Raw genomic sequence first — 140,353 nt, 5'->3', positions numbered from 1 at the left:
TTTGAATGTAAATGTGTGGTTGTATTGCAGTTTGTTTGACTATACAGTCAGGGGCGGACTGGGGAAAAAAAGTGGCCCGGGAGCAGTGGCGTAACGTAGTTACGACGGGCCCAGGTGCAGGCTATTATGACGGTGGCGTAAGTCAGTGGCGTAAGGCAGTGGTTCCCAAACATTTTACAGTCCCGTACCGCCTTTTTTTTGTGCTTGTAACCGCCGCCACGCCCCCTCCCCCCGCGCACATATTCTGCCTATAACACTTGAAACTGTGAAGTTGTCAGGGTGGATCACTAACCGCCGCCGCCACGCCCCCTCCCCCCGCGCACATATTCCGCCTTCAGACTATTTAGATTGACGTAAATATGTCTATGGCCCACGGCTACAGGCCACCAAGACCCACGGGCCCAGGTGCAATCACACCTGCTGCATCCCATATAGTTACACCCTTGAGGTGGGCCGGTATTGGACCGGCCCAAACGCCGTCGGCCCATCAGGGATTTCCCCCGGTATCCCCGATGGCCAGTCCGCCCCTGTATACAGTATATATATATCAGTGGTGTGCTGACCTCTGTTTTGCAAAGTCAATTGTTTTGTTTCAAGTTTAGTTTGAGAAGTTTTTGTGTTGTGTTTGCACGTCAGGTCTCTCTTCCTCATTACCTGGTGCTACGAGTGACCCCACCACCTGCCCTCCTCTCCCAAGGCCCCGCTCCGTCTGCGATCATGACTATGACAACCGCATCTCTGTCATTCCCAAAGCAGGTGATGTTCCAGCTCCTCAGCTTCTCAATGTCACTCTCACCCAAAGGGAGCAGTTAATGAACATGCAAAATGGGAAAAGCTTTTCAGTTCTCCTTTCTCACACTCTTAGATCATTTTAAATGTTAAATTATTTCAAATGGGTTTTATATGGTATATTCTTTAAAGAAAAAAAAAGTTAAGCCTTTTCAACTGTTAGTCCCTGATCATTTATATTGCTGAATGTGGAAGCACTGAAAAATAAACTACAGTAAGACTTTAGACAGCAAGTTGACCTCAGTGACTGTAAAAACATTGACATCTTAAGCAACTGGAAGGAACTACAGCCTGGTCCTGTTATATAAAGTCTCTCCTATCTCTAATCAAGAATGTGGTCAGTTTGAGGGCACTATTTATTAATTTCATCTTCAGATTGTATAATGTTTTCCCTCAAATCCTGCTCCAGTGTTAATTTTGGCAGCTATTTTAGATTTAGTCTTAGTCTTTAGACGAAAATGCATATTAGTTTTAGTCACTTTTAGTCATTTTTATCCTCCTTAGTTTTAGTCTAGTTTTCATCGACGAAAACTCCGAACATTTTAGTCTAGTTTTAGTCGACGAAGTCTCAATACATTTTAGTCTAGTTTTAGTCACATTTAAAAGTCCATCTTATAGCCACATTAAACTCCTTTACTTTCCTTCTCAGGCCCGGGGACCCCTTGTGTTGTGTCTACAACTGCATAATAGTCAAGCTTGCAGTACTTAAACTGTGGATGCAATTAGTCTCTAAAAAACAGATCTCCTAGTATATGCCTACAGCTGAATTCCAATGAATTCAACGTAAATAATAATTTTAAGGCAATACTTAATTAACAGTATTATCATTAAAATATAAGAGAATATCAAGTCTAGATTTTGAAGATTCAAATGATGTGATAACACAATACAACTACTATGCCTACCTGGCCTTAGTTAAATCAACCACATATCCTCCATATGAATTGCTGTGCAATCTGATAACCAACATATTTAGCTAGACGGATAGTTTGAGAGTTGAAAGAAGTGCCAATGATAATAACAATTGCATAAATAGACAAGGATATGTAAACCAATCACATATTCATTCATTTTTTCTTGATTAATGTCATGCGTGGCCTGTCCTATAGTCCATTCTGCAATGCGTTTACTAGCTAGTTATCGATAGCTAGTATAACTTAGCTATGCTACCTCATAGTTAGCTAACGTTAGCTAGCTAAACGTTTTGGAACTCATTTGCCAAGCCAAACGGGAGGTTTCAATCGAAAATGACTAGCTAGTTATACAAGCTGACACAACCTATACACTCGACTGCCCCTTTGAAGTTAACTTAACGTTGGCTAATATATTCTAATAACTAGTTAACATTAGCTAATTATCATTGACAGTTTCTAGCTCATTTACCTTGGCATAAATGGCAGGGTTGTCTTGTGCGCTTTCAGGTGTTGTTGTTGTGTTCTTCCCACCTATTTTGAAGCCACAAGGTTTCTCTCCGGTTTATTGCGGTGCATTGTGTTTTATTTTCTGTCAAGTTATAATTAAAGACTGTCCAGATATCTATTCTTATTTTTCTTCCAGTACCGAGTGCTTGAACTTCAGCCATCATAACGTCACAGCGTCACTTGCATGTCGGGGCATCTCAGGGAGTGGAGGAGGGATAGATACAGGACCGGGCAACATTCAACCAATGATGTGCATACAAGTTTAGAAAAAAAAAACCAATTGTGACTTAGTCAACCACCAACATTTTCGTCTCGTCTCGTCAACGAAAGTTAAAATAGATTTAGTCATAGTTTTTATTTATAAAGATCCGTTTTCGTCACGTCTTAGTCTCGTCTTAGTCCCGGGAAAAAGGTCGTTAACGAATATTTTTCGTCATAGTTTTCGTCAACGAAATTAACACTGCTCTGCTCCTACTCAGACCTGTTTGTCTGCACTAAACTATATACTGTTTCTTGCTCAAATATCCTGTGCCTCTGTTTCAGCCCTTCTCCCACTCAGGCTGCTTCTATGCGTTTGTGAAACTTCTGCTCAGACTCTCTCTCTCTCTCTCTCTCGATCAGTCTATCTATCTAGCTCTCTCAGATTGTTGTGAAATTAAATCAAAATTCACCAAACGAAATAGACTTAGACTGGGGATCCAATTTGTCACATGACAGTTCTCATTTTAACTCATTCTGACTTTACTTTGGAAGGGCGTGATGCCATGCTGACCGTGCTTTTTACAGTCATTGGTTTACCGCAGACAGCGTGTGTCCAATGATTGTGAAAAGGGTGCTTTCCAGAAAATGTGTATGTCTATATGACTTCAATCATTGGACATAATGCTCAATGCAATATTCTCTCTTTCTTTCTCTTTCTCTCTGAAAATGAAATGAAAACAATAAACAAGAGTACAACAAAAAGCTCTGTTAGCTTGTGGCATCTTGCGCTCTAACACACTCAATCACTCCCAGTCAGCTACCACTTTAATTCTGTATCTCTCCTAAGAGTGGCCATTATGAGACTGGCCCAGGTGACTTCATCTTGACCTTTGACCTTTAACCACACCTGTGATGTGAATATGACCCTGTTTGACCTGTTTCTGCCACAGCACGGGCATTGGTTCCCCCACCTGTGCCCCCACGCCACTTTGACTCTCCAGCACCAAAACAGCCACATGCCACCTCAGATCCACCCCCCGTACCCCCTCGAGGTAAGCCAGCTGTTTTTTTTTTTTACCTTTAGCTAAAAGCTAATTTCACTAATTTCTTTCAAATGTCTTTAAGTTCACGTGATTGTTTGAAGACACTTCAGGAGGTCGATGAAGGTCAATGAAGGGGTTTATGTGTTTTGTGTTCTCAGGGATGGAGGGGAGTGGGGAGAGTCCCATCAAAGCCAATGTCAACGTTCTTTTAATTAATGTGGGGCAGCTAGTAGACATCAGTAAAGGTATGGCCTCCCACACATTCACAGTTTCACCTACACACATTCAAGATGGTGGCCCACATACAGTACATTCCCTATACCAACACTCTTCGTGGTCATATCTTCTGCAGCCAGTGGTATCCAGAGCAACCAGAAGCCAGTGTACTGTGAGAGATGTAGAGCGGTCATGTCAGCAGTTAGCAATTCACAAAACCGACAGAATACAAATGTGAGTCCTCCCAAAGCGCATTTTCATGAAGCATTCAAGTGTTTTTTTTATTTATTTAACACATAATAGTGTATGTACACTGTCTGTTTTATTTAACACATAATAGTACGTACATTGTCTGTTTTATTTAACACATAATAGTATGTACACTGTCTGGGAAACTATTTTATTCTTTGATATCTCACTATTTTACTTTCCTCGCTCTCTCTCTCTCTCTCTCTCTCTCTCTCTTTCGCTCTCTATTTCTTTCTCTTTTCATAGGGGGTGTGGTGCTGTGAATTCTGTGGGACAGAAAACCACTTGTCAGGTCCTGGGATGCTCAGTCGACACCCCCATCTGCTTCTCCAGCGCCCCTGTCCTGGTCGGGATGTTCTGTATGTGAACGAAGAGCTTGATGCAGATTATGAGAACCTGGAGGACATGCTGGTGGTGTTCTGCGTGGATGTTTCTGGAAGCATGAGTGTCACCTCGGAGGTCACTATCTGCCTGGCTTTTTAAATTAGGCAAAATGATGTCTTAATTAATTAATGAATGAATGAATTGAAGTGTCATAATATCAACCCCTCTCTGCATCCTGTCTTCTTCTCTTTCCCATAGATCGCACCTGGAAATGCCATGAGGTCTCCCACATATGTGTCACGACTGCAGGTGAGTTTTACAACTTTACAGTGCCTTGCATCAATGAGGACAGATCAGCAAAACTTACTCAACATCCTAAGTTGACATAACCCCGGAGTGAAGGTCTGGTGCTGACGTGCTGAAGTGTGTAAACTTGACCGACTATGTGAAAACGTCTTCTGCCGAACTGCTTGAGGCCGTCAGTTACTATGTTAAGAAAAGGAGCACTTGCTTAAGTTCCTCATTTTGGAACCACTGGTCCCCTGAAACAATGTCATTTTGTCCGATCACACTACACAGACCTAATCAAGTGCCAATGAAGGCTGCAAAGGCTAAGGAGTAAACCACTAAACCATTACCATCATTGCCTGACTATTAACTGTGGTCTATACATAGATTTATGTACAATTTTTGCAGCCCTATGGTTAATACTCGGGTAACGCACACAGTAACTCTGCCAAGTAAAGCATGAATGGCTCTCTCTCTCTCTGCTCCATTCACATGGTACATTCATGCAAATTCCATTCATGTATCAGGTGAAAACAACATGGGATATTCTGTATAATACATTTTCATTCACACATAGTCTTCCGTAACGATAAAGTAATGGGTCTCGTCTCATGCATTCCAACCCGACTGTATTTAACGCGATGCTACGGAGCGTGAACCTCCGGCGAGAGAGTGTAAAGCGTCCGGTCTCATGCCAGTTAACCTTGTCATGAACTGTCCTAGCTATCCCTAGCTTAGGGATTCATCTTAACAGTCGGTAGTTGCTAGTGTGTGTTAATATGAACTTATGTCAATACGTGTGAATATGAACTTGAAGCTGTGTTAATATGAAGGCACCCTGAGGGTTTCTACCTTTTCCTTTTATGATTTTTATGAAGTTAAACTGAGGAGACTGTAATACCCCCTAGATAACTAGCTATCATCTCATGCGAATGACACTCTGCCATTCAGACCATTTAAGGTTATTTAAAAGTGTCCTTCGCTAGTTAGCTTGCATAGCAAATAGACAACCATAGCCAGCAGGAAACACCATTCGCTCCATAGCCTGAAGTTTAATATTTTAAAATCAGTCTTGGGTTCAAAGTGATCACAACCACTTGATGTAGGTGATGTTAAAGTGGCTGCACATAGATGTTAAACAATCCAGAGAGAAGTAATGGAACATCGATGGAGGAAGGGATGTCAATGTAGTGAGTGAAGGGGGAGTCTCCCCGCCCTTCTTCAACACCTTAATTCAATGGTTGCAATTTCCACTGCTGGTGTGTGTCAGAAAATGATAATTTAGGGTACTACGTCACTAGGGGATTGTTTAATGATTCGACTTAAACATTTATAGTGTCCATTCCCACACGACACCGTAACACTAAAGAAGCTGTCAATAAATGGTTTTCACAGTGAGTGGGATGTGGTATGTGGTGTGTGTGTGTGTGTCTGTTCGCGTGGGGAGGGGGTGTAATCATTTAGCTTGAAATACCCGTCCCTACCCTGTATGGATATACCTACATCCCAACGTTGCATAAACCACGGTTAATACACAGGTTTGTTTGATGAAATGCTGTAATGCACTGTAATGCAGTTTATATATGGTGTGGTTAATAGTCATGAAAATATGGTAAAAACCTATCCATTGACTCCATAACCAAAGATAAAGGTGCGCCATCTCTACTTGTGTCTCCAGGGTGTTCAGGACGCCCTTCATAAGGCACTGTCCTCCCTGCTGCAGAAGTCTCCCCATCGGAGAGTTGCCCTGGTTACATTCAACGATGAGGTAAAGGGCAGGGCTGGCTTTTCTTTTTAAATGCTATGAACTTGTGCGTTTGATGAAAATACCACGAACTTTGGGGCGGGTTTTATATGACTCATAGTTTCCCGCTCCGGCCTCCTCACTTGTTTAACCACGTTGGAAATATCGTTGAGAAGCAGAATGTGCCAACAAGCGTTACCTGCATTCCTTCCCGTCAAAGCCCTCTGTTCATCTCTCTGACCTACTTAGCTTTGGATCGGGCTTAGACATTGTCATTGTTGACTTCTACAATGGAAGGCAAGACCAGTAGGTCAAGTGAATAACAGGAATAGGGACACCCCACAACACCAAAAAAAAATCCTTTATTGGCTCCACATGATTATAGTAAAGAAAATGTGAATGGCTTCTTCGCGTCGTGAAGTGAACCCTTTTTCCATATGTTCCAGGTGACTGTGTACGGCGATGGCACCGCTGTTCCAGTCACGGTAAAAGACTGGGCTCTTCTGGACTACGATCACCTGAGGGAGCGAGGAGAGACACACTCCACCCCACACTGCATCGCTGAGAGCCTGCCGTCCCTCACCAAACGGGTGAAAGAGTGAGTTTGAACTGCTACTTTATCTTCTTAGTCGTGGATTTTGTGGATAAAAAAAGTATTCAAATCAATGGGAATTACACCGTAGATAATATTGATGGGGTTTCCAGAAGTACAGTAGTAATTGAGTGAATGTAGGTCAATGCACTTACCTCTCTCTCTCTTTTGTCCCTAGACTGAGAGAGCATGGTGCCACGGCACTTGGTCCTGCAGCCCTTGTCTCCGTGGCAATGGCCTCACAGTACCCCGGGTCAAAGGTCAGTGTGACTGTGACTAATATCAACATGTAATCAAGCCGTGGTGAGAAAAGCATGACTATATTTTCCCTAATGCAGGTGATTATATGTACAGACGGATGTGCTAATATTGGTTTAGGCCAGTTGGAGCAGGAGCAGAGCCATAGCCCAGCGCCATCGCCCTACTTCTACAGCCAGCTAGCCAATTATGCAACGGAGAAAGGGTAAGCGAGCGCAACGCTCTCGTTTTAGGAAGTCTTCGCCAACGGCTTCCGTACACATTCAATACAGAATAACTGAGCAAAGCATTCATTTTGAAACATAGTGCTGCTTCTACCAACCCGCTCATCTACAAATCTATCTACAGAGTACAGAGTACACAAATGAGACAGAGTCTGAAAAGTGTGTCCATAAATAATGGGGCTTGCTCGTTTTTTTGTTATACACAGGAAATATGTTAAATTCGTTGTGCCATTGGTTGGGGACTTCCCACAGCGGCCAATCCTCTCACTGTCACACACACACTCATACCTAACAACTTAATCTAACCAATTTAGCAACTGCCCCACCATAGATGATGAGCAGAGCAGCAGGATACAACAGCAACGCACAACTGGCTGATTACAGCCGCAACATGCGGCACACGTTGTACCCGGGTCCGTAAAGGCCCTCCTTCACAGTACAACATGTACTGTCTGTAGCCCACAATTGCTAAACACAACAACATGACTGCCCAACCATAGAACCTGAGCAGCAGGATACAACAACAACAACAACAACAACAAACCTAACAAAACAAATATGTCTGCAGGGTGATTGTATCAGTGATGACATTTGAAGGCGAGGATTGCCGTCTCGCGGAAGTGGGAAGGCTAGCAGATCTCACTGGGGGAAGGGTGAGTCACACTTTCCTCTGAACACACCTCTGTTGGAGGAATCTCATCATGCTGGGGAGTCCTATTCTTCTGAAACCATCAGGTCTTCTGTGGAGACTGTAGACTGTGTAGACTGTAGGCTGTGTAGACTCTAGACTGTGTAGGCTGTGTAGACTGTAGGCTGTGTAGGCTGTGTAGACTGTAGGCTGTGTAGGCTGTAGGCTGTGTAGACTCTAGAAAGTGTAGGCTGTGTAGGCTGTGTAGGCTGTGTAGACTGTGTAGGCTGTGTAGACTGTGTAGACTGTGTAGGCTGTGTAGACTGTGTAGACTGTAGACTGTAGACTGTGTAGACTGTAGACTGTAGGCTGTGTAGACTGTAGACTGTAGGCTGTGTAGGCTGTAGGCTGTGTAGACTGTAGACTGTAGGCTGTAGACTGTGTAGACTGTAGACTGTAGGCTGTGTAGACTGTGTAGGCTGTAGGCTGTGTAGGCTGTAGGCTGTGTAGGCTGTGTAGACTGTAGACTGTGTAGACTGTGTAGGCTGTGTAGACTGTAGGTTGTGTAGACTGTAGGCTGTGTAGGCTGTAAGCTGTGTAGACTGTAGACTGTAGACTGTGTAGGCTGTGTAGGCTGTGTAGACTCTAAGCTGTGTAGACCGTGTTTGCGTGAAAGAAGCTGATCTCATCATCAGTGGTCCTGATAGCTGTTTTTGACTGGCCTGATTGCTACAGCAGTGGTCCTGATAGCATCACTTCACAGACACAAATAGCCACAGAGTAAACAACAATGAAACAAGGGTTGCAAAAGACAGATATGGTATCTGAATTGGCACCAGGTGGGCCAATTGTTTCTTTATCTTCATCAGGTGATATGTTTATATGTGTCGGTGTGCACATGTGTTTAAGTTTGTAATGTGGGTTGTTTCAACCCAACAACCCAATGTCAACATGTCAAATGTATCTGAGATTTCTTGGGGATGGCCTGTTTTTTTTTTTTTTTGAAATGCACTAGCAAATGTTTCAGTTCAAATGAAGGTAATGCTGAAAGAAAGGAACCTGGAAGTACTTGCTAAAACTTCTACCTTCTTCTGTCTGTCCAGGTCAACATTGTCAACATTGGCACTGTGGCTACAGAAATTCAGTCTGCTTTGGCAGACAACATCATGGCAACTGGGGTCATGGCAACACTATTGGCACCTGATGGCGTGTATGTATTCTGTTTGTTTTTTGTAATGAATTTCATAAATTTGTTAGTCCTGGTAGTAGGATTATCTTATCTCTAGGTTTCTAGTGTCTTTTGTCTACCAGCTGGTCTATTAATTCTATGACTTTAAAACGTATTGTTTCTTTGTTTCTCTTTTCCTCTTTCTCTCTGTCGTGTAGGTATTTCCCCTTTGAAGACGATGAGGCCCACAAGCTGTTGAGGGAGATTGGAAATGTGACTGAAGGCTTCGAGATCACATTCCAGTTCGCTGTCAAACCAGACCAAGTGGAGAGTGAGTAACCAGACAACCATAATAATTGTTCGGTGTTCACTCTTTTCTTTTGAAAGATGGCAGCAGAAAGCTCACCAGAATCTACCACAGGTACTTCCTATTGTTTCACCCTCGCACAGGAAACCTCAATGAAATGAACTGCAGAGGTGTGAAAAACATGAGCGTTGATGAAACTAGATGACTCGTGACTTTACTGTATGCTACTATGTCATACATAATAAGGCTTATAGTATTGTATGACATCAACAAGAATTTCAAACATATAAAAACATATACATTACATTTAGTCATTTAGCAGACGCTTTTGTCCAAAGCGACAGCATACCTTTCCGACAGTGGAACTAACTATGATATTTGATTCATGCCTCTGTCAGAGACTACTTGTAGCATGAATGTGCAGCTGTGGTGGTAAGAAGGCGGTGTTCTGTTGTGTGTGTCCGCTCCGCAGGCTTTCAGAGGAGGGATAGGATCCCCTTCCAGCTGCAGCTGGACTTCAGGACACGTGATCTGCAGAAGGTCACCCGGGTCATCACGCAGCAGAGGAGAGTGACGACCAGCAGGTAACCAGGGCAACACACAACTCAGAGACACAACTCACTTCTACACAACTCAGAGACACAACTCACCTCTACACAACTCTACACAACTCACCTCTACACAACTCACAACTCACCTCTACACAACTCACCTCTACACAACTCACCTCTACACAACTCTACACACTCACTCTACACAACTCACCTCTACACAACTCACAACTCACCTTACACAACTCACCTCTACACAACTCACCTCTACACAACTCACTCTACACAACTCACCTCTACACAACTCACCTCTACACAATTCAACTCTACACAACTCACCTCTACACAACTCACCTCTACACAACTCACAACTCACCTCTACACAACTCACATCTACACAACTCACCTCTACACAACTCACAACTCACCTCTACACAACTCACCTCTACACAATTCACCTCTACACAACTCAACTCTACACAACTCACCTCTACACAACTCACCTCTACACAACTCTACACAACTCACCTCTACACAACTCACCTCTACACAACTCAACTCTACACAACTCTACACAACTCACCTCTACACAACTCACCTCTACACAACTCACAACTCACCTCTACACAACTCACCTCTACACAACTCACCTCTACACAACTCTACACAACTCACCTCTACACAACTCACCTCTACACAACTCAACTCTACACAACTCTACACAACTCACCTCTACACAACTCTACACAACTCAACTCTACACAACTCACCTCTACACAACTCACCTCTACACAACTCACAACTCACCTCTACACAACTCACCTCTATACAACTCAACTCTACACAACTCACCTCTACACAACTCACCTCTACACAACTCAACTCTACACAACTCTACACAACTCACCTCTACACAACTCACCTCTACACAACTCTACACAACTCACCTCTACACTCTACACAACTCAACACAACTCACCTCTACACAACTGGGTTTTACTGGAACACAACACTCCTCAGCACACAGTTGAATCTATGAGCATAGACTACTGCCTCATTTAGCACCACAACCCAGAACACAGGCTAGTGGCATACCACAAAAACCCCACATAAGACTCAGAATCAAACCAGGGGCACACAATCAATTCTTCCAAAAAAGTGTCAGTTGTTACCTTGGCAGTGTGTCTTATTTCATCACCAAGTGAGTCCCAGCTCCTCATGCCCTGTGCTGGTGTTTGTGTCTCGGTAGCTGGGTGTGGGCAGGCAGTCTCAACATGGGCGTGCTGGGAGTTCACTGTGCACAGCTGTGTGCCAGACTCACTATGGAGGGGAGAGTGCTGGAGGCTCAGAATCAGCTGCGTGCCCAGCAGGACTTGCTGAAAGACATCAGGTGTGTGTGTGTGTGTGTGTGTGTGTGTGTGTGTGTGTGTGTGTGCGCCTGTCTGTGCTCCAGCGTGTGGATGTGTGGTGCGCGTGCTTGTCTGTCTGTGCGTGTGCGTCCGAGTGTGCGTGTGAGTGTGTGTGCTTGCATGCGTGTGTGTCTTTGCGTGTGTTTTTATATAGACATAGGAGTGACCTTATCCATTCTATATCCCCATGCGTTATTGTGAATATTTGTGTCCTCTTGTCCCAGCAAGCAGAGGCCGAGCCCTAGAGAGGAGAGTGTGTATGGAAACTGGATCAACACCATGAGTATGATCTGTGAGGACCTGACCACAGACAACAAGGTCAGGACACAAACATATCCCACATGACACCTGCAAGGATACCTGCAGATAATGTACAGCAGAACATTAGAACAGAGACAGAAGATGGTTTCACTCTAGCCAATCAATGACTCTAGCCAATCAATGATTATGATCATCTAAAATGATACTGATGATAATGCTGTGGACCATCTTCATGTACGATAGGATTTAATGCCCCAGAAAAAAAAAACTGCCCAAGAAAAGCCATAGAGCAAAAATCTAACACTCTAAGAAGTGTCTTTTCTGAAACTGAGCTGAAACTAAGGTCCTGGAGCACTGTGCCTCCCTGAGTGACACAGGTTGAATATTACTGAAGTGATAATTATCTGTTGCAGGAGAGCAGAGAGACCAAAGATCTCCATGACCCGCCATCTTCCCCAGTTACGGTCAGTCCAGCAAAGATTAAAAACACATATCACATATCTAGGCTTTTTCTATGTACCAGGAACCCCCAGTGTAACCACGAGCACACAGATACTCGCATTGACATCCGAGCATGCAACAAGTCCTACATCCTCAAGTTCTCCTCATAAGAGCTGATGCTTGAGGAAGCACACCTGACCTACAACGCTTCTTCTTCTCCTCCTCCAGGATCTCTCCGATGAAGCTGCTAAAGTGGTGTATCAAATGAAGAGGGCAAAGAGCGTCGCCAGTACTAAGAGGACGGCAGAAGCGTCGAAGAGTTAATCAGAGAGCCGCTACAGCAGATTGGCAGCCAAGGTGCTGCGGACTCAAGGAGTTCAGCCCTTAAAGACATGTCAGCTGTCACCAGGACATCATGTGAGAAATGGGCAGATGTTAGTGATGTGATTTGTATAATTTGATGTATCGGCCCACAATTATGGAATATCATTGTCAAATTGTGGATATGATGCTTGAAAGTGGACCATGCTGAGTGACAAAACGTTTGCTTACATAGGTTTAACGACACAACATATGTTTTGCTGTGCAAACATCAAAATCACTTTCAGACTTACAATAATGATGTAATGTAATGTAATGATGAATGACTTCTGGAGTAACAGGGAGATGATTGCCTGTATTCTCTTCTGTTCGTTTGAACATAACATTGAACATGAACATGAACGTGAACATAACATTCTTTGTTTTAAGTGTTCTCCTGCATTTATTTGCATTGCCTGAAAATGTTCACAGCGCAATAAAACACCTGGAATAGAAACACAGAATACACAGTTTTAGCAGCAGTGGTCTGAGCAAACCAGACATTTTCCCTTTATTTAAAAACAGCTGGAGCTATGTTATCACGGGATGATTAACACAGCTCTCACTCACCCATACTGACACAGCTCTGAAGAGGTCACAGCTCATCTTCCAGTAGAGGTTGCCACACTGCACACATACTGTCACGTCATCACAGTGAATGCTGATTAATCCTACACATCTACTTGTGTTTTATTCCTTAATGTGTTTTTATATTCAATTGATAAAGGAGTCCAATGTATCCATTAAAGAAAGAATGTATAAAGGTCATATAGGGGTCAGAGGAAAAGCTGTGAATTATGGTTTTGTGTGTTTCTCCAACCTGGATAAGATAAGAATAAATAACTTTATTTTACAACCCCAGATCAGAAGTTGGGACAGTATGTTAAATTAAAATAAAAACTGAAATCAGTGATTTGTAAACTCTATTTGACCTGTATAACATTGAAAACAATACAACAGCACATTATTTGATGTTTTACCTCATGAATTGTATTGTTTTTTCAAAATAAACACTGAATTCAATTTCGATTCTTGCAACACATTTAAAAAAAGTTGGGACAGTAAAACATATATCACTTTGTAATGTTGCCTTTCCTTAAATGACACTTAAATGACGTTTAGGGACTGAAGACACCAAGTGGGGAAGCGTTTCAGGTGTAACTTTGTCCCATTCTTCCTGCAAACAAGTCTTAAGGTGTGCAACGGCACGGAGGTTTACGTTGTCACATTTTGCTCTCTATTCTCTATTGGGGACAAGTCAGGACTGCAGGCAGGCCAGTCCAGCACCTGTACACCCTTCTTCCTCATCTATGCCTTTGAAATGTGTGCAGAATGTGGGTTTGCATTGTCGTGTTGAAATATGCCTATGTCTTCCCTGGAAAGGATGTGGTCTTGAAGGCAGCACATGTTGCTTCAAAATCTCTATGCACTTTTTGGCATTAATGGTGCAATTACAGAAGTGTAAGTGACCTTTGACACACTGCCACTGGCACTGACACAACCCCATACCATGACAGACCCTGGCTTTTGGACTTGTTGCTGGTAACAGTTTGGATGGTCCATTTCTTCTTTGTCCGGAGCACATAGCGTCCATTTCTGCCAAAAAAAAGACCTGAAATACTGATTTGTCTGACCACATTACACGTTTCCACTGTGAGATGGTCCATCCCAGATGCCTCTGAGCCCAGAGAAGTCAACGGTGCTTCTGGACACGGATAACATACGGCTTCCTTTTGGCACAGTAAAGTTTTAACTGGCATTTTTGGATGTAACTACGTATTGTAGTGCTTGACAACGGTTGGCTGACATCACTTGTTTCAAATCACATCTTTTTTTGGAATGTGTTGCAGGCCTGAATGGCAGGAATAGATGTATGTTTACAAATCAAATGAAGTTGACCAGACAAAACATGAAATATCTTGTGTTCATACTGCCTGTAATGAAATACAAGTCAAGGTACTAAATCACTGCTTTATTTTTTTATTTGCATTTTCCATACCCGTCCCAACTTTTTCTGATTTGGGGTTGTAGATATAGACTCCTGCCTTCCTTGTACAACTGCTGGTTTTGGTGAAGCAGTGAAGCTTTAGAACCCAAGTAATACAAAATGATGCCTCAAAGTTGTCCCATTGAAGCACACGCAAACACTCGCGTGCGCACACTCCAAACTGCTTGGGCTAGTCTTACTGCTTTAAGGTCAGCGCTAACACCAGTTGATCTCGTACGTGTTGGCATGCACCCTCATCTCCCCTTTATTTCTTCTGCCCTCTTATCTGACTATTTGTGTGTCACTTTGCTGAATGTGTTCACCAGATGCATTTGCATTTAGATAATACCACCCTCTAAATGAGCCGGTGCTATCGGCGGCGAGATAAGAGGCTTTCTCAGACGGAATGTACCCGCAGAACACCCGGATGGAACCCGTTCCAGCTCAACTTTTTTTTTCCACTCACCTGTTATTGTTGACCAACAAAAATGATAATCTGCCAGATAAAATTCCCTTTTGTTCTGAACACTTTGGCCCTGTTATTATTTGTGTAAATTCCCAAACCAACCGATTTAAACTTATGCTGAACCTTCTGCTGGATCTGGATCTTACTAATAATGAAATCAGCTGTGCTCCATGTCGAATAGTCACACACACACACAGTACATCCCTATGAAGAAAAGCATCCATGGTGTCCACAAGTAGACTCCTGTCAGACGGGTTTGTGTGCATTGTGTCCATTTGTTAACAGAGGAGGAGGAGGAGGAGGAGCTGTGGAAGCCCACCGCCCAGTTGACTAAAGCCCGTCTGTGTGTAGGGACTGACATCAGTCTTGCCTCGCTGTCTTAGGAGATCTCTAACACCAGCAACCTTAGCGAGTGCACACTCCCCCACACGTGTGTGAATAGAGAGTTAGACAGAGTACACCAGACAACTTCCATAGAACTTTATTGACTAAAGCAGTGGTCTGGAGAGCTGAGAAGCTACTTGCACAGGTAAGATGCAGGTGAAAGTAATATTGTGTCTGGCTAGTTGCCGTGGGTCTAAATGCTATACCGTGCAGTAGGTTTGCCATTGATCTAAATGCTATACCGTGCAGTAAGTTTGCCATTGATCTAAATGCTATACCGTGCAAAGCATGATCAAACACTTTTTTTCAAATCACATTTTCTGTGTCGATTGCCTACCAATAGAAATGAGTGAGTTTTGGCCTCGTACTCTAGACCCTGATTTTAGGTTAGAGCATGGCAAGAAGCTGTTTGTGAAGACTACAGCACTGCAGCGATTATATGTGAAAATGTAATCCGTTTGTTAAGGTACAAGTGGATATGCAAGTCTATATGATTATATGTAAATTGACTTCTACAGACTTTTATTTTGAATGCTATCATCTGGGATGCTATCATCTGTTTTTCAAGTCTCTGTCAATGTGCCTCTACCTGTGTACTTTAAGTGAGATGAAGTTGTGTGTATCAAGAGTGCAGAGTACCGTATATCTGTATTATTGCCATGTTGTCCTTAGCTGTGTAAACACATGGACACATAACCTCACCTGTTAGGATTGGGAGACTGTACTTAAACAGTGGTGACAAGAAGGGAACAGCATGAGAAGCACAAACACATGATGGGCCATGTGTGTCCCAGTGACTACGCAGTCTGAGAAGCACAAACACATGAGGTGCTACATGTGTCCCAGTGACTACGCAGTCTGAGAAGCACAAACACATGAGGTGCTACATGTGTCCCAGTGACTACGCAGTCTGAGAAGCACAAACACATGAGGTGCTACATGTGTCCCAGTGATAACGCAGTCTGAGAAGCACATTGCTGTTCAGTTACGCAACTGTGTTTTGCTCCAGTGATTCCAGTCGGGTTTCATTCCAGTTGATGATGGGCTGATAAAATGACTAGTTTGAAAAGTGCAGTCTTATCTTTTTATTCTGGCCACAGTCAAACTCGCACGATGCATCTCATATCTCCTGGGAGTTGTCAAAAGAGGTTTGAAAAATGGCATTGATTGCCCTCATCATATCCCATGCCCTTAACTCACTTTGACTGCTTTGATGTCATCGAAGTTTAGGGGGAGCTGGCTACTTCACTTTCCCCTTCCTGTTCAGTGAGAGGGACCATTTTGTTCAGCTCGTTTGTTCATTCTCTGTTTAACATGATTCAAACCTGTTGGTTACATATATATATATATAGTTTCTATTCTAATGAATCCTGTTTCATGTTTGATTTTCATTTCATTCACCTTCTTTCATCTGCTCAACCCTCTCCGTTTTAATCTGTCCACTCTTCTCCCCTCCTGTTTTTTCTTTCCTTCCCTCTCTCTCCTGTCCTTCTCTCCTTCCCTCTCTCTCCTGTCGTTCTTTCTCTCCTTCCCTCTCTCTCCTGTCCTTCTTTCCTTCCCTCTCTCTCCTGTCGTTCTTTCTCTCTCCTTCCCTCTCTCTCCTGTCCTTCTCTCCTTCCCTCTCTCTCCTGTCCTTCTCTCCTTCCCTCTCTCTCCTGTCGTTCTTTCTCTCTCCTTCCCTCTCTCTCCTGTCCTTCTCTCCTTCCCTCTCTCTCCTGTCCTTCTCTCCTTCCCTCTCTCTCCTGTCCTTCTCTCTCCTGTCCTCCTCCCTAGACATGCCTTTCTCCCGTAGCTTCCTGTCAGAGGAGCAGTTCCAGTGTTCCATCTGTCTGGATGTGTTTGACAACCCCGTCTCCACCCCATGCGGTCACAGCTTCTGCAAGGCCTGCATCGGCCGCTACTGGGACGCCGCTAAGCTGTGCCAGTGCCCCCTCTGCAAAGAGACCTTCCAGAAGAAGCCCCAGCTCCACATCAACCGCACCCTGCGTGAGATCACGGAGCAGTTCAAGCGGATGACGGGAGATGAGGGGGCCTGCGGGGGGCGAGATGAAGCTGCTTGCGTTAGAGGAGAGGAGCGGCTCACCAAACCCGGGGAGATACCGGGGGATCTCTTCACACAGGGGAAGAGGAAGGTGCCCAAGAACTCACTGCGAGAGGACACCCAGTCACGGCTATGGTGACGCTGCCTCCGGACGCGGATCCGTCCTCCGCCTCGGACTTCGCGCGCCGGGTGTCCTACCGGAGGTACACGCTGAGCGGGGCTGCGGACGCCAAACACGTGGCTCTCTGCCCCAAGCACCACCAGCAGCTGGAGATGTTCTGCAGGACGGACCAGCAGTGCATCTGTGTGGAGTGTGCTGAGCACGACCATCAGTCTCACAGCACCGTCCCGGCAGAGAGCCAGTGGGAAGAGAGTAAGGTGGGTCAGAGACATCTGGGACTACTTGGATCCAAAAAGTAGAATAAGCTTTATTTATTACATTTCATTATTTGGCAGAATTTTCTATTCAAAGCAACTTACAGTACAAGGGGGGGGGGGGGGGGGGTACACATTAATTATCAGTCTGTGTTTCCTTGGAACACCTGATCTTGTCCAAAGATGTTGTTAGCAGTGTGGTCTACTGTTCAACCGACAGGAATTTCCGAGGGGTTTACTTGAAAGACTTTTTTTGAAAGACAAATTTCTTGTTTTCAAAATGAACCATTTCTCGTGCATCTGTAAATGCTACAGATAGTCTCTATTTCCTGTTTACTGTCTCTGTATACCACCCAGTCACACATAGGCATCACAAAGCTTGACATAAAGGAAAAGATTAGCGAGCGACAGAGAAAGGTGGAGGAAATCAAATCATCCATGGTGGACATCCAGGTAAGCTAACATGTGACATGAGCATTCTGTGTTTAGCAGCAGTGTCACTTACACACTAATGCACAATTTACACTACAAGAACAGTAAGAACAGCACTCAGCTGATTGCATCCATTTCAACTAAGTGAAACCTGTATCACTAATCATAATTCACACTCCCCAACCTGCATATTCCATCATTCAATTCAAGATGTCTGCCGAGCGGGAGACTCAGGGAAGCGTGCGCGTGTTCTCAGCGCTGGTGGAGTCCATCGAGCGGAGCCAGGCAGAGCTGCTTGAGGTGATCGAGATCAACAGACGCTCGGCGGAGCACCAGGCCGAGGGGATGATCCGAGAGCTGGAGCAGGAGGTGCTGGAGCTGAGGAAGAGGAGCGGTGCTCTGGGGAACCTGCTCCGTACAGACAACTATGTGAAGTGCCTTACGGTCAGTGCTACTAGGACTTCATTTCCCAGGATGCTCTGGTACACTCATGCCTTATTTATTCATACTATTAGATTATATCCAGTTAGTAGATCTACTTACATGACAGACAGTCATATCCATGCAAGGCCACAGAAAGAACAAGATAGCAGCACATCAACATCTTGTATCTTGACTGTTTAGTTCCTTGGTACTCTGAACTTGGCTGTAAGATGCTGATAATGAATTGACTGTACAACAAAAGAAAGGTAAACCTGAAGTTATAGAATTATGCACATATAAGCTATACTGAGGTAGTATATTTTCTTCAGAATAGAGATCCATGTTTAAGAGTTCACAGTCTAAGACGCCTCCCTCCTTTCCTCTGCTCAGAGCTACTACTCGACCCTTTCCAGTCCTCCGCCAATCAAAGACTGGTCTGGGGTCTCTGTGACCTCTGACCTCTGCACCAGGAAGGTGTACCAGAGTCTATGTCAGCTACTGGAGCGCTTCCAGGAAGAGTTACAGAGACTTCCAGAAGTAGGTGAGTTTGAGTGACATTTCTGTTAGGAGATGCCAAGATCAATGCAAGAGGTACATGTGAAAAACAAACTTCACTGAATAGTGAATCTTCAGATACCCTCATCAGCATGCACCAGTTATATCTGGCTCCAAGATACTAAAAGTGATGTGATGCAGTATTGCCTGTACGGACCACTATGTACAAAGACCTTTTCCTTGGTTCTGTTCATCTTGTCTATAACAAAATACATAGTGTCAACCGTACCCCATTAATGAGCTGCATGAGCTTTAGATTCTGTAAAAGGTTATATATCGTATGGATATTCATGGTATATTTGCTCCCATGCAAATACAACCAATCGATCAATATTCAACAGAGACATGAATTCTAATGACTACACACTAAACAGACATAGGAATTCCTTAGTGCAATGAATTATCCATGGTTTGATTTTTAAGTCCATCCAAGAGATTTTTCCATAATTATTACTCTATACACTAGATTCATTGATTGAATATAAATATGAAAGATTAGACATTGGGTGTAGGCCTACATTTTGGTTTGTATGTAATACAAACGTTCATGAAGTCATTCACCAAAAATGTTTAGGTCATAATCCTGTTACCATAATCCTGTAGTGTGTTGTGGTGCCACCTAGTGTTGATTCATGTAAGTGTTCTGTGGTGGTGGAAAACGTGTTCACCTTTTTAGATGCTAGAAATTCCTTTTTTTTGTATGGAAATAATGCAATGAATTTTCAAAATAAGAAATTGAGAAGAAAATGTCAGTGTCTAAAAGTGACAAACTGAAAATTGGTGGATTCCCACAACTGATTCGGAACACTTCTGAACTTTCCTTTAAGTTGTAGTAACAAGGATTCTTAAAAAGAAATAAATCAGGGTTTTATGTCTTTTATATTGCACATTTGGAGTTTCTAAGAATATAAGCTTCACTCTATCTTATTATCATTGCATCATTGCCAGACTCAATACACATACAACCAAAGTAATGTCTATTTAGAAACATATGCTTAAGCCATATCAGTTGTTCTTATTCTTTACGCGTTCAATTTAAACAGGTATCAAAAATCATATGGAACCCCCTGTGATGACGCTCCAGCCAAGTAAGTACCATTTTTCTCATGGACGTTCACCTTTAAATTCCCACTATATTTTCAGCTCCTCAGTAAAATCACTGTGGCTGTTTCCTTTTCAGAACAGAAGAGGATGCAAGACTACACAGGTTTGTTCCAAGGGTTTGTAGATAGATAGATAGATAGATAGATAGATAGATGGATACTTTATTAATCCCGAGGGAAATTTAGGTGAAAGCTAAAAAGACTCGAGACAACGGAGCTACGTGGAAAGGCTGCCACTCACGTTGGCGCCGGAAGTAATCTCCAGCCATGGAGTAATGCACAGCCATGACACAAATGATTGGCAACCTCTGAGTCATGGTGTTGTTTAAAAACATTTCATTCCTAAACTGAACTTGATAAATGAATTGCCTATAAATTAATATTGGTGATTTTATAAACCAGGCTAGATTTAAATAAGTTAAGATGGCTATAAGCCTGAGCATAACCCCAAACTCACTCCTTCATTGTGCTCCCACGGACAGCGGACATCACTCTGGATTCAAACACCGCCCACCCTCGACTCATTCTGTCAGATGACAGGAAGAAGGTGAGGTGCGGTGACCGGCACCAGCCGCTTCCAGACGGCCCAGAACGCTTTGACCGCGTGGTGTGTGTACTGGGCCGAGAAGGCTTCGACTCGGGGCGACACTACTGGGAGGTGGAGGTGGGGGGTAAAACTGACTGGGACGTGGGTGTAGCCAGCAGCTCCATCAACAGGAAGGGCAAAATCACAGTGAACCCCGGCAATGGATACTGGTTTCTCAGCCTGCGAGACAAGACCAACTACGCCTTCCGCACAGAGCCTTCCACTACCCTGCCCGTCAACCTACGGCCACAGAAAATTGGGGTGTTTGTGGATTATGAAAAGGGCCAGGTGTCCTTTTATAACGTGGAAGCGAAGATACACATTTACACCTTTCAAGATGCGTTCTGTAAGCCCATTCATCCTTTCTTCAGCCCCTGCACCAATAAGTCAGGCAAGAATGAAGCACCACTTATCATCACACCTGTGCTGTTGGACTAAGCATTTGAAATGGGGTGTGTAGGTGCATACAGAAAAGATTTGCTAATGTGTGGTCCCTGTTGAATTTGCTGTAATATGTTGTAATGATGAAAGTTTTGTAAGGCTTTGTGGGAATGGATATTAGTTGACTGGATTTCTGACACCTCAACTGGCAAATTATAACTCCAGTCTTGATCATTTCAGCTCTTGAGTGATCCATTCCCATGATGAAATGCCTTGTGCAATCATAACATTAGTTAAATTGCTGGTTGTAATTTGTAAACGCTGAAATACAGAGGAATATTGGTAGGGTCTTATAAAGACAGAATAGCCTAAATGTTTCCATAAATATTCTGTTTTAGGTTTGTAAGATTTATACAAATGTTCTTCATTACACCGTATGAACCAAAGCTATCACATTTGTACATATTGACAACCAAAGTATTGTAAAGGAGGTAACATTACAAATAAATGCTTTACACCTTTCAAACTTTTTTTGTACCACTGTTGCTATGTGCCAATGCATTGAACACCAGGGAGCAGACTTTTTGTGTCCGTGTGTGTGTGTGCGTGTTCAAATCTAAATACCTACTCCAACTCAGATCCACGTCTACACTTGTAATCGCTGCAATGTACAAATGTTACGAAAGGTGTGTCTTGGTAGTGTACCCACAGAAATCAGAAGGTAGGCTAGGTCTAACACGTAGTGCTATACCGATGTTTCATTTTCACCATCGACAGTATTGAAATCTTGTCACACTGCGAATTGAACTCCAATATTATTAGCCTAATATTTGGAATAGAAATAGTCTACAGTCTCTGTCCCACTGCAGACCTCCCAAACCACATTAAAATCCTAACGGTACTTTAGCTCGACAAGTGATACTTGTCTCGGCATGTCGAGAATAACTGTCGACGGTATTTTTCCCTCCGACATCGCTTTAAATCTCCCCTAGGTGGTAGCTGGCTCATAGCATCTAGGATTGAATGAAACATTAGAATATTTGTATCTAATGTTTGATATGTTATACATATCATGAGGAAATTATTATTTGCATTCTTTTTTCAAAAATGTTGACGAAAAGTTATTGTTTGTCCGTGTCGAAGTCTATTGAGTTTGTGGGGAAACAAGAAAACTTAACCATCTCAGCATTATCCAATAAAGAGCTTCAACGAGGTCTTGCCACGGGTGTAACAAGATTAACAAGTATGCATAACAACTCTAACTTACGCGGAAATGTTTCTCTATGTCTGTGGGGCCATTGTGTGTGCATGGGTGATCTATTGCGTGCTGAGGAGAAAATATAATGTGGGCTAATCTACTTTCACATTCACCAACATTATGTTCCATAGGCCTATTTCATTGTGCCTAGTGATACACACAGGAATGTGGAAAAGCAGGACCAGGTGAACTTTTGTTTGTGACTAAAACATTTTTATCTCAACTGATTCAGAGATGTCATGCATCATATTTTTAGTTCCATATCATGTGAGCACAAAGACAGGTGACAGCTCCTGCCCGTGTAGCTCCTAAAGTTGTCTGTTCTCAGGAGATTAGTGTACAATGTAGAGTGAGAACAAAAACGAAAGAAACAGTGGACTAACCTGATGGCTGAAGGAAAAAATAACTGTAGGCTGTTTCAGGTTGTCCTTAAGCTATTCACTTTCCCGCCACACCATTTAGATATTTCTCTCTAAGTCCATGAAACCCAATAGATAGGTGAAATATTTTTTTTATTAAGCTCAAAACGATAAAGGTTCATCAAACAAACACTATAATGTCAAGGAACAGAGTAAAACAGAAATCAAACAATCAAAATATGTTTGTCTAGCTTTGTCTATATGTGTGGAAACATTTGTGAAAATTAGGCATTTATATGTATTATTCAAAGCAAAGTGTTAGAGTTTGCTGAACAGCTACTGGGGTTTAGAGGGCAATTTATAGGGCAGAAAGAGGAGAGCAGTGAGGTGAGGCAGTGTCAGAGAGGAAGGGAGGGGGGAAAACACAAGGGGAAACTGTAGATATTCTGCCCCAACCACTCCAACTGCCCAAACAACATACTGTTCATTCTGAACACACATACTCCCTCTTTCTCTTTCTTCCTTGTGTACTTCACACTGAATCCTCCACCCTTTGCTTTCAACTAATTTGGCCTTTGCCTGTATCTACCATTTGCTTAATGACCCTAGTTCTTACCTGTGGAGAACCACGATGGAGCACAGTCATAATCGTAAAACAGTCTGAAATGATGGAACTGCTCCAACTTGACACAGCAAAATCGAACAACAATTCACAGTAGAATATACAGTATCAAGCTAACTTAATTGTATTTGTGTTGTTGATTAAACAGCACTGAACCAGATGGTTTTAATAAACCGTTGCATATAATGCAACTGTCATTTTAGACTATGGTGACAAAGCCTTTGTGGTGTCTACAGTGATTTGTGATGAAATATTTTTCTTCTGAGGAAGTAACTACTCTCAGGGTTACCACTTTAGAACAGTATGAACTTGGTTTGAAATTCTGAGACAATTTTCAAAATATTCCTCTTATGTTGTTGCTGAAGTATAATCATGCAGGCAACTCATTTAAGACAGTAGTTATTGAAATGTATCTGGCCAGTATGTTGATCCATTCCAGCATCAGCCGCCATGTTTAGAACTTCTTAGGGCACCTGGGCAGACAGGGGCAGTATTTTTGGTAGGGAGGGGGATGACTGAAAAGACAAGTCATTGAAGCCTGTCCTGGGGGAACTGGGTGTGGTGTGCTATTGTAATTAAAAAGACAAACAAATGATTCATGAATAAGCTTTTCGAATAATGTTGTTGCTTAAAAGCTACTTTTGTCTGCAGATATTTAATATGCAACTGCAGATTTAGTTTCACAGTGTAGTTTCATTTCTAACACTTTGCTTGCTACTTGGCTGCAATCATGCCATTGACACTGGCTCAACCAGTAGGCCAAGGCTACACACCCAAAAAGGGAATCTACTCATTCAAAATCAGGTTTATGGAGTCCGCTGGCAGTCTATGAACTAAACCTACTGTTTGAATTTGATCATTTGAAGTTTAAATGCAATGACCTGACATTAAGCCTGATTCCTTAATTGTGACCATTGTGAGTCTGATGTGAGTCATGCATGGTCCTCAAAAGAGCTCAAATAAAGCTTATAGGCTTTAATAACCCACTTTGATGATATAGGCTACTGCCCAAACGTTTCTCTAGCCTTCTGCAAACATAGGCCTGGGTTCCTCTGTTCGCATGAAGTTACACTCTGGGAGCTAATGTCAGACAAAATTATTATTATTCAAAATAATTAATCTCAACCCCCTTCCTTGCAGTAGCAGTGCTCTGTCTATTCTGTTGAACTCGACGCAGGGTGGTGATGAAGGGAACGGAAAGAAAAGAAAACCGGTCGAACAGGTAAGACGTAGAGCAGCCTGGATCAGGTTTGTTGTCACCGTTATTTCCCAGACGCATGCGCGCTGTTACCTGTTTCCTGCTGAAATGAGTACCTGCGCTTAGGTCAACCTTTGAATTCGTCGTGTCTTTGGGTGTATATGACACGGAATATTTATCCAGCATCCGCTTTTTTCTCCGTTAATATTTTCAGCACGTAGACCTACCTGAGTTTACCTGAGACGCACCTTTGCAACACTCCACTAAGCTTAGGAGGAAGCACACGAAGTCGAAGGAGCACAGTCTGGAAAACGGCGAAATAGTGGGAGAGGACTGAGCAGGCTACCTGCGTAGGTATAACTTTGAAGAGAGCGGAAAAGGAGCTCGTCGTGTGGGGAAACAGTTATGAACGAAGTCTTCTTTTCACTTTTCATCGTCTAACTTAATATCTAACCATATCTACCCGTTTACTTACTTCGTAATTGTGACCCACGATAGTGAGCTCGTGGAAGATAGCGGGTGACCAAGCGTAGACCATGCCTCGAGCATTCCTTGTGAAAAAGGCAAGGTTCTCTCCGGGTAAACGGAACTGGGGCGAGCTGCCCGACCATGAGCGTGGAGATATCTATATTCCAGGTGAGACCCCTTAAGTTGACGGACCATTCTCTTTCTCTGGTGTGATAGCTTTTACGCATAACGGTCGGGGGGGGATCAAACAAACAAACGTGGTCAAAGTTATTATATTTTCTCTGATGGTAAGTTGCTGCAGCAACTTAAAATGGCATTTTAACTTGTTGCTTTTAAGAAGTTTGGCATGGCTAGGCTGCTATAAGACCAAATGTTAACTTTCTTAGTTTCGGAAGCCTATGTTGGTTATAAAGGATAGCTCACTTGACATTGTTTCCGAGTGACACGGACCCAGGTATCTTATCCCCCATTTGTAACTTCATGGTTGTAACTATTTTATGTGTCATTTCATATGGTCTATTGTAAGCTAGGTGAGATGTGTTATGAAAAAGAAGGAGCCGTTACGACTCTTTCAGTTGACCTTCAGACCCAAATGGCTTCCTTATAACTTGAGACCCGTTGGTTGCAACATTGTCGCCTCAATTAGGCTCGCCTAAAGAACATAACGTTTGCTCAATAGTATATTTCTTACGGGCCTACTTTATGTTGATAAGCCTGTCAAAAGTGTAGGACAATTTGCCCAACCCAAGGGGATAGGCTATGAAATGTATTCTAACAAATACAATTGAACCTCATTTCGCCTAAATGTGTGGCGAATGTTATTTTGTGTTTTATCGGAAAAGGCTGAGCATATGCAAAGTAGTGTAGCAAACTTTGGTATCAGATAACGCACATGGTCATCTAACGGAATAGTCTTCTGTTTATTGCCAAACCATCCCAGCGTTGGCATAGCTAAACCTATCACCCTTAAAAAACTTTTTTTGGTTCGATTGACATGAAGATCATGTTTTGAAAAATATTGTAGCCTTTTGATAGTGCCATAGGCTATTATTAATAGTTCCAATAAAAAGTATCTTAATCGTATTTTTATTAACTAATTTATATTTTATTATGTAGTTTAGTATAGTTTATAGTAAACTATAACTTTAGCTTATATATTGGGCAGTTGATATTGTTTAGGCCAATGTGACATTTAGGCCTAATCGAATGCGTACAAGGTCTATCGAATTGTTCAGTTGTTTATTAATTGTATTCAACTGCAGTGTGCAAATAACGCGGTAATGTATTAATGATGGTTTTCATTTATGTTTTAAACCAAAGTTGGAACTACATGATAGCCGATAGCCTAAGATGTGTCTTTGTTGTGTTGTGTATATTGCTGGATGGATGTTTTAAATTGCTGTACGTTGGTGCTATTCTGAAATTGCATTGATTGATTAGCTTATAGACTTCATAGAGTAGCGTAGGCTATTGGGGTACTTTAAGATGTAAATGCAATGATGACATCACTATTGATTTAGGGAATAAACTAGAGGGGGACAAAAACCGGGTAAGCTCTAGATTGGCGCTGGACTCTTGGTTAATGTTTAGTGTAGGGAAGGAAATAACGGACTCTCCTGCTTTGGCTTCCCTTCCCGCTACACCTTTAGTAAACAGGGCACGGCCCGGCCCGCTGGTGGGTAAACTCCACAGTGCTCCTTGTCTTTGACATGCCTGTTTACCGAATAATACATTCATTGTCTAAATCCTATTTTCTTGTCTCTTCGTTCGTTCATGTCAGTTGTTTAGCGCAGAGCGAAAGTAGCCCACTGTTGAGCCTCAAAGTCTACATTTTATGATGATCCTATCAGGCAGTAATGTTATGAAGACATTGATCATTTAGGCTACATTACCACAATATAAACTTTCCAAACATTTTAAGGCCTCGGCTACTGATATATTACGCGCCACAAATATTTCTTTGGCTTCTGATCTGAACAATAGAATATCCACAATATGAAAACTGAAACCATGTCAACATATTCCTAGTTTCTAAATATCCAAGGACGTCTGTAAGGTTTAAACAAGCCTATAGTGTCAGCAAAGTTACAAACAATTGTCTTAGTTATAGAAAGTCAGAATATAGACATTAATTCGTGAAATTATAATGCACCCCAAAAAAACAAATCCCTGAACATTTAAACCCTCCCCAGTTTATAGCCTCTATTGTCCGACTGTGTCTGAGAGCACAGTCCAGGTGTAGATAAAGGGAGGGGTAAGCAAACAGTTAACGTTACAGATTAGACCGCACTAAAGGGGCAGACCTATAGCCTATCTAGCCACGCTGTTGTTAGCATGGTAACTTTAAGGGTACAAATAATGAGCTCGAGAGAAAGCTTTTACCAACTGTTGTATTTTTATTATGTAGGTTAAAATGGTTTTGTGTCGTTTTCTCAGCTACACCGATCGACTACTGTCGCCACGCCCCGCTGGGATTAGTCCCCAAATTTACGTAAAGGTGGGCGCGCAGGCACAAACTTGAATTAAGGGCGTAGTCTCCCGTTTACTCGAATGTAATACCTCAGACGTAAGCCTAACGGTAATGCATATCGGCCCATCCCATGATTCTGGATCTGTTGGGTAAACCGATACTCTATTTATTAGGTTCCTTCTCACACCGTTAACTAGTGAGCTAATACATTTTCAGTGCGACTTTTATCCAATGGTTAGGTCCAACCTAACAGATCTTTCGTGGATGTTTTATGTCAATAATACATAAATATTTCCAAAGGCATGTATGAAAAGGTGTTGTGTAACGATGACACAGCTAAAATATGTATGTATGTTTATTGCCTCCACCCTGTAGTATTGAGCTCAAGCACCTTAAAAAAGCAAACCAGTGCCTCAAGCCTGGCTGGTCTAACTGGTAGAGCTGTAACTGGAGTGTCTGTCTCCAAGACAATGCATTTACTGACAGCACATCCACTCACACACCTGCCTTTCAGGGTTTTTAAAGCATTCACCCACACACACCCACATGCATTGCATACATTTGCCCTATGGGCATGGCTGGCCTAGGTTTGTGAGCAGCTTCCTACAGTGTTCCCAGATATACATATTGTCCTGCAATTTTGCTAGTATTTCTTTGAATATGTATTATTGTTTTATTACCAACATTCACACACTGTAGGACTCATCTGTAAAAAAAATGCATAATGGCCTGTAGCTCAGCTGGGAGAGGAAGGTGCTGATATCACCATGGTGATTTTTTTATTTTATTCAAAGGAACCAGACTTAGTGATCAAAAATGCGTTACTTAGCCTACTTTTTTCACAGTCACACTGTAGAAAAGGATCTTTTAAATTTAGCTTATATTAATATCAATATTGCAGCGATTTATCACCTGAGTTAAATGTTTTCCCATGTCTGTTATAACATCCTTGTCTTTTTTTTCTGCCCCTTCCCCCCTCTCTAGCATCTATGGTACCTCCCATGTTTATTGAGGAGACAGAGGCCAGTCCTGCCGAGTCTGCCTTGTGCCTCTCCACACAAAAAGATCACAACTTGCAGACACAAACTCAGATCCATACCCATGAGTCCTGTCCACTGGTTCCTACTGCTGAATTGCCCTCTTCAACTTCATTGGGGCGGCCTTTTAGCCCAGCGCCCGAGAGCAGTAAAAAACCAGCCAACAGCAATTATATACGATCCAAGATAAAGGTGAGCTTCTGCCGACTTTACTGTGTTATGCAGTACATACATGGAAGAAGCCATGCTTCATTGGCAGAAAAAAAATATCTGCCAGAAATAGTTGAACAATTAATCTCTGTCTCACTGTCTTTCTTTCTTTCTTTCTTTCTTTCTTTCTTTCTACCTACCACAGGTGACTACAGGTGAGCTTCCTGGTGACTCTCAAACCCAGGACCGTATAGACCCAGTTGTGGCCATTGTTCCTCCCACGGCTCCAACAACAACAACACCCTCAGCTGGCACTGGCACTGGCAAATCCACAACACCCAACTATGTGTGTCAGATATGCCAGAAGACCTTTCAGTATCAACGCATGCTGAACAGACACCTAAAGTGCCACAACGACACCAAGAGGCACCTTTGCAACTTCTGTGGGAAGGGATTCAACGATACCTTTGATCTCAAAAGGCATGTTCGGACTCACACAGGTATAATTCCCCCCCCCAAATCATTTTTCATTTCTGATTTTTTGGTTACTCATTTTTAGTGTTTGAGACATGTAAGAACAACCGTGACCTAATTTCTATCTCGTGTACACACACTCCTTCAGGTGTTCGCCCGTACAAGTGTAATGTGTGCGAAAAGGCGTTTACACAGCGCTGCTCCCTGGAGTCGCACATGAAGAAGATCCACAATGTGACACAGCAGTACGCCTACAAAGAACGACGCAGCAAACTTTATGTCTGCGAGGAGTGCGGCCTCACTGCACCATCACAGGACGCCCTTCTAAACCATCTCCAGGACCAGCACCCTAACAGCACGTTTCTCCGCAACAAGGCAGCGCGAAAAATGTCAGGTCCTGGGGGAAGGGCAACCGGCTCACTATCAGATGCTTCTATGGCGGAAAATACGTCCCCACCAGGGTCCCCACTGTCCCTACACAGTGATGACACCACAGGATCAGGTGGCAGTTAGAGGCAGCTGTTCCTGGGGGAAAGCAAAGATATAGGGCTTTAGTGTAGGCAGAATTATGGAGAATGCTAATTGAGATGGTGATATTTGATCATCTTCTGGCTGAAATTATCAATGAAGGAGTGGAGGGCGGAAGAGAACAGTCAACAGACAAATTGATCTTTTTTGGTTTTTGGTTACAGATAAAGTATCACTTAAGTTCCAGGTACTTTTTGCACATATCCCACATTGGCCATGTAATACAAAAAGGTGGGTTGCCAGTTGTTGAGAGATGTGTATGTTTTAAAAGTGCAAACCTCATATTCTGAAACTAGGAATTGGCACAAGTATATGCTGCCACAAGCACTCAGGATGGAAACTCCCTAAATGCAATCACTATATTTATGCTTCCAGTATATTATTTCCCTTGTCCTTGATTTAATAAGTGAAACAAGTTAGGTCCAGTGTCAATGTATGGTTGAGGTATATTTTAATTGAGCTGTTAAAGGTGTGCTTGTTTCTGGTATGGCCGTGGGTAACGATATTCAAGAAGACAAGTACAAATCTGTGCTTGCTCTAGAAATTGGATTTTCTCAACATCTAATATATTCATTTCAGAGGTACACTGAATTGTATAAAGAGAGCTTTATATTTATCTTTATATATTTGTACTGTTGTTTTTTTTATTTCTGCCATTTCTATTTTTACAGATTTCTATTCTGATTGTGTAACTATTGACATGTAAATATGTGTTGTTATTTTTCCTGAGAGGGAAGGTAATGGTTGTAAAAAGTCGAAGCAAAATTGTAGTGGGTGTTTTTGCCATTGTTCTTTTCATTCTTCCCAATGAAACACATTTACCTTCAGTGTATTGCTGAACCAAAAGTCACTGGAGTGATTCACACATCACGGAAAGTCTGCAAGACCTGCTACAGCTTCATGTTGCAGCAGAGAACATGAAGAGTTAGGACACTTCAACATTTTAGATCACTGACAGCAAATAATATTGCAGCCTATTTTCTATTTGCCAAAGATGTGAGGACTTTGTGAGCATCACTGTACTTCTGATGATCATCATTAAACATGTTATCCTGATGTCCTGTTTTACAGGTCTCCCTTGCTTTAAATGCATGCCCGCGCGCGCGTGCGAGTGTGAGCGAATGTGTGTGTGCGCGCGCTGAAGCCTAGCGGCCTATGGGTTGGATTCCAGACCCTTGTTTGGTCTTGCCGGATTCCGAAATAAACGCTCGTCTCCTAAAGGGTTCCAGGGCTGTAATGGTATTTGGGCAATGCAACTATTATCTTGGATAGCCTGTCATAAAGAAATTAGGCTACCTTGCCGGAATAGCCTATTTTTCGAACGTAGGTTTAGCCTCAACGCTCATTAAGGGGAATTGCAGTTGGGTAGGCGTTCTACATGTTTGAAATGATGGACTCGTAACGGTATTGTGCAAGTTATTAAAAAACATAAATGTATGTAGGACAATTTATTTCATCTTAATTTCTTCCCTCATCTTAAAACACAGTGGCCTTTCTGACCCTTAATCAAGTTGGCTAGTTTCCCAACCAGCCTCCCCGTGGACGGATCCTGGCCGAGTTAATATTCGATAGACGTGTGAAGGAAATTGATGAGTTTTGTTTTATATGGTGTGATACTGTTCCATCAGTAGTATCAAGACATAACCTAATCAATGGTATTTGACAGGGTCTGCTGAATGTGGGAAAAATGGCCTAAAGTGTGAACGGATTATTCTTCAACATTTTTGCCTGTAAACCATTAGTCTGATATTTTTTTCCGTAATGCCACGGGCTAGCAATTCACACGTCAACCGTAAAACGCCTACTCTGTCAGGGCTGTAGATGGCGCTGTTTAATTATTTCCTTGGGTCCAGCAACTCACATTGCACATGCGCTATGTTTCAAAAACAGTGGCGGCGTGCAAGTAGGCTACCAAAGAATTCACCATGTTTTCTGGTCAAAGAAGCTTGAAACGCGCTTGGTAAAAGTATTTCACGATATCAAGCATATAAGATTATGTAGCAAGTTTATGTTACAAAACATTATTTACTGAAAGGAGTTTTATAGATTGTATAACTGTTGTTTGGTTGTTTGCTAATTTGGTGACGTTACTAGCTAGCCATCTTCAGGTTGCTGAATTCCCCGTTGCGGCTTTTTACGATTGCGCTAACTGCAAAACACGTAGCAACTTAACATAAAGGCATGAATAAGTCTAAGCGTTATGGGTATAGTAGATACTATTTCGCAGATTAACAGAGACATGTCATTTTAGTAGCCATTAGAAAAGCCCTGCCTAGTAGCCTTGCACATTCCTTAATGATACTAGCTAGCTAGCTGTTTGTCTACATTAAACTAGTGTTGTCTTTTCGAATGTCTTGCACCTTTCATAGCATGTAGAGGGATGTCGTCCGAACTAGTACGTCTAGGTCGGAAACGTGCCCTACCCTCTTGTCCAAACCCCCTGTTCCTTGAGTGGCTAACAGAGCTGCGTGATCAGGCAGCAGAGAAAGGCCTTAAGACTCAATACGTGTATCAGAAGGTGAGGCCTATGTTATCAAACAAAACATGATAGGAAAGACTGTACAATTCCCGTCATTGTCCATGTATTGTCAGTCGTTTTCATTACAAGCCTTGGATCTGGTACTGTCACAACATACCAGTATATCCAGTTTGGATGTATATTTCACGACTTCCGCCTCCTCTCCTTTCCTTTCCTCAGGCACTAAGCTCCTTAAAGAAGTATCCTCTCCCACTTAACAACGGAAAAGAAGCAAAGATATTACAGAACTTTGGAGATGGGATCTGCAAGATCTTGGATGATCGACTTGAGAAGTATTATAGAGTAAACGGTGAGCTCATCTTCACGGCTTATCCCGCATGCACACTCCCATCACTGTCTCTAACACCCAAATATTTTATAATATTTCAATTTTCCCTATGTGACTATCAATTGCGTGTCACTTTTGTGTTATTGTCAGTGTCACATCTGTTTTTGTTATTTACCCTTCTTTCTTGCCACTCGCCCTGAGTCAGGTCCAGACGCACCCATACATTCCCTCCCCAGTGGTGTACAGGCTTCAGGTCATTGCAGTACCAACCTTGACCCCTCAAAAGCCTCCTCAAACACCCAAGAACTTCCTGGAACTAGTGGTGGAGACCACAAGGTGGAGATGCACTGTTTTACTTCAACATAGTGATTCATGTCATCAAACATGTTTGCTTTTTATATAAATGCAACTTTATTTCCATTTATCTTCAGCATCTTTCATTTTTTTTTTTTTTTTTTTTCCCTGTTGGCAGAAGACCCAAAAAGGAGAAGTAAGGAGGGAGAAGGGGGCTCGAAAGAAGAGGGGATATGTTCCTCAGAAGAGATCTGGAGGTCATGCAGTGCTGCTCACACTGTACAGACACTCTCAGGTACATGCATGCAGCATGCACACATCCTCTCCTACCAAAACACTGAAAAGCATAATGGTGAATAATAGATAATGGTTTTAAGTCTGCTCAATGTCTCCTTTCTGTCTCTTGTTTGGTTCCACAGGTCCCAGACAGTAAAGGCTTTATGTTTAAAAATGAGCTGCAGACAGAATCTCAGCCTCTGTGCGACAAATCCTTCACTGTGGTTAGTGCACTGACAGACTGTAGCATCTCCAAATGAAATAATAGGTTACAGTGTTTAAGTAAACCCTGGCTTTTTCAAGTCACACAGCAGATGGAGGTGTTCTTATTGTGCTCTGTTATCTGGTGTGTGTACAGCCGGACCTTGGAAGTAAGTACACAGCCTGGGCCTCGGTCGGTACCCTCATCCAGAGGGACTTGGTGCTGAAGACTCACAATCCAGCCAGGTAAATCCTATACTCACAAAACAGGTCATGATGTTAGAAAAGCTCTTCATTCTAAGACTTCAAATCCTGTGTTATGGTCATGAGATTTCTCGATCAAATTATGCAGAGCCCAGCCCATGAACTATATTTGGAATTCATCTTTGTCTCTCTCCCATTCTGACTCCGTTTTTTTGCCATCGCTTCTGTCATCTTGTCTCAGATACTCTTTGACAGAGCTGGGCCTGGTTGTGGCAGAGCAACTAGAATCAGGGGAGAGAGAGGAGAAAAATGATCAAAAAGTAGAAGAAGAAAAGAGGGAAGGAGGAGAAGCAGTGGAGTGTCCAGACACAGTGGACCTGACCCTGGATGATGATGATCATGACGATGAAGGAGTGAGCGGGTGAGAGATGACTCCACTGAAAGACCCTTCAGAAGGGTGTCAGTTTAAATGAAGGAAAAAAAAAACAGTTTGCACTGCTTTGACAGTACTATTTCTGCCTTCTGCACTAATTATTCTTTATGCGTGTGATTTTGGTTCTTTAAGCCGCTTGGCGAAGAGGCCCTCACCGGTGGGCCCCACGGAGGAGTCCCCCACGGAGGAGTCCCAGGCTGTGGAACACGGAGAAGCAGCGGCGAGGGGCATTCTTCTGCCTGGCTGCTATGAGATCATTCTCTGTGTGGACTTCATAGAAACAACTGGGTGAGGTTATGTGTTTTGGGGGCATGAGGGAGTAACATGGTAAGAGAGCTTAGTACATCACTTTAGAGACTTATTTGCTGTTGTGCATGTTCTGATCCGTCACAAATGTTTAAGAACCCCTCTGAAAACTGAAGTAATGTCTTCTTAGGAAAGGAGTTGATTAATGCTTGTTTATGTATCACAGGGGCAACACTGCAGGGAAGCCGGACCTGGTCACGGAACTACAGAAGAATGGAGTGACCTTTGACATTAGGAAGCTAAATGTGGGGGACTTCCTGTGGGTTGCCCGAGAACAAGTTGCCCCTGATCCAGGTAACAGAGAAACATATGCACATTCACAATCATGTACACACATTCATTTCCATGTATTTCTTCACAACATATACATACAACATATGAAAAAATTGCTGTAAACTAAGAATGCTTTCAAAAATGGAAGTGTTAACAGTTTATTTTCATCAATTAATAAAATGCAGTGAATGAACAGAAGATAAATCTAAATCAAATCAATATTTGGTGTGACCACCCTTTGCCTTCAAAACAGCATCAATTCTTCTAGGTACACTTGCACACAGTTTTTGAAGGAACTCGGCTGGTAGGTTGTTCTAAACATCTTGGAGAACTAACCACAGATCTTATGTGGATTTAGGGTTCCTCAAATCCTTCTGTCTCTTCATGTAATCCCAGACAGACTCGATGACTTGCAGCATTTTTTCACTTTTACCTTTGCATCAAAATAATGCAAATGTAAGTGCCAGTTGCAAAATGCACTGTCATATTGCATGACCAATTTGTACACTGTGGTGTCACAGCTATTTACCTCAGATAATTGTATGCACCAATCTTCATGTAATCCCAGACAGACTCGATGATTTACAGCATTTTTTCACACCTGCCTAAAACTTTTGCACAGTACTGTATGCCGTTCCAGTTATGCTCTACAAGATTTGGCTTGCTGACCTCAACATTGTGATGGTCTTTGTCCCTCCGGTGAAAATGATATCTTAAACATCTGCATTTCCTGTAAATAAGGGCAGAGATGACTGAACAGAGTATCCGATTTCACAGGACAGCTACGGCCACCCACAGTCAGAGAGCTGGTACTGGATTACATCATTGAGAGGAAACGAATGGATGACCTGTGTGGTAGCATTATAGATGGGCGCTTCCGTGAGCAGAAGGTAAAATCCTTTTGGTTCAAGAACGGCTCAACCAAGTGACATGTGCCTAAAATGTGCTCTTGAGCTGAGCAGTAGCCTGCACGTCATTGCCAACATGTGAAGCTGTATTACTTCCTGTAGTCATCCCTTCGCTTCAGTCACTGGCTGGGTGTTTGCTCAAGGGCAAAACTTAACTGGCATCTTTGTGACATATTTTCCATTTTGTAGTAATGATCACAGAAAACAAATATAGATTTGCACCCTTTGGTATTAGTGTCTTCAGTTTATTCACTTATTGACTTACTTGGTGAGGAGGTTTAATATGTAACACATTTGAACAGCCATGCATGTTGTCTTTTACTCCCAGTTTCGTCTGAAAAGGTGTGGTCTGCACAAGCCCATTTACCTGGTGGAAGAGCATGGATCAGCTGCTGCTCACTTGAGTTTACCTGAGAGCACCTTACAGCAAGCTATAGCTAATACACAGGTTTGACCCCCACACACACACACGCACTTACATACACACACATACACTTATGCTTAAACGTACACACTTCAGACACTTGTCTGCTCTAACCTGAAAGCATATTATAAACATGGTATAACTAGCACGTTTGCAAACAAACTCTCAGAGTGTTTTCTGAGAGATTCAAATTGGTCTCTCTCAATCTGTAAATAAAATGGTTCATCTCACACATGCAAATGAAAAGTGTGTTATGAGCATATTGCCGGTGTGTGTGTGTGTCCTAGGTGGTGGATGGCTTTTTTGTCAAAAGGGTGCAGGATGTGAAGGAGTCAGCAGCATACCTCACCATTATGACCAGATACCTGCAGAAGCTGTACACTGTGAGTTTGCCAAAGCTATCTTGAGAGTGAGATGCAAATGATTGTGTCTGCTCTTTTGAGTTGAGCTGGAGACGTCACTGGGGGCCAAGCAGAGAAGCTGTGTAGGCATCCGTTGGGCTTCTACCTTTTGTTTTTACGGATCATCTTTTTCTTCTACCATTAGACTCTATGGAAGCCTACAACTGTATGGTAAAAAACATTGAAATTCGGCACACTGATCTGGGACAGTCCCATGATTCTTTTCACCAGGTTTTACCTTGAGCACTCTAGCGCCATTGACCATTGGGTCAAAGCGAGAGGTGCGTTAGATCAAGACGAGTTCAACACACCCTATCGCCATATTTGATTTTCGGCCATATTGTATTTATTTAAAACTAAAATAAACTACAAACAGACCAAGCCATACGAAAGCATTCGTCCGTCACAGCCAATCAAAATCAGTGGCGAAGCCGCCAAACAGGAAGTCGGGTCATATCTCCCAGCGCTTTGATGTATCAAAGCCAAACTTGGTACATGAGACATTTGACCGCTAGGGGGCACTGCAAAATTGTGTTTTGGCTCATAACTGTTTGCCATAAAATGTTTGCCTTAGAAAAAAAAAAAACATGGGTAATACCACATGTTTGCCTTAGAAAAAAAAAAAACACTGGTAATACCACAGAAGGTCCCAAGGTGGAGTCATGTCAACCTAATTGGTGTGGCTGCCATGTTGGATTTTATCAAAAGGTTTCAAACGTTTTCACTGGCCACAAATTTAGTCAAATTTCCCCCCAAATTGGCACAGATGATCTACGGACCAAACATCACAATAGTTATTTGTTGGCTTTTTGATTTGCAAAGCTGTATATCTGATACAGCAAATTGAAATTGGCGGCAAGGACGAATTTATGTGGCCGTCATATTGGATTTAATCAAAAATCTTTAAAGGTTTTCAGCGCTCACAAACCTTGCTGAATCTTCATCACATCTGGCACAGATGATCTGTAGACAAAGAGGAAACAGGAACTACACTCACATCTTTGGTTAATGAACTTTGGCTAATCGTCGGTCAATTAACAAGTAACTTGCTGTGAGTGCTTACAGCAATGCCCTTGAGAGAATGACATCAAGTTTCCATGACGACTATGGGCTGCTTGGCCCCCTCATCACTACTGATAGCTATATCTCTAGTTATATTTGTTTGGGATAATGTATAGGGTTAGTATAATGTATAGGGTTAGGGTTAGTATAATGTATAGGGTTAGGGTTAGTATAATGTATAGGGTTAGGGATAATGTATAGGGTAAGGCTTAGTATAATGTATAGGGTTAGTATAATGTATAGAGTTAGGGTTAGTATAATGTATAGGGTTAGTATAATGTATAGGGTTAGGGTTAGTATAATGTATAGGGTTAGTATAATGTATAGGGTTAGGGTTAGTATAATGTATAGGGTCAGTATAATGTACAGGGTTAGGGTTAGTATAATGTATAGGGTTAGGGATAATGTATAGGGTTAGTATAATGTATAGAGTTAGGGTTAGTAAAATGTATAGGGTTAGTATAATGTATAGGGTTAGGGTTAGTATAATGTATAGGGTTAGGGATAATGTATAGGGTTAGGGTTAGTATAATGTATAGGGTTAGGGATAGTATAATGTATAGGGTTAGTATAATGTATAGGGTTAGGGTTAGTATAATGTATAGGGTTAGGGATAGTATAATGTATAGGGTTAGTATAATGTATAATGTATAGGGTTAGTGTGATGTACTGATTGGATCATATCACTTTAGTGATTGATGCGCACTGCGCAAGCTCATGTATACGTTAGTTGAACGTTACCTGCCTTAATGGATGCTGTGTTGAGTTACAGTTCTCAGTAAATATCAACGTGTGTAATACGACCGTCTCGTTATTAATACACCACAGTTAGTATAATGTGTAGGGTAAGTATAATGTATAGTCCGCCAGTCATTCTTTAAAACTAAATCCCGACCCAGGGGTCTTGTATCGTGGACTATACATTATCCCACTTATTATACAGTTACTTGTCAACCGTTATTTCTCCAAAATATCTCTTTTTTTTATGATTATGTGGCCCTTCATGGCTTCTGCAGAGAAAAAAAATAGTCCTCAACACAAATAGAACTATAAAGCTCCAGGTGTTGTGTAGAAACGCATTACTTGCTGACTTTAAGTTACAATTAATTTCCATTGCAATAAGTGAACAGACTACTTGTGGAATCAGTTCAATTGAACTTTCTGCAGCATTCTAAGGAGCTGTATAATAGAGGACAAATGGTTGTCAGACGACTAAAAGGTACAGTCCACGGTTCTGGTGGAAAGTTGTTGAAATTTGAGCTCAACGGCCAATCAAATTACACTCCTCCTTTCCGGGCTTCTGAAGGAACATTGATCAACTGGAATAGTGTATGGCTGTGTCCAATAACTTCGGTTCCTATTCACAAAGCCAGAACTGTGTATGAACAGAGTTTTTTGAGCACATACACAGAACAGACAGCTAGAGGACTGTGAGGGCCAATTTGCCGAAGCAAAATGTGTATTGGATTAAAATCACAGACTACACCTTTAAACCTCGATTCAACCTATTGGACCACTTTAAATTCATAGCGGCCCTATGCTTCATTAAGATTTCAAGGCCAGAATGATTTGGTACATTTTGTGAAGACATGAAGCATGCGGGCTGTGTGGTTTAGGTGTTCTGTTCGTTCTGCCACAAGTCCCGTGTCCAGGCTGTGCTCAAAGTCATTGCTGTTATTCTTTCCAGAACCGAACACTGCACTGTCGCTCTCGAGAGCTGGAGGGCGACGGCCCAAGAGGAGCCCAAGTCTCCTGCTCTCTAATGTCCTTTACTGAATTCAACCACGGCGCCGTCAAAAGCAAGGTAAGGCGCAGATGATGTGCCTCTGTGATAAATGTTTTAAATTCAGATTATTTTGTCTGTGTGATGTATCTCTCTCCTCCTCTCCTCAAGTGTCAGACAGTGAGGGAGGTGTTTGCCCGCCAGCTGATGCAGATCAGTGGGCTCTCTGGGGACAAGGCAGCCGCCATATTGGAGCACTACAACACAGTGAACAGGTACGCATCCTGCACTCAGTACTTTGTGCCTTTTGTGTGTCTGTGCTAAAACCGAAGACTCTCCCTCTCGTTCCCCCTCCAGCCTTGTGCGAGCCTACGGCCAGTGTGCCAGTGAAGCACAAAAAGAGAAACTCCTCTCTTCCATCAGATATGGAAAACTTAAAAGGTTTGTCTCCTGTTTTAATTTGATCTGCCCTCATCATCCATCTTGATTATCCATCAAGTAAATGTCTTGCATCCCAAGCCAATTGTTTTGGCTGACATTCAACTGTATTGACCTAGCGTGTCCCTGTTTTCTGCAACTGCTAGACTTTCCAGTAGGAGTCCATCACTATATAAGATGACTAATGTTGGATATGGGCACCATGTTATTTTGTGTGATTGATAAGATTACATTAAATGTTTTGCAACTGACTTGCTTGTTTCAAACAGAAACCTGGGTCCAGCTCTCAGCCGCACTGTGTACCAGCTCTACTGTACCAAAGGTCCACTGTCGTAATTTATCACAGACGGCTTATTTTCAGAATCTGTGTATTGTTCAATGTTTGTTTACAAGTTTTGTTCTATCAAATAAATGTAATAAGATTATAATAAAGTTGAATGAAGTTGAACACTTGAATCAATAATGTATATCATGTGTGTTAATTAAAAACTTTTTACTGAAATATGCCTTGCCCAGTTTGTGCATTATTTTGAAAGACCTCTGGTCTGACAACAAGAGTATTTCCAATAATGGACTTATGTGCATGTGGGCGCATTTGATGCATACGTCATATAAACCGCTGTGACAAATGTGTAGTTCTGGCTGAATGTTTTCTGCACAGGTGGGTGACGTCAGTGATGGAAAAAAATACACGGAAGGTGAAAGGCATCGTCCCTGAAAGACGGGATTGGAAGGAACCTCCGATGACGTGCTCTACTTTTCCCCTTCAGATAAAATGCAACTCGTAAAAAGACATAATTTTACGGATTTGCTCGGCTAAGGTGTTCTGTTTTGGAAACGTCCTTGAAAGCTCTAACACTGATCTGGTTATCCCTTGAAGCATCTTTCGTCCTCTCTGCATTCGCGTTACCGCCTCTGCACCGACGAATCGCAGCCAACCTACCTGCGCATCCTTGAATTAGTTGCCAAAATGGCATCGGGATCGTCGAGAGCACCAGGCTTGTGAGCATTATCGCGACGTGCCGTGATGTGATGAAATGGACGGCGTATATGTACACAGTAGTGCACGGGTTGGGAGTGTCTGGATGCTAGTTTTTGAAAATAATGTCAGAATGCCGCAGGCACTGCTGTTGTGAAACCGGATCCGGTCAAGCGACGAATGGGGTGACTTCTCTAGCAAGAAGGTCCCAGACGCGGGCCATCGGATTCAGCGCCTCTCGGGCGGACCCCAGGCTCTAACGGGGTCGTCTGGGGGGCACTCTGAGAGAAAATGCAGGAGGTGACGGTGGAGGGGGATGAGCCCATTTTAGACGGGACTAACAGAGAGGTGGTAAGACTGTTTGGCTTTTTGTGGACATGAAATTAGTGAGAAGCCGAGGGCAGCCTTTTCTAATTAGTCATATTTTTAGTAGGCTAATCACAGTTTATGAACAACCGTTAATTAATTATGTAACTGCAGTCTTGGATCTCTTCACCCATTAAAAAAAAAAAAACTTAAAGGGTATATTATGCAAATCACCATGAACAAGCCATTTCTAAATATTGTTTATCTCAGTTACCCACGTCTTGTAGTGTTTTCTTTCGTGTGAGTTTTGTTACATGCAGCTTCATGACACCCTAAGGAAACTAGAGAATCCTGTGTTGAGCACAAGGACAAGGTTTAAAGATTAGGCTACTGTCTACAATCGTGACTGATTTCAGACGCTTGGTTGTCTGGCAGAAACTATTGAAGACTAAATTAGCTCTACGAGGACTGTCCAATTTTTGGTCATTGCACACCCACTCAGTCTACTCAAATCTCTCCTATACCTTAAATGTGCCTGCATTGCAGTTAATACTATAGGCATTATTTTATGTATGGCTACGGCTACATAACCTGCTCTTTAAAACGCTGCTCTGGTTAGAAGTTTTCCATCCATGTCACGCTCCTCATATAAGTGAAATTCTCTGCCCCAGAGGGATCTCCCACTATGATAAACTACAGGGATTTTGTAAATATATGTTGTGTGTTGTATTTGAGATTGTGTTGGAGCCCAGTTTGAAAGAAGAGGGAGAAAACCTGCTATGGCATGCTCATGTCAAAGGCTTACATGTCTGTTGGACTGTCCCTGCTCCGTTCATTCGTTTCATGCCATTCCAAGAGTTGCCAGCATGCTGTATGATCCAGGTGTGATATGTGTAAAGTCTGGAAGACTACTGTGCCTCACAAATCAAGCATCTGCACTGTGCTAGGGTTAGATAATACCTTTATGTGTACTCTGGAGTTGGAGCTCTTATGAGGGAAAAAAAGAATATTCTAGACTTTCAGTTCACAGTCAACCTTGTGGAGTTGTATTTGACCAATGGCTTGAAGCTGTGCTAGGAAACATTTCCTTTCCTCATTTTACATCAATACGTTTTTTTTTTTCTACATTTATACCATACTGACATAACACATTGCTGGCCCTATCATCGTCATTCTCATGCTCTGCCAATCTTAGGTGCTGAGTTAACCTTCTGTCTCCTGTTACATGCAGATCAATACTGATAGAGACAGAGAGGTGAGAGGCGCTGAAGTGAGAGGGCAAAGAGAGAGAGCTAGTGGGGTTGATGAGTGTTACTGGGGGTAGTGGTGCAGTATGCCATGTGCTTTACTTGGCTCTCACAGCGGTTTGTCCTCCATCGCCCGGGACACAGATGGCCTATCCACAGGATACATGTCTCCCATACAGACTCCCATTCCCCTACACTGAAAGACAGAGATACAGCAGGGTGTATGGGCGTTACAGTAACAACAGAGCATTGCAGGCCCAGGCAGAGCTGAAGGTATCCTTTGATTATATGCCAAACTTATGTGGGAGAACAAGGGAGTCAGTTGGAAAAGGTCATGCTGAGACTGCACCGTATTTGGCTTTCCTGGACAGCTGTCCGTCACATTATTTCAATAGCCAGGGCCTTTTTTTGCTCAGTATAGCTGAAACTAGTCCATCCACAGGCTAGCAGATGACTTTCTCTCTCTTCAGTAGCTTATTCAGCCTTTAACATAGCCACATAAACATAAACACAGTCTTTCTGTGCTTTCAGTTGCCACCCGACTGAGCTTTCCCACTGTTATAATGAACAATGTAACATCCAGCTAGTATATACACAGACTAGAAGTATGACATCACTGTGTTATTGTGACCTGCACTCCCCCTGGGTCTGTGGTTCTGTGTTGGCAAGGGGCGGATGGGTATAGTCACCTGTATAGGCATTACAGGGGTGGAGAGAACCACTAACTAGGCCTACTCCCCTCTCTAATTTACTGCCTATCCCATAGTCCTATCCCAATCATTTCCCTTTGTTTTCACCAGTGGTTTCCTTTGTTTATTAGTTTCAGTGATCTTAAAACTGATAAAGATTTAGTACTTGATTGTATTGAGGATAACTATATTAAAATACATTAAGGTGTTAGTGGTGGTTATACCCTTGTGTGCAGTTATGTACTATGATCTACCATTAATAATGTAATCTCATTAGATCCATTATCAGTAAACACAAGTTTTCTGCAAAACCCTTAAAGCTTTAAAGAATAATGCAAACCTCCACCTTTCACTAGTATGGACATCAAAGATTTGTACAACGTTATCCCAAATGCGGACAAATTCAAAAAACTAAAAGATAAACTGTAAAAAACGTACAATTTGGTTTTTACAATATATATATATAATTATATAAGTCACTTGCCAACCAGTGTTATCCATTCAAGGTTATAACTGCATCTTCAGTCCACTGAAGTTCATCAGTCCAGACCAAGTCGCTTTGGATAAAAGCGTCTGCTAAATGACTAAATGACTAGACCAGCAGAATGGCAGATTGAGTTAGCACTGATTACTCTGAAATTAAACTGTTTCAGATTGCTACAGAAAATGGCCTCTTAATGTTAAACACATACTGACATCTTGTTCAGTGTCAGATTCAGAAATCTTCTGAGCCTGTAGTAATCTGCATTCCATCTGTTTCCCCCTCCTTTGCTGTCCCTCTCCTCTCCTCTCTTCTGCAGCAGCGTCCAGTAAAGCAGCCCTTGATCGCGTCTCTGTGTCGTGAGTCCCACTGGAAGTGCCTCTTGCTGACCTTGCTCATGTATGGCTGCTTCGGAACTCTGGGCTGGTGTGCCTTCTGCACCGTCCCTGTCCTCTCTTCCTCCTCCTCCTCCTCCTCATCTTCCTCTTTTTCCTTTGCCGCTGCCTCTTTTGACACCTCCTCCAGCAATCCTACAGCAGCGGCCTACACCTACGGTGACCTACCATCACTCGGAGGGGCCAGCCCTTGCTCCAGTGGCTATGTTTACATCCCGCTGGCCTTCCTGGCCATGCTGTACGTGGTGTACCTGGTGGAGTGCTGGCACTGCTACTCCAAGACGGCCACCCTGGCGCAGGTGGAGGCGGCGGAGGTGTACGAGCGCGTGCAGAGGCTCCAGCAGGCCACGCCCTGCATCTGGTGGAAGGCCATCAGCTACCACTATGTGCGTCGCACGCGGCAGGTGACGCGCTATCGGAACGGCGACGCCTACACCAGCACGCAGGTGTACCACGAGCGCGTCAACACGCACGCCGCGGCGTCAGAGTTCGACTACGGCCGCTACGGCGTCACCGACGTGTCGCGGGACCTGCGGGGTCTGATGGAGCACCCGGCCGTGCGTCTGCGCTTCACCAAGTGCTTCAGCTTCGGAAGCGCGCGGGCCGAGGCCGCCTACCTCACGCAGCGCGCCCGCTTCTTCGGCGACAACGAGGGGCTGGACGACTACATGGAGGCGCGGGAGGGCATGCACCTGAAGAATGTGGATTTCCGTGAGCATATGCTGGCCTTCCTGGACCCGGCGCGACAGCCATGGTTTGCGCGGCACGGCGTGTTCTGGCTGGCCTCGGTCGTGCTGCTGTCGTGGCCCCTGCGCGTCGTGGCGGAGTACCGCACTGCCTATGTGCACTATCACGTCGAGAAGCTGTTTGGCGACCGTGACGATGTCAGATCAGGTGGGGGCGAAGGGGGAGGCGACAGTGGGAGAACCAGTAGCGCTGGAGTGCTAGGCGGAGGGAGCTACAGAGCTATCTCTCGTGTAAACACTGTGGACATGACTGAGCTGGAGTGGCATATCCGCTGCAATCAACAGATGGTGCCGAGTTACTCTGAGGCCTTGCTGATGGACCCTGATACCAACGGCACCAACCCAGCTCTGCCCCAAGGCGGAGCCCCGGCAGGAGGAAACGGAGGTCCCGCCGCACCGGTGGCGTTCGCCTCAGCTTACCTGCTGCAGAGTTGCCCCCGCTGCAGGCGCTCCACCAGCAGCGCATCCCTGCCCTCCAGGCTGCGGGGCCCCACGGCCGCCCTGCTCACAGGCACCATGGCTGGGATGAGAGCCAGCACGGCAGGGCCTACAGGAGCCGGGCCGGGGAGGCTGGTGCTGAGCCGCAGCGGCTTCTCCCTGGGCCGCCTGCAGGCCTCACGACCAGCCTCCCTGTTCCACTCACGTAGTGTGGGCGGGGGGCTGGGGGGACGAGGAGAGGACGGAGGAGGAGGAGGAGGTGGCTTCCTCGGTTTGGGATCTAGGCAGGATGAGGAGAGTAGGGGAGTGCTTGAGGGCGAGGGGGATGAGGAGGAGGAGGAGGAGGGGGAAGTGCATGACGTTAGGGAAGAGAATGAAGAGCGACAGGAGGAAGAACAGGAAGAGGAAGATAGAGAAGATGGGAGGGACGGAGAGAGGGAGAGACCACCAGCCTATCAGGATGCATTCTTCTTCCCTGTGCTGATTGTCCATGGAGAGGAGAGCTGCCATGCAGGGGAAGAGATTTCATAAAGCAGCTGAGACAGAGGGGAATCAGACTGAATGAATGAAAAACAGAAGAGAACCTTGTATTTGAAAAGAAAAAGAAAAAAACTTTAAGCTACACATAAGGAAGGGCAGATAAATATTTTGATGTGAGAATAATGTTTAAGGTTAGCGATGCAGAGCATAACATGAGTTAACAGGACCAAATGGGGCATTTAAAGCATGGGTGTCCAATGATATTGAAAGGTAGGAAGAAACTTACATTAAGGCAGATTTATGGATAACTATGCAATGACAAGGGGATGTAAGAACAATATTGAGGAGACACAGTCAGAACGAATACAAGGTCTGTCCCTGCAATTCCTTTAATGCTTCACTCAAACAAAACAGGACTAAGAGCAGCGTGGAAATATCCTGTCTTCCAGAACAAATAGGAAATAATCACCATGAACACAAGAAATTCAACATGTTTATCTCCACAAGCAACCATTTTGAGTAATGAGTGTCTAATAGCCTCTGTCTTTTATGGATATGATCAGAGGTATAATTAATCTTAAGCCCATTGATCTGTATAAATCAGGACTTCTCATTCTTTTATTTCACAATGATCTCAGCCTTTGTATTTCCGCCTTTTCCTGATCCATTTGACCTACTGTTCTGAGTTCAGTGATAGCAGGTAACTTTGGAAAATGCCTCAGCAAAGAAAGTGTACCATTGACACTTCATTAGTTTTTCCAAGCGGATGAAACCAGTTGGAATTCTTTGTTCACCCCTGCCTGTAACTTCAAGTCATAACATGGGAGTTCAACCTGGGACTGTTTTCAGCTTCTGCTCATCCAGTCCGTCTGGAAGCCCGATCACCCCTCTGCCTTGGTTGTCTTTTCGACTGATCACTGGTTTTCTTTTAAGCCTTGCAAGCCTTTCAAAGGCTGTGGAAATAAACAATATATATATATATATATATTAGACCCATTATGCTAAAGATTAAGGTAACTCTGATGTTGGCTGTTGGATCAGAATGTACGTATATCCAAAGACTAGAGGAGTTCTTCCTAGCCAATGTTTCACTCCCCTCATAAAGTGTCATACTCTTTATTTTTGAACACTGGACTCACTTTTTTTGCACTACGTTAAGTTTTATATGATTTTGTGCTCAAGCTTCAAACCAACTTTGCCTCACATATGGTGTTCTTTGTCGTAATGACTCTCAGCATCACTTTGATTCATGAAAAGATACTTATGCAGCATGTTGCCTTCCATCCACATACAATGTGTAATGCTGTCTTTGATTGATGCTGAAGCATCATATTATATTTGTACAGCAATTGGTATTGGGATATAGCCTTGTGTGCCATTATACAACTTGTGACTTCCTGATAATGCTGTACACGCCCAATGACACGCATCCACCTGCTCACTCAAACCAACTCTGGGGAAATATCTCCTTGTATAATTAGTATACATACTGTACTGTACTTCCTCCAGTTGAGCCAGACAGTATGCAAACAAGCAAATAACCCACAACTATATTTTGCCTCCAATATTGCTAGCTTTTCTGTCGAAGTGCAGATACACTTTGTACACCACAGGACACGCCAAAGCTGAACCAGTCATGTACACTAGTATGAATGAACATCACAGTCACACACACAGTTAGCTTCTAATCTACACTATACCGCTGCACCATTTAAAGGAAAAAGAAAGAAAATGAAGATTAAGGAAAATATTCAATCTTACTGTAATTTTGTCCGAATGTTGTATTGCAACCTGAATGTTGACTACTATGATGTACTAAGAGCACATTGGGAATGAGCAGTGTGTCACAGATACGTGATTCTCATGTAGTTGTGTGTTCCACTGTATGTGATAGGTGAATCATTTGACTTAATGTGAGAGTGTTTTTGTAAGGGTTTTTAGCCCGTAGTGTTTTCAGAGGGGATATAATTCAATAGCCATGGCTAGTTTTTTTAAACATACATTTTATTACTACTATCAGTCCATTCAGTTAGTATGGCAACGAATCGAGGCACATTTACTGTGTGTAGGAGGAAAACATCTCCAAGCATTAGTAGATATTCACAAGTTGACACAAACTGTTTGATTCATTGTTGTCGGTAGCTTCAGTAGTTGCATTTGATTTGGTATGAGCCCTCACTACCTCTCCATAGTTCTAAAGCTACTGTAACAGTGATCTTGCTTCAGTCCATGACAAATAACAGGCGGTTGTAATGTTGATTATCGAGGCAAAGTTTATTCCCAACTTCGCCTTTGTGTGGCAGCAGCAGCAGCTGCATCTGCCCTCCAGACTGAAGATGGTTGAAATAAAGCTGATGATGTAAGTGAAGATACCAATAAAGTCAAAGTGCTTGGTTAAACCACATCTTATATTGGTGTCAAGCTTGAAAATGTGGCCGTGCTCATGTTTGTTTATTTTTTTCATTATTACCATTTCACAGTGCTTCTCCTGAAGATTTAAATTCCTTCGCAATCCAATTTACATTGGCATCCTATCCAATATTCCTAAAAGGCTTTTAGAAGTACTGTAATTAACACTCTGCTGATAATGTCCCAGAGGAAGATTGGGTCAGGTCAATACAGAAACATTATTCAGGTCGCTAGTTGATTGCGATTGATTTTTTTGGATTCCTGTTGGAAATGTTATTTAAAAGACAATAGAGACCCCATCCTGATTTGTCAATTTTTAAACAAAATGTCTTTCAGATCCTGTATGCCAGGTCATGCTAAATTAATTTATTTTAAATGTATCCTTTCCAGAATCTCACATTGCATCCATACAAAATGCTGCTCACTTGGGGTAGGGGATGTTTAATCCCTGGTGGTGATAGTTGCTGCTACATTATCGTTTATGTATGGTCTGACCTTTGCTAAAGGAAATGTGTGTTTAAATTGGGAAGTCCATGCTCAAAACAGACATGCCCCAGCACCCAAAGATTAAGATGAAGATGAAGACAAGAAAGTATTTTAACATCCTTTAATGTAATAACATAAGCCATTTAATGTAACTTAATCAACCGTAAGCTATCGTAAAGCTATATCAGCCTCTATGAGTACCTAATTTAAAAGTGACAGTTTGTCATACCTGACATTTGAAGCTAGTAGGTTACTCCAGATAGTCCACCAGTGCACCTGAGAGTAGGCTACAACAAATCACCTCAGAAAAATATGGATGTTGTGAAATCTAGTCCACTTACCCTTTTCATGTCGCATGGTCACCCCTTGGGTGGCGACTCGTAACGGAACCAGACATTAACCCATTAATTAGATTAAGTAGTCTACCCATTGGCTCGAGACTAGGGCAATGGAATGTGAAATGTGCTTTGATGCATTTACCTCGATAGACTAAATGTAAGTAAGGAATACGCGAACCTAGGCGAAGTGGGTATGAATAACCTACGTGTAGCTTACTTCAAAGTGCTTCCCTGCTGATCTTGTTGGTGTGTAGCCAACTCACGTTTCCCTAAAGCGGGAGGAGAAGACAGGGATAAGCGTCTGACCGCCTGAGGACCACAGACAACGTCTTTCCAAGGTTGATACGGGGCGGTTTGTAGAGTGGTGAGAGTTTTTGGTCATCTCTTATTATTCAGTGTCTTGTAGAATTTACGTGGGTGTAAAGTTGAGTTGGTTATTGTTTGTTTTTGATGTTGATGTTGATGTTTTGATGATGATGTCACTCAATGGCCCCGCGTCAGTCAAACCTAAATTGATTATCTAGAGTTATTTAGCTTAATGCCGAATCTTTTCTCTAAAGTACGTAGCCTACTCGGTTGCATAGACCAGGCTATTATTTTTTACATTACCTAAGAGACTACTTGCTGCATCGAATGAGATAAAAGTCTAGTCAGTTTAAGGATAAGCTGCAGTAAGCTGCTTTAAGCCGCACTTCAAACTCAACAAATCAAACAACCTGTTTGGGTTTGCATTTATGAGGGGAACCATACTGTTTGCTCTTGAGATTTTGTTGAGAATGATCCACCTTTTTTTTTATCATCAAGCAAGTTCAAGGAAATGTGAATGGTTACAGTAGGCTAGTGTTCTGACTCCATTATCCAGTCCGTAACAGACTTTAAAATTGGACCTCTGCATGATCCTACTTGTATGATCATATTTCTGAAATTGATTTATTGAGAGTAGGCCTGTCTGACCTAAACTCAGACAGTTTGCTGTCCTGACCTCACTAGTAAAATGTAGGCTACACCTGCCACGATGCAAATTGAACCAGATCTTCTTCTAAAAAGAATGGACGACCATTTCAAATAGGCTACTTGGCGCTGCTAAAATGAACGCGTTAGAAAATTAGCGTTAGTTATCATTTCTTTTAGTGCATATAAAGGCCTAACGGTTAAAATATCTTTCGGTATCCAGATACCTGACACACAGCAGTTGTATTCACAAGCTTGCAAGTTTATTGAGCACTCAACTTTCAACAGCATATCTGATAAGCCGACATTGTGGACGTCGGGCTCGTCCTCCCTACAGTCACAGATGGACGGCAGATATGGCCAAATGCTAGGAGCTTTCCTTTCTCCCTGAGCAACCCCGAGGCCATACGAAATAATCTAGTAGGCTTGCCTATCCGGGCCACACTCCTCAGGGTGCTATAGGCCAGCCTCCAGAGGCTCTAGTTGCTCTCAGGGTCTATGCATCATGGTTAAGCTGTTGGAGGTTTATTTTCTTTTTTAAGCTATTAAAGTTGTTATCTACAGAAGCAGAACGATAATAATGATTGGGCTGTGAATTGGCATAGACATATTGCACAGTAGCCTATTGCCTATGTATGATTGTGCATCATGGGCTTCCAAATTACTCCACTGTCACTTTGTTACACATTCACACAGAAATGATTGCCACTTTATGTGAGTTTAACACCATGAAGGGCTTTTTGTGTGTATCAGCACCACATAGCTCTAAACCCCTAATGTTGCAGCTCTATATGTAGTGTACCACTGTCTAAGCACAGGGAAGAGGGAACTCAATGGCCTGGCTTAGGGCTCCTGTTGGTGTTTTCATTAGTTGCCTGCACAGTTCCTTAGATAGTAGTGAAGGCACATATCTATACAAAAAAAACACAGAACAGCACTTCACAGATGACACAAAACACTTTACTGTTGGAGCAGAGTGTATCCTCATAATTTCAGAGTATTTTCCCCACCTTATCGCGTCACCATTTCTTGTCCTTGTGTCACTGTAGTCGGGGATGTCTGAGTCTCAGGTGGAGTCGGTCGTGAGCAGCGTGGGGTCTCTGCTGGCGGATGCTGCACGTGTGCAGTCGCAGTGCCAAGAGCGCAGCACAGAGCTGGCTGCAGCGGCGGCACATCTGCGCGAGGAGATGCAGGAGCTGCGGGAGGAGTGCGAGGCCACTCAGCTGGACATGGCGCGCATGAGAAGGCAACTGGAGGAGCTGCTTGACTCAAAGGCCACCTATGAGGCTCGTGAGCGGCAGAGTCGCAAGCTGAGCAAACAGTTCTGAGTCGGAGCCTGTGTATGTGTATGTGTGTATGTGTGTGACCATCTGTGTACATGGCTACATTTTGATGGGGATGGACTGTTGGTATGTGTAAAAAAAAAAGAAAGAAGGTTGCATTGAGTCTCAAATTAACCTTTCACCCATTTCCCCCTCTGACAATGTGTTAAGATTTTAATGAAATAAACTAATGGGTTGATGAAACAACAACTACAAAAGTTGCAGTTCTGACAGACACACTCTAGTCCAAAAATGAAGGAACTGGCACTTCATATCTCCTTATGACTGCGGTGCAGCGTTCCCAAACAGAATTCTTGATAGTGGCACAAAGCAGACAATCATTCAAGATGTCAACTAGTGGCAAATCACTAGCAACACACATGAACTGCAAAACATATCCTCAGACTTCATACTTCCTTGGCAAAATGAACTACAAGTTTGTTCCCTACTACAACGCAAGTTACAAACTGCAAGAGGGCTTTCCACATATCACATAATTAACATCACTTGGTAGATAAATGAAAGTTTGCCAGGTAAATGCCTTGCATATGAAGCACAGCACCATCTTGTGGTGAACAGCTAGAATCTGAAAAAAAAAAAACATCCATTTTACCCTAACCACATTACAGTTACATAAAAACAGATTGTTTAACTGTGGTTCAGTTCTCAAAAAAAAATCTTGTCATCAGCCTGGAAGGGAAACCAATGGGGTGAGGACCCTCAGAAACAGCTGTTCATGCTACGATCATCAACAGCAGCATATTACTGGTACATGCCCTTCTTGGTTAGTTTAATGTAGAAGTATATTAAATATAAAAATAGGTTGATTTTATTCCTCAGACATCAAGGTCCTCATCAGGATCTTCCTGGTCAAAGTCGTCATTTGCGTCTGGCTCGTACATGATTTGACCTGCACCTTGTCCTGGGTGGAGTAGAGCAGACTTCCTGTTTAAGAAAATAAATAAATAATTCGTTAGGAACATTTGAATTAAAAACATCTCCAAAATAGCATAGTAGTATAGTATACAACACATATTGTGGTACAACAGCAGTTCAGTTTTTGAAGATAAAACCAAGCAACAGCCACAATATTGCACATCTCCTCACTTTTCTTGACTGAAGACAAAGGGTAAGGCCACTTTCTCTTTAGCCTCTCTCTCCATTTCTGATAGACGAAGGTTAAAGGTCAAGTTGGCCATTGGATCAGCCTGCAAAAATCAGTCAGAAGATCAGTTCATCTTAATCAGTTATTGGACATCAAATCATTGGTGAAATGATGGGTGTTGTTATTTTAAAATTCTAGTGGTTTACCTCAACGGAGTCGGGCTCTGCCTGGGTGTGCACAGTGTGACTGACTCTGCTGTGCACGGTCAGATCCTCTTGGATACTAAACAGCTCCTCCTGATTGCACAAACATGACACAGTTTTGACCTGTCTAATTTTTCAGATCAGGTTAAGTATAAAATAATACCATAATACCAAATAATGAGCTTTTTCTTTAAGAAACACACCTTTTCACAGACACCTAAAAAGCCTTTACCTTACCAAATTTGCAATAACCATGACAGGCTATCTACTAAAAACCTTATACAGCTGAAGAGTAAATAAATTATGTTAAATGAAGAGAATCAATGCAGATAAGTGTAGATGAAACACCACTGAGGAGAACCGAACAGGGAATCAACTACTGGCCATTACAAAACAGCCAGAAGGTCTTACCTCTTGCAGAACTTTTCCTGATTTTGTACGTTTTGTTGTCTTGGCTAAAGCCCACTGTCCCTGAGTCCTGGGTCCCAGTGAGATGACTGTAGTAGCCAGGTGGCACACGCTTCCCACCAAACTAGTCTGGTGCATGTCAGAGTGCAGGAGCCCTATGATTGTTTTAACAGCACCCCCTGGTGGTCATCAGATGGAAAAAGTGTTACACATACTAAACATCCTGATGTTTAGACCACATTCATTTTAGTGAACTTCCGTTTAAAGGCAATTACATAGAACTTTTCTGCAAGTGTAATGTCCATGTCATTGCTCTATTTACCACATTCTTTGTTTTTCAGGGATTTTAGACTGATGTAGATTATGGTAATTACACTTAGCAATAGATTTAGGGGGAATTATGAGAGCCTATTTACCAATTAACCCTCTAAATAAAAAAAAAACTGTTTAACTATGTGGTTACAGAAACAATGAACTTAAATATCAGTGTATTTTATAGAATTGTAAGGACTTTGTGTTTCCTATTGTGACTACACATTAGCTACAGTAACATTCGGTGCTCTAAGTATTACCAGAGCAGGGGCGTCCCTCTCTACCTTCAAGAAGCTTTTGAAGACCCAACTCTTCAGAGAGCACCTCCCCTCCTAACTGGCACCTGACTAGCGCTTAACTTGCACTTCAGCAGTTACATTCCTGCACTTCTTTTTCCTCTTTTCTAGGTTGTTGTTTTTCTAATTCTCATGTAAAGTAGTATTTATTGTTACACCATGCTTTTTTTATTGCTCTTAGCTTGACTGTTCTCTCCCTTGTACGTCGCTTTGGACAAAAGCGTCTGCTAAATGACTAAATGTAAATGTAAATGTAAATGTATCGTAAGTATGACTAGACAATGCCCGAAAATGCACACCTCTCTTTATCTCCTGAAGTCGTTTGCAGATAACTACAGGATCAAGGTGCCTCAGAAGCCAAGAGAGTGAGTCAATGACTAACACTGCAGATTTGGATTGCTGTACTGGTGTAAGCAGGGTTAGTATGTCCTCAGAGGTGAACTGAGGAACGGTGAATGATGAACGCTTGATCCAGCCCAAAGGGTCAGCAAATCCACCGTGGAAATACATCCTTAAGAGAAATATTAATATGTATTAAGGAAATGAAATTAATGGAAAAATAAATGCTTTATCAATCACTACATTAAAAGCAAATGCACATGCACTTCTAGTAAGTTGACTTAAGAGCAGAGGGCCGAGTAAGAAATAGTCACCTTCGGGCACACTGAGTATCCAATCCTGCACGCAGTTCCTCCTCACTCACCTCCAACTCCAGGACATGGACCACGTCTTCCCTAAGGCAAAACAGTGACATGCAAACATTAAAACACACCACAGCTAAGTAATGTTGGATTAATGAAGAGATCCGAATTAGAACGTACCGTTTCAGAGCAGCATTTATATAACCCTTCAGCAGACTGCGACCCGAAAAATTCACGGAGTCTGAAAATAATTACAAGCATGGCATTACTTACCATCCCCATAAATGTACATTAACGTTACATGCCCCTAAAGGGACATTCGTGCTAGTAAGTATTTTTGATTTCTCACACAGATAGGGTTACTGATTCCTAGGTCTGGCATGAGTTTAACAGAAATCAAGATTCAACGTTTTTTACCAAACTGCCAATGCAAAGCCGCATTTCGACAGTGAAAGAGATCCCCGAAGACAGCAAGTTAAAATCAGGCTCCTCAGTTAATGTTAGCTTGCGTCTATTCACACACGACCATCAGACGATTTGCCCAAGACATTCAGAGGGTAACGTTGCATTTGTTTCGGTATTAAGCTATGTAGTCAACAGTACCTAGAAATATGATGAAAGTTCCTGCTTCTGCTCCTTGTAACACATCCAACAACATGTTTGTGATCGACGATGCTGCTATGGCTACCTCGCCAGTTAACTTTGCCACTGCATCAAAAGGACAGTCTCAAACTGTTTCCAAAGTGAATCTATCTATTCGTTGGTATTCAGGCAGTGTATAAATGAGTTTGAATAAAAGATATAATGACTTAACTATTGCCCGTCATTTTGTATAGCCCATGTTAAAATTACTGAAGTAACCCTATACCTCATGCCCACGTTATATGCATCGGTCAATAACAACATGGATAGTGTAGTTTTTTTTTCTTACCGCTGCCCGTAAAATCATTATAAGATATTTCGTCATTGAACTACAATTCCCACAAGACACAAACGAAATGCCTGGTGGTAGGAACCTCCTACACCCCCCCCCCCTCCCCTTCCCTCCCCCCTCTGCAGGGAGTTGCGCAGGGCAGTTGACATCGGCGATGGCTTGCGTGAGGCGCGCTGAAGACGACACGCAGACGTATTTTCGAAGAACTTTGTAACTCGTAGCCTTCTAGTCACGTTAACGAAATCAAACTATTTGAATACCTAGTTATTTCATAGGTTGTTAATTGGACAAATGTTACATACGATTGTTGATATTGGTAAATTATGCTGACCAGTAGCTAGCAACCAAACTATCTCGACAGTCAGGATTATTTATGCAACACTGTAACGAGGAAAGTATTAGCTGGGCATGCTAGTTAGCTAGTTAGCCAAGGGATTGGTTGCAAGTTGCCTATTCCGAAGAGGAAACTATAACAAAGTGTTATCGTCTTGGCGATTTAAAGTAAGCTTATATACCATTCGACCGAAGAACTGAAGGTAGCCAAGTGTTTCTCCCCGGCCTGGGGTTGCTCCCACCAAGCCGGGTGAATTGCGAAGATACTGGCCGGTGCCAAAAGATCTGCGTGCCCTCGTTGATGAGGCGACAATGCTCGAAATTATGTCTGACCATCAAGGTATGAAAATTAATTTACTATTTTTAGTGAAGCATTGCGAGTGAATGCATCTGTTGCTGTTTAGATGTGTGCGATGTATAACAGCTATGCAACGAAAGGCCAACAAGCTAACGTTATGCGTTAGCTTGCCGATGCTGGGTTAGGATACAAATCTTGTTAGTGAGACAACTCGAACTGATAACTGATGTTAGGAATCACATTTTTCTTTTTACTGCCATTATACGAACGTAGATCTACACTTTTCTGTCTTTTCGAACACTGATCGAACAACTTGTGTTGTCCTCCTCGCTATAAAGAGTCACTTTGTTGTAATGCCTGGTGCCTATAAATGTTTGGTATCAATACCTTGTTGGCTAACAAGCTCTTTAGCTGTTTGCTACCTAGCTTCTTGTTAGCATGGATAAAACGGTAACAGTTAGCTGGATGGTAGAGACAACGCAACAGTTTGTCATGCATATGCACCGTTCACTGACAACGTCGCAACCCGCCTTATATTAGCTGGCTAAGATAGCTTTATTTGCTATTCAGGGAAGTGATTCCCATGACTCCAGAAAGAGTAATGTTTTTACTTGGTAGTGTTATTTAGCGGGATTGAAGCACTTTGCATGCGAAGACAACTGGTCAAAAACGTCGTGTTTGCTAGCTATGCAAGCAGCGAACGGTAGGTTTGTAACTTGCATTTGCACAGTGTTTGCTGACCTAGCTAGAGAGCTAACATTAACTTGGTCGACGGCTGTCGAGTCACAGCAACTTCACACGACCCAAATGTTAAGGCAATAACTAAGCCGTTCGTGCGAAGTCATTAAATGTAGTCTAGATATATTTACCAGGTAGTTATCGTTAATGTCATTAACGTTAGCTAACTATCGTTAGCCTTATGTGCACTTGGCTGCCTTCTCTAAACCTGGTGCACTTGGCTAACGTTATCGTTACCTTCTCTAAAGTCATATAACTTGATATTATGGGTTTTTTTTTCATGTAGCGTTAGCTATTTAGTTGTGATGAACCCAACACAATCGTTGTACTTTCAGCAAACCAAACTACTAAGCAGATCTGTAGAATATTGTTAGCTAGCTAACGTAGCAGTAGAAAATATGTTTGGACATGCATAGTGAACCTATGCCAGCTATGCTAGCTAAATTAGCCATCAAAGTACGATGTGTTCACATGCGGTGGTTTTAGTTTAGTCTTTTCGCTGTTGCTGTGAGTAGCTTGCGGAAAAGCTAGTTGGAAAGGTGACGCTCATTCTAACTTAAACGATATCGTGTTTAAAATATTTTTTGTTGGATTGCGAGTGTCCAGGCTAAGCAGCCATAACGACAAGTAAAGCTGACTATGCTGACTGCTTATCTCGGACCACGCAATCTGCTAGCTTGCTAAACCCCTAGCTAGGTGTCTCGGTCCCTAATTTGATCAAATTAGTATGGTATCCTTTGTCAGTTATGTTTCGGGTGTTATTGGTTTGTACATTTGAAAAATATCTGAATATTTAGTCTAATTCAGATTTTCTAACAGCACTTAATTGTTGAATTTGGTAATCTGTTGCCATACGGTCGCCGTAGACGCAGGGTATGCTGATGTGCACGATTTATTTGCCATCAAACAAGAATTTATCCATATCATTGTGGTGTTGTGCATGACGTACAGTTGCTTGACATTTCTGAGCAGTTTTCGTTTAACAGTAGGTTGGAGCCAGTTAGACCATAACTAAGAAATGTTGTTAAATGTGTTATTTTTTTTCCGTTAACAGATTCATTACTGAAGTGCAAATCGGAGCCTCTGGTAAGTTTTAATGCAGAATTGCACTGTCTTGTAAAAATCATTAAAACAAAACAATGAATTGTAAATTAATGATCTATCCCTCTAAAGCCCCCAGAGAGGAGAAAGAGGACAGTAGAGGACTTCAACAAGTTCTGCAGTTTTGTGCTTGCTTATGCAGGCTATATCCCCTCCCCCAAAGAGGTAAGATCAGACTTGTGGTTCTGTTTTCTTAATGCTTTTTTTGTCATTGTATTTTCCTCTGGACCTTTTCACATCTTCATTCCATTCTCTTAGGAGAGCTCTTGGTCGCCGACCTCATCCAGCTCCCCGCACAGCTCTGGAGCATCAGGAGAAGGGGGGAGCACAGCGCTGGGGGGCAGTTGGCGAGATGGCTCCTCAGATTTGCACACCATCCACACATTTGTGAAGAAGGCCCGCTCCAACAAGGGTTCCAGCAAGAGTATGCGACGCCTGCCCTCCGACAGCACCCTGCTAGATAAAATGCGCCTGAAAGACTCACTATACGAGAGCCACGTTACCGCTGGCAAGACAGCTGAGCGCAAGAAAGACAAGAAGCTGAAGCGTATGTCAGGAGGAGGGCCGGAGAGTAGCAGCAGCGGCGGGGAGAAGCGGGCGCGCATCAAGCGTAGCCGCAACCCAAAGCAGCCCAAAGCACTGAAGAAGGTTAAGAGCCCACCACAGAGCGAGACGGACTCAGAGCTGGGGCTGGGGGAGGCACGCGAGAGGCGGCCAGAACTGGCCGAGAGAGGAGAAACGGCACCAACAGCGGTGGCTGGAGGGACGGTTAAGGCGGAGAGGGATGCGGAGATGAGTTCGAGCGAAGGCGAGACATGGATTGCGGATGAAGATATTATGGTAGAGTCTGGTAAGTAATGTCCCACTAATGTTGCTTTTCTTTGCTTAGCCTCACCATTGCCAAATCTCTTTTGTTTACTAATGTCTACTTTTCTATGCTTACAGGTGATGACTCCTGGGACTTGATTACCTGTTATTGCGGAAAGCCTTTTGCCGGACGGCCCATGATTGAGTGCAACCAGTGTGAGGTGTGGGTACACCTCTCTTGTGCTAAGATCAAAAAGTCCAATGTACCTGACATCTTTTACTGCCACAAGTGCAGGGACTGTCGACGGTCTGGTGGAAACAAGAAAGACCCTTAAATATTTAAGTGCTGAGAATGTCTTGAATATGGAAGTTTCACTGCATTTAAATCCTTGTTAGAAGAATGTTTCTGTTTTGTTTTTGTTTTGAATGAATACAACTGGTTGGTAACCCTAAACCGGCTCCTGGCTGACAACTTGAAAACAACAACAACAACAACAACAAAAATCACTTTAGGTTAAGATCCAGATTAGACAATCACTGTCCTGCCTAAGTAAACAAAGTCACATTACTTTTCTTGTGCTTTTTTTTCTTTTTCAGTACAAAATTAAGAATTCAGTGCTCAGAATTTTTCACTTGGACTTGGTTACAAAGTTATAACCTACAATTTGCAGCTTGTTTTCAATCATCTTCAGATGCCTCCACAACACAACTTGTTTTCTTGTGCACTAATAGCAGACCCTGGTCCTCAGGGTATGAATCAAAGCTTTGAGGTGTCATTGTTTAGGATTCACCTTGTCTGTGTGGTTGGATGCCAATTCAGATTTCTGATGATGCCTTCCTTCTTTTGTCAGTAGGTTCACAGCTCTGTCTTAATATGGTGGAGTGGACAAGGGTTGCCACAGTAGCTAGGCGTTTTTCTCACTGGTAAATTGCAAGTGCATAAAAGGGAAGTTGTATATGGTTATGTGAATGGTTTTCATAAAACGGCAACCCTCATTTGAGGTGTACACAAACCTTCAATTCTGCTACCATAATCAACCCATCTGTTTGCATTCAAGAGTTCCCTTGCCTGAAAGGGAAGCGAACCAGTGATTTCCAGAAGTGTATTTAACCAGTACTAAAATCTTCAGCATGTTTTGACGTTCTTCATTTGATTGTTTTTTTGTTTGTTTGTTTTTTAAAGTTTTTTTTCTTCTTGCAGCTGCTAACATGGAATACTGGCTACCAACCATTTTGATGCATTCTATTACCGTTTCTGTTTGTTTTTGAGCTGTTATATCTGTCTTTTATTCCAGTCTTCAGATGGCACTTACCAACATGTAAAGCCTGTAGGACTTCTCAAAAAGAGGAGCCTTCAACTTGGATTTCTTCATTCTGTATCGGCAAGGCAGTTCGCCTGACTGCTATTTATGACTGCACTGGTTGTGTGTTTTCACCTGGAGTTTAACCAGGCAAGCTGTTTAAATTGGTCCCTTTTTTTTTTTTTAGTTTCAGACTCAGCAGGTCGTGGAAGATTCAGTTTTATGTAATGGAGGACTGGGGCCTATATTTGCGCCCTGTGGTCGTCATTAGGCTGTCATTAAATCTGCATGGTTGGTTGTAATGAAGTTTTTTTGTTTGGGTTTTTGTTTTTTAATTCTGTCTGAGGAACTGGCTAAGTCACCCCCAAGTCAGACCAAGCCCTACCCCCCTCATGCTACGGGTTGTCTCTTCTTAAGCTAGTTTTGAGACTAGGTTTTGTTTGTGTGTACAGTGAAAAGTAAGAGTTTATGGCACTCAAGAGTGTTGTGGCATTAAGTCCATCAAGTCTTTTTTTTTTTTTATATCAGTTTTGTTTGTAGGTGGGGGGTGTGGTTTTTATTAGAATCCCCAAAGGCCAGCACCCTTTGACCCAGTGTATATATACCTTGTCCTATTGAGAACTGTACATACAAGAGTGAGAATAGAACAGATAGCCAAGCAAAGGTTATATTTTTGGCGTCTTATTTCTTTAAAGTAGCTTGGGAAATAATAAGACAAATAAATCTTTCTTTTCGATGCTCATAAGGTGTTGTATTTTTCTGTCCCATTGTCAAAGTTGTGAGACTATTTTTCCCCCCACAGTTTTATGACCTTTATTTGTTCAAAATGCCACAATAACATCCACTTTTACATTTTGGTAAGCACACTTGTTTGTGTTTGTCAATTGTTACATAGCCACTAGAGGGAGCCAAGGTTGCATTATGAAATACTCATAAATAGCAATAATTTACATAGTAATGAGATTACAGTCGAGATTCTGTACAATATCTAAGTAAGTCAAATCATACATCTCACAGTTAGTTCAATGTGTTGTCGGCAGGCTGAAGTAAGGAAAGCTCTCAGTTTTGTTCAGTCCGTGTAATATTCCCAGATATCCACCGGCTCATCCTGCAAAAAAAGATTTGTATTTTACTTATGAGCACAACATTCTTGAATTGAAATATGCCTGATGAAACAATAATCTGGTGTAAGATGCCGCCACCAATATGTGTGATGTCTAGTCCCGCTGGGCAGGGCTCACCTTTCTGCTGTGGTGGCTAGACAGGAGTCCTCCTCCTATGGAGTCCAAAGGGGCGCTCACCCGCTTGCTGAGAGAGAAAGTACGGTACAAATCCTTAGGTCTCTCTTTCATGTGTCTTGATCAAAAGTCAAGAGGAATTGTTTCCTTGCATTAAATGAGCTTTTTAGGCAATATGTGGTGCAAGCATTGGACACAATAAGCATTCAATGATTAACTGTTGTTTGCTCCAAAGGGGGTGGTGAAAAATATTATGCAACCATTTACTCATCCATGTACCCCACATCATGCGTGCCTCGGTTCTAAGCACTTACTGCTTGTGCCTGCGGCGATTGCGACCAACATGTTTGGAGGCGGGTAGTCGCTCAAGTGGAGTCAAGAAGGGCGACGGCTGGTTGTGGCGGGAACCCCAGTCCTGAGTGGTCTCCCCTGAGTCTCCTGGGAAGAGGTCCGTCAGGTCGGAGAGCTCAGACCAGCGAGGGGAGGACTCCTGGTCCAGCCACTCAGCATTCTGAAATGAGACCGTTGACGATGTTGAAATGGTCGTGACGGGAAATGTGCGGAGTGCTAATTTGTGAAGGTGTATGAGTGCTGGAGGTTAACAGGACTCCTCGCGGCCCTTACTCTGCGTATGCGTAGGCGATCAGGGAGCAGGAAGGCAGACAGCTCCTCCAGGAGCACGTAGAGAGCCAGAGCGGGGAGCAAACATCTGGAGTAAAACACCTGCCATGACAGAAGCACACAAAAATACCTTCTTTTAACATTCTGGTTCAAATAAGTAACTTTTTACATATAGTACATCCACTACTAATGTACATCCAAATGTATACCATAATAGTCATATATATGCATTGCATTAAGTACAGAATATACAGATGCTTATTTGGTCAGAAAAGGTTCCTTACCATGATTCTTTTAAAGTTACCCACGGATCAAAAACAGCGGGATGCTCCTGAGTTGACCAGCACTCTGTATGGGTCCCGGTCTTCTATGCGCTGGGCAATGCTGTGTTGGGTCCCGGTCTTCTATGCGTTGGGCAAGGCTGGGTTGGGTCCCTGTCTTCTATGCGCTGGGCAAGGCTGTGTTGGGTATTTGTAGACATGAAGCTGGGGTGGGTTTATATGTAAAAGGGATGTGAGGATTGTGTGTGTGTGTGTGTGTGTGTGTGTACGTGAGACTATGTGACTCCCTCCACCTTCCTTTTTTACAGAGGAAGAAGACAGATGAGTACATGATTACAGCATCACAGTGGACTAGATGATTTATTGTTTACCCTTCTAGTCGGGATCCGGATAGGACTGGATTGGAGAACAGCCCCTTTAAGGCAGAACGTGGCTGTGATGAGCACATTGGCATGGGAAGGAGAAGCAGTGCCTGTGATCTTTTCTTTAAATGTCTGCCATCCAGGTGGGCACTGGCAATCAGTATCAGCTGTGGATACATTAAAAGTAAAAAAAAAAAAAAAAAAACCCAACATTGCATTTCACTGTTCAAATCTTTGTCTACATACACACTGCAGTGTATTCAGATATGAGGAGCTACAGTGTGCTTGTGCTATATGTTTGTGCTCTTATCATTTTGATTCATCTCATTTCATTCAGTTTGGAAAAAATGGATTGCTGCCTAAGACACAAAGTACAACTGTTCTGCCCTGTGTGTAATAAGCATCAGGGGAGAATGAGCGCACACACACATTCACAATCAGCCAAATTGAGGCTGGAGGGAGGGAGGGAGGGAGGCCTCTCAGGATGGCTTACCAGCAGTCTGACACGTTTTCACTCTTCCTGTCCTAATTAGGTCTATTTCTGGCTGCCAGGACCACCAAACGCAGAGTGACTGCTGACAGATAAAAGCTCACAAAAACAAACTCCTGACCAGCACCCCCCCCCCCCCCCCCCCCCCACCCGTCAGTCCACAGGGGCAGTGACCAGATAGGCTCCACTGATTACACTAATTATCAGTGTGTGTGTCCGTGTATGTTCTCTCCCTTAGCGCACCCCCACCCCTGGATCTCTGCCCTATAAGTACCCAGGGTGGTCACTCATTCCAAATATAGAACCCATAAATCTCAACACATGCTTCGGACTACCACACTGCTCTACAGCACAGTAAGGCTGATCAATCTGTGGCCACAGAGACTTCTACATCTAACATTTGGATCAGCCAATTGATTTCTATGATACATATGCTCCCCTCAAGCAGAAATGAATATGCTCCTTACAATGGCACTGCTTTTTGAACCACTGATTTCAAGAGTCCCAATCTAAACTAATCAAGATTCTCTACACATAGGTGGAATCTCAGGCGATTGCTATTAGATAGTAAGAGAAGCGCCCCCCGTACAGACAGTGTGTGTGTTACTCTTGCTCATGACTGGGATCAAGGTTGCTCTCAAACCTACAACTTGGTAGTAGACTCAGAGGGATTCCTCATTCAGTGTTCTTTTAAAATGCTGCTTTCAGGGATGCATCTTGTAATGTAGGGTAATTCCATGCCAAATCACGTATATATACATACATACATACATACATACATACGTACATACATACATACATACATACATACGTACGTACATATAAAATAGATTGGCATTAGAGCTGAGCTGAAGGTCTTAAATGATGCACCAAGAAATAAAATGCCCCAAATCACGTCTAAATACAAAAGCTGGATGTTAACGTTGGCAATTACCTAGGATGCTGAAATTTTACTCATATTTTGTTTACATTTATTATATCCATATTTTGACTTTGTGGCTCAATTAATGTTATTCTGAAAGAAAAACACATATTTGAAAATTGTGTTTTGTTGTTTGTTTTTTTGTATTTTGGCAAAAGGTCAAATAAACATTTCTACTTAAAAGATAAAAAAATGTCTGGCTAATGTGTCAGTCTTTACAGAGTTCAATTACACGTATTTTTATACATTTTTCATTACTGTTTTTATTTCCTAGTTTCAGATCATTCAGGCTCATTCTCTCACTTTAAGGGACGGCCATGTTACACACTGCAAGGCGATTTTGCACTTTTTTTCTGAGCTCATAAATAACTATTTTGCATATAGTTTGACTATGGATCAAAGTTCCTCATGTCCATTTTTCACAATCCTACATAACTGCCAAAACTGTCATATCAAACTTTGGATCAAGCCACAGAGTTGAAATATGGATATAATAAAACTAAATATAAGCCGAATGTCACCATCCTAGGTAACTGCCAACACTGACATTTGGGCCGTTTTTATTTCTTGTATAATGTTAGACCTTCACCGCAGCTCTTCCAAGTGTTTTTTTCTGTGTCAAAAACATATACCTTATAGAATGCACACCATCCCTTATTGCCAGTGGAAGGAATTCCTACTAAATCTAAAAAAAAAAAACACTCAGATTGCATGAAAACCCAATTTGAATCTGCACACAGATTAAGGTTCTACAGATGGACGTTCGTCGAAGTGGAACCTTTCATAATGAGATCCTGAACGGTGTTTAATAGGTCAGTGTAAAAAAGAAGCACATTTTGGACAGTGCAAGAGGGAACATTTGTATGAGGGTACCTTAATTCAAATGGCCATTATTTTGGTGTAGGGTTCTGAAATCTGGCCTGTATCCATATCTGGAGTACGGGTATACATGATAACATTTTGGAGATTTTTTTTTCCGTGTGGGAAATGTTTCTAAATTTGATGTGATTTGGCCTGGAATGACCCTGTAGGTATGTAGAATGGTTTCATGTTGACTCAATGAGGGGTGACACCATCATGGGAGTACATTTATGCATTGATTGCACTGCCTTCACCAAAAGAAACAATGGATGTTTCTCAAAGTCAAGGAAGGATCCCTGACTGTTCCTCGACGGCTGCATTTCAAGGATGCTACATCATAGAATCCCGGCAGAGGTCTGCTCCGACGTCTAGGAACCTTTGAATTCTACCAAGGACCGAATCCTTCGTTCAGAGAATTTTCAAGGATGCAGTTGGTGAGTTGATGAGCGTCCTCTGCCTTCCTAAAGCACCCACAGTCCTATGCACACATATCAGAGCCTTTTTAAAAAGTAGCACAGGATTTTAGGGTGGGACCTTTTCAATGACACAGACCTGCACACTGGCTAGACTGTTCCATTGTTGAAGGAGTCTTGCCTAGCCTGTGAAGTACCCGACTTGGAAGGACTCGGAAAGGTCCCATCCTCCCAAGGAAGCAGCCCTGACTGAACACCAAAACACCAAATGTAGTTTGGGCCATCGTACAGCCCTCCATTAGTCAACTCAGCCAATAGAAAACCATCACCATAAAGTACAGGCTGGGGATTGTGTAGTCATTGTAAATACATCTACACCAGTAAATAAAAATATTGGCTCCCTTTCAAGAAAAGCATTTGGCTACGGAACCAGAATATAGTTAGTGCATTATTTCTATACGGAATTAGATTTCGTACCAATAGTTTGAATATTATCGGTCTGGAATGGTTTCTCCGTGCCAGTAGTTTATCTTTCTGTATGGTGTATTCCCATTTCTTAGTATGAGGTACTATTAATATTATTACTTCAACTGCAGTTTTCAGATCTCTCTGTTCAATAGAATTGAAATCTGGACGGCCACCTGATGGGTTTTGCTTCTTTATCCTGCTCAAGGGCCCATGACCTTCGACTGAGACACAGCTCGGTGACAGTGGGTGGAACAGTGGGCTCCAGAGTACCTTGATGTTTTGGCAAAGCACCCCTAAAACATCAGTGAACCACCGCCATGTTTGACTGTTGGAACAGTGTTCTTTTCTTTGAGCGCTTTAGCTTTTTCTGTAAACATGCGATTTACCAAAGAACTCTAATTTGTTGTCATTTGTACAGGTGTGTTACATATGTGGATACCAAAAGATGTTTTATTTCAAAGAAATTGTGTGTGATTTTAAAAAACAAACAAAAAAGACATATAACCAACCTCCTCCAAAAACAAAACTAAAAGAATGTCTCCTCTCCCACAGTTGATTAAACTCCTGTCATATTTTCAGCCATGACTGTTTTCCCTTCTCTTTGCCTTTAGAGAGGTCTACAGTAGATTCTCACAATATTCGCTATCTAGGCTACCAAATGTTTATGGCAGAAATATAAACTAAACCATTTTTTGTTTGGAGACAATATTATTCCTGCTTTTTGCTATTGTGTGATTATTATGATCATTGTGGTCATAATGAAATCATAGATACAGGTTGCCACAGACTCGTTATAAACAATATCAATCAGCATGGACATTTCCTCTCAGTGGTTAGCCTTTAGCCTTTAGCCTTTATTGGGAAAGTCTTAGATGAAACACGATGAGTTCTTTAAGAGGCAAACCAGAAACCCTCAGAATATAGTCCCTGATTTTCAGGTCAAAGGTTAGTGTTTCTATTACTCCAGGAATCAAATGGAGCTCAACTTAAACCCATGAGGAACCTGGATTAACTGCAGTTAAAAAAAGAATATAAATTATCGAAGCTAGACCAGTTGACCAGCTAATCAGCTTAACCAGTTAGACAGTTAAGTAACCAACAACAAGGAAAAGGAAACTTAGATTAGTAACAAAAAACATTTACTTCCCATAATTCATTTGATGGTGTTTTTCATTGAATCAAGACCACGAATCAGGTTGTTAGTTTAATATCTTATGACACACTATACAGCTATAGTATTGATTCAGAACATATCTATTTTTCAAAGTGGATAATGTTATTTATGTTATGAAGAGAGGGCGCATAACAACTTTATGGATTGCTATGAAATGTCTGCATGCCCTGTTCAAACAATATAGGGATAATGATGGAAAGCCAAGTGAGATATGCATTTTTCCCAAAATACCCATAAAACCCTAGCCTATCCTCCAGTTTATGACTTGTGCTTCTCTGATGGATGTAATTCATTGAATGTATGCTACATCAGGTTCAACACTGAGCCCTGTACAGTGCCATGCAAAAGTTTGCGTACCCCTGGTCAAAATATATGTTACTCTGAAGAGCTAAGTGATTTCCAAAGAAAGGGCATAAAGGTAAAAAATGACATTTCTTTAATATTTCAAGCAATATTACTTTTTTATTTCTATTTTTTCACAGTTTAGAAATGACAAAAGGAAAAGGGCCTGAAGCCCCAGGTTGTCTTTCAGTTCTTGTTTGGGGGGTTTCTGCCCATTCTTCCTCACAAAAGGTTTCTAGTTCTGGGAGATTCTTGGGCCATCTTGCCTGCACTGTTGAGGTTTGAGCTCTAGCCACAGATTTTCAGTGTTGTCGATGCCCCACCCCTTCTGCTTACCATTTGGAGAGGTGTTCTTGTCATGGAATGGTGCACCCTTTTCTCCAAACATACCTTTAGCTTGTTTAGACGTTCCTGTGCAAACTTCTGATGCTGAATTCTGTGTTGAGGATGCAGGAAAGGTTTTTTTCTGGTAACTCTTCCATGAAGGTCATATTTGTGCAGCTGTCCACCACCACTCCAGAGTTGGCCAAATCTTCCTGAAGGTCTTTTGCAGTCAAACGGGGGTTTTCATTGGCCCTTTTAGCAATCCAATGAGCAGTTCTCTCTGAAAGTTTTCTTGGTCTGCCAGACCTCAACTTGACCTCAACCGTTCCTGTTAACTGCCATTTCTTAGTCGATGATTGTGAACAAGCTGTAGCTCTAACACGCTAATTAAGGTCTGAGACCTTGGTCAAAGTTATTTGAAAGCTCTAATCTCTTTTGCACAGTGCTACTTTCCTTTTTTTCACTCCAAAATTCTACAAAACAAAAATAATTATAACTATTCTCAGTAACAGAAATTTTGTCCAATTTTTTTGCACTTCACAGTATATTTAGTGTAGTGGTATTAGTGCAGAAATTAAATTGATCATTAAACTGCTAGCACCATACTTATGAAACTGTTTTAGTAAGCCACGTAGGCCTAGATGAACTATGATTGGGACCTTGATGCAAGATGTTGATTAAATAGACTAAGGTTTACTCCTGCTTTAACTTAAACAGTTTGGGAAGCCAACCAAATGAGATTCGTATGATTGTTATAGTCTTTTAAGCAGGGACATGTAGAGAGATTTGTTGGAGACCTTGAACTAAACAGACAAGTTCAGGCATTTCATTCACCCTTCTTAGACTAATGACTACATGTGCTTTTAATGCATATTTAAATTAACTTGAAATGTATTTTATCCTATGCAACTTTTGATATGGTTTCATCCCACTTATTACATTTGGAAGAATGCACTCACATTCAACACAATACAAATGTCTGATGAGCAGCCTCCTAAGTCGCCAAAGTCAAACTTATAAGAGAAAAAGTTACATTGAAGAATATTTGTTAGACCTTTGTTAGTTATACACTCTCCCCAGGTTATAATGTTGAACAAAAGTTCCCAGAATAAAGAAACATTGATAAGTTGTAAATCTTTAAATCCCTAAAGAAAATGCACAGTTTTAATATTTCCTTGTGTTTGTAATAACCCTTGGTGGTGGGTGTGGGGCTATATTGATTTTACCAACACATTTGAAGTGGATTTTCTTTTTCAAATTCCCACTAATTGATACATGCATTCTGTTTTTCTGTCAATTCCACTTCCGGCTGATTTCATCCAGCTGTGATTTTTTCAGTATTGTAATGGCTCTTCATTGTGAAACGATATTTGTAGACATATCGTGGCTATCAGTCCTTTTTTTAATAAGAATAACTAGAATGTATGAGTTAGAATTGAATGAGTTAGAAGTTATGAGAAATAATGAGTGATGCGTGTGCAATCTTCACTTAATTACATGTTTGAAATGTCATATGGGCTTCATGTTCCCATTTCCTCCGTATTTGATCAGTGTTGTAACTTTAAGTGTACAGTTTACATTTGACTTTGAGTTAATTATTTGACTACTGATTTAAGTGAAGTTAAGCTAAAATGAATTTGTATTGGATGTATTTAAATATGCATAATTGCCTTAGTTAATGTGATTTGAATGATTGTTTCATTAATACTGTTGTTTGATAATGCGGTAAGTTAAGTGTTATGTGTTACTACATTTCCCATAGTCCACAGCGAGTTGCACTTCTCGTTAACGGTTTCAACGGTTTGCCTGTACTGTGTGAGTGAAAAAGTGACGAGAGATTCTGCAAGTAAAAGTTCTTCGGTTTTGTACCCAGTTGTGGACCTCTATTTATTTCCTGCTGGCTAGTCAGATTAAATACAACAATCAGACATAATGCTCCGTTACCTTCATGTTTACCTTTATGCAAAACCAAAATCAGGCCTACTACGATACAATTACTGGATCAAAGAGTAAATCTGATCTAGGACTGAAAACATGTACCCAGGTTCTTTCGAAATGAATAGCAGCAATATGTAAAAACGTGTTAAACTGACTATTTCATTTCTAGTAATAATTTACATCAAAACTACTCTGTAGTGATTTCCCAGCCACCTCCAAGCCTACAGACAGCTTTTTTTGGACTACATTGCCCTCTAACGGCATACAACCCATATAGCCTAAGATAGACATATTTTCTATGTCCGGCTCAACGACTGTCAAAAGCTTTTTACAGTCATTGGTTAGGTTATGTACAGCCTCACAAATATGTAGCCTATTTAGCCTGCGTCCAGTTAAATCATCCCTGTCACGGAGCTGAACTGTAATTTCCTAGGACAATCATTCGACGTTGCATAGGCTTGTGTCATGTGCAGACAGTGATGTGCAGACAGTAATGCCGTTATTAAACTATGCTGAGATTGGGTATGTTGCATGAAAGGTAAACTACTTGCAGTTCACGCGCATAGCTCCTCCTTCTGAAATGTCTTAGAAAATTAGATTATATAGCCTATATATATAACCTAGTGGTGCTCTGGTCGGTTTCTGCGAATGGAAGGCTAGGAAATGAAACGTAATGGCCTACACTTAATGTGAATTGCGCTTAAGCTCGTCTGTTAAACAATTCTAAGGCTAATTGATTAATTGAATGTCGCGACGGTCTTCATATTCTTCTTTTTATTGTGACTTTCCAAGACGGTGTACATGCGTCAGCAATAGGGGGAGGAGAAACTCTCAATCGGGGGGAAATAGTCAAATTTAGGGCGGAGTAGGCTTCAGGCAGAAAACCAAAATAAGCTTTCAGTTTTGTACCGTCGCTAGACTGCCCAAATCAAAAATCGAACATTTACAGAATACTTTCTTGGATTACCAAAACTAGCAAACCACCAGATTGGTAGATTTCAGATGTACCGATAGGTGAGTAGTCGACTATTCGGTCCTCCAGTTTGTTACCGTCAAATGTCCTTGCTGTATTTTGTATATAGCCAGCGGTAACTGTAAAGCCGTTATTTTCCATTTTTCTAACATTGTAGGCTAATCTAGTAGGGCAGGCAATAATTGTCCAGGCAACGTATCTTTTCTGTTCGTATCCAGACTACATCCAAGAAGAATTGTGACAGAGCCGTCAACGCTGAAATGAACATGATTATTACGTAGGCTGTTGCGAGACATATATGTCTATGGTTGCGATCATTGTTGAAATGTTCTCCTTGTCAGACAAGTTGACCAAGTGGAGGAAATAAACTTGCCACAATACAACAGCACAGCATTTGTAGTGCTGAAGAGGCGAATAACCATATATTAGGCCTACGTTACTGGACAGTTTAAAACTCAAATCTTTTTCTCGGTACAGGTGTTTCATCCGTTTTTACGGTAGACTTGATTTTCAAATAAGTTTCATAAGTTAATGAAACAAGTGGACCGTTAAATTGCCTACTAGTTGGTTATCTTAACTGACAAGCTTTTTGTCTAGGGTAGGCGGTTCTTTCTTCCACATCCACCTGTGCGTTTGCCCGATGCTCTGATTGTCCCATCTTTGAAGGGTATTGGATTTTTTCAGAAAATGTTTTATATAGACATATTGGGGTACAAATCCCACAGTACACGAGAATAGCCTACCCTCTCGACGTTTTATGACCCCATCATTTTTTGTATCGTTTATTATAGCAATCCCTGGCGTGTGAGAGAGAACAAGTCAACCCTTGATTGAAACGAACTGTGCATCATCATGTCTGCGCCAGGTAGGTCACATGACTGTTGAATGACCCTTTGCCTAATAAATGCCAAAGTTCCTGGAAGTATGTGTCAGTTCCTTTATTCTAATGATGCGTTGAGTACAGAGCAATGACGTATTAAAGTTACTTGTATAGGCCTACATGTTTTGGTGATGGGGCATGTGGAATTGTAGGAAAAATGTAACAGAGTTACACAATTAAATCACAAATTAAATGTTATTGTAATCTGTTGCAGTTACTGAGAAAATATATGTGATTATATTACAGTTACTAATCAAAATGTTGGTGATTACAGAGGCGTTGCATCCGAATAGATTTTTTTTAGGTTAAAGGTTAGGTTTAAGGTTAGGTTAAAGGTTTAAGTTTATATGTAGAATATAACATTCATTCTGTTGCTTTGCATCTTTTCGCTGTCTAAAAGGGTTCCATTCATTTGGTAGGATGCGCACACATTTTTAATTTTCACCATCTCTCGCTTGCCAATCAAACAAATATGGTAATTAAAAGTAATCAAAGGTAATAGATAACATTACTTTGTTGGAGTAATTAAAATAGTTACATTACTTGTCACATTTTGAACAGGGTAACTAGTATCTGTAACTTATTACATTTCAGAAGTACCCTTCCCAACCCCAGTAGTACGTCTCTGGGAGACTAAGAGTGAACTCTTCTTAACATTTTCCAAATCACTTCAACGAGTTCACGAGTCTTGCAGAGGAAGCCTGAATGTCAGCATTTTATCTCTTATTGACTCATTGAACTCTGGGAAAGGAATGCAGGGAGGGCCTTCTGCTACAGAGAGAAATGCCTCAGAGGGCCACACTCATGTCTCTTCATTTAGACTTCTGCTACAGAGAGAAATGACTCCAAGGGCCACACTCATGTCTCTTCATTTAGCCTTCTGCTACAGAGAGAAATGACTCCAAGGGCCACACTCATGTCTCTTCATTTAGCCTTCTGCTACAGAGAGAAATGACTCCAAGGGCCACACTCATGTCTCTTCATTTAGCCTTCTGCTACAGAGAGAAATGACTCCAAGGGCCACACTCATGTCTCTTCATTTAGACTTCTGCTACAGAGAGAAATTACTCCGAGGGCCACACTCATGTCTCTTCATTTAGACTTCTGCTACAGAGAGAAATGACTCCAAGGGCCACACTCATGTCTCTTCATTTAGACTTCTGCTACAGAGAGAAATGACTCCAAGGGCCACACTCATGTCTCTTCATTTAGACTTCTGCTACAGAGAGAAATTACTCCGAGGGCCACACTCATGTCTCTTCATTTAGCCTTCTGCTACAGAGAGAAACGACTCCGTGCCTGACACTACTACAAGCTCCCAACCTGTGGGCCCCAGTTCATTTGCATGGGACCTGTATGGAAGCATTGTTCTTCCCAGGACTCCAGAATATTAGGAACAGCCCTAACCGGTTCCTGCAGAATATCTAGTGACGATGAACAAATGGTGTTGGGTGACTCTCTGTGTCATACACAAAGAAGGGCAAATAAGTGATAGAAACATGAATGAAAGAATGACAGCTGTGGAGAAAGTTGCAGAAAAATGAAAAACAGAAGTGAACATTCATACTCATGAACTGAAGATGTTGCCTGTTGAATGATTTTCTAATAGTATAGAGTATAGTATACTACTTTATTTCTATTTGGTTTGTGTCTCTAACTGCAGATCTATGTAGTTAATTGTGTCCAGAGGGAAATGAAAATTACTATTTATAAAGTAAGCAGTGTGTGCTGTGGCTGAATGAAACTCGTTTCTCTTCATAGTAGCATGTAGAAACATGGTGGAATCCCCCTCAATGAGTCAGCGGCCACAACACAACACACTGCCCAAAAGGGGCTCATATTTGATGATATTCTCATAGATAGGAATGGTGCAAGTGGCTTCAAGCTGGTATATTCACCTACACAGAAAATGTACTGTATTTGGGTAGCTACAGCGTACTACACAAGAGGCCTTTACGGAACGGTTCGGTAAAACTATGTGTACCGTATTGTGTTATACCATTGCTGCTATTTGACCTCTATCACTGCACCAAGTCCTTTGAGGATGCCTCAGCTTCAGCTCAAACCACAGTGGCTATGTTCCTTGCATGTTATCAGGCATCTCACAAACAATGGGTTTATTTTGTTGTTGTTTTTTTTTTTTACAGGGTACCCTTCACCTCATCAGGGTCCTTACCCCATGCCTCAACCTGATGGATATTCCATGCCCCCATACCCTATGTCCCAGCCAGGTTACGTTGACCCTGGCCAGGCACCCCCGCCTGGGTTTCATATGGGTTACCAGCCCAGCCCAGACCAGCCAGTCATGTACCAGCCTGGTCCAGTCAGCCCCGGTCCACCCATGCAACTGCATGAGTACGGAGGAGGACCTCCAGGACCAGCGGCCCCCCAATACCAGCCCTCACCTGCTGCAGCGGTGGCTCCAATGTCAGTACCAGTGGGGGTGCCACCAGGTCTGGAGTACCTCACACAGGTAGGTCCTCCGTCACGTGAGTCCAGAGCAGTACAATTACCATGTCTGATTGCATTAGTTTGACACCTCATTTTTTTTTTTTTCAAACCACCTTTGGAGTGGCTAGTGACTTCTTCCACATTTGTCGTCTTTAATTCATTTGTGATCTTGTGGAGCCAGGCACATTAAATGAAGACGTATGTGTGGGGATAATCATGAGGAGTGGTCTAAATCTGACTGGGAATGATTAAGCATGTTTAGTGCATGTGAAAAGTTTGAACTGAAACGCAGAGCTCAGTGTGGTAGTGCAGAGTTAAGCATGGAAACTGTGGGGTTCAGATTGAAAGCCAGTTTTGCAAGCATCGGCTCTCACCACAATCCAGTACTGAGAATGACAAACTTTCAGATGTCCCGTCTGACACAATAGTGTTCCCTTTTCTCTCCATGTCAACGTCAACCTTTTGGTCTCTCTGTTTCAGGTGGATCAGATTTTGATACATCAGAAAGTAGAGCTTATGGAAGGTTAGTCAAAAAAGACATTTGTGTTGTTTCTTCAAGCTCAGTAATCATTGAGCCATTGCTTTGTCCAACCATTCACTTCCTGGGAATGATTTCTCCATAGTAATGTCTCTCTCTCTCTCTCTCTCCTCTTCCTGCATTCCTTAAGCGTTCATTGGCTTTGAGACCAACAACCAGTATGAGATCAAGAACAGCTTGGGCCAGAAGATCTACAAGGCTAAGGAGAAGAATGACTGCTGTACACGCAACTGCTGTGGCGCGCTGCGCAGCTTCGACATGAAGATTAAGGACGTCAATGACCGTGAGGTCATCCGGTTGATTCGGCCCTTCCGTTGTGTTTCCTGCTGGTGCCCCTGCTGCCTCCAAGAGGTGATGAGACCATTCAGGCAACTATTCATGTTTGGGGACTGTTCCTGTGATGCACTGAAACTAACCCCTTTTGATAACCCTAAGATTCCAGTTTCAAACTGGCCACTCGACTAACCTGAAAGACCTGAAAACAGTGGCTCTTAGGCAACAAATGCTTTAGTTTTACTGGCATGCTGGTGTGGCCAGTGAGCGTTCAAGCTATTTATTGTGAAACATGACTTGTGTGACTAACTGCTGACATGTCTTCCTGCCTAAAGAGAGTGGAAAGTACTTTCCTATGAATGGGCTTTTATTTACCCAAGCCCGTCCCTTTTCTTTTCATCTCTTCTACCTCAATGGCCATTAAATCACTGGCACCACTATGCACCACTGGCTGGAGCGAGACCAAGGGTGTCATATGAACACTCTGGACCATGTTGGCGCTCACTGTCCACAGCCCGTCTCGGGTGTCATGTGAGAGTCCTAACCTTAGTAACAGACTATTCTTGGCTCGTCATGGCACGGACAGAGACCCAGTCACAGGCAGCAATGTCAAGCACTGATTGCCTCATGGTCAGAAATGTATTGTAATCACCAAAGAATGCAGTATTAATGCACAGCAAATTAGCCATTCTGAATGTAATTTAAGAACTCTCTCTCTCTCTCTCTCTCTCTCTCTCTCTCTGTGTGTGTGTTTTGTAGATGGAGGTACAAGCACCGCCTGGTACCACCATTGGCTATGTTAGCCAGGACTGGCACCCTTGCTATCCCAAATTCTCTATCCTTGGCCCAAACCGTGAGACTGTGATGAAATTAGAGGGGCCATGCCTTGCCTGCAACTGCTGTGGAGATGTGAACTTTGAGGTGAGAGCCAGGGTATTAGTGGGTTTATCCTGTGGATTTAGCAAGTTTAATTCAACTGTTTGATCCCATTTGGCCAAAGGCAAAAACAAAAAGGTTGACTATTGGACCAGATACAGTGTACCAACTTGTCCTTGATGTACAATTCTTTAAACTGGCTGTAGCCAAGATGGATATATCTTCTGAACATGACAATTTAAGTTTTTTACACTTTTTTGTTTTTGAAAATTACCGTATCATTTTACTTCAACTCACATCATGAACTCATCGGGTAATAGGGTGACAGGATTAAAAAAAATGGCCAGGAAAACATTTAAAGGATTCGTTCTTAAGTTGTAGTGACATTATTATCAATATGATACCATGATCTGGTTGAAAAGCCATTGCCTTTGAAAGGGTGAATCTATCTGGTTGAATCTGGAGCAGCTGTAGTGTCCCATGTAGGGAGAGTGGAGAAATGTCAGACACAGAGGGGTTTGTTTTCTTTAAACCGGAAACTCGTGAAAGAGTTTAATCCAAAGCTACCTAGCTATTTCGCAAGCCTAAGTGTACTGCATGAAAAAATAGGTCCAGCCTCTCTCTATGGGTTTGTCCCCCTCATATCTGGATGCCAATATAACACATGCTGTCATATGTGTTTGCAGCTGAAGGGGAAGGATGGGGGGAAAAGTATTGGCCGCATCAGTAAGCAGTGGAGTGGTCTGCTCAAAGAGGTGTTCACAGACACGGATAACTTTGGGATCCAGTTTCCCCTGGACATGGACGTCAAAATGAAGGCCGTGCTGATGGGAGCGTGCTTTCTCATTGTGAGTAATAAATGCTCAGTTGAAATTCCTTACTTAATGCCAGTGTAGCTCAGATATTCAAACATCGCACTCGGTGCCTAAATGGATAAATCGCTGTTTATGAAATCATTTATGTGCCGTTTCTTTTTCCTGTAGGATTTCATGTTCTTTGAGAAAGTTGGGGAAACCAATCAGCGCAACACTGTTTTCTCTTAAGAGGATGAGAAGAGTGGGAAAGAGAATCGGCTCATATCGCCTTTCCCTGAAGATGCGGTCACGCTCTCTCTCTCCCGTCCATGCGCCATCTCACCATTCCCAAAAGAGATGGCACACTCTACACACCCTTATTTCCCCCTACTCTATGCTAGGGTATTACAGTGGCACCATTTCCACCTTTTATATCAGTTTATTATTTACCACAACTACTGCCTTTTTATAGTCATTTTTATTTACCAAATAACATGAAGGTTTCTTTGAAATACTAAAGATTTTTTTATACTATTTACCTGAAAGAACCATTTTATGTAATAACCATGCAAAGATGTCTGTTATCCGGGAGAAATGTCAGGTTTGGTAGGAGTTGAGAAGTTGGTGTGTTCATGTACTTATTTTTTACGTTTGTTGTGTATATATATTATACGTAGGAGTAGGTGTGTCATGTTGGGAGGTTGTGTAGGTTTGTATCTGCTAGGAATGCAGGCTGAGGGTGGAAAGAGAAATCTTGTGTGAGTCACTCTATCCTGTAAGGTCACTGAACTGGGTGTTGTTCTAATGCGGAGTTAGAGTGTAAAGGAGGAAGGAGAGAGTTTGCGTGTGTGTGTGTGTGGAGGCTGTGGCGGTGGGGGTCTAAGTTGGTAATAACACTGTTCTGGAGGCATGCCCATATTCTCAACCAGGAATGCTGCACATTATGACAGGCTTTAACGTGTTGGGATCATAGGGTGTGGGAACGTCCACATGTGTAGCCAAAAAGAAACGGTGTCCATCTGTTTTGTGTGCAGGGACTGTAAGCACCATGAAGCGAGGGCGATATTACGGCGGCTGTTATGAAGGTTGTATTTGGTCTGAAAGGCTCGCTCCCCAAATCAGCTTGTTGTCAAGGGTGAAGAGTGGTTCTTGTGTGTTTACAAAACAAACCTTTCAAACGTGTGGAATAATGACATACACGGGAGCGGAGGGAGAGGCCAAGTAAAGATTCCGATCATGAGACCCACAGCTGCAGCCAACAGAGCAGGATGAACGTGCTATCTGTCCACCTTGAATGCCTTTAGAAACCACCCTCATCAGGGCACTTTAAGATAAGATACTGATGCTTGGGTCATCTCGTTAGACTAGATCGAGCTGTTGGTTTAGTTAAATGATTGAAATAAAGCCAAAAAAAAAACAGTGAAATTATACCTCTTGTCAAATCTGAATTATGAACTCAGTGCCTTTAATAATTTGTACATTTCTGTCCAGTGGTATTGTGATAATGTTTCTGTTAGTGTTCCACATATACACTATATGGACAAAAGTATTCGGTATTCGGTATTCGGACGCCTGACCATTACACCAACAGGGTCTGTAATGACATTGCATTCAAATACATGTACTTTAATATGGAGTTGGTCCCCCCTTTCGCAGCTATAACAGCATGTTGGAATAGAAAAGGGTTTTCCCCAAACTGTTGCCACAAAGTTGGAAGCATAGCATTGTCCAAAATGTCTTGGTATGCTGAAGAATTAAGGGGCCTAGCCCAAACCCGGAAAAACAGTCTCATTGTCCCTCCTCCACCCAACTGGTGTGGCCAAATACTTTTGTCATATGGTGTATATTAAGTGGCCTTACTAACATGTTTCAGACTGTGCCATAAACCAAATAGCAAAAGATACTCATTTTCACTCTACTTTTTTGTGGATCATTCTGTTTATGCAAAGTTACTGTGGTATTCCAAAACACCAGTTTTTTCTATCCACAATCAAATCATGCTGACGTCAGTGTAACTAACCTGTTTCTATCATGACCTGTCAATATCACATAGTATAATAAACTGTTATCAGAAAAGACCACCATGTTTCATGATCTGTTTGAATGGAAAAGATGTCGCAGGGAGAGAAAGAGTGTTGGGCCGTTGCTCTCTCCCTCCAGTGATAACTGTGTGTTATTCTAGCTCCACCCTGTGTGGGCTGGGCTGTTGCACATGATGTATTGAGCTGGGGGAGAGCTTATGGGTGGGCCTTTATAAGTTAGTCTGGGAAGGAGAGAGAGGCAGCAACAGACTCAGTGCTGCCCCTCTGCGAGCGATGTGGATAACAAGTTCAAATGGAAGGAGTAACCCCACTAAGGACACACAGACAGATATATGACATGTTTTAGTCAGATTAAACCAACTGACATTTATTGAATTCATCCATTACAAAAGGTTTGACATTTTCTCAGGATAAAAATCTAGTTTTGGACTTCTAGAAATCTAGAAATAAATCTCTTTGTTAAGAAACTATAAAAGGTTAATATAATTCAAATTGTGATAAAAAACGTCCATTTGTTTGTTCCTGGTCAGGTTTATTTTGGGCTCTTTCTACACCCGTTCTGCTCCTCTTCTGTCCGGCGCTGTGTCCGCCGTCTCCCTCTCTCTCCCTCTCTCTCTCCCCCTCTCTTCCTTGATCATCCTGATTATGTATCGACTGGCCTGCTGCAGGTCCCACTTGTGTCTGGAGAGGATTCTGTGGCAGTCCTCTTTGGAACACGCGCTCATGAAGTACAGATGCCCGATCTGAAGCAGAAAGAAAGACAGAGCACAAGAGTGAGGATCACAAAACAGAACATCAAAAGGGAGGTGCAGGGGTTGTTGAAAGCATCTGTATTTTCAACATATTGAATATCAACGATGTAACTTCAAAACGAATGACTGAATTAATAAAAGAGCAGACGTCTTATTCAGGCGTTGTTGTACAGCTGTCATGGCCTGCGTCTGGGACAGAGCACAGGGGATAAAGCTCGCTGCCTAGTTATTGACAACCTTCTGGAGAACTGTGACATACTATGTAATTCAAGAGACATTTTTAACGAAGCAAGACTTGGAAAAACTCTTTCAGTGATAACTTGCATGGGGCTGGGAGTCTACAGCTGACCTTGACGTGGGAATAGTCTGCGGTAAGATATCAGATGGTGCGGCTATTCTATGGAATAAGAAGCTTGACTCATTAAAAAATGTGGTGAGGCGTGGTGTTGACTGGTGTGATGCAATAGTTTACTTTCAATGATAAGGAATTCATTATCTTAAATATGTATACACCCTATGAATTCATCATCTTAAATATGTATACACCCTAAAAATGCCATCAGAACGAGGATGAATATCTCAATAGGCTTGACTTCATCAATTTCTTTATTCAAAACAATACTTCTTCTAGTGTACATGTCATTGAAGATGTGAAAGCGGATATGAACTTGTGGATATAAGAATGCTATTCGCTTCATCTGTAAAAATAAGCCAACCACGAGGGCTGATTCCACGGCTAAGAGGTTGCTAAGTAACAATGCTACTGATTTTTGAAAGAAGTGAGAGTTCTTAATAACGGCTAGTTATCTCTACCATGCACTGCAGATGGAGTCTCTGCAACAGACAGTATTGCAAGGTTATGGTGACAGCATTAAAGTACCGATTTCACTGTTTTCAAAGTGTGTTGAATAAGGCGGACAGTACTGAGAATAATGATTCAGTGGGGATTATACCACATGAGGGGCATCAAGTAATAAATAACCTAGCTGATAACAAAGCTAGTGGTTAATTTAGATCATATTTCTGGATTTATGATTCATGGCTTAATGCCAGACTCGTATGATGCCCATGTAGCGCTGGTCGCTAGCAGCACCTTGTATAGTGTGGAACATGATATCAAATACAATGCCAGTCAGAGTGTCACCATGATCTGAGGACCTATGTCTAAAATGTCCTGACTTTAAAGTTGTCTAGTAATAATCTCAGTGTCTGTAATAAGGTCAAATATCTTGACCATTTTATGACCGAACAAACGACAGTCAATGAAGATATCTATAGGCAATGCTGAAGCTAGTGTTCTCTTGAGCAAGTTTAGTGTGTGTACAGACAGAGTGAAGATGTCTCTGTTCAGAGCGTACTGTACACAACTCTATACTGAACACTTGTGAAGACGTCTCTGTTCAGAGCATACTGTACACAACTCTATACTGAACACACGTGAAGACGTCTCTGTTCAGAGCATACTGTACACAACTCTATACTGAACACTTGTGAAGACGTCTCTGTTCAGAGCGTACTGTACACAACTCTATACTGAACACTTGTGAAGACGTCTCTGTTCAGAGCGTACTATACACAACTCTATACTGCACACCTGTGAAGAGCATACTGTACACCACTCTATACTGAACACGTGTTCAGAGCATACTGTACACCACTCTATACTGAACACGTGTTCAGAGCATACTGTACACCACTCTATACTGCACACATGTGAAGATGTCTGTTCAGAGCACACTGTACACAACTCTATACTGCACACTTGTGAAGACGTCTCTGTTCAGAGCATACTGTACACAACTCTATACTGCACACCTGTGAAGAGCATACTGTACACAACTCTATACTGAACACCTGTGAAGAGCATACTCTACACAACTCTATACTGCACACCTGTGAAGAGCATACTCTACACAACTCTATACTGAACACATGTGAAGAGCATACTCTACACAACTCTATACTGCACACCTGTGAAGAGCATACTCTACACAACTCTATACTGAACACTTGTGAAGACGTCTCTGTTCAGAGCGTACTGTACACAACTCTATACTGCACACCTGTGAAGAGCATACTGTACACAACTCTATACTGCACACCTGTGAAGAGCATACTATACACCACTCTATAATGAACACATGTGGTCAAACTACAGAAAAGCAAGCTTCCAGAGACTTCCAGTAGCGTATTAATGATGCCATGAGAATACTACATGAGAGACCTAGACGTGTAGTGCAAGTCAGCTGTTTGTGGCTGCAGGAGTAAAACATTTCCATACTGTGTGAAGAAATTTTATGTATAAATGTATTTACGGGCTTTATGAATCTGAAAATGAAATCATCTTGGTCTTATCCAACATAACGTTCAGTTCCATATGCTACCAATCTCAGTTATGGTTATTTTGATTGATTTTAGTTATTGTGCTTTTGCATGTAATTTATATGTGTGTATGTATGTATTTGTATATGTAATTTATTATATGTGATGTCTTCTCTGGACCTTGAGGCTGTAATAAAGGTTTGTTTGATTGACTGATCGATTAAGCAGGCACTCATTCTTAGTCATCAAACTTATCTAAATTCTTATTGCAAATCGGTATCAGACCAAATACCGTGTGCCACATGCAGGGACCCATGTTATATGATACCGTAACATCACACAGACCCATGTTCTACGATACCGTAACATCACACAGACCCATGTTCTATGATACCGTAACATCACACAGAAATCTGATTCTATTTGGATCAACATTACCTTGAGCTGCTGCTCCGCCTTCACTGGGTTCCAGTCGTTCCTGATGAGTGAAGCTCGTGCTTCCTCACTGGTCGCTCCGTGGACAGCCTCAAGTACCTGATCAACCACACACAAGCTCGTCACATTTGCTTAAGAAGGTGTGTATGGTAAACAGAATTGCAGAAACAATAGATACAATACCTGTTTGATTAATCCTTCCTTATCCAGCTGCATGTGTGGTGGGTATTTCTCCCGTCCTCTCTCTCTCTCCCTGTCTTTGTCCCCGCTGTCATCCAGCAGGGGCGTGGATCGAGCCAAGTGGCCCATTCTGGTCAGGTTGCTGGGTCCACCGCCATGCTGTGGCTGTGCCTGTGGCTGCAGAAATTGTGGATACTGAGGAGGAGGCCACGGTACTGGGCCTTGAGTCACCCGGCGGTCCCGGCCAACAAACTGGGCCTTTAACTGTTTGAAGTTAGGGGGAGGTGGGCGCGGTGGGGGGATGCTCGCATCACTGAAACGACGAGTGTCCTGAACAACGTGACCTCCGACGAGGACCGTGGGCATGGGCCTGCGGGCGACTGGTCTGCCCCCAGAGTTACTCACTCGCTCTGTGCTTGGCGCGCCACCCAGGACAGACTCTAAACTCTTGGAAAATCCTGCAAGACAATGTGAAACTGTGAATTCATAATTGTTCAATGATCATCTGAGGTATATTGGGCTGTATTAAAGGCGCAGTGTGTAGGATTTAGTGCCATCTAGTGGTGGGGTTGCTGAATTGCAACCAACTGAATACCCTCCCTGTCTGTTCTGAGCTACTGTAGAAACATGGTGGCTAAACATGGCGGCTAAACATGGCGAACTCTGTGGAAGAGGACCCACTCCCTATATAGATATGGAGGGTTCATTCTAAGATAATGAAAACACATTGATTCGAAGTTACAGGTGATTAAACACTAATGAAAAACAGAATTATGAATACTATATTCCATTTCTGCTAAAAGATCCCCCTCCATACTCCACACTGCACCTTCAAAAGAGCATTTATAGAACTAGCAAGTGACAATGATACACATATATATATAATGAATGTAAAATAATTAATTCAACGAATAATAATGAATGTCAAACTTATTCATTAAAAGATCTGGGACCCTACGGGTCTGGAGTATTTGTAGATCATATTCATTTTTCTGACCTGCCATTTTCTGCAGGTTGGAGCCCTCCTTCTCCCGGGCCAATGCAACCTTCCAGGGTGTGCTGCTGGAAACAGGATTTTGGAAAGATTGGTCAGCCCAACAAAGGATCAATGCATTTATAGTGCCTGGTCAATCTCACACTATCCACTAGAGGATTATAATTGTGAGGTTTACCAACGCGGAAAGCAAACACAGTATGAATTCTAAAACTGAATAAAAGTATTTCTAAGATCTCCAGATGCAGTTCCCATGTGCGTAGCATTAGGTGACCATACATCATCTATTTATCAAACTGGCCCTTTAAACGAATCCAAGCCTTAAAGTGTCACTGACTCGTCTATGTTCTCCGGGGTCCCCCAGCTGCGATCGGGATGAAGGTCCCCGTGCCCCCTGTGCTGGAGGCTGCCCCTCAGTGGGGCAGAGATCTGCACCGGTCCCGAGGGGTTGGACCCTGGAGGCGGCGGGGCGGCCGCGGGGGCCGTCAGGGCTGCAGGGAACCAGCCAACACTCAGGGTTCTCTGGTTCTGCCCTTTCCACTCGAACAGCTCCGGCCTGCCAGGGAGGACCAGAGGGCAATGTCTTAAACGTCATGTAGCATGTTTCACTGTGCACACAGTACAGCATGGTGTTTCACTGTGCCCACAGTTACAGTACAGCATGGTGTTTCACTGTGCCCACAGTTACAGTACAGCATGGTGTTTCACTGTGCCCACAGTTACAGTACAGCATGGTGTTTCACTGTGCCCACAGTTACAGTACAGCATGGTGTTTCACTGTGCCCACAGTTACAGTACAGCATGGTGTTTCACTGTGCCCACAGTTACAGTACAGCATGGTGTTTCACTGTGCCCACAGTTACAGTACAGCATGGTGTTTCACTGTGCCCACAGTACAGCATGGTGTTTCACTGTGCCCACAGTTACAGTACAGCATGGTGTTTCACTGTGCCCACAGTTACAGTACAGCATGGTGTTTTATATTCAGATTTTAGTTTCAAACTAAATATATACACCCATAGGATTGTGTACAGTATTGTGTGTAAAATGAATACCTGCAAGTCTAGTAGAGAAAAGACCGTGAATTTAATGAAAATTAAATTAAATGACAAAAAACAAACTCAAACCCATATTTATACACTTTCACACCTACTAGTAATTTTGACAACATTCTTTACAAATTCAATTGAATTTTATATACAATATAATTGTCTCATGGCGCTTTACAGGGCCCAAGGCCTGAACCCCCCTGGAGCAAGCACAAAGGCCACAGGGTGAAGGAAAACTCACTCTGGTTTGTGTGTGGTCGGGGGGGAGAAAGGGAGGGGAAAGGGAGGGGAGAGAATCAGAAACATGGCATATGAATTAATAGACATATCAGCAGCACTAAGAAGAACCAGTATTGAAATACACCCCATGATCAGATGCGATTAGCAGGTCATTCAGAATTTTGACTAAGGCCATTTCAGTGCTATGATGGGCTCTAAAGCCAGATTGGATATTGGTTTTATGCAGAAAGAAGGTACATTGCTTTGCTATTATTTTTTCAAGTATTTTTTGACAAGAAAAGGGAATTAGATATAGGATATAGGCTTAGACATGCTGAAAGCGCTACAGGGTCATGGGGGGCAGGATCTTTTCTGTTATTGCTACGTTTTGTTATTGAAAAAGGTCATACTTACATACAAGGCTATCCTTCTAGGCCATTCTATGTGAAATACCTCAAGTTTGATGGAGTACCATTTTCCTTCTAGTTTTGTGTGCACGGGACTGGTCAGTGTATCATGGGATGAGTCTTTTCGGTTGTCTTATTCTATTTTTCAGAGGTGCAACAGTGTCTCAAGGGTTGAGCGAAGCACACTTGTGGCACCATCTGTTCGTAGGTTGATATGAGGTGGGGATGTATTTGTGCCACCTTCAGAGCTGAGACTAGTAGTTTGGACTGTTATAGTAGTCTGTTATATTCTATAGACAAACAACGACTGTAGAAGTGGGCCGACTCCAATGTTGCGCAGAGTTCTAATTGCATGTTGAATGTCATTAGGTGCTGACGAAAGGGCAGTATTTGTATGTAGAACTTGAGGGTGGTCAATTTCTAAGTCCTATATATAATACAAGGTCAAAGTTGTGGTTGCAGCAAAGAGTTGGCATGTTTACATGTTTACAATAGTTTGCTTAGATGTTCTGGGTAAAGATACTGTTTGTATTTGACTAAGCATGGGCAACTGCTTTATTGGAGCCGCAGAGGTTAGTTTAGGCTGGTAGCTCTGGCTTGTAGTATTCATTCTGGATTGTCAGCAATATACTTCGACTAGGAAATGTGTTTGATTTCTAGAGAGGAGTTCTAGGAAGGCACAACATGGTGCTTGAGAGGGTTTGGTTTGGTACAACTTAACGGGGGTGCACAAAATATCAGAAAACCCCTGCAACTGCAAATATATATATATACTGCGTCCCCATGGCAAAGCCCTCTGACAGGGACAGATATTCACTTGCAATCAAGTCATTGCAAAAACCCATAGAACCATAGCTCTAAAAATCACCACTTAATAGAGGGCAGGACCGTCCTTCAAAACTCATTTTTGTCTATGGCATACACAAAAACACATCGTCTGGTGTACACAACACTTACTCTTGAATACATCCGAGCAGCTTTATGTTTGAAGAGAGTGCCGTGATGGTCTGTGTCATTTCACAAGACTTATTGGGATCAAAAGGTAAAAATCAAATGCCTTCTGTGGCCTGCACAATTACCAGAACTAGACGGAATTGAACCTTTCCGGTAGGATCTGGAGTACAGAGTTTGAACTACATCTCCCTTCCTTCATCCCTAAAAGAAGTGGAGATTGTATGACTGCACTCCTTGAAAGACTGAGAATGTTTTGAAGGCAAAGTGTGGGTCTACTAATTATTAGTAAATAGATCTTCAGTTTTTGAAGGTATTTCTGCAAGATATCTTTGTCCAATCCCTGTGTTTAACTCAAGAAATACTTGTAGATTTAAGAACAAGTCTACATTGCCAACCCTCATGAAGGCCTGGTTGCCTAAATGTGCCAGTTAAAGGCTGTCCTTGTGTTTCTGGCCTCATACATCTCCTAAACGTACCACATTACAAAAGCATAGACAGTTTGTCTTGTCCTGCCTTAGTATTGTGTCAGCAGCATCAAAGGCCGTCTCCAAGACCCCTCATCACCTAGCACCATACAACTGCAAGAATGCAGGGATTAGAGCCATGGCAAATTATAGTTGGTATGTGGTAGGATCAGGTAGCCCCTTTAAACATGTAAGTGGGGTGTGTATGTAGGTTAACAATGAAACCTCTCTCTGTCATTCCCCCCATTTCTCCTTTCCCCAGTTCCCAATGTTTTCCTCACCCGTGGTCTATAACAGTCACCGGGTCATTGGTCTGTAGGCTGAGTTTCCTGTGCTCGGTGGAGTCCATGACGGCACGAACCTCCCTAGGCTTCGCCTGCGTCGAAAAATATCAAATACAAAAAGAGAGTTGGCAAAGGACCTTTACAAATAGTCTCTATTATATAGTAGGTCTTTTCTCAAATTTGTATCTTTTGAACAGCCATTATTTTTGCCATATTGTGGCACTGTGAAGTATATAAGCAGAGTCACAAGTACAAGGTCATGTCAATCAGTTCTTCTACTAATCTATCTGACCTCTGCCACCAGCAGTGTGAGATCCAAAAAGTGGGTCTGTCGCTTGGGTTGCCGGCCCAGCATCTCCGCATCACAGCGAAGAGTTCCTGAGGGCAGTCTGTGGGGCGCTCCAGACGATCTCCCTCTCTCTCCACACGGAACAGGATCTGAACACGGGCAAGGAGAGGGCATCTGTTCTGTGCATGTTCATTCACGGAGAGTGCCTCAATGCACGTCAGTTTAGCAGGCACAGCAGAGAGGAGTTGCACTCACAGCATTATGACAGTTATGATCATCAGTATGACACTGTGATTTTGAAAAAGACATTCAATTACACTACATACTTCACTTGAATCCAGTGGCGGCTCCTGAAAAAATTCTCAGGGGGAGCAATTTTTTTGATAATGATTAAGGCGACCCATTCAGTAGGTACATTAAGTTAGCTGATTAACTCATACAGCAATACCTTTTTGTCCACTATTGGCAGCACACAACAGTAATATGTCCCCTCTTGCTACATAGCTAGAGTAGCAAGTTACAGGTGGAAAGCTATGGAAGAAAGTTGCATCCAGGAGCCTTCATAAGCAAACATGATGTAGCTCCACATTAAATTATCCCACTTTTTCATTATCCACGTGTCTCAAATGTTGTATGATGTAACATAGCTTAACAGGACACATGATATGTCCAGTAACATCATAAAGAAGGGGTAACATAAGTCAAAACCAACCATATTTATTGACTGATCTTGAAAGTATTGGCTTACAAAAGCAAAATAAGTCATCATATAAAAAATTATTCAGTGTTAGTGCAAGAAGCGAACTGAAACACACTGTGAAACCTATGAAAAGTGACAGTGGTATATGAAATACAGACCGCGTTTTTCTTTCGTTCCAATTCTTGGATGTAGGATTTCCCTCCCTTTGTAGAAACCTGTTGAATGGATACATTTGGTCTAGGAAGTCCTAATTGTTTTGTTGTCAATTTATCTTCATTAGTACGCCGACTAAAAAGGAGTTTCCGTCAAAGAGCGAATCGAGTTACTGCACTGGACAGGGCAGCCATCTTGACAGAATATGCCTCCGTCGAAGCTGTATGACGTTTGTATAGGCTTTTACGTCCACTACTTATGACACGACATGGAGGGGCGAGCCCTCCCGGAAGCCATAGAGAATGCATTGAGAGCTCTGTTTTGTGAAAAAAATTGATTTAACATGGGAGTCAATGGGAGAGGTCTGGGGCGATTTTCATTTCGCCCCAAATCGCCCTAGAAGGGGCGGGGCCATTTGAAGCACGACTTTAGGCTGACTGAACGACTTTTAACTGATTCGACAATGACATACAGAGGCAGATCACACGGTCTAGTGGTAGAATCCGACAGAAAAAAAAATATTACATTTAGATTTACATGTCATTTACGCGACTTACAAGGATATTGCGTTTATACATCAGGAGGTTTTTTTTTTTTTTTTCCTAGGCAGTGCGTCGCCCCAATCGCCCTTATGGACGAGCCGCCCCTGCTTGAATCTACACACTACAACACATAACATGTAAGCCAGTTCAAATAACTTTAGGTCTTGGTAAAGACTACTGCATACAGACATGTCCCCTCCACACACACACACACACACACACCTGTCTGCCTGACAGACCAAGCCAGGGCTCCTCACAGTATGTGAACATCTCCCAGAGAGTGACTCCAAACATCCATACATCTGAGGCATGGGAAAAAGAGCCCACTCGCAGACTCTCTGGAGCACACCTATAGCCCACATAGAGAGAGAGGGGAGGAGAGAGAGAGAGAGAGAGAGAAAGAGAGAGAGAGAGAGAGGGAGAGAGGGAGAGAGGGAGAGAGAGATGATGGGAAAGAGACAGAAAGATTTCAACCATCACTTGTAAATACTATAACAGAGAGAGAACATGCAAGAAACAAGTTTCTTGAAAAGTAAGGTTTTACATAATCCTGCTGACAAACAAACAAACCAAGCCAAGCCAAATCAAAGCATAGCCTTCTTGGCAGAGGAAATACGGTTTCAGAAGAAACAGAAGCATGCACAAGCATGTATGGTTTGACAAATACAGCCCTGGATTTCCACTGACAACCAAATCCTCCCCGTGTCTCTCCCTCTCTCTCGACCTCTTCTTCTCTTCTTCTCTTACCAGGCAAAAGGGATGCGTTTGTGTGCCGTCATGACGTAGTGGTCCTTGTCCTGCCCCAGGCCCCTCATCAGACCAAAGTCTCCAATTTTCACCATCTCTCTGGAGGACAGAAGAACATTCCGGGCCGCCAGGTCTCTGTGGATGAAGCGCCTGCTTTCCAGATACTCCATGCCAGCTGCAATCTGGACGCTGAAGAGCCAGAGGCGGGCGAGTGGGTACTCACACTGGCGCGAGCGCAGCATATCATACAGGGAGCCCACCGGGGCTAACTCTGTCACCTTGGAGAGAAGGGGCCAACATTAATGGAATCCTAATAGAATCATTCCTGTCACAGAGAAGCAGAAGATTAAGACATGACACTATGGTAAAGGTAGCAGTGAGTGGAAGTGGCCGTCACATTTTTTTTTATGAATTCAACAGAAATGCCAACTGGACTCTACAATATGCTAGAGGAAAACTCTTTTACCATTTTAAGGGGTTGCGTGAGAACGACCCCATAAAGACGAATGATGTTGGGGTGATCAAGGGACTGCATGACTGTAACCTCCTGTAAGAAGTCCGTCATTGTGTCCGTTTGCCTCGACAGACTGCTCCTTAACGACTTAACTGCCACTGGGAGCTGTAAAACATGAGAACATCTAACCGATGAACATTACACAAATATAGAAAATATGCAATACACAGGTCACACTTTCTATTCTTCTCAAATGCCAAATCAGTGTAAACACACTTACGACTCTTCCTGTTGGGGTGTGCCACTCGCCCCTCTTCACCACCCCAAAGGAGCCCGAGCCCAGCTTCTCCCCCAGCAGCAGCTCACTGTCCTGGATCAGACAGGTGAGAGCTCGGCCCATCTCCGGCCCCGACCCGCTGCCACTCCACTGGTCACTCCCCTCTGGGCCTCGACCACTGAACACCTGCAAGGCCAACAGGTTCAAGTGAAGTAAAGTGTCTAGTGCGAAAGCAATGGGGAGAGAAGAGGATAAGAAGAGTGCAGCACCTTGTTCATCCATGAGCGTGGTCGCGTATTGGTCTTATAACGCTTAACGCCTTCCCAAAGTCTTCGCTGTCCTACGAAAAACAAACCCACGCCAAACACTCACAGTTAATTGTAGCTTGAATATTGTAATACACTACATTTTGATGACCTAGCAACATATATATCTTAGCATACTAATAATTCATTAATAATTGATCAAAATCAAGCACAGACAGAAATATTTAAAGTGAGATCACAGACTAATATTCAAATGGGATGACATTAACATGATTTATTTACATCCAAGACCTTTAGTAGTGATTTCCTGTTGAGGGGTTATCTGTAAAGTTAATACACATCTATGTACAAATCTATTAGTCATTTCAATCTAAGCAGGAGGAAACAACTCATCTGGCTTGGTGTTCTGCCTCATAGTGAGTGCCGTCACGGGTGCCTACCAAAAATGTGGACTATTTTCTTGACAGTGACGTCAAGCATACTGAGAAAATACTGACCTGGCCTACTGATGCCAATCGCTTCAAGATCAGATTCCTTCACATAATTCAGGTGCTCAATCCGAGTGATATTGAGTCCATCTCGAAGCCTTAGGTAGAACTGCTCCAACTGGACCTCGGCCAGGAGCTGGTGCAACCATTGAGTGTCCTGGTCCATAATCATGACACGATCCTACACACTTAGAGAACAGAGCAGAGAACCTGAGATTAGTAAGTGCTTAGGATGGATATACAACTAAACTGCTAAAGCAAAATGATATTAAACTTGAAACAGCACTTAAGAATATAATGCTCAGGTTATTATGTTTAAGTGTAAATGTTGCTGTTGTAACAGTATATTAACTTGATACCAGTTGACTACAAATCAAATATGATATATTTTCCCAAATAAACCTTGGGTCTGTTCTAAAGTGTATGGGTCTGTACTAAAGGTTATGGATCTGTACTAAAGGTTATGGTTCTGTAGTAACGTTTTCACAAAATGATCAATATTTAAAATGACTAGTATTGCCCTAAGCACCTAAGCAAGTGGTGTACTTGTGTCTGTTTATGGGGTACTGGGTACTGGTACAGCAAATGACCCCACCACAATATCATGCCTTTGGCACTACCTGTAGAAAAAAATATTTTAAGTAATTCAAAAGAAGATACAATATCACATTGGGAATTGTGAAAAAGAATCCGAAACCATTCCGTGTTCTCACATGATGATGGACTTTTAGCCATGATGACAACTGCAATAAAGCCTTCATTTGCTAAGTTTTATCAGGACATAAAGGCAAGAGTCCAACATTCCTGTGTGAGTTGTTAAGAGACCGGGCTGCATTGCTCTCACATATGGTCCTACAAATAATTAATCAAAGCAGCTTTCGGTCGAGCTGAAGCACAGACATCTTATGTCTAACATCTGGCTAGTTCAGACAAGTATGAAAGCACAACATCAAATTTCACACCCAGTGCATAAGTCCACGCCCAATCTTTTATGCCGGTTATGACGGAAACAGGTCAGCCAGTCATATGGCACACCTAGATAGATAATGCTTACATTTCCAACAGCCTTTGTTCGTATTTAATGCGATCTTAGTTTGTTTATGTATCAAAAAGGGCCTTTACATTCTGAATTTACCAGCGAGGACTACTCACTAAAGGCTTAGCGTATTATTGATTTAAAGAAGATAATCATTTCATATCTGTTTACACAAATAGGCTAATCTTAGAATCTGGGTACAGCTAAGCATATTGGAACAAAATGTCAAGCCATACACTAGAAATGTGATCCCCAGAAAGATTCCACAACAAGCTGATTTAACAAAAGAGCTAGTTTCCTAGTTAGAGAGGAAAACATTAACTTAATGCACCAGACACAGCATTCATTTGTAGTGACTCACAGCCATCAATGTTTTAATTTATCAATAGTTCGTCAGCAAAAGGGGATGTGGCCAATGCATTCAGAGAAAACATTCTTCAATTTGAACAACTCAGCCAGTGTTGAAGCACTCAAACAGTGGTTGGCACACTGACATCAGCGAAGACAAGGATACCCAGTATCTTTGACTTCACACATAGGGTTAGATAAACACATTTTGAAGTCCACATTTTAACCTTCTAACCTTCACATTTTAGATGTGTGCACTGAATGCACTGAATTTGTCAAGAAGAGCATATGAGCACAGGATTCTGGCACAGTTATGAACAACGTGAATTTCAGAGGCTTCTGCAATAATTTGGGTAGTTTAAAAAAAGTGATATGCTTTGTGTGTGGAAGTCTTGAATTAGAATGTTGACAATCATATTTTTCATTATCTTAATTATGATTTGTGGAATTTTCACTCCAAGCCTATAGGCTAAATCTAATGATCTCACCATTTCTGTAACATCTGACTTTAGTCTGCTGCTCTTTACTTTCCATTATTATTCAGCATTCTTTGAAGCAAATCAATTCAAAACCTCTTGAGCAAACATCCTTATTTGTTTGTAGTAGTTTACTAGACAACTTTAAGCCTACCTATCTGGTACTACTGTCTCTTGATTTGTCATGGCTGCATGAGTGCGAATGAGGATATAAAATTGAAAAATGGGGTGCCAGAGAGCATTTTGACCTGATGTACAACCAGTCTGATCACTTCTTGTGCCATTTTGGTCTCAGTTAAATAAAAATAACAGACTAAGGCATCATGAAATTCTTAAAACATAAAACAGTGTTTAATATTCCTGTGCATTCTTTGTCTTACCTCTAAGTTTCAACCACTGTATTTGTTTACATTTGTAAGGCCCTGAAAATGTTAACAAAATGTATGAAGTTAATGACACAAAAAAATCAAGATGCATGTTATGGAAAACATCTTTTAACTAAGCTATTTCATTAGTTACATCACATTACACCTAGCATTTTGGTAACAAAATAGGCCTACAATGCAAGTTGACCTGTAGGCTTATTGAGAGCCTAGGCCTGTATCCAGTAGTCGAGGCTGATGTTCAATTGACAGATGCAGGACTTGTGTTTTGAAGATGACTTTTTCCAATTAACTGTTTTTCTAGCCTTCTTTAGATTTATATGTAGCATAGCCTCCTTGATTTGTTATGAGCAAAACCAACAACACTAGACTCAGAATAATCGACGTTCATACTTACAATAGGCTACATAGTCTACAAAAAGTCCGATATGTGATTGGAGATGTTTCACCGTCATACAAGAAGCGAGGCCTCAGCCTACATTTCCGTGTTCTCATTAGTCCAATCTTCTCGCATATTCGACCGTAAATTCGACTGATTCAATTCAAGGTATTTCCATAATCCGTCTTTGTCTTCTGCTGCTGAATAGGAAAGTATCGCAATCCCCTAGGTTTAAACGGTTTCGCTATAAAACAGACTAACAGGTGTCTTGGCCAATTTAACTCTCCGGTATCCAAAGCGAACTCTCTAGGTAGTAACATTCCCACGACTGACGAGTCTACCTGTGTCTTTTCATCCGCCTCTTTTTTCTCCTCCCCCACTTTTCTGAACTGAGTTTGGCGACTTAGACCACTCTTTCGTTGGCTTTCTTAATCACTCAATTATGTAATTCGAGAGCAGTTTCAAAGCATTTTCGCTAGGTCTGGTTGATAAAAGTAGGCGATACTGTATCAATGAAACAGTTCATGTTTAAATATCTTCTGTAGGCCATTTTGTGTAGGTCTACAGGCTATGTGTTCCCACAAAAGACCCCTGGTTTTGTAGCCTATTTGTTCGTAATGGAGGCTATGAGTATAGGGCACATTATTATATATTGTGCACTCTGTATAATTGTCTAGACTGAAACTGCCCAGAGGCCAATCTGAGACAGAAGTAATGCCTCTTTCTTTTCGTAAACACTTGCCCAGCCTGTCAAACAGGATATGTATTTCCCCCGGGCGCAGAGGCTGGGTTCACTTGAGCTACCGTGCTCAGCTGTCTGAACCGGCATATTTAACCTGTGTTTATACTGGGACATTGAAAGCCCTTCAGAAGATTTTCTTTTTTTGTTCTCAGGACAGCTCAGATTCAGAGGGAAAACAAAAAAAGTGTCTCGAGCCGAGCCATAAACAATCCCAGCCAAACTATACGGCACTTCAGGAGCAGGGAAGGGAGGGGTGTAATTTAATTGGCTGTTGAGCTCAAATAAACAACATTTCGTATCTTTAAACCCCCTGGTGGAGTAATCTTGTATGTCTTGAGTACCTGCCGACGTAAAACATTTTTTAATCAAGTCATTATCTAAAATCTCTCAAAGTATGTTGAAAAGAAATGTACAGCATCACAGAGACATTCTTACAAAAAACAACAAGGGCCTTCAGATGAGTCATGATGTTCATTCGAAAGAATGTTTGTTGTGGATTGTGCAACGTGTTTTTTTTGTCTTTTTAAGCAAACTGACTTGTGTAACAAGCTATGAGGTCCATCCACAAAAGGAACTGTATATTGCCTAAGCTACATACTCAAGGCCTAAAAGCTGTTATTTGAAATTAGTGATTTACACAAATGAACCGACTCCCCTAAGTAGACCACGGTTAGTTAATAAAGTAGGATATGCATTTTTTTTTTGCAGCCAACCTAAACATCTTTCAATAGCAATACCACACAATACGCCGATGACATCAGTAAAGCGCCGCGGAAACCGCGTGCCTTCGTTTTAAAGAGGCGCCGGTGTTCATTGAATGAGGTTGAATTAGAAGCGTCTGTTTTGGATCGCTTCCACAATTGCGTTTACATCAAGCCTGTGGCGATTTAAATAGTTGTTTTTTGTACAGTATTCTGATAGAATATTGCACTTTGACGGTGAGTTTCACGTTTATCACCTTCAACACACACGCCAAAAGGGCGTAATGTTTATGCATGTTTAGCTAGCAGGCTAGCATTACCAGCACGAAATTATGCTAGCTAGCAATCGTAAACTGTCCAGGTACGTGGTCGATACTTGGGTGGTCAGCGCACGGATTGATTTTGATGCATCTTGCTGTTAAGTCACCAATGCATGTGATACAATTATCACAATACCATAATTTACGTTTTATTTCCCGACCGCAAAGAAGCGGTGAGCTAGCTAGCCGGCTAGGTAGTAATTTAGCTGTTGTTTACACCAGTCAAAATAGCTAGCTTGCTAATCTAGGTAGGTGGTTAGCTTGCTTGCTAGCTAGCTATCTAACTAGCTTTATGGAATAAGCAGTCACAGTTATACAAGATTACAAGATTGACAATAAAGCCACAGCGTGTTCATAGCATAACTTAATCGACAAAGAAAGCAACTATACGTTTCTACTTTCCTTAACGCAGCCAAGGCTAGCGTTAGAGTGCCAACGTTAAGTTTTTGTTTAACCAACTCTTTTACCTCTTGCTCGCGCAAATGTCTACCAAGCTAGTTAACTAACTATAGCTAACTTACAATTGTGCAAGTTAATAGGGCTAAGAAATGCAAAGTAAATCAATGTGCTTGAATGATCACATTTTTGCAATGCACTGAAATATGGGTATGTGGTTGGAAGAAACGTTAGCCATTATAGCTCACCTCACCTCAGCTTCTCAAAGTTTGCACTTACAACACAAGTAACTGTAAAAGATAAGTGATGAATAATTGCCATAAACTAAAAAAAGAAAAGAATAATGTTCTAAATATAATTTCACTTTCTCCCCTTGCTTGGCAGGAGGCGAGCTGGCGCAGGTTGCAGGGTGCCCGTGGACGATGAGAGACAGCAGCGGCAGCCTGGCACAAAACCGCTGGCAGGGTGAGCTGGCTTTGGGTGTGGGCCAGGAGGGCAATGGGGCTGCAGGCATGCCTGCAGGGCACCTCATGGATGCCTCTTCACCCAACCATGTGCCCAGTCCAATGCATCTCAAACTGGGCCAGAAGGAAAGGGTCAATGAGTCAGAGTGCATGGACCAGGATACTATTGATGACTGGAGGGATGAAGAGGAGGAGGAGGAGGAGGAAGAAGAAGAGGAGGACGACGAAGAAGAAGAAGAAGATGAAGACGACGATTTAGAAGAACAGGATGAGGAGGTGGACTTTGAAGCAGCTCCATGGGAAGAGCTGGATGGGGTGGAAGAATGGCAAGCCCCACACGAGACACCATTAGTGTCCCTCACAGATCAGCTACCGCGGCAACAACAATCAACAACATCCCTGTCAGAGGAGCAGGTCCGGCTTTTGGCAGGGGACTCACCTGAGCGGCCTCTGTGGTCCAGGCTGTCCACACACAGGCTCCGTCGGCTGAGGCGCTGGAGGAGGCTTCGCACCAACGGCAGTCTGCGCTTTCGGCTTGCGCAGCACTGGAAAACGTGGCGCCAGCGAGCCCAGAGGATGGGCATGCAGGGGCACCGGAGGGTACGGAGGTGGCGCCAGCACAGCACCTATGGCATCCGCCAGCGACGGGACCTCGGGCTGAAGAACTCACAATCAGAGGAGCAGATACAGGATGATACTGAGACAGGTGAGCACTCATTATAAGACATGGAATGGGCCAGTTCCAGGAGATCTTTTGCTAGTACTTTGCTAAAAAGGTAATTCCGTAGTATTCAGAGCTATGTTTTTTTTGCATCATTGTCATGAATAATTGTTTAACCAAATGTGGTGTTTTGGAATTGTTTTGAACCTTTCCATTTAACAGAATTACGGTTATATGGACTCAATGGCTACCGTGGTGACTCCAAATCCAGCTCATTGGTCAGCACTGGGGACACAGGGGGCCAGGACTTTGCCCCTATGCGTCCAAAGCCCATAGAGTTGGCCCTCACAGAAGAGCACATGACATGCCTACATGGTATTTGCATTTGACCTAGTCCTATCCATGTAGAAAGAGGCCCAATAAATCTCCTGTTGCTGATTTGGTTAATGCTTTGTTTTGTGGGTGGTTTTAGGGATCCTCGATGAGTCTTTGCAGCAGTATGGAAGCCTGATACCCATCCATATTGATGATGTGGTCGAGAAACTGCAGGACGTCTTCAAGGAGAATTTCTCCCAGCCACACAGGTTGCTCAATAATCTTGTTTTTTCCCCATCTTTAAATGTTGCCTGTCTGTCAGGGAATAGTTTTCCTCAAATGTAGTCAGTCACCTGGGATGAGTTTGAAATTTGCCTTTTTAGTTTAAGTCTGTATTATGTAAATTCAGTTTACTTTTTTACCATGTATGCACTTTTCTGCTGATATGGTATGTTTTTATTCTTCTAGAATTTGACCATAAAATTAAGATAATGTGTGTGTGTGTCTATATATATATATATATATATATATATATATATATATATATTATATAGATAATTTCACCACAATTCAAGATTTGAATGTCGCTTTATATAAAAAAAGCAAGCTACACACTTAAACTTATAATTCTTTGTTATACAGGAAAGCTACAGTGCAATCCGTAATTCAGGCCTACCAGAGGTCACCTGGAACCGCCATGGTGCGAGGGTTTCGTGTCAACTACAAGCGGCACATCCTCACAATGGATGACCTCAGCACTCTGTATGGGCAGAATTGGCTGAATGATCAGGTACAGCAAACACCTCTGTTCAACTCGTAGTTCCCAACTGCAGGTTAATGTTAATGTGTGACCTCTAGATGAGCGGTTGTTCTACCGTATTTTCCCGACTATTAAAGCAACATTATGTAAGAATTTTACCTTAGAAGAACAGCTTCAAAATAATTTTGGTGGTACATTGACTTGTGAATGGAGAATGGTGCTACTTGCTCAGCATGCGTGGTACACCTGCTATTGCAATATGTAACTTTGGTGCACAGGGCGCGACACCGCTCGCGAGAACTACGTAATGCTTTACGGAACCATTACACAATAACAACTAGACGCTTCTGTTAGCTATAAGAAGCAGCTAGCGCGGTATTCTCTGTGTGGACATCCTGGCAGAGGCGACAAAAAAACTGAGGAAGACGTCACAGGAAGAGAAAAAGAGAGTAACCGAGCAAGAGACCGACCAACAGTCGGCTTTTACTAGTTTGCAAGAGCTAAAACGGACGAAAGGATGCAAGTCAGCTGAGTAATGCCGAGCTGTCCTTCTATATGTTGCACTAGTCGGTAATAACTTATTAGCTGTGTTGTGCTTGCCAATGTTTTTTTATTACCTAATCGGCCTAATCGGTCCTAATCCTGTCTCACTGAGATGCCCAAAGTCGTCAACCTCAGTCCCGTCTCAGGCTAGCATCCAAATAAATTCACCTCACGCCAAAAAGTTTGATCAGTCTTCGTAAATCTCGGTTCAAATAAGCCTTGGCTGTACAGTATATGTGCTTTATCGTGTCCCCATTTGTTCATCTGCGATGTCACAAACAGTGCTCTGCAGAGTCATATTTTTGTAAAATCTCATAATATTACTCTACCTTGTCAGTTGACATGGATTCTTTGGCTTCTGCCGTTGTCTTTGCTGGTACCATATCCTTCAGCTTGTCAATAAATACACGTGTACACTGTCCATTAGGGGGTCTCGAAGCGCAATTTGGATTGACAATAGTGGTGTAAAAGTGAGCTACACTCTGCGACTCTAGGGGGAGCTCAGTAGGAAAACATACCAATTCTTGCATAATGGGGCTTCAACAGCACAATATTTAAACTACATTACAGTATTTTATGTAATTTTATCAAACAAGAGCACCCGAGTATTAACCATGGTTTATCAATAGTAGATGTGGTGTGAGCGCTTCTAGCCATTTAAAGTACAGATGGGTATTACAAAGTAATATATCCCTTCCCCGTACACACATGTATGTACACTCACCCTCAAGTGTTGAAGTCGAATCGTTAATTGAGCCCCTGGTGATCTAGTATTATAAACGATAATCTTCTGACATGCTTGCATTGGGAATTGCAACCATCGACAAGTTTGAGCAGGGGGAGAGGGGACCTTCATTCACTACATTGATATCAGTGTAAGCCCCTCCTCCATTGATGTCCCATTATTTTTCTTAGGATTTTTTAATGTCTATGCGAAGACATCTTCTGCAAGTAGTTGTGATTACTTTGAACCCAAGACTGCCTTTTATTGGTGTGCTGACTTTGAAAAATTAAACTTTGCCTCAGGCTATGCAACAAACGGCGTTTCTTTGTTGCTATGGTTGTCTAGTTGCTATGCTAGCTAACTAGCTAAGGAAACGTTTAAATAACCTTAAACCGTTTGCATGAAATGATGACTAGTTATCTAGGTGATGTTAGTCACCTTAATTTAGCTTATATTTATATTTATCTAAACTTATATTTAAAATTATAACAGGAAAAGGTAGAAACCCTCAGAGTGCCTTTGGAGTTTTATATTAACGTTAATCTATATTCACACAATATTAACATGAGTTCATATAAACACAGGCTAGCAGTTGCCAACTGTGAAGATGGTTCCCTCAGCTAGAGATAGCTAGGATGGTTAAAAAGTAATGATGGTTCTGTAAGCTATGGATAGCTAGGATACTTCATAGCTAGGTTAACTGGCATGAGGCCTTGCCTATTTTCCACCTCTCACTGAAGTTTGCGCTCTGTTACTTTATTATTATTATTATTATGTTAGACTGCGTGTGAATGAAAATGGGTTCTCTATCCCAAGTTGTATTCACCTGATGCATTAATGGTATTCGTATGTGAAGGAGGGAGAGACCCCTTGACGCTTTCCTGGCAGAGTTACTGTGCGCGTTACCAACTACCAGGTGGAGAAAATGCATTCCCATGTATGGGCCTGTAGCGAAGGGAGAGCGTAGTCACCCCACCCGGACTTGAACCCGGGTCTACAGGGTGCCAAACATGCACTCCAAGCCAGGCTGGTTGGTATGGCAGTCAGAGCACATACTCATGTGTAGTGGCGTCACACTGCCCTCACCTTCGGGAAGCGCACCCTTGCGCTTCACGCACACAGGCATTCCTTGCGCATCCACCAACCGCACTCCTCCTCCAGAGCACCCCACACACAAGTGCTTCACCCATCTATGGGGTCCCTCACACGGGTCAACCTACGTGGGGGTCCCTCACACAGTTTTACGGGCACGCCTGCGATGACCTCACGGCAAGCCATCCCACTTCTTACACCATTTGTAGAGAAGGGAGAGCGTAGTCACCCCACCCGGACTTGAACCCGGGTCTACAGGGTGCCAATCATGTACTCTGACCGCAACGCCAAAGAGCCAGGCTCGTTGGTGTGGCAGTCAGAGCACATACTCATGTGTAGTGACGGTCACATCGTCACAAGGCCACACCTGTGTATTAACCGCAGGGCTGCAGAAGTTTTACAAAATCAATTTATAAACCGCTGTTAATAGTCGGGAAATGACAGTAAAGTTGATCTTTGCCATTGTTCCATCAAAATTCTCCCCTGAACTGTGAGCATAGATGCACCCCATTTCTATGATTAATGTTTATTTCATGTGTTTCTTCTTGCCAGGTTATGAATATGTATGGAGACCTTGTGATGGATTCAGTGCCTGAGAAGGTGAGAATTCAAGCAATCCCTCTGTCATACCAAATGTAAAGTCTATGGGCTTTCAGAAGAACTTGGTTCAATTCTGAAAATGGGACGATGACATTACATGACAAGGGAGGTAGAGATTCTGTGGAGGCCCAGAACTGGTCAAAAGGGCAGAATCAGTTAGAAGTACCAGTCAGCCATTTTCATATTTTTTTTTTTCAATGCTTTAGTTGTTAACTCTCAGGACAGCAAGTTCCATATTTGCCATGTTTCAGTAGACCAGTTTATGCTCAGTGTTTTTTGTAAGTATCAGGTGATTACAGTGATTTCTTCTACTCTTCATAAAAATAAAACCCCTTGATGGAATGTAGTCCATGTTTTATTTACAACAGAAACTATTTATTTACATAAACCTTTACTGATGGGTGGGTACATTCAGGAAAATAGTTGAGGAAATATAAATAGTAGTTAGATCTCATTTCCTGTGCACCCACTGTGTTCTGTCTCTTTGCCTTAGGTCCATTTCTTTAACAGTTTCTTCTACGACAAGCTGAGGACAAAGGGTTATGATGGTGTGAAAAGGTGGACAAAAAATGTAAGGACACTTTTTACATTTATTCTTAACGCTCTACAGTAAAACGAATGCTGACAGGGCAGAAAACTCAAAGCTTGAAATGTCAAAAGACTGATCCAAAGTATAAGATGTCCCCTTTATGTTGATGGTGTACTCTTGCTGCTATCCTAGATATGTAAATAAATGATCAATGTATTTGTAATTTTCCTATGACTAATTTGTGAAATGTGTAACAATCCTTTTTTGTCAGGTGGACATCTTCCAGAAGGATCTGTTATTGATCCCCATTCACCTGGAGGTGCACTGGTCTCTGGTGAGCGTCGATATAAAGCGCAAGGCTGTCACCTACTTTGACTCCCAACGTACCCTAAACAAGCGCTGTCCAAAGGTAATGGACACCTTTTAGCAAATTGGTTGTTTGTGTTTGCATTGTGGTTGGCTATAGCTCCTCTAAATACACTTTTATTATTATTTTCTATGCATTTCAGCACATTGCAAAGTACTTGCAGGCAGAGGCTTTTATGAAACAACGGCAAGATTTTCTGACTGGGTGGAAAGGTTTTTTCAAAATGGTGAGTGAACTTTACTCTGATTTCTTTAGCAATGAATGTCATTTGATAGTTGAAATGCGCTTCTGAATAATCAGGCCACAACTATCATGTTATCCTTATCCAACTCATTTTGCAGTGCAGTTTACACTTTCTCCGTGGTAGCACTCGGAAAACTAAAGATTTGGAAAAGGCAGAAAAATATGTTGGCCATGTTTATAGAATATTTCCAGCTGGAAATGGCTGATTTTTCAACACACGCTTTCGCATAACGTTTACTCCTTTTGGTCCAATGTCCATTAGGGCTGAACGATTAATTGCATTTGTGATTTAATCGTGATATGATAGAACGCGATTTTCTAACCGCAACGTTCGCAATTAAAAACGTGGTCTAAAAAAAATTAAAATAATTTTTTTTTTTTTTCTTAAGATGGTACATTTTGCACACAGTGTTTAAAAAGTGCATGCCTTGTGTTTATTCTTACAATTACTTTGTTTAAATTACTTAAATGCACAGTGGCAAAGCCACCGATTTGTTGTTCTTGATTCTGTAATGAGCAGTTAAATAAAAATGTAAAATGTGGGAAATAATATTTTACACTAAATGTATCTAATATTGTGTTGGTCATATTGAAATCATTCATTACGATTTGTTGGGGAAAAAATTTGGATAAAATAAAAAAATCGCATATTAAATCGCAATCGCAATATTTGGGGGGGAAATCGCAATTAGATTATTTTCCCAAATCGTTCAGCCCTAATGTCCATCTATGGGCACATGTCTGAGAGACTGAAGCTATTAACTTGCACTCTCCTCAGACTTTTTTTGCATTTAAAGGTTCAGTCTGCAATTGTAATCCCATGCACTTTTTGTCTGATATGACAAATTGCTCCTAATGGTCATATACCTGTCTGTTCAGTGTTTGTGTGAGGGGAAAAAAAAAAAAAACACCCTTTTTCTTCTTATAAAATGTACACGCCAACTGCTAATCCACTTCACATACAGATACATAACCCCGTCATTTGTGGTGAAAGCACTGATGGTCACACAAACAACACAAGAACAGTATGGCTTGCAACTCCACTCACAAAATATAGGAGTGGGTCACAGTATTGGCTCCATCACCACCAGAACAAACATGTCTACCTGTCAGAATACATGATCACCTCACATGCTCTATGCATTTGGCAATTTGCTTATCACATTCATTTAGCCTGCATGTCACAATTTGCTTATCTCAAAAAAATAATAAATAATAATAATTATAAAAATACAAATCTCCTCTCTTGCACAGTGGTATAGTTCTGTTGGACAGTATACACAGAAATGTAGAAAGGAACAATAAATGTCAAATGTTTCTTTTGCAGAATGTGGCCAGACAGAACAACGACAGTGACTGTGGGGCATTTGTTCTCCAGGTGGGTGTCTCACTTCTTTCATGTGTCTGTTTTTACAAATTTAGAAGATAATTCCCTTTTTCTGGCCACATTGACCTCCATTTTAACCCCAAGATGACTAACACACCAGTAGTGTAGACACATTCAAGGGATAGTTAACCCAAAGATGAGAATTCTGTTCTCCATCCCAGTTTCTTCATCCTAGTGGAAAATAATTTGCACAAATGGAGGAGGACACTGCAATGAGGGAATGTTTGAGACTAGTGTTGGGAGAGGAGGGAGGGAATGTTTGAGACTAGTGTTGGGAGAGGAGGGAATGTTTGAGACTAGTGTTGGGTGAGGAGGGAATGTTTGAGACTAGTGTTGGGTGAGGAGGGAATGTTTGAGACTAGTGTTGGGAGAGGAGGGAATGTTTGAGACTAGTGTTGGGAGAGGAGGGAATGTTTGAGACTAGTGTTGGGTGAGGAGGGAATGTTTGAGACTAGCGTTGGGCACATGCTGTTGGGTGAGGAGGTTATGCCGGAGACAACACCTCTTTGTGAAGGGGAGAAGGTGTTTGCTGTCAGAGTGTCAAATCAGCTCTTTTTTCACGCCATGGCAGTGGAAGGTGTCCAGTCCATTCAAACCCCCACAAATAGACATGGGTGAAACCATACTCTTTATGACTCCCGTACCATACTTCTAGTCCTCTGGAGTCATCTATTGCCTACCAGTCTTTTCCCCAGCTCTGACTTTATTTCCGTTTCTAGCTTTGAGGAATCTGAAACAACATGGCATCAAGTTAAACTTTTGATCAAATTAACACTCTTTGTTTACTGATTCTTCGTTGTGTAAAAAGAGAACAGAGGTTGTTTTAATTTTTTTGGGACAAACTGCTCTGTGGGCGACATGCCAGAAGCCCCTGTTGTCACTGAAAACGTTTTGATTTCCACCTCTGAAATCAGAGTTGGCCAGATGAGAAGTCAGTTTGTTCTCATAGACCCAACTGATGGGTTCCGGGCCAGTTGTCATGTGGTGCCATGCACAAGTTATGTTTATCATGTTTGAATTTGAGCTGGGGGTTTTGTGTCTGTTTTCTTTTGTGTGCGTGCGCGTGCCCGTATTCTTTATTCTTTCGGAAGTTTAGAAGACCTGTCACTTCACAGAGAAAAGCTGCCATTGTTTGCAAGTTCCCATTCCAAAGAAAAAATACTCAATAGGTTGATACTAGCATGAGGGTGAAGAGATGATAACAGATTAGTCATTTTGGGTAAACTATCCCTTTAAGGCCAGTTCAGACCAAAGAGATGATAACAGATTAGTCATTTTGGGTAAACTATCCCTTTAAGGCCAGTCCAGACCAAATATTTGCAGTGACACCAGCTGCAACTATCACAGGCCAAACTGAACAATAAACGTCACTTCTCTAATGTGTTTTATCATTAAAATGGCGTAACATACAGTGTCCAAATTACCCAACGCCAATTAAATCTGGCATAAAATGCACAAAACACAGTGTTTTTCGTAATGAAGTTCTTTAAGGGCGGCAAAAGGCTCTAGGTCTTTGGAGTGGTGTATTTTACACCGCCTTTGGTCACCTACGTCGGTCTCTAATGCTTCGGATTCTTATATGATGATCATGAGGATGATCTCCCTGTCATTTTCCACAGCCACTAAACTTTCATGAACTACATTCATGAACGAGGCCATCAATTCAGCACCAAGCCCCTTTGCTTTGGTTTGATGCCTGTAAACTTTTTTTTCTTTCTTTTTTAAGCTTACTGCGCATGCTTTTCATTCTCTATGAAGTCTACACATCACCAAAATAGCTTGTGTTTTAGTCCCCTAAGTCTTTAAGCTAAACTCAAAAAAGATTGTCATTGCAAAGAACAATAGGATAACATTTTACCTTGACCAAACCTTTATCTGAATTTCTGCCAAAGCTAGAAAGAGCTCCCTCGCTCCTCGCCCATGGTGGCATGAGGTGAAGTGGTTGAGAACCATGGTGTATCTCCCCAACAGGCTCACTATGGTCCTGAAGTGGTTTAGAACCATGGTGTATCTCCCCAACAGGCTCACTATGGTCCTGAAGTGGTTGAGAACCATGGTGTATCTCCCCAACAGGCTCACTATGGTCCTGAAGTGGTTGAGAACCATGGCGTATCTCCCCAACAGGCTCACTATGGTCCTGAAGTGGTTTAGAACCATGGTGTATCTCCCCAACAGGCTCACTATGGTCCTGAAGTGGTTGAGAACCATGGTGTATCTCCCCAACAGGCTCACTATGGTCCTGAAGTGGTTGAGAACCATGGTGTATCTCCCCAACAGGCTCACTATGGTCCTGAAGTGGTTTAGAACCATGGTGTATCTCCCCAACAGGCTCACTATGGTCCTGAAGTGGTTGAGAACCATGGTGTATCTCCCCAACAGGCTCACTATGGTCCTGAAGTGGTTGAGAACCATGGCGTATCTCCCCAACAGGCTCACTATGGTCCTGAAGTGGTTTAGAACCATGGTGTATCTCCCCAACAGGCTCACTATGGTCCTGAAGTGGTTGAGAACCATGGTGTATCTCCCCAACAGGCTCACTATGGTCCTGAAGTGGTTGAGAACCATGGTGTATCTCCCCAACAGGCTCACTATGGTCCTGAAGTGGTTTAGAACCATGGTGTATCTCCCCAACAGGCTCACTATGGTCCTGAAGTGGTTGAGAACCATGGCGTATCTCCCCAACAGGCTCACTATGGTCCTGAAGTGGTTGAGAACCATGGTGTATCTCCCCAACAGGCTCACTATGGTCCTGAAGTGGTTGAGAACCATGGCGTATCTCCCCAACAGGCTCACTATGGTCCTGAAGTGGTTGAGAACCATGGTGTATCTCCCCAACAGGCTCACTATGGTCCTGAAGTGGTTTAGAACCATGGTGTATCTCCCCAACACGCTCACTATGGTCCTGAAGTGGTTGAGAACCATGGTGTATCTCCCCAACACGCTCACTAGGGTCCTGATGTGGTTGAGAACCATGGTGTATCTCCCCAACACGCTCACTAGGGTCCTGAAGTGGTTGAGAACCATGGTGTATCTTCCCAACAGGCTCACTATGGTCCTGTGGCCATCGTTGGATCACTTGATGTATGATTACTTTAAAAGCCTTTGTGCCAACCAGTGTAAAGACACACATTATTTTCACGTACATTCTTTACTAACCCACATGTTTCATTATAGTTAAATATCTCCACAGACACAAGTCCTCTGTCCACTTAAGTTTCTTGTTTATCCACAGATATCTTGAGTGTTGATATCTGACTGCCCTCTGAAGCCCATCAAACATGTGCTGATATCAGTTCAATGACACGCTTAATTGCATCACGTAGGCTGGGTGTGACAGCAGTGCAATCATAATGTGGTTCTATGTCCACAATGTTTCAATAACTTTCCCGTTTCTAATCAAATAATTATGGCTTGTCATTACTCAGAGTTACACTCTCTCTATTTTTGAATATACAGATGCCTTTACATGATCTGGTAGCTCTTCTTACATTACTTGGGCCTATAGGTTGACAGTCAATGGATTTCATATGAAGGCAATTATATTGCCCTAGTCGGGACTTTAGTCTTTAGCTCACACTGACACACGCAAACCTCCTAATGCTATATCTTGCAATGCTGGCGAAAATGAAACTACATTACAGCTTAGCGAAAGAACATGTTTAATCCGACGCTAGCCACAGTAACCTAGGCACAGCACGGTCGCATGCCACGAGGCAGCGTTGTCTTCTGCGAGGATAGTTCTCTTTTACATTACAGAACTGTACAGTTCTTATAATGTAGAGTTAACATATTAACAATGCCATAGGTGTATAGGGGAGGGGGTGGGTGTGTCTGGTGGTCAAAGGGGAGGTGTGCTTGACCAAGTATGGCCATATAAATGCTAATATGTTTGGCTTCAACCATCTTGTCGTGGCTGTAGACAAAAGCCAAGAATCAGAGTCTAATAGCTCTGGCTCCAAGACACACAAAAGCCCAGCAGCCAAGCCTGATGGCTCCTCAACATAGACAAAAGCCCAGGAGCCAAGCCTGATGGCTCTGGCCTGGTGCTATTCAAACAGAGAGTGGGGGTCAAATTGAGGTACGATCTGGTATGTTGAGCTATGGTCTGACGTATGAAACTCACCTAAATCTAACAGGCTCCACACCAACATTTTCAAGCAGAATATTTTAGTTTTAAATGGAATTATAATTCATTTTACTAGACAAATAACTTATTTTAGAAATCTTCTAGAGCAGAAAGTGTTCTCAATGAAAATGCTGTTTGAGAAAATATGTGTAAGAATCTTTTCTAATCCATAAAAGGGTGATGACTTCCAGAAGGGTTGAATACTTTGGTAAGGCACTGCAGGCTAGGAGTGGAGGCTGGGGGGGTCATCCCTTTGATATCTCTCCCCTTTGTGACGGATCATTGACGCCTGACACAGAAGAAAGCTCAGAGTAGCCTTTCTACAATAAGGATTGTCAAAGTGTGTTTCACAATGGATCAACAGAATGTCAGCACAGATACAGCACACCACACATTCAGCAAGTGTATTATGCACAGAAGAACAGAAACAATGTCTGACTCGTATAGCTGATGAGGCAAGCAGAAAACTTTGAAAATCACAAACTTTAAGATGGTCTGTCTACTCAAATGTGATGGCCTTCTCTAGAACTAGATTGCACGTGTTTGCTTATCTTAATAAACAGTGCACTCTCATTAATTCACCTTTTAAGAGCAGCACCTGTAAACATCTGGGAACACGAGCAGCACCTGTACACATCTGGGAACACTATGACTCCCACCTAACTGGGTCATTATATGCCTCTTGTCACAGTGCACTATGGTGCTATAATGTCCCCCTGGTAAATGGAATGTACCTGGCCCAACATGTAAAAGAAGATGGCACTGACCCGACTGGGCAGCCTTCTCCCAGTGTCCCCATGTCCATTTCATGACGATTGCAAGATCCTTCCGATGGTGGACGGGTCATTTTTTTTTCTTGCAACGTGTGCATCATTACCTTTTCTGTTGTTTCTGACCAGATGGGGTACCTTTAGTTGCCCCTCGTGCACCACTGGTCCTTGGGTGTCCGTATCCTGTCATTGCGGCGTGGTTCGTCCCTTCCTAGACCTCGGTTGGTAGGTGCTTGCCCACTGCTGACTGGGAGGAGCACCACAAGCCCTGACAGTTTGGAGATGCTCCAACGCAGTCATCTGGCCCACACTGATTTGGCCCTTGTCAGAGTTGCACAGGCCCTTACACTTGCACATGTCTCCCACATCTAGCATGTCAACTAGAGGACAAATGATTCGCCCTCTGATATATTCCAGAACTTGTCACGCGACGTTGTGACAAGCTAATCAACATTATTCACCTCATCCGTGAGATGTTTTGGCTCATCGGTGTAAATATTCCAGAAGGCAGAGATTATAGATGAACAGCAAGTCTCGCTTAAGAAAGTGCTATTTTCTACATGCAGGCAATACAAACTCTTATCAAAACCATAATTTAGCATCAACTCATCAGAAGTTTCTCAAGATATGTCAAAAGAATTGTGATCTAAGCGTAATGTGTCCTACACTACCAGTCAAATGTTTTTGCACTGTATGTCGAGCCTTAAAGCCTATATACTAACCTTATGTATGTCATGTATACTGTATTTGCCTGTATTTAATGAAAACTTCTGTTTTCATTCTAGTACTGCAAGTGTCTGGCCCTGGGACAGCCGTTCAGCTTCAGCCAGCAGGACATGCCCAAACTGAGGCGACTCATGTACAAAGAACTGTGCCACTGCCGGCTCTCGCTGTAATGTCTGTGCGAGACAGTTCTGTCCCCCGGCTGCAAGCAGAGCCCTACTATAAGAAACTTTTCCATCTTTGTCAGTCAAACCAGAGACTCTACACAGAGGATGATTGGTCCTTGACCATGCCCATTTCTCCCATCCACATGTTTGGTTATTTTAATTTTTTTTTAGTTTTTTTTTTTTATATATAAATATATATATATTGTCTATTTCTTTGTGGTTGACAGAGGCCAACTCAACTGTTATTGTTACCATGTTGACACAGTTTTGCAGTAAGGTGAGCCATCAGAAGGGCTTCTGGACAGGGCTGGGACTCACGCTACCGGGGAAAGGAGAAGTCACACAGGGGTTCGAGTTTGTTATTTTTTTCGTTTTTTTTTTTTTTTCTCTCCAGGTCTTGTTTTTTCTCCATGTCAGTACACATGTTGCTATGCTTACTGTAAGAAATGTGGAAATGGATCAAGATGGTTATGTTTGCGACTTTATTTTTAAATAAATCTTATCTCATGAAGTCATAGTTGATGTCGGTGCGTTTAATTTTCTTATCACAGTCAATGGTATGTCAATGTGGTTTTTATTGCCTGGAGAAATAAGAGGACAATTATGGTGGTTAATCTGTGCCAGTATCATATCTTAATAGAATTCAAATCAACGTTCATTGTGTGCATGCTATGAATGTGTAGTGCTGGTATTGTCAGATCCAGGTTTTCTGGTTCAGACACAGTGGTGGGGACTTGCTTGGTACATGTGTGTAATGCTAGCCAGCTGGACTGCTGTTCCACGCAATGCAGGTTACATTGGTGCCATGACCCGGAGTGGGGGTGAGGTTTCGGGGGGTGAGTGTAGCAGTAGCCAGCAGGTACAGTGTTGTGCAATGAGTAAACCTCACTACCAACACCTTCAGTGCTAGTGACACCCATGGGTTTAGCCTCCGCACTAGCAAGCCCACCTCCCATGCCTGAGGTTGCAAGTTTCAGTCCCGTGCTGGACTGCTTGTCTGCACACATTTCTAATGTACTGAACCAGTGTGGGTGATCGGGACAGAAAGAGAATTATTCTCAATTGTTGTTGATGACGTACAATAGGTCAAATCCTTTTCTGTTGTAATACGTCCCTCCAGGACTATGGTGTTGTGATTTCTAAAACTGCGAGACATTTTACAATTTTTGTTTCTCTTTAAACCCCACCTAAGCTCCATATATACAAACGAATGAGAGATCAGACATCAGACAGATTTGAATTTTTTTGTGTGTGTTCTTCATTTCACGCAATAAAAGAACATTCATTTTAGATGGAATCTGATTTCCCAAATTTCAGAGAACTTTCACAACCATAATTTTATCCATACTATAATGTCATTGAAATTAAGTTGAAATGAAATGTCATGCCTTGGTGTGAACCTTTTAATTATTTTCTAAAATCACAAGTTCTTGTTGATATGATAGTTTGGCGAGCTAGCTTGGAGGAATTCGATTCAAGCAGAGATCTCAGGGTTATAGGTTTATAAGTTCTAATCAACAATCCAGCACCCGATGCTTGCTGGGAGGCTTCCAAACGGTCTCACCCGGAAGCTCCGCTAGCCCATCCCCCAAACTGGTTAGCTGTCCCCAGCAACCACAACAAAGCTCCTAGGAGAGGCGAGGATCATGACACGGTTGCCCCGAGCACCACGGCAAGCCTTGGCAACGGCGGAAGCCCGTGGGAAAGGGGCTAGGAAAACAGTGTCTCCACATTTTGACAAAGTCCCTGAGTCCACCTGGCCAACAGGTCCAGCCTAATGATGCAGGAGTCCGGGATGTTGAACCAGAACTCGTGCACCAGCCCCTGGTCTGGCCTGGACTCACAGTGGCTACCCCCCTCTCATGCCAGCATTTCTCTGGTCACCGTCATCAGCTGGGTGTTGGTCGGTGATGGTGCTGCTGAGGGTGATCCAGTGGTGCCAGGGAGGATGCAAGGCTGCAAAAAGGAAATGGTCGACCCCGTGTCTATCAGGGCCCCAATTGGATTAGCAGGGGAGCTCTGGTTTTCGGCTCTGGTGCTGGGCAGTCACGGGTTCTGTGACCAGCATCGTCACACCAAAAGCAGCAGTCGGTGGGTCGGCCGGGATAGCCATCATCTGGATGGTGGAAGCTGTTGCTGAGACTGTCAAGGTGGATAGGCCACTTGGTGTCTCCCCATTGTAGTGGGTCACCATGGTGCGTGGTCAGAGATCAGGACAGGAGCCTCCTGCAGGGCAGGCCACATGGAGAGCAGCAATCAATGTTATTGAAACAGTACGCTCCCGTCCTTTGTTCTTTTAGTCCTTTATATTACGTTTTATTGTAGTCAGCTTTTCATTTTAAGATTACATAAAAAAATGCAGCTATTTTAAGCTTATGGAAATATGATTAAACTGGACACAGCCTAGTTGGTAAAGTTCTGAAATGAGATCTAGGCAGAGGTCATTAGTGATTCTGTGTGTCTAAGCCCTCCTCTTCTTTTGAAGGGGGTGGGGAGGGCTCATATTGTACCCATCATTCAGTAGGGCCTAGGCCTAGCTCCAAAGACTGAGGAACAAAGTCCCATCAGAGAGAAAAAAAACAACAATGAATAAGAGTTCAAAATATGAAATGAACAAACGGCAAGAGCAGAGTAACAAACATAAAGCCAACCACACCTTATATTTAGCCTATTTACTGATTTCCTCACTATCTTCCTTGACCTCTTCCTCATCCCCAAATTCCCACTTCAAGGACACCCAAAAGCGCTCTCTTCCCAAACAAATGGGAATACCGTGTAATATTATTATTATAATATTATTGTGTGTGTGTGTGTGAGACATAGGCCTAGCAGAAGGTTTATTCTTAAGTTAGGTACGTAGATATGTCAAAGTCCTATGAGGTTCAAAAGGCAGCAGAGATGTCACCTGATATCACCAAATAAGGGGATATTTCAGCGCCTTCACATGGACAGCATCCATTAAATATACATAAGAGCAGGGCACACGTGTTCATGCAGTGTCATGCAGGGAAACAAATGTAAAAGCTGTAAAATGTAAAATGCCTCTCTGCACTCTAAGGCGGGATGAGATGTGAGATGCTCCCAGACAGACTTGCTCTCGCTCTCCTGCTCCGCTCCTCTTTCTCATTGGGGAGGTCTTTCAAACCCGGGCAGTCCCCAATAGATGGCACGAGGAATGAATATCTTTTCCTGTGAAGAACTCAAATTCAAAATGACGATGCCGGGCAACATCTCCCTCTCCTGCTGCCTCTTCCTGTCTCTTTTGATATATCATATTGGTCTATGTTGTTGATATTGATGAAGCGGCCATTTTATTTTTATAAACCATATTGTACTATGTTGTTGATACTGATGAAGTGGCCATATTCTTTGTTGTTCTCTTTATTGCCTAAGGTGACCAGGGTTCGTTCCCAGTTTCTACCCTTCCCCTAACCTGTGTTTGTAATCCTGAGGGTCTCTCCTTCCCCCAACCCCTTCCCTAACCTGGGTTAGTAAGGAGATCACCCCAACCCCCCAACCCTTACCTTGGATAGCCTGTGGCATTCAATAGTATAATGAATTTGATGTTTAAATAATTGCCAGTGTATCGGTTTTGTGTGTGTGTGTGTGTGTGTGCGAGTAAGTGTATATGGAGACTTTGTGTGGGGTGCAGGTGCGGGCTAAAGAAGCATTTTTGTGTGTATGATTTTCTGATATTCGGTTTGTAACCTGTTTCTATTCTCTCCCACATAGTAGGACCTTTACCTGCAAATGCTGATGGCTGTGACATTGTTCCTCATCACAATAACCTATAATTACATAAAACACACACACACCTACATATATATATCATAAAAGGCTACCTAGTCAAGCCAGAAAGTCTGCACACTCTTTCACACCTTCACATTCTCCACGTTATATTACATTAGACTTATACATTTTTTTTGTCTGTACACAGCCATTTTCAGCTCTTTCCACAGATGTTCAATTGGATCCAGGTCTAGGCTCAGGCTGGGCCACTCAAGGACACGCACAGACTTTCTCCCAAGCCACTCCTTTGTTCTCTTGGCTGTGTGCTTTGGGTCATTGTCATGTTTGAGAGTCCTATAGGTGCCTTTTGGCAAACTCCAAGCAGGCTGTGATGTACCTTTTACTAAGGAGGGGCTTTTGTCTGGCCACTCTACCATAAGGGCCTGATGGTGGAGTGCTGCCTGGATGGTTGATCTTCTGAAAGGTTCTCCCATCTCCACAAGGATATGCTGGAGCTCTGTCAGAGTGACCCTCGGGTTCCTGCTCACCTCCCTGGCCAGGGCCCGTCTTCCCCGATTGCTCAGTTTGGCCGGGCGGCCAGGTCTAGGAAAACTCTTGGTGGTTCTAAATTTCTTCCATTTATGAATGATGGTGGCCACTTTGGGACCTGTAAAGCTGCAGAGATTTTTCCGTACCCTTCTCCAGAGCTATAATTGACACAATCCTGTTTCTGAGGTCTGTAAATTCCTTTGAACCCATGGCTTTGAGTTTGCTTTGACATACATTGTCAACTATAGGCAGGTGTTGGCAATTTAATTAATCACAGGTGGACTCCAATTAAGTTGTAGAAACATCTCAAGCAGTATCAGTGGAGACAAAATGCACCTCAGCTCACTTTTGGGTGTCGTATCAAAAGGTGTGCACACTTGTCTACATATGATATTTTATATTTTGTTTTTAATAAATTAGCACAAATGTCTAAAAACCTGTTTTCACTTTGTCATTAGGGGCTATTTTCTGTAGAATTTGGAGACAAAAAATTAACTCAATCTATTGTAGAATATGTCTGTATAACTTAATAAAACGTGGAGAAGGTGAAAGGGGTGTGCAGACTTAGCTGGACTGTAGCTCTTTCCACTCACTTTGTCTCATGTTTCCCCTCCTACTAGAGACTATCTCTACTGAGGGGTGCTGGCGCAGTCTTTCCACTCGATCTACCCGATTTTCCAACCCTCTGCTTACAGCTGCCCATTCCCACCAAACTATTATGCACAAATTCTACTCTGCTTATTAAACATGACTGCAAAACTGAATACCAGCCTATTTACCTGTAATTGAAACAAATGCCATCATTGACATAGTTTTCGGCTTCATTTCTTTGCTTATCCTCATAATAGTAACCTTAAAAGGACATCTCTGTTCTACAACCAGTATTTTGAATGTTTTGATCCATTATTAATTCTGTATATGCCATGTATATACTGTATCCCATGTTTCATGTAATCAGATGTGCATGATGTAGTCTACATATGCCGCATGTGTGCTAATATGTTTAACCTCTGAATACCTGTATTAATCTGCTTCCTCCTGATCCTCTTCTCCTTATATTATTATTAGTTTTATTATTCGTTGTAGTATATTGTAGTAGTGGTAGAAGTATTAATTGATTGTTTTCATTTGTTATTAGTGAATGTTTTGTGAGTCGCCTTGGACAAAGGCCTCTGCTAAATACTGTAACTATATCACTATAAAGAAAGTGATATAGTTATTAAAAAAAAAAAATCTAAAAACGCCTCTATGGAAAATCCCATTAATTTTGCCCACCGTTAGGAACGCTACCATCGGGAGGAACTCAATTACTTTCCCTTCACATATAAAGATCTACTGAATCGCTTCATTCCAAAGCAGAGTCCGTAAAATTTGCGCAATCCCGCCCAACCTTAGATGAGTCACACTTCACATCATGAGGGCGTTGCTTAGTTTTTAGATGACGTACAATTGGACCTATGAGAGCTCACGATGGCTATATGACGAAACTGATTGATTGGATAGTGCTGCAATCAGAGATCTGCTGCGTGCCTTACGTTTAACTATATAGCACGTTTCCGCTGCACTACCATTCTTTGTGATAATGTCGGCAGAAGATAGGTGAGTGCTGCTTCTACCGGCTTTTTGCGTTTCTCGCCTCAGTTTCTGTTATGGTCGTTATCGTAATTATTCGACATCTCCGTAAAGATGGTGCATTTTGTTGCAGTAGAATTGGCTTTAAAATAGTATTTTTATTTTTTCTTCCGATATGTTAAGTTGCCTAGCCAGCAACGTTAGCTAACGGTAGTCTTATTTCAGTGCAACGTTAGGCCTCGCCTCGATTGGTTTGTTAACTTGCTGGGAATTGTTACTTCGTTGAACAGATTATGCCATCCATTCTACGAAATGCTTGCTTTACACAGCAATTATGTATTATGTGTAATATCGAGGAGAGGATGGTTTATTTGCAAATGGATAGGGTAGAAAGAGACGTGTGACGCACGGTGGTTTGCCCAACCTCGTGAGCTCTTCGTGCCATGCTAACTAGTTAGCATGGCTGCCGTCATATGACAGTTTTGCCCCTCTGTGCGTTGGCAAACGATTCGTGTATATTTAAAATTTGTTGTTCTATGAAATTGCTGCTTTGTCAAACCTTCTGTCTCGTTGTGGAATGTTATCAAAAGTCGTTAAGGTAACGTTAGATGTCGATCTGCGAATCTTATTAGCAAGCCTAGCTAACATTAGCTAGCTAGCAGAACGGGGAGCACATGGTTGCCAGACCCGGCGAGACAATGGGCCCTCATTTGCCCAGTGGTTATTGGGGTAGCTAGCAATCGCAATCTAGCAGCTTAGAGTATACATTTTAGTTTAAGTAGTCGGGGGATGTGTGAAGACGTTTATATCACTGACATGTTGGCTATCTAAATTCACACGGCTGTGTATTTACTGGAATTCTAAACGTCCCCTAAATTTAACGTTTTTTCTGGCTGAGGTTAGGCCTGGTGTTGCGTTGTGCGACCACACCGGCTTACTAGAACTTGTTCCATTTGAGACATTTGTTAATATGCATTTTATAGGTCACTGGTATTCATATTTACGACTTGCTCATAAATAAATGGCTAACGACAATGCTATCCAGTTGATTATCTAACGATAGAATGCTTTAGCTGCCATGACTGTCGGAATCAAAAATGGCGGCCCGCCTTGCGGGCGCTCGCTCTTTTTAGCAGAAAAATGCCCGCCCCTATTCGACGTGTCGTAGTCAAAATGTGGCCCTCCATCTTGCATCCCTCGGTTTATTCACATTGTCGCTAGTTTCCTATGTAAATCGTCGTTAAGTATTGATATATCTGTTTGATTAGCATTTTATATTGTAACCACTAGGGACCTCATTGGTAATATAAATGGCAGTGCAAAGAAAGGCCTTAGTACCATGTATAATGTGTTAATTTCTTTCGTTTCAGATCTAGAGACAATGGACCTGAAGGCATGGAGCCAGATGGTGTCATTGAGGTAATTTTAAGATTGTAAATGGTTACTTATGATGGTTGCAACATGTACTCTATTCCTATATTGGTCTTCATTTAAAGATATTGGGACTTGCTCAAGTGAAGGTGAGTGTAACTGAACTGTCTTGTTCCTTTTACAGAGCAACTGGAAGGAAGTGGTGGACAGCTTTGATGACATGAACTTGCACGAGACTCTTCTCAGGGGAATCTATGCCTATGGTTTTGAGAAACCCTCTGCCATTCAGCAGAGGGCCATCCTCCCTTGCATCAAGGGTGAGTTTCTTTGATTTTATTCTGAGTTGTCCATCTTACCCATACAAACTTTGTGTAACTGAGTATGTAAAGTCAGTAGTTTATTTGAAAAGCCCTCCCCCTCCATCTGGGCAAGGCAGTGTCTGTTTGTGTCACATGTCCTATATCTGTTGGGGGAATAGTGAACGATGCCCATGTTCATCCCAGTCCTCTCTATATAGTGAGTTGAAGACTGGTTCATGCTATGGACACAGATGTATGATAACTTTAACAGTGCAGACCAAACCTAGAAATGGTTGTTTCAATTTTCAATATTTCTGTCATTGCAGGATATGATGTCATTGCACAAGCCCAGTCAGGCACAGGCAAGACGGCCACCTTTGCCATTTCCATCCTGCAGCAGATCGACATCGAGCTGAAGGCTACCCAGGCCATGGTGCTGGCTCCCACCCGTGAGCTGGCACAGCAGGTGGGGACTGCTTTGCCCTTGAGTTCGAGAGTCTGGGGTGCTCTTCTGGCCTCTTCCACGAGGACTGGATGGTAAAAGCGATATGGTGCAAAGCTTGATTGATTGTGTGTACACCATGTTGCCTTTGCATGTTCAGACCGATGGAGTTTGTTGGTGGTTGAAGTGCACCTCAACGTGTGTAGTTCCATACCCCTATCAACTGGGCAGGGCGGTGTCTTGAGTGGCACTGATTCCTATATCTGTTAGGGGGAGAGTGAAATCCTTGTTCATCCCAGTCATCTCTGTGCAGTGAGCTTATGATTGGTTCATGCTATGGAAACAATATAGACCTGCAATTTGAATGGGCTTTCTGAGTTGGCCCATCAATTTAATTCTGGCCATGGACATACTCAAAAGCTCTAGTTTAATGTTTTGAAAGATTCAATCTGGAATACTTGATGTATAAACTATTGAATTTCCTTAACACTCTTTGTGTGTGTTCCAGATTCAAAAGGTGATCCTGGCTCTTGGAGACTACATGGGGGCCTCCTGCCATGCCTGTATTGGAGGCACTAACGTGCGCAATGATGTTCAGAAGCTTCAGGCAGACGTTCCTCACATTGTTGTAGGAACTCCTGGTCGTGTATTCGACATGCTCAACCGCAGATACCTCTGTAAGTAGCCTCTACTGTCCTCAAAATGTGGTGGCCTTTATCTCGTCTTTATATCTGTGCGGTGTCATTGTTTTTTTTAATGCGGTTCTTTTTCGGTCTTATTTGGTGTGTATATACACTAGAATATGGCTAGTAGCCAGGTGCGGTCTGTTTAATGATGATAACATGCGTGTCAACTGAACTTAGTGTTCTCTGCAGCGTTCTGTCTCCAGTCGGCGTTTTGCTTACTGGTGCACATGGCGCTGCAGTACTCTAAGCGCATGATCAGAGATGTATAAGGCTGAAAACGGCACCCCCTCCTGGCTACAGCCAATAAGAACATGTTTAGCCATAACCTGTCAATTTAGATTGTGTGTGTTGTCCTCTCTCTGGGTGCTGCTTTAACATAGCTTTGTGCCCTTTAATGACTTCCAACTATTTTGGATGTGTAATGACTGACATCAGAACTATGGTTCGATGCCTTCATTCATAATTTTGCTCGTCTATTTCCAGCGGCCAAGTACATCAAGCAGTTTGCTCTGGATGAAGCCGATGAGATGTTGAGTCGAGGGTTCAAGGACCAGATCTATGAGATCTTCCAGAAGCTGCCCTCTGACACCCAGGTAAGCTGCTGAACTCGTAACATGCTTACTCCACATGGTTCAGTCACAAGAGTTGGTAACACATACATGTTAAAGTCCTCTTAAGGTGTGAGAACACCAGCCTCCTTAAGTGTGTTACTGTTAGTCATGGTTAGTATATTGTAACTCCTTCACTGGCATCGTTTGAGATCCTAAACATTTTCTTTGATTTTATTCTGAGTTGTCCATCTTACCCATACACACTTTGTGTAACTGAGTACGTAAAGTCAGTAGTTTATTTGAAAAGCCCTCCCCCTCCATCTGGGCAAGGCAGTGTCTGTTTGTGTCACATGTCCTATATCTGTTGGGGGAATAGTGAACGATGCCCATGTTCATCCCAGTCCTCTCTATATAGTGAGTTGAAGACTGGTTCATGCTATGGACACAGATGTATGATTTTAAGTGCAGAAAACATAGCCTCATTAAGTGTATTATTGTTAGTCACGGTTAGTATATTGTAACTCCTTCACTGGCATCGGTTAAGATCCTGGACATTTGTTAATGATTTTGATGAGCCCTGTTTAGATAATTGAGGAACACTTGACTTTCAGTGTTCAGGCTGTAATCAAACCCATGCCTCTCCCTCCCTCTTCCAGGTGATCCTGCTGTCTGCCACCATGCCCCAGGAGGTGCTGGAGGTCACCAGCAAGTTCATGCGTGAGCCAGTCCGTATTCTAGTCAAGAAAGAAGAGCTGACTTTGGAGGGTATCAGGCAGTTCTACATCAATGTGGAGAAGGAGGTGAGTTCCATTGGTGGTGAACAGATGGCTAATATGTGGTTATTTTCGGTCTTATTTGGTGTATTTACACTAGAATATGGCTAGTAGCCAGGTGCGGTCTGTTTAATGATGATAACATGCGTGTCAACTGAATTAAGTGTTCTCTGCAGCGTTCTGTCTCCAGTCAGCGTTTTGCTTACTGGTCTGCATGGCGCTGCAGTACTCTTAAGCGCATGATCAGATTTGTCTAAAACTGAAAACAGCACCCCCTCCTGGCTACAGCCAATAGGAACATGTTTAGACATAACCTGCTCATTTGGTAAAATGGTAATAGCTTGTTAAAAGTGGCATTTTTAAATGTATCAGCCATCCTTTTTTTGTGTTGATCAGTATGTATCTTTGTCTTCAGGAATGGAAGCTTGACACCCTCTGCGATCTGTACGAGACCCTGACTATTACTCAGGCCGTCATCTTTGTGAACACACGCCGAAAGGTGGACTGGCTTACTGAGAAGATGCATGGAAGGGACTTCACCGTCTCTGCTTTGGTGAGTTGAATAAAGCTATTTTGGAAGTGCATGTCGACTAGAATGATGTATTGTGCATTGAAGAGTCACCAACCCCTATCTACTGGGCAAGGCCATGTCTGTTAGTGACTGAGTCCTATATCAGTTAGGGGCAGAGGAAGTGAGCCATGTTCATCCCAGGCACCTCTGTGTAGTGAGCAGTAGTCTGGTTCATGCTATGGGCACAAGATCTATCTTGCACTAATTTAACCAGTTTTGGTTGTCTTCATTGGGTTTAATTGTTGACGTTTGTCATTTTCAGCATGGTGACATGGAGCAAAAGGAGAGGGATATAATCATGAAGGAGTTCCGTTCTGGTTCCAGTCGAGTTCTCATCACTACTGACCTGCTGGTAAGTGACACCACCTGCATACTAACTCACACTTTCATGCTAAATACATTTGCCATGCCTAGTTGAAAGTGGTGTTTTAAATACCAAGTGTGGCCAAGATCCCTCTCCCTCCAGCGTGTGAAGTGCTGTCATGGGAACGATGTTCTTTGGCAGAGAATCCCATCTGCTCTCCACAGTGACTGGGCTGTAACGTCCCCAATCACAACTTAATAGCAGCTGACATTATCAACAGGCATAAATAGAATCTAACCCTGATTGTGTAGATTCATTTCAGTAGGTGCAGGTTCCATTGTGGCCTAGGTTGGTGTAAAGCTAATGAAGCATTGTTCTGTTCTACCCATCATAGGCCAGAGGTATCGATGTGCAGCAGGTCTCTCTGGTCATCAATTATGACCTTCCCACCAACAGGGAGAACTACATCCACAGGTGCGTCCAACCGGCTTATCCCTTTAAAGATTGTTAGTGGGCTGTGATTTTTTTTATTATTTATTTGTTTGTTTTTGGTCCTATTTACTTAACGCATTAATTTCCTCTTGTCCATTTTAGGATTGGCCGAGGTGGTCGTTTCGGCAGGAAGGGTGTAGCCATCAACATGGTGACTGAGGATGACAAGCGTGCTTTGCGAGACATTGAGACCTTCTACAACACCACTGTGGAGGAGATGCCCATGAATGTGGCCGACTTGATCTAGACCCAGCCCCAAACCCCCTCGCTTTCCTTTACTGTTTTCCCCCCAGATGATCCCCATGTTTGAAGTTTTGCCCACCATCCCCCCCCACCCCCCTCATATATATTTTTTGTTTTTGCTCATGAATGGCTGGACACATCTCCCATTTTCTATGGGGGCGGGTTCAACTTGTAGCATACTCTCTCATCTCCACAGTATTTCAGAAGATTTAAATGATCTCGGACTGAAATGACTCACTTGCCACTCAAACATATCCCCACCTGTCCTCCAACATGATGGTGTTCAAATGCTGACGTGCTGTCTTTTAATTCCATGTGGATCTGACTACTTGTAACATTCATATTTTAAAGGTGTTTGTATTTTAATGATATTTGGAAGGGTGGTCCTCTGTGCACTCATTACATGTAGATTTTGAGGTGGGTGATGCTGTACTAACTATTGAGGAATAAATTCCCGAAGGTAGTTAAAAGATGAGTGTTTGAGGTGATTGTTTCTCAGTCAGAGTAGTTAAACGGACTGCTTATTTTGTGTCAAGATGCTGAGATATCCTTGACCAAAGTAACAGTCCGGTATTCCACATAGCAGATTAAAGTTAAGTATGTCATATTTGCCTCTCTTGATGGAGGATGGGGTGAGCACTTTCAATAAATGTATTGAACAAGTAATCATGAGAAATCTTGTGGGCAAATTTTCTACTGTCCATATATTGTTTACTTTGTGTTGTATAGCCCCTACCACCCGTACCCATAGTTGCAGGTTGCTGATGGCATTACAGTGAAGCCAGTGGGATTGATTTTGTCATGGCCTACAGATTCTGAGCGCATGACTGGTCTGTATTGAGTTGCTTATGTACTAGGGAGTGTCACTTCTGTAACCTACCTCACCAAAATATGTTGGAGGGGTTTTTGATGTAAGGACCAAAATTAAAATGACAGTATATTAGAGATTATAACATTACATTTTTCTTTCATGGTTTGAAAATTCTTGTCTCTTAACGGTGGGTCTCTGGGGGCACTAAAGGATATGGGGTTTACATGGTCACTATTTTTTAAATGAATTTATTAAAATGTGATGACTTGTTAACCTTTTTGAGACAGAAGCCATGTGTTAAAAGTTTTTCTACATTGGGTTCTGTATAGTATTTATTTTAATGGTCTTCAATAAAAGGTATTCTTTTTAACCACGTAAATCTTAGCTTTTGCTGTTTTCAATTGCTAGATTTTGGTCATTACTCAATTTAGCCACAAGGTGGCGACAGAAGCTGAAACTTCCTTGTTTCTAATTGCTTTCATACAACTGCCCCTCAGCCCAACCCACCTGTGTGATAAGTTTGTTTTTACATGGTGAGGGAGTTTCTCGATCACTAGTGAGCAAGCGCGTTGGAGGCTCAGGTGAGGTTTTCGTTTATAAAACCGGTTTCACTACGGAAGGTGTGGCTGGATACAAATAACCACTGACGTTGGTGGAGTTGTCCAGCAGTGCCATTACATAGAGGAAATACTCATCAGTTAAGGTGGGAGCCCACAGAAGTTGTTCCAAATCAGGTCACCTTCAAGAATGAACAATAATCACTGCACGTTATGTGTTGGGGATTTTGCCGTACTGTTTTTAGCACTTGCACCAACTGCATCACACAATGTCAAGAGACTTGCGGCCATGAAAACTTACGCCCACTAGAGGACAGGACATTCAAGCATACTAGTTAAGTTCCTGAATATATTTATGCACCAGTTTACCAACGGAATAATATTCTGTCAAAAACAATCAGCCCATGCTGCCTAATGCTAGCATGTTGTATACTCACACTTTTGGAAGCTAAAATTTCAGTATCTTTCTTTTAGCTCAAGACTCGATTCCATCCCTACATTTTTAGTCTATCTCAGTCCTTCTGTTTTTGTTGGTCATCCATTTAACAGACCCCACTGAAACAGACACAGCAGGCAATCTATTAGAACATTTATAGATACCATCAAAATTATCCATTTAAACCTTCAAGACATGCTGTTGTTGTGAGTACAACTTGACAGAACTGCTATAACCTTTATTAAGCCAGACATGCCATTGTGATACAGGTCAAACTTTGACTTCTCTTCCTCATTACTCTGCTTCAGTTTCCTAGAACTCCACAGGTTTATACTAATTCAGTCTGGTGTACTCAGGTCTACTTTTATGTGCTTTTTGGTCAAGAGAGGATTGTGACGAGGTCCCCAAGAAAAAAGCCTTATTTTGTTAAGTGTTCTGATAGTCTGCATTTGCACTTTTGACAGTAATGCAATGCTTTTTTAGTAGCTCTGATCAAGTGCTCTGACTCCCACGTCTGAAATTGTGCTCTTTCTTCCATGAAGGCTTGCTGCTATATTATGGGCTGTTTGTACATGAGGCTCCCAACTGTCTTCTGGAACCTTAAGCATCATTAAAGTCTTATAGCTTTTGCTTTTTTGGTGTCATGAAATAATTTCAGAGCTTTTTTACTTTTCCATATTTGTTTCTCACCTTGTATCTGTATACATTGATACGCATGGTATTTAGGCAAATTCAGTGTTGCTATGAGTTTCCAAAAGTATGTGTTTTGGTGATAAGGAGTTGAACAGACATTTGTGGATTGAATTTGACTTTTAATTTAAACGTTCTGTTCTAAAAATCGCAGGAAACCATTGGTAAACTTTCTTTAAGTTCATCTGATATATTTTCATGAAATTGTACTTCTGTCATCGCAATGTTTTCAGAGTATAATAATAAAATACATTTGATTGTATCTGTATCAGTAGTCACTGCTATTTGTGATGCACTACGGATCGTACTTGTCATTGTCTTTGGCATGTGACATTCTTCTAGTCGTCTCCTCTCCTCCATCCTCTATCACTCCCCCCTCCCCCAGCCCTCCCATGGAATCAAAACAACTCCCGAACCACTTCCCCCTCTGACTGTATACCTTATCAGACATATTTTGATTATTCTTGTTCAGTGTAGGTGGCCCATCCACCACTTTCTCTTGGTGCGTAACCCCCGCCATCACCTCCCTCTCCCCCCTGCTGGCTGCACGATTGTGGGCTGGGGGATTATGCGAGTGGGAGGCTCGTAAAGGGCCTGCCAAGGTCTTTCTGGCCGGTGACGGATGGCAGGGAGACTGAAGGCAGCATTTACATGAGAACAGGGAGAATAGAGGAGCTTTCAATGGGGCTGTCAGACCACTGAAGAACTACCCCAGCTCCCTCCCTCTTTCCATCCCTCGCTCCCTCTCACTTTCTCCAAACAGCCTCTCTTCCTTTTCCTTTATCTCCTTTCATTTCTCTCCCAACATTTTCCCCATCCTTCCCGCTTTTCTTCTACCTACCTACTCCAATCTATCAGTCTCCCTGTCTCCTAATATCATCCCATTTCATTTCAACTCTTTCACATTTCTTCTCTCTGTAAATAGACTTGTATCCCCCTGATTTCTATCGCAATTCCCAGTTATTTCCACTCTGTAGGTGAAGGCAGTTCTGGGGCTGGAGTGCCTCAAAAGTTTGGAAAGCTAAGAGGATTCAGTGAATGCCTCATGAGAATGTGAACTTGTGTACATATACTTGTGTTTGTGTCAAGGTCCAGTGTATATATTGTTTTTGCCAGCTCTCAAGTCAAGTATTCACACTGTGTTCATTAAATTGTAACCATCAAATGTAATTGTTTAGCCAAACACGGCTATTCAATTACATAACTGGGAAAGATAGTGTTTAGTATTCTACACTGTTCAACACCAACCATCCTCTATGCATTAACCTCCTGTTGAGATGACGTACTGTCATTGAAAACAGTACTCCTAATTTGCCACAAATGCTAACATCTGATCACAGGTTAGGGGTACAAAATACTGTCGACACTTGTCTCCACTATTGCCATGGCTGGTGACGACAGACATCAGTGCTGGTATTGGCCATTAGGGCCTGTTGATGTGCTAACATTTAGCCGTAGGGCACTGGCTCCAGAGCTGGGAGTGTGAATGCACAAAGACTCGGGCTGTAAAACTAATGAAACTAGTGAGAATGGTTGAAACCTTGTGGTCTATGCTGGAATGTCTGCCTCATGCATTACTTTAATCGGTGCATGGCAAAACACACATCTTGCAGTGCGCAAGATTTCTTTAAAAAAAAAAACAGGATGGTGTGAATGAATGTTTGTTAGCGGGTCTGCGGGTAAAATGTTGGGATATTCGTCCCAAGGAGCTACAAACCACTGGAGCAAATAGGGGAATTGCATCCTCAAGTTTTCTGTCATGATCTGTATGGGTGCTAAAGAGACCAGTTGATCTACTGTTTCAAGTCGACTTGTTTCTACAGTGTACTGCTATCTGTGTTTTTATCCAAAGAGTCATGGTGGATTACAGCTTCACACCGAGGATCTGCTATTTGTATGAATCACATCATGATGATGGCTGTGTGTAACAGTGCCATGACGTTTGTGGTCTTTTGACGTTCACTTTTAATTTGAACTTCAAATCATTTTGATGAGTCAATCATGTGTTAGGATATGGACATACGTGGTGGTGTCTTCAAGTTAAATAAATAGATCATTTTGGTGGATTAGAATTGTTGTAATTTTGAATGTATTGTGAATGTATGATACATGCTAATTGGATGACACACAAGCAGTATCTTAATGATTAGCCTTTTGTTGGTGGTTAACAGGGCATCCTCTCCTTTCACACGGGGTAACTCAGACAATGACATTGTCTGGTGGAGATGGTGCTCTCTATGTGTTGTACATACATAGATGGACTACGTACTAAATATAAAATGTGAATCTAGTATATACTTGTTTAGTCTGCTCTCATTAATGTTGTAGTGCACCTTATGCATTAATTCTGTTTTTGTTTTATGCTTGTTGGTTCTAAGTTTTAAAATATGTTTTGCAAGCTACTTTGGGTAAAAGTGTCTTCTAAATACATAAACATAACCATACATGTAGAGTACAAAAGTGCTTGTGGGGAACTTTAAAAGTTCACTACCGCTGTGAATCTTGTAGAGGGATTAAAAAGTGAATAGAGGAGTTTGTTTGGGAGGGTAAAAGCAGAGCTGTAAGTATATTTCTTTTGTGCATAGCGGAATGGAAACCTTGTTGAAACTCGCTTTGGACGTTGATTTTGAAGCACTTCAAAAACAGGATTTACACTGACAAAGACCAGTCATGGAAATGGGTGGGTGTCATTAAAGTTTGCAGTGCATAAGTGTGTGTGTGTGTGTGTGTGTCTGTTTGTGAGTGTTTACAGGTTGCGTGCAAGCAGTTGGTTGAGAGGTTGAGTGAAAAATTGAACTGCATGTCTTCCTGTGAGTATTTAACACAGTTTGAAGTTTCTTAGCTCTCATGTTGAAAATAAAAGGTTTTGCAAAGCCGACGCAGACAAAGAGAGACACAGATGAGGAAAGAGGGGGAGAGAAAGAGGAAGACTGCCCTGAGGAAAGGGGTGGGGGTCGAGACAGGGGGTTGGAAAAGATTCCAAAATGGGTTGTCTTGGAAACGGAAATGGGAGAGTGGAGCTCCACAATTCTCAGTTTGATTGGTGTCACAGCCTAACTGTCAGTCATGAACTAAAACGCTCCTTTAGCCTGAACACCTGCACCCCACACAAAGTCTCCATATACACTTACTCACACGCACACGCACACGCGCACACACACACACACACACACACACACACACACACACACACACACACACACACCACACGCACACACACACACACACACACACACACACACACACACACACACACACACACAAACACAATACATGTATCTAGTTTTACAAAACATTTTGTCATACCACTATACTTGCGGATGGAACGTACAGATGTAGGCTTTGTCACTATGCCTGGCTGGCACATCAAGTCAACACTGGCGGCAGGAATCCACTGTGTGTAGTTTGTGAGAAAGAAAAGGAGAAATAGAGTCTTTGGGTAGCCTATAAGCCCACACAGCATGTCCCATCACACTTGTTGGCCTGTAACCCGTTAAGTGACTGATCACAAGTTGAAATGAACATGATTTTGAAGGCCATTAGACTGGTTTCTAATAACACTTTGACTGTGGCTAGAAATGTGAGGGTGGTTAAATGGTGGAGTAATTGAAGGATGAATGTCACCCATTTTGAGAGCCACCTTGACTAAGCCTGCACTGCTAGCCAGAGAGGGAAAAAGGAATAATTGGAACTGGAAAGAACATTGTCTTATCTCATTGCTCAGAAAAAGAATGTCTGTCTCACTCTCCCTTTGTGTCATTCTTTAAGATGGCACTTATGGATGAACCATATGGATGAAGGATAACCAATTGCCAAGTCCTGGATTTTTAAAACTTATTTTGGTGTCGGAACAGTTAATATTGTCCCCAAGGACTGACTCATTATTGGGTTTCACAAAGATGTTACAAGTAGTTCATACCTCACACTAAATATCATGTTCAAAACAAATGCGCTACACAACCTCATTTTATATTAGCAATCCTACCAGGATATCTGTGTAGGCATTTCGTAGTGTGTGTATCGATGTTAAAGACTAATCTTTATTTATTTGACATTGTGCCTTTTGAAAGATCTTTGCACGTGGCAATACATTGATACCCATTTAATTGAATTGTTTTAATTTAATCTCGTTTACAAAAAGTTCAACTATAACAAATAACTAATTTTCTTGTAACAAGTATAATATGTTCTTATTAGGCTAAGAATTAGGCTACTTAATGTTTTGAAAACACAAACTCTTTTTATAGACTACCCCTCCTGATTAAAAGGTTACATTTATTACCACGCCAAACAGTGCAAGCATACGCCACACCCCTGTATAGTTATGTAAATGACGGAGTGGACGATTGGTCCGGCGTGGAATACAATTATTACTAAGGACCACACGAGTGAAAGGGGGAACTTTTTGTATTAGGCTACCTCAGTTCTTTGGTCGAGTGAATCGATGTTCAACAAGTGCCTGAATTCTCTAAGAAGAATCACACTGTCTCAAAGACTATTTGTTTACTTTTACTGAGTAAACTGTTTGCTTACTTCTCATTGAAACCTTGGCGTCGCTGACAAAAGGTAATGAAAAATTTTACACTCGCGTGACTTTCATTACATCGACTTAGTCTGCGTAAATAGTTCAGTGTTGGTATTCCAGGCGGTAAATCATTTAATTTACTCTGAGCAGGCAAACCCGGCAGCAGGGACAGAGGCTTCACCTGCGCCGGTTTGTTTGACCTGATCACCGTGTAATTAGTGTTCAAGAACATTTACAAGTTTTCTTTGATCTGGAACACAGAACTTTTCAAAATGTATAGTTTGATGGAACATGAGTTGAAAACTTCTGGACAACTGCAGATGCACCAAAACGGCCAGGGTATGTCCCCTATTAGTGCCAACGCTCACACGGGGTCTAAAACCCCCTGTCCACCCGGTGTAGACCCAATGGATAAAGTCAAAAGACCCATGAACGCTTTTATGGTGTGGTCGCGGGGTCAGCGGCGAAAGATGGCACAGGAAAACCCCAAAATGCACAATTCAGAAATCAGTAAACGCTTGGGAGCTGAATGGAAGTTGCTTACGGACGCCGAAAAGAGGCCATTCATTGATGAAGCCAAACGTCTACGTGCAGTCCATATGAAGGACTATCCTGACTACAAGTATAAACCACGTCGTAAGACCAAGCCTATGCTTAAAAAGGACAACCAGGTTGGCAAATATCCATTATCAGCCGGCAACCTGCTGGCAGCTGCAGCGGCCCAGGGATCAGGTGGAAGCCCGAGAATGGAAAATTATTGCTGGGGACCCACGGGGGGATATGCTGGCATGCAGGGAGAGGCACTTGGTTACCCGCAGCAGCTTCATCGTTACGACTTATCAGCCCTGCAGTACCCGTCCTCGATGACCGCTGCGCAGACCTACATGAATGGCGTCAACTCTTACAGGTGTGTGGTCTCATTTTGACTGGAGTTAACTTTAGAGTGGCGAGAGAAAGTTTTAAGTTTAAAAAATGATTAGGCTGATGTTTCAGTTATAGTATGTAACTGTCATTAACCTAGCGTTGAGAACAGCCTAGGTTAATGACTACGCAAGGCTTACATTTTTAGGCATTGTACCATTGTGTTAGCAATGTGTTTCTTGGAGAACTGGTAGAGTTTGTGCAGTGTGTTCAGTAAAGAAATGAATCCTTTATGTAGGAACATTTTTACAAATATTGTTCTTATGCTCTCCTTACTGACCAAGTAAATGTAGCTCCTTGCTGTGGTGGTGTAATGATTCTAAAAACATGGCTTTTAGAAACCACATTGAGAAGAGCTAAAAAAAAAAGGGCAGACTCTTGATTTACAGCCCTCCATTTAAACAAAAAAAAAAAAAAAAAGTGGCATATACGAATGTTTAATATCTTTAATTAATGACAACTTTTATGATCTCTTGTGACAGCTCCATGCCCTACGGTAACAGCCCCCAGCAAGGAAGTCCGGTGATGTCCATGGTGAAACCAGAGCCTGTTTCTCACTCCCCAACTGGGCCCCCAAGTCACCACCGAGGGCCTCTCCAGGGTGAACTGAGGGACATGATCAGCATGTACATCCCTGGCGGTGACGCCAGTGACCCTAACTCCCAGAGGGGCTACTCCAGTGTACAGCAGCACTATCTTGGGGGAACTGTACCTCTCACTCATATCTAATGGACACTGCAATGGAGACCTGTCCACAGGACTCCGTACAGGGGCCAGGTCTGCACTCCGTCTCCCAATCACAAAGACCATCGCCTCCTTATTAACAACGCCAGTGAACAATGACCGAGATGGGCTAAAGAGCTACCTCTTCTCAAGTCTGTGGTTCGTTCTTCACGCTGCTCTTGGTGGTCAGCCATGTGTTCTAGACTGGCCCTCTCTCTATATCCCACTTTTTAAGAATGCTGCTTGGTGATTCTCTCTTGAAGTCATGCCATGTATGAAGGTCTGGTGTACATAATGTTTTTTTTTTTTTTTTTTAAATGTGATTTTATAAATGTGTGTGCGTGCGCGTGTGCTTCTAAATGTACAGAAAAGCCTTTTTTTTACTTAGTTTTATAAGATCTTGAAACTTGACAAAGTGCCCTTGTACTATGGTCCTCTCTAGAATAAGCATATGGTCATTCGTGTGGATTTGGGTAAACATGACCAAGCCAAACATGATCGCACAAATGCGGACATTTAAGACCTTGACTAACCACAGATCTGCTGCCCAGTAACAGACTAACTTGACCATGTGGACACTGTGATGGAAGTTTGGTCTGCTCTGTGGAGCAGTCTGTCATTCAAAGAGTCTGTAATTTGGTGTGTAACTTTTAAGGCATATGTTTAGAATGCAAGGACCCTTTACAGTGTGATCGGTCACCTAAAGCCTTTCTTTGTGTTCAGTAGACTGAACTGATGAAATTGGGTGAAATTATTAAATCTTAATTTTAACATATTACCAGAATTGTTATCTTGTTTTTGTTTTTAAACTGTGCCTGCTCAGATCTTTATAGCACTACAATGGAACCCTCTGGGTTTCTTTGGGGGTGAGGGGTGAGGGGTGGGGTGGGCACACTGTGATCACTCCAAATAGACTTGCCATGGTGTTGCCCTGTGAATGTTCTCTTTTCTCCCAACTACTGGACACATTTGTAAACAAAGAGTGCTTAGATTTTTGCTGAGTTGCATTCTTTTGCACATCTTTTATATCATTTGTAAAGTGAGTTGTGAATTTAACCTTCCCTTGCCCTCTTTCACATGAAAGTTTTAAATGTGAGTGCAGACAGTGTTGATTCTCTAAAAGGTTTAAAATTCACCCTGCTCAAATTTAACTGTAAACTAGTGATGAGGTTCTCTCACTCCATGAACAGTAAGCCGTTTAGCCTCAGAATTGTAGACTATTTTGTTTTAGTGAGTGTGGCTTGGCTGAGGGGATCAGCTGTTCGTGTGTGTATGTACGGGAACAGTCATGGAAATAAAATGCTTTGATACGTTCATACGTTTTTCAGGTATAAAAATGGGCTCATAGTTTTGCAATAGACTGTAACTCAAAACTCACTTGCAGTTTTAAATGTATTTCCTAATGAGTTTCTCTTAATTTTGTACTTTGTTGACCTGATCCAGAAAAGGTGAATGTTTACATTTACAGCCTAAGTGTGCACTGTGCAACTTTTTATGGTATAACTTTTTCCTTGTCTTGAAATATTTTCAATAATCTTCCATGTAAATTCATTGAGACTTTGGTCTCCCACCTTTTGTACAGTTTGAAAGCCCTCAGTTTTAATGATGCCTGTATTTTTATTTTTTATTATTTTGAAGAGAATGTTTAGTCTGAATAGATGGTGACGCCACAAAAAATGTTAATAAAATTGAAAATCAAAAACTAAGTATGTGACTGTGAAGTAATCTATTTAGGTATTGAACCATTTGGGCAATAACTTTCTTTGGGATGGGTTTTAAAACATGAAACACGTGCTTTTTACGTGAGAAGCTTAAAATGCACAGAAAGTCTTCAGCACTTTATTGCTACTGCTGTTCATCCTTTGAGTACACTACAAGTTATTCCCATAACACTTTTAGACCTGGATCTTATATTTAAAGCGAAGACTGCATAATTCTGGTCGTCTAGGCCTAGTCTACTTTATGGCCATTTAAGATCGCTAAGCGTGGTATGACTCCGGTAGGGATCTTGGAATTGGCCTATGAGGGAAAACACTGAGAAAAGCAACGGATTGCAGAATGATTTTGGGTAGGCCTAATCATTAACTTTCCTCTCCACTACTCTTTTAAATTCAACCCCACCTCTCCTTATAGAAAGCGGGTGGCTGGCCCGGCCGTAATTGGCTGTTTCGGAGACACATTGTCCGTTGCTTTTGAGCTCGCAGGTGCACATGGTAAAGCCGCTGAGTGCTCTGCGCCTCCCCGGAGTGCTTTGTTCCCTTTCTCTCGCTCCCCCGTCGCGCAGAAAATTAGCGTTGCATTCGGGTGCCTCGACTCTCTCTCTCTATCCCGGGCTTAACCCTTTCACCACCCGTCGTCATTCTCATGGAAATGCCTAAGTTCGCTCCGGCTAATCGGAGGCCAAGGGGAGGGGATGAAACGGGACGGGACAGGGTAGAGATGACTGTTGATGACTGGGTGTGTAGTTGATTTGAAGCACCAAGATAATAAAACATTAGTTATTTCCGCCAACAGTGCAGCAGTAACTTAATTGCCAGTGTGTTTCATTGGTCCAATAGCCCACTTATAGACCCACTCACTCAACTAGGCTTACTTGTTCTAAGCCACAACAATCCAATAATTTTGTTGTTATGACTAGTGTCCCGAGGCCTTGTACATGACTAGTCTACTTTTTTAGCTTTTTGCCCAAACCGTTGTGGAAGTGGATGGATAGTGAGGCCAACATGGTGGGAGGCTGGGTGGGGGCTATTGATGAATTTTCTGGGGGCATACATGCAATCTCTTAGCAACAAGCTGTGAGGCTTCAACAAGTGGTTACCATGGTTTCTGAGGGCTGGGGTAAACAAGTGAGTTGAAGATGCAAGTTGTCCTGGGAATCTAGGCTATATATTCAACACAATCAAACAAAACTGCTCACGTGGATATATGGATAAACTGTTTTAAAATAAAAACAAAACTCCGACGAAAATTTGAGATTGTATTATTTGTGTAAAAATAAAAAAAGAATGGACCTCAGAAAACCTGCTTTACTTTTGTTCAAGGAAATTCAACATCAAAGGTAACCGTGGAAACTGATTCTTATTTACCTGCATTCCAGTGGATACCTGGAACCACTCCTCTTTTGCACGCAGAGCAAAAGCAGCAGTTGCTCAATACCTGATTAGGCTGTGTTGGCCTAGGTGCCTGAACAAAGAGACGCACACACACAAAGTTGGTGGTCATATGCCAGAGGAAACGCAGTACTGAGGTTAACGTTGAGAAAAAGTATGCCCAATTATATTGCATTTTCTATAAAAGCTCAGTGACCAGAGTTATTTGTTTGTTCCTACCAGAAGAACAGGGTAAACAAATGTGTCTGCTCCCTAGCCAGCAAAGGCATAGTCCTCGGCCTGTAAAGCAACTGCATTTCTCACTTGCACAATTCGTTGACAGACCTGCCCGAAAGGTTGTTTGCACACAGTTGAGCGAGTGGGCGTCCGCCACGGTTGGGTGAAATGCCACCAAGTGCTGCATACTTACTCACCACCTCACACGACATAGCCGGTGGAAGCCAGTCACGCAACAGTCGGCCACCCCTTTTTGGGGTGGAGTAGATTAGCTCGATATGGAAGGATGTTTTGTCTGACGCCAGCACTGCAAATATGGGCAACATGCTCTATTGTATTTAACGCACTAATAGACACGAAGACCTACCAGCCTTACTAATCAAAACAAAAATGTTGATTTTTTTCGTCCGGACACCACCAAAAACACAACTGACTGGTTATCTATCATTACATGGTAAATGCAAAAAATACATTTGATTTGTTATAGGCTATTTCTCGCTAAGACTCTAGTTAGATTCCCTGATAGCAAAAGGCCAGTGGACAACTGTCGGCTCATGTTGGCAGAGCTGGCTGTCCGCTGGCCTTTTGCTCATCGGTTTTAGGACGTTCCGCTGGCAAGTTACAGACAAACGGTGTACCGTTTTGCCACTCGTTTTCAAATTTATTTTTTCTTTCCTAATTTATACTTCATCAGTTATTTTCACCAACACTTAATATTTTATAGATGTTAGTGCGTAACATAGGCCTACGTCTTTAATTGACCCATTCATTTTTCACCTTGAGAACCTTCTAGTAGCCTACCATGAACAACTTCTGTTCAGCAGCTGATATTTTAAATGGACTATGCCAAGGATATGATTTAGTAATTTCAGGAATTGCTAACATTTTATGTTATTTTCTTAATATCCACGACCAGTTACAATAAAGATGATGGTGGTCATAGAGCGGACCAGAAGTGGCACACTACCAGTGGGGTGCCGACCAAAATTCTCCGGTGGACCGCTTGCTATATGGGTAATTAAACAGTACGGAGAGGGAAAATGTGCTACGTTATAAACATTTAAAAATGCTCTTTTTGAAGCAGGTAGGGAAGGCCCCAGTATGAGACACAAATCAAAAATGCACACTTAATAGAAGCAACCTAGTACCTAGTGAGAACAACAGTGAAAGTATAGCCAGGTGGTGTGTTTTCTCCGTGGGAGGGAAGTTGCTGCCGTGTTTTTCAACAGATTATGATGGAGTAGCCTCCCCCACTGACTATTCCATGCTCATAGTTTTTTTTAACTGCAGTAGGTGGGCAATGTCATTTTGCCTGCATTTGGATGTGTTGAGTTTCCAACGGTGACTACACATTAGCCATGATAAGATGAGATTTCTGGGCTTCGGCTTGTCATAGGCTACATAATGCCATGACTTCAAACGCCTGGCATTCTGCCACGCAGACAGACTATCGGAGCTTGATCTTCTGTACTGTCTGTAAGATGACATACTTCCATCACCATGTAAAAGGACCGAACTTTTCCTCATAAATTTACTACTGGCCTGTGATAAGAAAACAAGAATCTTCCTGATGGAATGTTTGTTGGTCAAGCTCTGTGTGTAGGTGGTGAAAACTTCTGGTAAAAGTATACACCTATATTATAAATTAATAGCCACTTAAGACATCATGGGCGTACCTTTAAAGTATTAAGGCAAAGCCCACCTTTGTGTCCAGCTACAATCAGCTATGATGGATATGTGTACATTAGAGAGAGGTTAATGCTTCTAAAAGAGGGACTGTTTGTCTAGCAGTGAGTGAGTGTGTGACATAGACCATAGACTATAATTAATGAGCCTGACACACCTTGTGCTTGACTGAAAGAAAAGAAACAAACCCAGTTGGGTGGGGTGGGGGTCAGGTTAATGAAGAAGTTAGAGAAAGCAGTCAGGTAATGACATGTACAAACATTTTGATCAGAAAGCATCTTTGAGTCATGGTATCTATCCAGGTTTTTTTTAAATAGTTGAAAATATTTACACATCAGATGTCACATCAGACATTTTTTTCTTGAATGATTTCGTAAAAATAATCCAAAACCAAAAAAAAAGCACGGATTCTGGCCGGGGGGTGCCAACTTGGAACCACGTGCACACATAAGACTAGGTCATTCGTGATCAAATACTGCGGTTATCAGCAGCAAGACACATTCATCAGACACCCCCATCAGGTGGGGCGACGGCGCGTTCCAGTGATGCAGAGATATGAGAGTGGGAAACGCACTTTCAGGTGGAGGAAGATTAGAAGCTTAGCCCACACATTGAAGAGATAAAGAAATCTGTACTTTGAGGAAAACACACTGCTGTGTTGAACCAAACCATCCTTGACACAGACCTCCCAAGGAGAAACGCACAGGTGGCAAGGCACTATGAATATGACAACCTATGTCCATGATCTGATCTCAGGCTCCCTTTTATGAGCCGCTGCCTTTCATCCCTTTCTCCTTCATTTTTATTGATCCCTTTGCCAAACGTGTCATACTTCATCACTTCTTTTCATCAGTGATTCCAACCTGTGCCTTCACAGAGGCTAAACTATGGCGGTCTAGGGTTGTACAGTTAGGGGTATCATAAGTATTAAAAGGTAAACGATGAGAAATAAATGTTTGCTATGCCACTGTACATGACATTGCAGATTTACACTGACGTGTGTCCAGTCAGTGGGTGTCAGTTGTCAAGTTGTCGCAGAGGAAAATGTATTGACAGAACAAAACTCTTAACTGTGTAGAGGTTGTTCCACCAGATGGCGGGCCATGTCTTTGCCTCCCTCTAGTGACAAAGGGAGGAATGACATGAACAATGACTAGCACTTCCTTTGATGCATCCCAATGAGGGCAACCACATAAACTCACTGACTGACAAAATATGAAAACATCCTGTGTCTGAAATGTGTATTGTGTTCGGACATACTAATAAAACACGAGTTTTACTTGTTCATTCTCACAGGAGTTCATTCATCAAAACCACACTGCAGATGTATTAGAGCAGTGCCACAATGGTGAACAGTCCAGAAACCCCCGACCATCAGACACGGATCCCCGTTCAATTTATTGGGTGATACCACAAACTCAAAGTACAAAGATATTCAGATTGTGCAAAATTCATGTCGGGGGCATAACAAAAAAAGAAGGGAGAATTTCATACAGTACAATTCTGACAGTACAGCGCTTGCATTTCAATTTCTTGTAATGATCTCAGAACAATGACATTGACAGCTATGTTGAGAAACATTTTTGCACTCTACATACACCATGGAGTCAGACAGGTCAGAGGACCATGGTAACATTTGTAATATGAATTCAGCACCAGTGCTTCAAGTGCCTGACACATGGACAGAAAGAATGGAATACAGGAATGATAGAGTAGCTAGTGCTAATGATGATGTTCATCCAAGTACACTCCTCCCTGAGTTAAGTCATTGCAACTGTCTCTGAAAGAACAGAGAGAATGATTACAGCTGAGAATCACAGACAGATGGAATGCAGGGTGAGAGGGGCCCAAGTCTTGGTTCATTGATCAGGCTTAAATATACAGTATATATATATCTTGTCTTTTGTGTGTGTCTGTGTGAGTGCTACAGTATTAGTCGCCCACACTTTCAATTCAAAGTGCATGCAAAGATCCCCAAACACAAATTGTACCTCTTCTGATGGTTTAACATTACATTTAGGCCCTGGAGAGCTGATCACATTGATCAGTGAGTTGACAGGAAGGTTCTAAAAAGGAAGATGTGAATCTCTCAGTCACTGATGTTACTCCGCCTTCTTCTTCAGTGCCTCAGGGCTGCTGTTCCAGTAGTAGAGGACCTGGGCGGCGATGACGCCGTTACAGCTGGAGGAGATGACGTAGGTCAGGGCCATCAGAGAGTCCCCAGTTTCCTGCAGAGCACAACTTTAGTCATTTTGGGGCTTTTTGGGGAGGTTGTACAAAGAGTTTTAGTTGTGTGTGATGCGACTGACATAAGACATGAGTATATGTCGAACAGGTCATGATTGGATGGCAAACGCGTCTTCAGTACCTGTATAGTGGTGAATATCCTAGCCAGGGATCCAGCAAAGAGCAAGAAAACTGACACAGCTGACAGTTGCCCAGTGTGTCCATTGCTGTAGTTTGTTCCCACCTGGATGAGCTAAAAGGCAGTAGCAGAAAGATTTCATGTTAACTTACTAATTTGCCATCAACTTCATTGGCCTTATATACTTCATATATATATATATATATATATATATATATATATATATATATATACACAGCGGGTAAAATAAGTATTGAACACGTCACCATTTTTCTCAGTAAATATATTTTAAAAGGTTCTATTGACATGAAATTTTCACCAGATGTTGGTAACAACCCAAGTAATCCATATATGCAAAGAAACCAAAACAAATACTTTCAGAAATGAAGTTGTGTGTAATAATGTGAAATGACACAGGGAAAATGTATTGAACACATGAAGAAAGGGAGGTGCAAGACAACAGCTGAAATCTATCAGTAATTAGAAAGCAATCTGGCCCCTTGTCAGTTCGAAATTAATATCAGCTGGTTCAGTATATAAAAAGTATATATCAAAAGTTGTCTCATTACCAAGATGTCACACAAGAAACATCTCATGATGGGTAAAAGCAAAAAGCTCTCTCAAGACCTTTGCAACCTTAATGTTGCAAAACATACTGATGGCATTGGTTACGGACGCATTTTCTAAACTTCTAAATGTTCCAGTTAACACTGTTGGGGCCATAATCCAGAAGTGGAAAGAACATAATTTCACCATAAACTAAGTAATGCACTCAACCACCAACCGCCACACCATGATTTCCCACCTCCAAACTTGTGTTTTTAGGGTGATGTGCAGTGCCATTTGTCATCCAAACATGTGTGTATTATGGCATCCAAAAAGTTACATTTTGCTCTCATCTGACCAGACTATATTCTCCCAGTATCCTCACAGGCTTGTCCAAATGTTGTGCAGCAAACTTTAAAGAAGCTTCAACATGCTTTTTCTTCAACAATGGAGTCTTGCCTGGTGAGCGTGCATACAGGCCATGGCGGTTGAGTGCATTACTTAGTTTATAGTGAAATGATGTTTCATGTCAATAGCATCTTTGGAAATATATTTACTGAGAAAAATGGTGACGTGTTCAATACTTATTTTACCCGCTGTATATATATATATTCATATATATATTTCAGTGTCTAAACCCTCATAAGAAACACCAAAGGTCAGGTGGAACTTGATATCTGGACTGAGAATGATGTTGAATAGGCATGTCATTTGAATGTTTCATGTCAATAGCATCTTTGGAAATATATTTACTGAGAAAAATGGTGACGTGTTCAATACTTATTTTACCCGCTGTATATATATATATATATATATTCATATATATATTTCAGTGTCTAAACCCTCATAAGAAACACCAAAGGTCAGGTGGAACTTGATATCTGGACTGAGAATGATGTTGAATAGGCATGTCATTTGTACGTTGCTTTTGGACATCTGCTAAATGACTAAATGTAAATGTAACAATACACTGCTCACAGTTCGAGTCGATTCACAATACTATGTTTACGGTTCATGTCTTTCACAATATATTTACGAAACGTAATTGAACTGACACTGTTAATGCATCAACGATAAATCCATTGTTTTCATTGCAATGCTGTGAATGGTCGCCATTCAACAAAATGTGATGACAGCTTGAACCTAGGAGGAAGTTTTCGAAAGCTAGACAAACCAATCAGGGCTTATTTTGTAGTTAATAACCTCCCCGTTGAACAAGATTATTGGTGAATGTATTGATAAATCACACGGATGTACAGACGTAGTGAACCTTCAGGCTGTCCTTCAGAGTGTACGGAACACTGTTACCTTAAGTTAGTTGACAGTGTTTCTATGGTGTTTGCACAGACCCATCATGTTCATTTTGGCAATTCATTTGTCTCTGTTCTCCTGTTGAGTAACCGGTAAGCCAAAATGTTGCCATTAAATGTTGCTGATTAAAATTTCAATCTCAGCTCTAGCCACACTCTTTCCATTTCATGCTGACACTGCAGTAGTCTGCTACCAACACTCTCCTGTCTGAAACGTGAATCTTCAACTGGAATGCCGGGAGTGAGAATTAGGATTGTGCACTGGGGTAACACAAACAATGATCCAGATGACTACTAGAATTAGGACTTGTGCACTGGTAACACAAACAATGATCCAGATTTTTTAAATTTATTTATTTAGTCATTTAGCAGACGCTTTTATCCAAAGCGACTTCCAAGGATGTATACACATTTTACATTTACACTGATGGCACACTGCACATCAGGAGCAATTAGGGGTTCAATGTCTTGCTCAAGGACGCTTCGACAGGGAATCGAACTAGCAACCTTCTGATTACTAAACGACTTCTCTACCTCCTGTACCACTGTCATCCAGATGACTACTAGAATTAGGACTTGTGCACTGGTAACATAAACAATGATCCAGATGACTACTAGAATTAGGATTGTGCACTGGTAACACAAACAATGATCCAGATGACTACTTTCATTTGATTAAGGCCTATTTATTTCCTACCGCTGATGAATTGTAATGTTATGTTTGTAATATTTGTTTTTAGTGATGATAATATAAAAATGTAATTAGAGCTGACAATCACAATTGTTCAACTTATACGATGCGTACCATCACATTTTAGCACTGTGATGGATTGTTCTACGAAGAATCGTTACACCCCTAATGTTGAATGACAGTGACACCATCAGTACATAGTCCAATGAAATAGCAAAATAATGTATATATTGAAGTCGTCAAGCTCACCCTCCCAAAAATGATAGCTGGCATGTTGGAAGCCTGCATGGTCGTGACCACAGCCATGGGTGTCTGGGGTGACATCAGGACCGCCGCCAACGCAAAGTACACCACAAGAAAGATCAATCCTGAGAGAGAATCATGTGTCAATCAAAGTACACCACAAGAAAGATCAATCCTGAGAGAGAATCATGTGTCAATCACCACGTGTAAACATTTCTTTCCAAATTCATCGATATCTATGGTGTTCTTAATAAGATGAAGCTTTTGAGGTTTGAGGACTTACCTTTGATAGTTTTTCCACCATAGTGTTGAATGAGGAATCCAATGGCAACTGTCTGTAACGTAAGGAAGAAGGCTTCACCCCAAGCACTGTGTAGAAAAGATTTAAAAACACACAGTACCACAGATTTACACAGATTGAATTGGTATTGAATAACTGACATCACACTGTGCAGTGAAAGCACCCGCAGACACGGCTGGCCTTCCCTCTAAAGTCATCATTCCCCACTGCACTTTTGAGCTTGAAATTATCCTGTTTAATTATCCTCTGCCTTAAAAGGTAAAACACACACGGCTCCAAAACACATGAACACACACGGCTCCAAAAGACATTAACACACACTTTGTATGTGAAAAAGGGAGAGAGAGAGAGAGAGACCCCATTCACGCCTGTCTATTCTGCATGGATTCTGTAAAGAACTTTGGGCTCCAGAAAGGTGCTATGGAAATCAAATGTATTATTGTTGTTGAAAAACCATACCGATATTGATTCTGGTTTGACCTCTTGCCTAACTTAAAAAAATAAAAAATAAACATTGCCTACACTAGCCTTAATGAGGCACAGGAATGGAACTTCAAGTTTACCAGTCATGGGTTATCGAATATGGAAATGCAGTGTTATTCAAATTGTATCAAAATACAGAAACTCTACAACATGTTGACATATTTGTCAAGTGCAAAGGTTTACTTTACTATCCTTATATCTGAAGTATGTCTCCCTCATCTAGAACATAATTAAGTATTCTACTTTTTGTGAAGTATTTAACTAACTACAAATCAAGTTGTTCAAAACCTCTCAAACCTCCCATTGTTTCTAGTCTAGTAAACAGTACTACTGCACCTGAAGGGGAAGTTGTTTGCAATGCTGTAGGCCATAGTTCCTGTGATTGCAAACAATTCAAGGAGGATGGAGTTGAAGCTAAGGCCTTCGGCACTTTTTGCTCCCATCAGCTTTAGGATCTGTGGAAGTTTGACTGAGGAAGGCCAACAACATATCTGAGTAAAGCTTAACAAATGACTTGATGTGCTGTTTCTGAATGTGATAAATGTGTAGAGAAAAATAATGATATATGATCCTTACCCAGAACTGATCCCAGAATGATCCCAATCCCCAGACCTTTGCTTAAAACTATCTTCAGACATTCCACTGTTTTGAACAGAAAGCATTCAAAGAGTGAATTTACACAGCAATAGTGGCACAGTAATGAGTCCCTAATGGGGGGGGGACAGAAGTTTGTAGAGAAAACATTTTGAATCTATACACTGCTCAATGTCCATTCATTTATTGAAAATGCATTTTGGCACACGCACTAGGAACAGAGTATGAGTGAGTGAGTGAGTGAGTAGTGCATCCAATCTCTCCTATACTTAGGTCAATGCCATAGTGTTGTGTGTGTGTATATAGATCAGTGAGCAGACCCACACACTAGGAGTAGAGGATGAGTGAGTGAGTAGTGCATCCAATCTCTCCTATACTCCTATACTTAGGATCAGTGAGCAGACCCACACACTAGGAGTAGGAACAGTGGGCCGTTGACCTGCTACCAAGACACTTCAGACACATTTTCCTGCCGTCGACCTTTCTGTCACAAGCCTGCTTCTCTAACCTTTGGGCCACGGCTGTGCTGTGTGGTTCTCAGAGAATTTACCAATGTGACAGCCCCATTATAGTGACCATCAAAAAACATTCGGGCTTGGTGCTGGTTTGGTGGACTGTGGACTGAAGTAATACCCCCACAATCATAATAACAGGAGTGATGGGAACACAGCTCTGGAAATATCAGCAACAGCGGACATTCTTTGTTGTAAGGAGATCAGGCTAAATCTAACAAATTCAGTAGCTATGTCCTTGAAAGGAATGAAATTCAGTAGCTATGTCCTTAAAATGAATCAATTGGCATTTCAACA

At 42.3% G+C, this 140,353-nt stretch overlaps 13 protein-coding genes and 3 non-coding genes across 24 annotated transcripts in view; 13 read left to right on the top strand and 3 right to left on the bottom strand.

The window, feature by feature from the left end:
* si:dkey-9k7.3 (circularly permutated Ras protein 1) overlaps positions 1-13,335 on the top strand; it is a 15,084-nt gene extending 1,749 nt beyond the window's left edge. For 2 of the 3 annotated variants that reach the window (XM_031584808.2, XM_031584809.2), the window contains exons 3-20: positions 637-756; positions 3,362-3,463; positions 3,613-3,699; positions 3,807-3,904; positions 4,166-4,378; positions 4,502-4,552; positions 6,210-6,299; positions 6,722-6,873; positions 7,046-7,127; positions 7,206-7,330; positions 7,918-8,002; positions 9,081-9,187; positions 9,364-9,476; positions 9,925-10,036; positions 11,253-11,393; positions 11,637-11,730; positions 12,087-12,137; positions 12,343-13,335. In XM_031584808.2, coding sequence (XP_031440668.1) covers positions 637-756; positions 3,362-3,463; positions 3,613-3,699; positions 3,807-3,904; positions 4,166-4,378; positions 4,502-4,552; positions 6,210-6,299; positions 6,722-6,873; positions 7,046-7,127; positions 7,206-7,330; positions 7,918-8,002; positions 9,081-9,187; positions 9,364-9,476; positions 9,925-10,036; positions 11,253-11,393; positions 11,637-11,730; positions 12,087-12,137; positions 12,343-12,438 — 1,919 coding nt within the window. In that variant the 3' untranslated portion in view covers positions 12,439-13,335. The remainder of the gene's footprint in view (positions 1-636; positions 757-3,361; positions 3,464-3,612; positions 3,700-3,806; positions 3,905-4,165; positions 4,379-4,501; positions 4,553-6,209; positions 6,300-6,721; positions 6,874-7,045; positions 7,128-7,205; positions 7,331-7,917; positions 8,003-9,080; positions 9,188-9,363; positions 9,477-9,924; positions 10,037-11,252; positions 11,394-11,636; positions 11,731-12,086; positions 12,138-12,342) is intronic. The other variant, XM_031584810.2, reaches the window with a different exon arrangement.
* Positions 13,336-15,231: 1,896 nt separating this feature from the next.
* LOC105895466 (E3 ubiquitin-protein ligase TRIM39) lies at positions 15,232-21,685 on the top strand. The gene is given in 9 exon segments (XM_012822101.3): positions 15,232-15,456; positions 17,085-17,494; positions 17,497-17,730; positions 18,085-18,180; positions 18,370-18,603; positions 18,973-19,123; positions 20,181-20,225; positions 20,318-20,344; positions 20,723-21,685. Coding segments are annotated over 8 exon segments (1,737 nt in total). The 5' UTR covers positions 15,232-15,456; positions 17,085-17,086; the 3' UTR covers positions 21,265-21,685.
* Positions 21,686-24,682: 2,997 nt separating this feature from the next.
* Positions 24,683-30,827, top strand: ovol1a (ovo-like zinc finger 1a). Of its 3 annotated transcripts, none has more exons than XM_031585156.2 (5): positions 24,683-24,994; positions 25,143-25,280; positions 28,567-28,811; positions 28,975-29,269; positions 29,392-30,827. In XM_031585156.2, the coding sequence occupies exons 2-5, from the start codon at positions 25,181-25,183 to the stop codon at positions 29,754-29,756; spliced, it is 1,005 nt and encodes a 334-aa protein (XP_031441016.1). In that variant the 5' UTR covers positions 24,683-24,994; positions 25,143-25,180; the 3' UTR covers positions 29,757-30,827. The 3 variants fall into 3 exon arrangements, with proteins under 3 accessions (XP_031441016.1, XP_031441017.1, XP_012677672.2); XM_031585157.2 differs by having other exon boundaries at positions 24,683-24,998; XM_012822218.3 differs by having other exon boundaries at positions 24,683-25,046.
* A 395-nt stretch (positions 30,828-31,222) lies between these two features.
* mus81 (MUS81 structure-specific endonuclease subunit) lies at positions 31,223-39,909 on the top strand. 4 transcript variants are annotated; one of them, XM_031585154.2, is made up of 17 exons: positions 31,223-31,731; positions 32,141-32,289; positions 32,470-32,599; positions 32,784-32,914; positions 33,054-33,167; positions 33,292-33,372; positions 33,507-33,595; positions 33,795-33,974; positions 34,119-34,274; positions 34,459-34,586; positions 35,343-35,455; positions 35,802-35,921; positions 36,185-36,280; positions 39,048-39,164; positions 39,255-39,358; positions 39,441-39,524; positions 39,791-39,909. In XM_031585154.2, exons 2-17 carry the CDS (start codon positions 32,152-32,154, stop codon positions 39,855-39,857), a joined length of 1,848 nt encoding a protein of 615 aa, XP_031441014.1. In that variant the 5' UTR covers positions 31,223-31,731; positions 32,141-32,151; the 3' UTR covers positions 39,858-39,909. The 4 variants fall into 4 exon arrangements, with proteins under 4 accessions (XP_031441014.1, XP_031441013.1, XP_031441015.1 ...); XM_031585153.2 differs by having other exon boundaries at positions 31,472-31,737; positions 33,051-33,167; XM_031585151.2 differs by having other exon boundaries at positions 31,495-31,731; positions 33,051-33,167.
* Positions 39,910-40,076: 167 nt separating this feature from the next.
* LOC105895464 (transmembrane protein 151B) lies at positions 40,077-47,691 on the top strand. The gene is made up of 2 exons (XM_031585269.2): positions 40,077-40,851; positions 43,543-47,691. Exons 1-2 carry the CDS (start codon positions 40,792-40,794, stop codon positions 45,331-45,333), a joined length of 1,851 nt encoding a protein of 616 aa, XP_031441129.1. The 5' UTR covers positions 40,077-40,791; the 3' UTR covers positions 45,334-47,691.
* Positions 47,692-50,404: 2,713 nt separating this feature from the next.
* Positions 50,405-54,657, bottom strand: elp5 (elongator acetyltransferase complex subunit 5). Its single transcript, XM_012822081.3, has 8 exons — positions 54,357-54,657; positions 53,934-53,994; positions 53,766-53,846; positions 53,412-53,623; positions 52,508-52,683; positions 52,100-52,189; positions 51,896-51,996; positions 50,405-51,733 (listed from the first exon to the last, which is right to left on the bottom strand). Exons 1-8 carry the CDS (start codon positions 54,409-54,411, stop codon positions 51,625-51,627), a joined length of 885 nt encoding a protein of 294 aa, XP_012677535.1. The 5' UTR covers positions 54,412-54,657; the 3' UTR covers positions 50,405-51,624.
* Positions 54,658-54,816: 159 nt separating this feature from the next.
* Positions 54,817-60,007, top strand: phf23b (PHD finger protein 23b). The gene is made up of 5 exons (XM_012822205.3): positions 54,817-55,360; positions 57,111-57,142; positions 57,230-57,322; positions 57,416-58,007; positions 58,103-60,007. The coding sequence occupies exons 1-5, from the start codon at positions 55,333-55,335 to the stop codon at positions 58,297-58,299; spliced, it is 942 nt and encodes a 313-aa protein (XP_012677659.1). The 5' UTR covers positions 54,817-55,332; the 3' UTR covers positions 58,300-60,007.
* A 9,305-nt stretch (positions 60,008-69,312) lies between these two features.
* On the top strand, positions 69,313-76,914 carry LOC105895576 (phospholipid scramblase 2). Of its 2 annotated transcripts, XM_031585130.2 has the most exons (9): positions 69,313-69,713; positions 70,275-70,339; positions 70,464-70,537; positions 72,700-73,025; positions 73,484-73,526; positions 73,672-73,892; positions 74,574-74,735; positions 75,377-75,538; positions 75,674-76,914. In XM_031585130.2, the coding sequence occupies exons 3-9, from the start codon at positions 70,525-70,527 to the stop codon at positions 75,731-75,733; spliced, it is 987 nt and encodes a 328-aa protein (XP_031440990.1). In that variant the 5' UTR covers positions 69,313-69,713; positions 70,275-70,339; positions 70,464-70,524; the 3' UTR covers positions 75,734-76,914. The 2 variants fall into 2 exon arrangements, with proteins under 2 accessions (XP_031440990.1, XP_031440989.1); XM_031585129.2 differs by lacking the exon at positions 70,275-70,339.
* Positions 76,915-77,857: 943 nt separating this feature from the next.
* Positions 77,858-92,982, bottom strand: tnk1 (tyrosine kinase, non-receptor, 1). The gene is given in 16 exon segments (XM_031585189.2): positions 77,858-78,269; positions 81,039-81,134; positions 81,219-81,673; positions 82,213-82,277; positions 82,547-82,765; positions 85,584-85,678; positions 85,879-85,904; positions 85,907-86,024; positions 87,493-87,619; positions 88,018-88,295; positions 88,484-88,636; positions 88,752-88,934; positions 89,018-89,088; positions 89,512-89,690; positions 91,743-91,784; positions 92,143-92,982. Coding segments are annotated over 14 exon segments (2,244 nt in total). The 5' UTR covers positions 89,675-89,690; positions 91,743-91,784; positions 92,143-92,982; the 3' UTR covers positions 77,858-78,074.
* A 616-nt stretch (positions 92,983-93,598) lies between these two features.
* senp3b (SUMO specific peptidase 3b) lies at positions 93,599-108,271 on the top strand. The gene is made up of 11 exons (XM_012822227.3): positions 93,599-93,804; positions 94,668-95,453; positions 95,631-95,783; positions 95,881-95,992; positions 96,366-96,513; positions 99,395-99,442; positions 99,936-100,013; positions 100,243-100,380; positions 100,481-100,564; positions 101,909-101,959; positions 107,650-108,271. The coding sequence occupies exons 2-11, from the start codon at positions 94,706-94,708 to the stop codon at positions 107,758-107,760; spliced, it is 1,671 nt and encodes a 556-aa protein (XP_012677681.2). The 5' UTR covers positions 93,599-93,804; positions 94,668-94,705; the 3' UTR covers positions 107,761-108,271.
* Positions 108,272-113,569: 5,298 nt separating this feature from the next.
* Positions 113,570-120,526, top strand: eif4a1a (eukaryotic translation initiation factor 4A1A). Its single transcript, XM_012822172.3, has 11 exons — positions 113,570-113,631; positions 114,975-115,023; positions 115,160-115,292; positions 115,601-115,740; positions 116,225-116,393; positions 116,886-116,995; positions 117,610-117,753; positions 118,142-118,279; positions 118,560-118,649; positions 118,996-119,075; positions 119,196-120,526. Exons 1-11 carry the CDS (start codon positions 113,615-113,617, stop codon positions 119,338-119,340), a joined length of 1,215 nt encoding a protein of 404 aa, XP_012677626.1. The 5' UTR covers positions 113,570-113,614; the 3' UTR covers positions 119,341-120,526.
* On the top strand, positions 116,543-116,681 carry LOC116224793. The gene has a single exon (XR_004165741.1). It is a non-coding gene; the product is annotated as a small nucleolar RNA SNORD10 (small nucleolar RNA).
* On the top strand, positions 117,854-117,993 carry LOC116224792. Its single transcript, XR_004165740.1, has one exon. It is a non-coding gene; the product is annotated as a small nucleolar RNA SNORD10 (small nucleolar RNA).
* On the top strand, positions 118,350-118,487 carry LOC116224788. The gene has a single exon (XR_004165736.1). It is a non-coding gene; the product is annotated as a small nucleolar RNA SNORA48 (small nucleolar RNA).
* Positions 120,527-126,225: 5,699 nt separating the features above from the next.
* Positions 126,226-128,777, top strand: sox19b (SRY-box transcription factor 19b). The gene is made up of 2 exons (XM_031585258.2): positions 126,226-127,262; positions 127,759-128,777. Exons 1-2 carry the CDS (start codon positions 126,628-126,630, stop codon positions 128,003-128,005), a joined length of 882 nt encoding a protein of 293 aa, XP_031441118.1. The 5' UTR covers positions 126,226-126,627; the 3' UTR covers positions 128,006-128,777.
* Positions 128,778-134,382: 5,605 nt separating this feature from the next.
* The window catches only part of mpdu1b (mannose-P-dolichol utilization defect 1b), a 7,611-nt gene continuing 1,640 nt past the window's right edge, over positions 134,383-140,353 (bottom strand). The window contains exons 2-7 of the mRNA XM_012822211.3: positions 139,527-139,592; positions 139,287-139,419; positions 138,450-138,535; positions 138,173-138,291; positions 135,380-135,490; positions 134,383-135,239 (exon numbers count right to left, since the gene is read on the bottom strand). Coding sequence (XP_012677665.1) covers positions 135,114-135,239; positions 135,380-135,490; positions 138,173-138,291; positions 138,450-138,535; positions 139,287-139,419; positions 139,527-139,592 — 641 coding nt within the window. The 3' untranslated portion in view covers positions 134,383-135,113. The remainder of the gene's footprint in view (positions 135,240-135,379; positions 135,491-138,172; positions 138,292-138,449; positions 138,536-139,286; positions 139,420-139,526; positions 139,593-140,353) is intronic.

Source organism: Clupea harengus, chromosome 18 (genome assembly GCF_900700415.2).
Source record: "Clupea harengus chromosome 18, Ch_v2.0.2, whole genome shotgun sequence".
Taxonomy (NCBI): Eukaryota; Metazoa; Chordata; class Actinopteri; order Clupeiformes; family Clupeidae; genus Clupea; species Clupea harengus.
Note: the sequence above shows the minus strand (reverse complement) of the source record. Positions and strands in the feature narration are given on the sequence as shown.

Bases quoted from the DNA above. Each gene is read 5' to 3' on its own strand.
- elp5 (XM_012822081.3), bottom strand. From the start codon at position 54,411: ATGTTGTTGGATGTGTTACAAGGAGCAGAAGCAGGAACTTTCATCATA. The intron at 53,995-54,356 runs GTACTGTTGACT...AATTATTTTCAG, and splicing joins AACTTTCATCATATTTCTAG to ACTCCGTGAATTTTTCGGGT. The intron at 51,997-52,099 runs GTAAACCACTAG...TGATTTTTGCAG, and splicing joins CAGAGCCCGACTCCGTTGAG to GCTGATCCAATGGCCAACTT.
- eif4a1a (XM_012822172.3), top strand. The intron at 118,650-118,995 runs GTAAGTGACACC...TACCCATCATAG, and splicing joins TCATCACTACTGACCTGCTG to GCCAGAGGTATCGATGTGCA. The intron at 119,076-119,195 runs GTGCGTCCAACC...TGTCCATTTTAG, and splicing joins AGGGAGAACTACATCCACAG to GATTGGCCGAGGTGGTCGTT.
- mus81 (XM_031585153.2), top strand. From the start codon at position 32,152: ATGTCGTCCGAACTAGTACGTCTAGGTCGGAAACGTGCCCTACCCTCT. The intron at 32,600-32,783 runs GTGAGCTCATCT...GCCCTGAGTCAG, and splicing joins GAAGTATTATAGAGTAAACG to GTCCAGACGCACCCATACAT. The intron at 36,281-39,047 runs GTGAGTTTGCCA...TATTCTTTCCAG, and splicing joins ACCTGCAGAAGCTGTACACT to AACCGAACACTGCACTGTCG.
- phf23b (XM_012822205.3), top strand. From the start codon at position 55,333: ATGCTCGAAATTATGTCTGACCATCAAG. The intron at 57,143-57,229 runs GTAAGTTTTAAT...ATCCCTCTAAAG, and splicing joins AGTGCAAATCGGAGCCTCTG to CCCCCAGAGAGGAGAAAGAG. The intron at 58,008-58,102 runs GTAAGTAATGTC...CTATGCTTACAG, and splicing joins AGATATTATGGTAGAGTCTG to GTGATGACTCCTGGGACTTG.
- senp3b (XM_012822227.3), top strand. From the start codon at position 94,706: ATGAGAGACAGCAGCGGCAGCCTGGCACAAAACCGCTGGCAGGGTGAG. The intron at 95,454-95,630 runs GTGAGCACTCAT...TCCATTTAACAG, and splicing joins ACAGGATGATACTGAGACAG to AATTACGGTTATATGGACTC. The intron at 95,784-95,880 runs GTATTTGCATTT...GGGTGGTTTTAG, and splicing joins GCACATGACATGCCTACATG to GGATCCTCGATGAGTCTTTG.
- LOC105895576 (XM_031585129.2), top strand. The intron at 73,893-74,573 runs GTGATGAGACCA...TGTGTTTTGTAG, and splicing joins GCCCCTGCTGCCTCCAAGAG to ATGGAGGTACAAGCACCGCC. The intron at 74,736-75,376 runs GTGAGAGCCAGG...ATGTGTTTGCAG, and splicing joins GTGGAGATGTGAACTTTGAG to CTGAAGGGGAAGGATGGGGG.
- ovol1a (XM_031585156.2), top strand. From the start codon at position 25,181: ATGCCTCGAGCATTCCTTGTGAAAAAGGCAAGGTTCTCTCCGGGTAAA. The intron at 28,812-28,974 runs GTGAGCTTCTGC...TACCTACCACAG, and splicing joins ATATACGATCCAAGATAAAG to GTGACTACAGGTGAGCTTCC. The intron at 29,270-29,391 runs GTATAATTCCCC...ACACTCCTTCAG, and splicing joins GCATGTTCGGACTCACACAG to GTGTTCGCCCGTACAAGTGT.
- LOC105895464 (XM_031585269.2), top strand. From the start codon at position 40,792: ATGCAGGAGGTGACGGTGGAGGGGGATGAGCCCATTTTAGACGGGACT. The intron at 40,852-43,542 runs GTAAGACTGTTT...TCTCTTCTGCAG, and splicing joins ACGGGACTAACAGAGAGGTG to CAGCGTCCAGTAAAGCAGCC.
- sox19b (XM_031585258.2), top strand. From the start codon at position 126,628: ATGTATAGTTTGATGGAACATGAGTTGAAAACTTCTGGACAACTGCAG. The intron at 127,263-127,758 runs GTGTGTGGTCTC...CTCTTGTGACAG, and splicing joins AATGGCGTCAACTCTTACAG to CTCCATGCCCTACGGTAACA.